The sequence below is a fragment of the Zalophus californianus genome, chromosome 1 (genome assembly GCF_009762305.2).
Source record: "Zalophus californianus isolate mZalCal1 chromosome 1, mZalCal1.pri.v2, whole genome shotgun sequence".
Classification (NCBI taxonomy): Eukaryota; Metazoa; Chordata; class Mammalia; order Carnivora; family Otariidae; genus Zalophus; species Zalophus californianus.
The window spans coordinates 15,627,133-15,768,396 of NC_045595.1; the positions used below are offsets into that span (position 1 = coordinate 15,627,133).

A 141,264-nucleotide genomic window follows, 5' to 3' on the forward strand; every position below is an offset into this window, starting at 1 on the left:
GTCAGTGCGTGCGGAGTCTCTGCCTCCACGCGGGCCAGACACCAGCTGCTCAGGTCACGGGCACCTTAACTAAAGCTCGGCTGCCAGTGGGTCAGTTGGAACGTGGGTGTTACTGCCCTGATGCACTTAATCAGGCAGGTCCCCCCGGGGTGAGAGGGCCACGCACCGGCAGGAGTTCAAGACCACCTGTGCACTCAGGAAGCACGGTTGGCCCTGAGTATCACACACTCCTGAGGCCAGACGTCCGTACCCCTGGTATTCCTATGAAAAGATGGTGTAAAAGAAAAATAAAAAAGAAGGCTGGCTGGCATTTGCCCTCTCAGTCCGTGGGGAGGGCCCGCCGGAGGGCAGGGGCCAGCCTGGGAGCATGGCACCGGCGTCTGCTGTCCGCCTCATCACCTCACCCCCAGGGCAGCGGGGGGCCACGGGGGGCGGGCGGGGGAGCCCAAGGCACGTGGGACTCGCAGACTTGTCAGTGGGCCCGGCTCCCGACTCGAGGCCGCGTTTTGATTCATTGGGTAGCAGCTGCTCTAAGACGCACAGAATTGGCCCCGAGAGTTGTCTCCTGTTCTTCTTACGTTCATTCTGTTAAGACGGCCAGATGTCACTTCAGCCCAGGCTGTGGGCTTTCGTCGATTCCGTGGCACAGGCCAAGCCTCCAGAAGCCCTTGGATGCATGCGGCCGGGGGAGTGAACCCTGGGGCTGAACCCCTCTCTTCCCGGAGTCCCCAGCTCTGCTCTGGCAAGGCTGGCGGGGGGAGGGGGGAGCGTCTTCACTTGGCTTTGCCAACCTAGGAACGTTTCTGGCCTTGCTGACCCACCTTTGCTGCACCTGCGAGTCCAGCAAAAGTGCAGAGAATTGCCTGAGAGCAACTGTCAGAAACGGATTTGTTTGCAAATTGGGCAACTAGTTTTTTTAAAAAATCTGTGATTAATTTTTTAAATGATACGTTTTAAGTGGCCTTGATGGAGGTGATTCAGATAATCTGCAAATACGGTGTTTTCTACTGTTGAGGAAAGAACATTTAAGAGACTTTCCAGAAGCCCGAGAAACTGGGGCGGCGAGTTGTAGGAATCTCGCGCCAGTTCCGTTTCTCAGGCTCTGGCGCTAAAGCCACGAGGGAGATGGGTCACCTGCGTGGTATCTTAGACATTCTGTAAGCTGTTAGCCAAACAATTGTAATGGGGTTGTATTTATAGGCACCTAGAAAGGAGACACAACGACCCGGTAGACCAGGAGGAATTTGTTTATTTTAAAAGGTAGAGCGGATAGCCCTTCCTGAGTTCCCTAGGTAGCTCTTGGACTGTAGATAAACAAGGAGTATTAAGGTCTGGTGGCAGACCCCAAGGCCAGCCTCCAGCCTCCCCCCCCTCCCCCGCCTCATTTGGCCCAAAGTTTTTCCCTTCCCCACAGCGAGGACCATTCAGAAGCTGCCAGGGGGGTGTGAGGAAAGCCAGTGACCTGGTTTGGCCTGCCCTTCTCTCTCTGATGTTCTCCCACCTGCGGCTGGGGAAAGAGTGACGTGTTCAGCTCTCACCGTGGGAGGGCATTACGCCCTGTCTGGGTCATTGCCCGTATGTACAGGGCAACAGGACTTCCCACTTCTCCGTGGTCAGTGCTCGAGTGACAGCCTCTTTCAGCCGAGTCCACTGAGGTGGGGCCACCAACCACGTGTGCAGGACTTGACCTCACACCAGCCTTGTTGCAAGACGCACTCATTGCAACGCTGTCTGCCAGGAAACCCAAGTTCTTTGTAGTCTCCGCGCCAGGAATCAGTTCTCATTTCCAGGTTATTTGAAGTCAGTCTTAAAAGGAATAGAATACAACGAGTAAAATATATTAGCTATCATTCTGAGCCGGAACTGGACAGATGTGGGAAATTTCTGTATAGTGTGTGAAAATTTCACCATGCAGGGAAATTATTTTCCTCTGTATCTCTTCTTTTCTTATAAAAATTATTCAAAATTGTACTGTTACTATAAATTCTTCCAGATATTGTTACTACAGAATTACTCAGAATTGTACTGTTGCTATAAGATTATTCAAAATATCATGCCAATAAACTGCATCAATTTGTAGACAATTAAAAGTGCTCTCCAACAGGATGCTTATTGGGTTTTCTTCTGTGTGTGTGGAAGTAAGCAGACAGTGCTTCTCGCTAACTGGATTTGGTCTTCTCTTAGAGCTCTGGATCCTTAAGGGTGTCAAAACTACAAAAGGTCCCAGATTTTACCCTCCTTGCCAGCTAATAAGGTAGCATGTCATGGTTTCATGGAACGTGGTGGGAGTTACGAGACTCCTAGGTCAGAGACAAAAGACAGGTGAATGCAGCACCAGCCAGGAGCACTTTATCAGCATTTTATCAGCATCTGCGGTTTTAATCAGCATTTACACTGACTCCCTGAGCTGTCGTCCCTCTAGGGTCCCATGAAGAGGTGTCCACACTTACAGTGGGCTGCATGACAAGGGGACACCCGAGCCTAGGGAACCTCAGTCTTACAATGATGGGTAAGCCTGCCTGCCTGTTGCTCCAGAGACTCTTGTGTCTGCCACCCAAGACATCCTAGAAAAGACAGTCTGGAACTAAAGCAGTCTAGCTCACAGGTTGTGCAGGCACATGAGTGACCCTTGGAGAATCATTTTCCAAGAATCGGCAGTTCCTTCGCCTGGGTCCTCAACATTGAGACACGAGGTCGTGCTGCAGGGGTGGTCTCTCTGTCTCCTTTTGTGTATGTTGTTTTTTTCTAATGAGTTTCTTTCTGATCAAAGAATCCCAGAGGTGAGTGGCTCTCTGGATTTGAGGCCAGCACGCACAGGAGGGCGGTGCTTGCAGAGTGAGGGGGCTGAGTGTGTGCTTGGAGTCCCTGGGGTAGGAGAGGGGGTCCGGGGACTTGTTTTTCACTGCTCAGTCCAGGGCTGCTTCAGGCTTCAGGTTGGTTCTTATGGCCGCCAGGGACCCGGGAAAGCGGAGCATGAGGGTACTGATGAGGGTGGTGTCTTACTGGAAAATAAAACCTCTTTTTACGTGATGAGAGAGCACGTATACTGATTTCACAAATGAGTTTTCCTATGACCCTGATGCTACAAGGGATGAGACCACAGTCGGGAAAAGGTGGCCTGGGCCAAGGTATGCCGGTGCCCCAGCTTTGGGGTGGGAGGTGGTGACGAGGCCCCGATTTGCAGTGTTTGCTGGTTTCTATGATGTACATCTTCCCGTCATGGCCAATTTCAGGTGATCCGCATGATGTCCTTGAACCTGGGCGTGGGACGAGATGGCACGGTCAGGAACAGACACTAGCCAGCTCAGGCCTTTGGGCCATTTGGCGCTGAAGCAGTGGGGAAATCTGCTTTGGTCTTAGGTTCCCCAATTAAAGCAGTAACAACAGTGGCAGCTGACATTCCATTGTGTGCTCACCGTGTACTAGGTACTATTCTCGGGGCCATATTCTTTATAATCTTTTAGTTTATGGACAAGGCAACGGAGTCACAGAAAGGTAAAGTAACTCTCTGAACATTGAGGACCCAGTAGACCAAGCCGAGATCCCATCCCAGGCAGCCTCACCCAGAGGGAGTTGTACTGCTTTGGCTATTGGAGGCAGTAACTCGGCTTTCAGTGGATTCCTTCCTTAGAGCCACTTAGCCTGAAACCCTCATTGTGGGGGGGGGGGGGCGTCGCTGTTCTCTGCTGGTGTCTGTATTGGTTTCTTTTTATTTCATTTTATTTATTTGAGAGAGAGAGGTAGTGAGAGAGCACAAGCCAGGGGGCAGGGAGAGGGTGAAGCAGGCCCCCCAACGCGGGGCTCGATCCCAGGACCCTGGGATCATGACCTGAGCTGGAGGCAGACGCTTAACCGACTGAGCCAGCCAGGCGCCCCTTGGTTTCTTATTGCTTCTGGGACAAATAACCAAATTTAGTGGCTTAAAACAACACACATCCCATGGTTCTGGAGAAATGGGTCTTCTAGAGCTCAAATCCAGGTGTCAGCAGAGCGAAGTTCCTGGGGAGAATCCGTCCTTTGCCCTTTTCCAGCTTCTAGAGGCCATCCGCACTCCCTTGGCTTGTGGCTCCGTCTCTGAAGTCTGTCGCCACACCTCCCCTCTCTCTTCCCCTCTGCTTTCTTGTAAGGACTCATGTGATTACTTTAGGCATGCCCATGTGGTCTAGGATAGTCCCCGTCTTGTCTCCAGACCCTTAACTAATCAGATCTGCAAAATCTCTTACTTTGTGGGATAAGTTATTCAGGGGTTCTGGGAATTAGACCATGGACATCTTGATGGGGGAGTACTACTCGGCTCACTACAGAGAACAACGAAGTTTTTAGGTGGGATTATTAGGTGCATTTTCTTCAAGCATTGCTAAAAGTGGGGTTCACATTTTCCCTGGGTTGAAAACTGAAGTGCTTCATATATGAAAGTGAGTTGGACCTTGGATTCTGGGTGTAAAATCAGAATAGGCCATACTCTGTGGCAGGGGTGGGACTAAGCCAGTGTTCTGGTCCAGAAGAAGGTTCCAGGTATGTGACAGCTGCAAATGTAACACTTTAGGAGAAGCCCTGGTTACCTAAGGCACTCCCATCACTTAGTTATACACACGTCCCTCCCACTGATCCAAGCCCACAAGGACAGGTGGCTGTGGGCCCTGAGTTGCTTAAGGGGCCTGGCCCATAAGCAGGCTGGTGATAGAGGGGAAGTGAGGAAATGCACCCAGTTTGGAGACTTGGCAGGAAGGCGACCCCACAACAGACGTAATGGATCAAAATATGTAAGAGCTACATTTGGGAGCCACACTCCCCTCCAGAAGCATGGACATAAAAGCAGGCTGCAGAGATCATTTGTATAGTGCCAACAAACCTCATCTGCAGCTAGGATTGCTTCCATGGGAAGCCCCTTGGCAGATTTTGTAAACAATTATATCATATTCACATAGGTAACATAATTTCACTATAGGACAACTTGGCTAAAGGCGTCCACTCATATTACTTATCCTTGCCTGATTTCTTATCCTGAACATTGTTCTCCTTAGATCGGATTTTGGCTTGTTAGGCATTGAAAAGCCCCAGAAGAATGTCTGTTTCTGCCTGGATTAGTTTCCATTTTCCATTCTCACTGAGTGTTCATAAAAGCCTTGGCCTGTATTACACAACTGGCAAAGAAGGTTCAACCTTTGTGTCTCTTTGTTCTGATCATGAACTTCTACATGGTGACATGTTTAGAGTCCGGGCGGGCACTCTCTGCAGGGTGGTGGCTGTTCCACTAGAAGCATTCTTTTCTTAAAGCCTTAAGAGGTAGGCTGCAACGTATATCCCCATTTTATTAAAGGAGAGGAAACGTCAGAGCCCACAGCTGGTGAGTTGAAGCATCATCAGGACTTAGAGATCTTCTGATTGAAGGCTGAGGTGCACACGTGATCGTCATTCATGCCCAGATCCGGAATCACTGAGTCCACTCACGTGGTCACCCTCTGGTGCACAGTAAGCTCGAGGCCAGGATGGCTTTGGGGTCAAGAGCCCAGACTCAAGTTCTAACTCAGGCTCCACCACTTAATTGCTCAATAACCTTAAGCAAATTTAGTTCCCGCACACGTAAAAATGGAGATAACTGAACTTGCTTTATAGGATTGTTGTGGGATTGATTGAATTAGTCCAAGCAAAGAGTTTAGAACCCTTAATCACTCAAGAAGAGTGATAAGCTTAAGACCTAGTTGATCTCGGGCGCCTGGGTGGCTTAGATGGTTAAGCAGCTGCCTTCTGCTCAGGTCATGATCCGAGAGTCCTGGGATCGAGTCCCGCATTGGGCTCCCTGCTCCTTGGGAGCCTGCTTCTCCCTCTGCTTCTCTCTCTCTCTCCCTCTGTCTCTCATGAGTGGATAAGTTAAAAAAAAAAAAAGACTTCGTTGATCTTTCCACGGGGAGGACCAAAAAATAAATTACAAACGGATTAAATGGGAAAAACAATACAAACACACAGAAAAATTTTGGGAAAGACCACATATGCCATAGAAGATACCGTAAAGTGAAATATTGGTAAATTGGAATATATAGTAGTGAAAATTACATTAGGTTCAAAAATATTGAAGGAAAAGGTAAATGATAAACTGGGAGAAGACTGCATTGTGTTTGAGAGCCAAAGAATTAATATCCTTTATATATTAAAAAATCTAACAGACCTAAGAAAAACAATACACATACATCAAGAGAATAGATATATCAAGTAATATATGTAAAAAGAAGTTCCGTTTTTCTATTATGAAAATTGCAAAGAAATCATAATGCAACCTATAATATTCAGTGTTGGTTAGCAAGCAAGAAGACAGATGCTGTTAATGGAAGTGTGTTGGTCTTATTTTTTTTGGAGGGCAATTTGAAAATATGTTCGAGGTCTCAAAATGTCCACCTGATCATTCCACATCTAGAAATTTATAAGACACATCAGAAATAATCCAACACAGGCATTATCTTTAAAAAGTGTTAAATTGACAACCCAAATTCCCAACAAGAGGGTAATGCTTGAAATTATCTAGTTCTTGGATGGGGTAGCTTCAAAGTATATTTAATAACCTTAAATCTCAGACAGAAAGCTAAGGGGACAAAATGGGAACACAAAGACATTTCTAGTACAACCCCAAATTTGGAAAAATACGTGGGCAGGTATACCCATATTAAAAAGCCTGGAAGCAAAAATATCTAAAAGGGAAAAAAAATTAATAGCAATCATCTCGGGATGGGAACTCACATTATTTTTATCCCAAATAGTTTTCTGTATTTCACAACTTTTCTATGAAAAGGAGGAAAAGGAATGTCATATTGGAAAGATTAATTGATCGATGTCCGATGTCTTGGCCAGTCCACGGGTTCGAGTCCGCTTTCCTCCGCAGGTTTCGTGACTTCGGAGGTCTTCAAGCCAGGCATAATCTAATAGGCCAGATAACCTGGGGGGTGATCTCACCGTAAAAACACTCATGTTTTAGGGCATCCCAGGGAAAACTGAGGGCCAGGTGGCCTTTGCACGAGGAGCCCTCCGAGGACAGGGCTGCGGGCGAGCCCACGCCGTCCCGGGAAACGGGCTGCGCCGCTATTCACGTCACTACGGGGCTCTCTGCCCTAGGGAAGAAGGCCAGAACCGCTGCCTGGAATCCGCTTCGGTGTCACCGGGTGGCCAACCTCCGGCCATAGCGCGCCCCCCCGCTCCAAACGGCCACCTTTTCAGGGGTGTCTTCCTATATGTACCCCATCTATCGGGACGCCTGCATCATCACAGGAAGCTCTGCAATTTTACAAACCACCTCACGCAACTCCGGGTGCCAGACACAGCTGAAAAGATAACATTTCAGGCAAAGTGGCGGTAAAATTCAAGATATTTAACCTTCACACTCTAGTCAGAGTCCTTTCCAGGGAGATCCTGTAACATCAAAGCAAATGGGGCAAAAAAAAAGCACGCCGCGAGCCAGCCAGGAGTCGAACCTAGAATCTTCTGATCCGTAGTCAGACGCGTTATCCATTGCGCCACTGGCCCTGTGCTAGCTCTGCACTCGCAGTGATGTAGATCACCCCTGATGCGGTTTCAACAGGTTTCTCTACACCAGCGCAGCATTTCTGCCCCGGCGCCGCGGCTCCCGCCTACAGCTCCCACGGCTCCGCCTTTCTCAAGCAAACACTCTCCGCCAATCCGCAGCGTCTACGTCACGGCGCTCTTCGGCACGCTCCAATCCGCGCGCCGGACAGCTTCTTTCGCACTCTCTAGAGCGCGCACTAAGTTTGTCCGCGGCCGCCTCCCGTCCGCTGGGGGCCGAGTGGGGCGGGGAGAGGGACGGGACGACCCGGGCGCTGCGGCCGCGGAGCTGGGTGAACTGTAGCGCGGTGGCCGAGGTGGCGGCGCGGCGGGGCGGGTGGAAAGAGGAAGAAGGAGCTAGTGGTGCACGATGGCGGCGACGACCTACGAGCGGCTGAAGCTGTGAGTCCCGCGGGCCGGAGGCCGTTGAGCGAAGGGGCCTGAGGGGCGGCGGGCGGGGCGGCAGGTGCGGGCCGCCCGCCTCGGGCCGGGCCCCTGAGTCCCGGGGCTGCGGGCCGGGTGTGGGAGCCCCAGGCAGTCCCCGCCCTCCTCTCCCGGCGCGGCCGGTCCGGGAGCTTGTAGGTTGCGGCCGCCCCAAGGCCCCGCCGGAGTCGCCACAGGCCCGGGAGCCCGGGAATGACAGCGTCGCCGGCCTGCTTCCGCCTGCTCGGCCTCAGCGCCTACGGCGGGAGAGCGAAGCTGCAGATCCGCTTCCAGCGAGCCGGGGTCGGCGTTGCGATGCGGCAAGCTCGGGGCGCGCTCCTCCCCACCCACCTTGTTTGAGAGGTGGCGGCTAAATTTGTCTTTATTGCTTAGCAGAGGAAAAGAGCAGTTTCTTGTTGTGTTTTGGGTTTTTTTGTTTGTTTGTTTTTCTTGTGTAATGGACCCATAACCGCACGTTACAGTCCACACACAAATCGACATACCTTATCTGGGCACCAGAGCCAGCCTGACCAGCCTTTAAGGTGCAGAAAAAAAGAACCGTCGATACTCTTGAGATCCTGAAGGATTTATTTGGTTTTTGAATATTATACAGCTTAAGCACAAAGCAGGTTAAGTTCCTGCTGACAGCCAGAGGCCATTCTTGAGAATTTTGGCACTGCAGATTGACTTTTCGGTAAAGCCAAGTTCTTGAGGCTTTGAGAAAATAGGCTCTGGTTGTTAGAGTTGTAAATTAAGTATTTGTAGGTTCTTTTGGCTTCTCCTGAATAAATAGAAATGTGCATTTCTTTTAGCATACCATCAGCCCCTTGGTTTTCTTGTCTCTGAATAACTTTGTTCTATTTTGGGTTTTAATATTTTACCTCTAGACTGAAAGGCCCTAGTCTGGGAATGTCCTTGACCTCAGAAGCAAATGTAATTTTGGGGAAGCTTACCTTTCCCTAAATGAGCTAAAATACCTTGGGACTTAGGCAGAGGGATCATATTTCCTTTGTAGGGATATGAGGACATCAAAATGTGGTTTGGGCACTTCCCATGCTCTCTGGAACCTCAAACTCACTTAACTTTCTGGAAGGTTCAATTTAAAGTTCGGGTGCAAAATTGGGAGTGAGGTCATCTACTTGACATGAGATGTTTTGCAGAAAAGATGATTACTTTTTCCTCAGCCCGCTCCTTTGCCACTTTCGTGTACTGGAATTCTCTTTGACAACCCCAGCCGCACACTTCCTGCACATTTTCCTTGCCAGGTTTCCTTATTCTCTCCCAGTTCCCCTCTGCAAGGTGATCACCTTGTTGGTGAATGAATCCAGCATACTGTCTTTGACTAGGGTACTGGCTAGGCCAGTGTCACGTGTGCTCTGCTGGCTAATTAGGTTATTGTTGACTATCTGATAGTCACTGAAGGGTTTAATATGATCCTACACCAGGTCTCAAATGTGTTTAAGCAATATGGAGCCTTGGCTCGATGCAGTTCAGTGTTAGGTTATGAAATGCCGTTGAATTTTCCTGTGGCAAAGATTGAACGGGATGGAGAACTTTGAGAATTCTGATGATTGCTTATATGTTGCCAAGGAGTCACTGTTCATCAGTCCGAACCTTAAAAAAAAAAAAAAAAAAGGAAAGAAAAAGCTCTATAGCCATGAAAGAGAAGGGAAATTTGGCCCTTAAGTAGTGGGGATGATGCTTTTGTATTGATTTTTGTAGAAGTGGAGACTATGAATTTGAGTGAGAAAGTAAATCTGGGGTTATGTGAAAGTCAGTCTCTAATTTGTCAGTCCTTAACTTTATTCCCCTGAGAGAAGGTTTGAGTGCCAGTGTATATGTGAAGATCCAACTTTCCTATAGTTTTGTTTTTCTTACCAAGACGTTTGTGGGTTGGAATCTCTTCTTTTTGGCCCTTCCCGCTCTGAGGTATGCAGTTCAAGGTTCTTAAATGTGGCCTCTGACCTAAGGGGTGTTCTTTTTTCGATGCATTTGGACATGGCAGTAGTTTCTGACCCATGTAAGAATTAGGACGTAATAGCCATTTTTAAAAACACGCCTAGAGATGTTTTAAGAGAGAGCCATACAAGAGATAGTTTGAACATTTATTACAAAACTACAGCTACTACTGAGTTTGTCACAATATCAAAGTGCCCGGGATGTTAAAGGGTAATTTGTTCTACATTATGTCACCCATTTGCAGTCTGTCTCTGTCCTGCTATGAAGTTCACCTTCCTCATTATTGCCCTGATTTTATCAGCTGCTCTCCTGCTTACAGTCTCCAGTTCCGTCTTGCCAATAGGACTGAGCCCACATTTCTTAGTCATTTGGATTCCAGCCTCTTTCTAAGCTAACCCTTAACCTTATTTCCCCTATTCAGTGCATTTTTTCCCCTTTCCACCGACTTGGCCACCCTCTTTTAGCCTCAAGCTTGGGCTTATTTTATTTTGATCCTTCTACCAAAATGCCTTCTCCCCGTCTTCACATGCTAATCACAATCACGGACCCGTGGTAGAGCTGAGTGATGCAGACAAAGAGACTTAGATTCACATCCTGACCTTGTTACCTGCTTTGTGTCACGGCCGTGTTACTTAATCTCTGAATCCATTTTTCGTCGGTGAAATGAGAACGGTCCTACTTCACAGGATTATTACACGATTGAAAGAGAGTGTAGATAAGATACCCAGTGTAATTTACAGAGATTCACTTTCTCTGAGAAGCCTTTTCCCCACATCTTTCCCTTCACTGAGCTCCCAAAAGAGTCTACTGTCACAGGGACTGGACACCGGACGTCCATCTGGCTTGCACATTCTGTTTCTTCGGATTGATGTGCAGTGTATTACCTCATAGACAAGAAGACTGGAAGTAGAATGATCAATCCATAGCAATGTTTGCAGACCTCCCACCGAGCAGGGAGCCCGATGTGCGGCTCGATCCCAGGACCCCGGGATCATGACCTGAGCCGAAGGCAGACACTTAACGACTGAGCCACCCAGGCGCCGTCTACTTTCTTTCGCTGTGATTTTGACTCCTTTAAGTACGTGATAGAAGTGGAATCACCCAGTATTTGTCCCTTTGTGACTGGCTTATTTCCACCGAGCATAATTTAGTCAGAATTCATCCACGTTATAGCATGTGTCAGAATTTCCTTTTTAAGGCTGAATAATGCTCCATTTTATGTGTATACAGCATTTTGTTTACCTGTTCATCTGTCAGTGGGCGCTTAGGTTGCTTCCACCTTTTTGGCTGTTGTGAATGATACTACTGTGAGCATGGGTGCATAAATATCTCCTTCAGACCTCGCTTTCAATTCTTTTGACCATAAACCCAGAGGTGGAATTGCTGGATCATAAGGTAATTCTATTTTTAATTTTTTTTTTAAGATTTTATTTATTTTTTGACAGAGAGAGACACAGTGAGAGAGGGAACAGAAGCAAGGGGAGTGGGAGATGGAGAAGCAGGCTTCCGACGGAGCAAGGAGCCCGATGCGGGGCTCGATCCCAGGACCCTGGGATCGTGACCTAAGCCAAAGGCAGACGCTTAACGACTGAGCCACTCAGGCTCAGATTAAATGCATTTCTATTAAGTATAATAGAATTGCCTGCATTGAGTTTAACTCTTAGTCCTCTGAATTTTCTTTTTTATCTCATACTTGGTCAGCAATCTATAAAAGCAAAATACCCAGCCAAATGAAAGCAGTCAGAGTAGGAAGTGATTGTTATTTAAGTATTCTGCAATTCTGATGTATCTTCCAGAATATGTGTCATCTTAACAGAAAGCAGAACCCAGGGTTGAGAGAAACAAGGCAGTAGTCTTGTTCCATTAGAGTTCATGGTTCATGCCTGTTGGATTTGGACAGCCTCGCCCGACAGTTTATACAGGACCAGAGCTCTTTTTACTGTACAGTATTATTTTGAACTTCAGAGATTGATATCAACAGCATAGTTAATGACCATATAATCTTCTTGGATGGAATCTCCTTGTCTTCTGAAATCTATTTCATAAAAAAAGTAATGTGAGAGTTTAATGAAATGAGCGACTTCACAGCAATTGAGGGCCATTCTTTTGGCTGTAGAGAAAGGATTTTCTCCCAGATTTTTGGTTCTCATTGAAGCTTCTATCTCGGTTTCCATGTATTTGTTATGTTGAGAATTCAGTATAGCCTGTTGGCTGGTTAATTTTGAAAAGCTCCAGGCGGAAATTGGCACCAGTGACACTTTGTAGGCTTTCTAATCAGAGAACTGTTCCCTCTTTGCCCTCTCGTTAGTTACGCCATACCCTCCAATCCAATTGACATTTGACCCGCCAAGATCTTTCCTTAGCTAGGAGAAAGGAAAACAACTTTTAAATCCTTTTTAACTCTGTCACTGAGCCAAAGAAAACATTAGTTAAGGGCCATAGAAAACACCCAGCAATGTAGATATTTGCTGACTGAGTATGTTGTATTCTCTAAGAATGGTGATTGAGCTTCTGCTGTCTTCTCGTGTGAGAAACACCAAGGAGAATGGGTAAGCAGAGTCCTTGTCTACAGAGACCTGGTAGCCTATTTGGTGAAGCTCCCCAACAAAAATAACAATAAGACCATGCGCACCAGCAAAAATTGCACCACTGGATGGTTTACTCAGGTGTTTCTGACAGTAAGTGCTACAGAGCTGAAGTTAATTTCACTAGCTTTTGAAATGAAACCTGGGGAGCATAAAACTTACAGAATACGGTTTACTGGGTAAAGCACATATACTTCAGGTCAATGTTAAGGGCAATTAAAGAGTGGTGGGAAGAGGAAGACCGCAGAGGGGTGTGTAGATGTGTCTGAGTTGAGATGACACCTGCTGTGCTCATTAGTGGGATTCTGAGTCCTCACTTACCATGACTCTTCTTAGAAATGTTGATTAGTTGGCAGTCACTGTTCATATCTTCATTGCTCCAGTTCTTAAGCTGTTTTCAGTAGCATTATCAGAATAGGCTGGTGGCAGCACCAGCAACTTGGATTCTATCAGCGTCGCTCTGAGAGGCAGGATCCAGCAACCATTCTAGAGCCTTTGTTGGGCTAGAATTCTCTATCTCGATCCACAATTACTCTTATTTTTGTTTTTGTTATTTTAACACATTATGTATTTATTTATAAAATATTTTATTATTAGAATGAGAGAGCACGGGGCGGGGGGTGAATGGAGGGAAAGGGAGAAGCAGACTCCCCACCGAGCAGGGAGCCCACGGGGCGGGCCCAGGCCTATCCCTGGACCTTGAACTCATGACCTCAGCCAAAGGCAGACGCTTAACCGACTGAACCACCCAGGCACCCCTTAACACATTTTTAAAACCTAATTTTTATTTTAATATAATACCTGTATATGGTTTAGAAGTCATCAGTACACAGAGCTTATAATAAAAGAGAGCAGAGCACCCTTCTGCGTTCCCAATTCCTACTGTCCCAGGGACATCGACTTTCAACTTGTTAAGCAGTTTCTTCTGGTATTTTACTCCACATTTCTTTCTTTCTTTCCTTTCTTTTTGTTTTAAAGATTTTATTTTTTGAGTGATCTCTGTACCCAGCATGGGGCTTGAACTTAAAACCCAAAATCAAGAGCCAGCCAGATGCCCCTTTATTCCACATTTCTGAACAGCATGCTTGTACCGCTGTTTCCTGCATTTTTTCAGTTTCAGTTCTCTGATGACTTCCTACGGAGGATGAGAATTTAGCTTTTATACCTCTCCCTCTTTTCCTCCCTTCTCCTCAGTATATTTATAGTAAGCATTCAGTGTTCACATTGCTGTGCTCATGTAGATAGCGTTCAAACGAAGTCAGTAGTTTATTTCCTCATAAAAATGTTTTGCTTTTCCTGGAATTGAAAGGTTCCTTTTATCTTTTTATTTGCGTGACTTGTTAAAAACTGTGCCTATTGCTAATGAATCTTCAGTCTATGGGACAGCAGTAAAATTCCTCTGAAACACGTTGGGTAACTGAACTCATTTTCTTCTCCGAGATTTACTTCTGGGAGCCCTGTACCCCCTGCTTTAATCCGTACTGGCTTTTCTTTAGGCCTGTTGCATAGCTGTGGTCCCAGACAATACCTTCGTCAGGAGAATTTTTTTTCCACTTCTGTCCTGTTTTGGATTCTCAGACTACCTCTTGATGTATTCCATTTTGGTGAAACAAACTTTTCCTTCTAAGAAAGATATCTTTTGAGATGTTGTACATCTGAAGGTGTTTTCATTCTATCCTCACACTTGTTTGATAGTGTGATTAAGTGTAGAATTCTCAATTAGAAATTATTATCCTGTAGAATTTTAAAGGCCTGCTGTTGACTAGTGCAGTGTGTTGTTGCTGGGTAATCCAGTAGTGTGACTGTTGACTATTTCAGTTCTTCTTTCTTTTTAATTTTTTTATTTTTTCTGGAAACTTTAGGATTGTCTTTGTGTTGTGTTTTGAAGTTTAATGCTTAGTGTGTTTGTGTGTTTTCCGTTTTTTGTTTTTCACTATTTCTTTGAAATATTTTCTTTCCTTTTTTTCTTGTGTGCTCTTTTGGAATTCCTGCTGAATTTATGTTGAATATTCCGGATCAGGCTCTTCTCTCTTTCCCCCTCCCTCCCCCACTCCTTCCCCCCTTCCCCACTCCCCCCCCTTCCTTCCTGTGTTTTCCTGTTTTAGAGCTCTTATCTTTTTATTCTGTTCTCATGGAGAGTTCTTCAGTTTTATCATCCAGTCTTTCTGTTGAATAGTCAAATTATTATTTCTGCTCTCAGTCCAAGAATATGTTCTTTCTAAATGTGCTTTTCTTGTTCTTATTTCATGAATGCAATGTCTTCTCTCTGAGGGCATCAATTATAAATGTGTTTTGAAGTTATAGTCTGTTCTTGGTATAGTTTGTTTATCCAGAGTTGTTTTTCTGTTTGTTTTGGACTCTTTCTTATGTGATGGAGCCTTTCCTAACATCTGGTGATCCTTGACTGTCATTTCATGTTGAGGAAGGAGGCACTGAAAATTGATTGGAGGGTCTGCCTGTGGGTCAGGACTTAACCAACTGGTGGCTTTTGTGTAGAGTGATTGCACAGGAACTCAACTCTTTCATGTTGAGGGGGAAGCTAAAGGTCAGCAGTTGCTGGTCTTTGCTTTCAGGACAAGTTTCTTCAGAGACGGTATTCAAAGCTCGTGTGAGGGCTCAGGGAGAGGGATGATGTGAGCTGGGCTGCCAGCATTCTGGGAATCTGGCAGAGGAAGAGGGTTGGATGAGTTTTCCAGTCTCCAAGTAGACCTTCTTTGTCTCCTGACTTCACTTGGCTCTCTCCATGGTCCTCAGCTGTGCTTGATGTCTGGAGGCCAGAGAGCATCTTCTGTTGAACTGTTCTAAGCATTAAATCCCAGGCTCAGGGGGGACAGGTGTCTGCTGTAGGTTTGGTGGGGATCTGAGCGACTTACACAGACTGTGAGCCACCTCACCCCTACCTACCCCAGTCCTTGTTACCTTTTCCTTCTGGTTCTTGAGGCTTTTCAGCATTCTGCTGCTGGAATCTGCTTGCTTTGTTGGCTCTCACCCCACCGGTGATGAGTCTCTGTGGTGACTTAGTGAGCTAGCTCATTTCCAAGCACTCTCCCTCTTCCAGACCTGCATTTGAATGTCTAGTGTCTACCCCACGTGCTGCACGCAACTGTTGGTACCCCCCAGATTCCATGTTCTGAAAGAATATCAGGGCTCTTTTTAGTGGTTGGTGTTTACTCTTGGAAATTCATTTCATCCTACTTCAGTTAAATTTTTTTAATTTTTTAATTTATTTGACAGAGAGAGACAGCGAGAGAGGGAGCACAAGCAGGGGGAGTGGAGAGGGAGAAGCAGGCTTCCCGCGAAGCGGGGAGCCCGATGCGGGGCTCGATCCCAGGACCCTGGGACCACGACCTGAGCCGAAGGCAGACGCTTAACGACTGAGCCACCCAGGCGCCCCACTGCGGTTAAAATTTTAATCTGTTGATCTTCTCATTTCAAATGTGTCTAGACTAGAAGTGTTAATAGAAGTGTCACCTTCTTATAAAAGAAATTTAAGTTTCTAACTTTATAATTTTTAGGACTCTAAGGACTTAGTGAAGTCACTAACTTTGTGATTATCAGGAATATGACAATTAGTAAAGGCTTAGTTTTATAGCTCTACTTTTTTGTGTATGATTGAAAGTCTTAATCCACGATGTATGTATTTTATCAGTGTTCCCACACTTTTTCACATCAGTTTTAAGTTTAAATACCAGATTGGGAAAAACTTTAATTGCTTATGGTAGGGATACTTTTTATTTCATATATATTTTAAAGTTTTTGCTTATTTAATTTTTAGAGAGAGAGTAGGTAGGGGTAGAGAGGTGGGTAGGGGCAGCAGAGAGGGCGAGAAAGAGGGAGGGAGAATCTTAAGCAGGCTCCATGCTCAGCACCTAGCCTGATGTGGGGCTCGATCTCATGACCTTGAGATCATGACCTGAGCTGAAATCAAGAGTGAGAAGCTTGGAAATGACTGAACCAACCAGGCGCCCCTAACCTTTTATTTTTTTAAGTCATCTCTACACCCAATATGGGGCTCAAACTTACAACCCTGAGATCAAGAGTTGCATGATCTAACAACTGAGCCAGCCAGGTACTCCTTTTCCATATATGTTGTCAAAAGATATATGTATGTGCACATTTTATATAACTTTGTATATATACGTATATATATATAAATTTTAATAGGAGACTTTTCTACTCTTATAAACACTGGATTTTACAGTGAATACTTTTATCAGTAACTGAAAGGTATCTGTTAGGTTACACACCACAACTTATATATGGAAACAAGTGTGACTTTTCAGTTGATTGATTTCATTCATAGAATTTATTTTCATTATAGAAGTTTTACAAGTGCAAAGCTTAAATGCATTTATATAGATAAAGGTAGTCAGGGGCACCTGGGTGGCTCGATTGGGCATCTGCTCTCGGTTCAGGTCCCAGGGTCCTGGGATTGAGCCCTGTGTGGGGCCCCCTGCTCAGTGGGGAGTCTTCTGCTCCCTCTCCCCCTGCCGCTCTCCCTGCTTATGTGCGCGCTCTCTTTCTCTCTCTCTCTCTCTCTCTCTCTCTCTCTCTCTCTCTCTCTCTCTCTCGCTGTCTCAAATAAATAAAATCTTCAAAGGAAAAAAGAGATAAAGGTAGTCAAAGTGTAAGAGGGTGAGCCACTGAGGGAAAACAGTATGCCTTTTTCTATTGGCTGTTGGTTGAGCTGCGAGCTCTGTGTTTTGTGCATTGTATTAAAAAGTGGAGGAATTTGATTTCTGAGATTGTATGTTGATTAGTCATCTTTTTGTATGAAAAGTAACATTGGTTATCAAAGAAGTGACACACCATTCATTCATGTGGAGAATTGTGCTAACCCTGTCCCCCCAAATACAGCTGTGAACGGAGAGGAGCATTAGCCCCTGAGCAAGATGAAGAACATGGATACAGTAACACCCAGGGACTTCACACTGTGGTCACAATTGTGTAACTTTCCTCAGGCCTTGTTTCAGACGTAAAACTGAAGCACTTGAGTAGGAACCCAGGCGATGGCTTTGTGAAGAGACTAAAAATGGCGCAAGAGTTAAAAAACAGAACCCACAGTGGTCTGAGGTCTTTCAGTAAAGTAATCATGCTGCCATTTCTCAGAGTCTCTTCTTGGTGCTGGACATGTCGCGTGTGTTCTGTCAGCTGTCTCTGGTGGAGAGAGCTGGGCCCGGAATTTCAGTGGTTTGTTCAGGGACTCGTGGGGCTGGGCTTCAAACCAGCTCTGTACAAAGCTGTAACTTTTCCAGCATACTCTATTTCTAGAACTTGAAGACACCGTTATGTTTTCATGGGGTGGCACAGACATCGGTGTGTTCAGAATAGACCCTAGTCAGTCAAGAAAACATGGTTCCTTATATTGAGATTAATGAGGAGAGGCTTTGGTTTAATAAAATTAAAATTACAAACTTTCCATTGAAAGTGGTTTAAAAAAGGTTTCTCACTTAGGGGCCCAAACACCAGGTATCAAAAAATTCCACTGAGGGAAGCCTCTCATTGCTTTAGTGTCAGGAAGATATTGTATCTGTGGATTGTGTTTTGGCGGGGGATTAATGTGAGGGTAGTTCATTCTCCAGGGGATTTGATCCCTGTGTCGGTTTTATGTTGCTGCTGTACCAAGACCATAAACTGAGGGACTTAGAACAAGACAAGTGGGTTATCTCAGACCTTCTGTAGGTCAGAAGTCCAACATGGGCCTCAGTGGGCTGAAATCAGGGTATCAGCAGGGCTGCATTCCACACTGAAGGCTGGGAGAAGAATCCTCTTACAAGCTCATTCAGGGTGTTGGCCATATATAGTTGCTGTGGTTGTGGGATTGAAGTTCCTGTTTCCTTGCTGGCTGTCAGCATGGGGCCACTCTTAGTTTCTAGAAGCCTCTCTCCTGTCCTTGCATGTGGCCCCAACATCTCAGGAGCCATCAACGGCTTATCAAATCCGTCTCGTGCCAGAAATTTCCCCTTCCCCTTCTGCTGCACCTCTCTGACTGGCTCTTCTTTCCTTCTGCTTTTATGGGCTCCTGTGATGCATGTGATTCCATTGGGGCCCACCCTGACTACCCAAGGTAATCCTGTTTTAAGGTCAGTTGATTAGTAACCTTAATTCCATCTGCAGGGCAGTACCTAGATTGAATGAGTAATCAGGAGAGGGGGATCTTGGGGGGACATCTCTATCTAGAATGCAGTCTACCACAGTCACTTTGACGATACAATTTAATTTCCACCACATTCTGTCTGTAGTTTAACTGTTCAGACTTTTTTTTTTAATCTTTTTTTTTTTAAGATTTTATTTATTTATTTGAGAGAGACAGGGAGAAAGCATGGGCAGAGAGAGGGAGAGGCAGACTCCCCGCTGAGCAGGGAGCCTGATGTGGGGCTCAATCCCAGGACCCTGAGATTATGACCTCATCCGAAGGCAGACGCTTAACCAGCTGAGCCACCCAGGCGTCCCTCATAGTTCAGCTTTTGACTATGCAAAGTAAAAATGATTGCTGGAAGAAGTAGCAAGGTATAACCAGCATTTCATGCAGGCTTCTCCCATCCAAGTAGTAACCAGGCCCGACCCTGCTTAGCTTCCCAGATCAGACGAGATCGGGCGCGTTCAGGGTGGTATGGCCGTAGACTCATGCAGGCTTCTTAAAGCTAAGATTGTCTTTTGTACTAAAATCTTTTTTCTTGTTATAGAGTCATATTTACAAATAAATCAAGAAAGACATTCATTCATAATTTTTTTCTAAAGATTTTATTTATTTGAGAGAGAGAATGAGATAGAGCATGAGAGGGGGAGGGTCAGAGGGAGAAGCGGACTCCCTGCCAAGCAGGGAGCCCGACGCGGGACTCGATCCCGGGACTCCAGGATCATGACCTGAGCCGAAGGCAGTCACCCAACCAACTGAGCCACCCAGGCACCCCTCATTCATAATTTTTATTCACATTCTGTATTATTCTGGAATATTTGTTTTTGATAAATCAGAACTCTGTTTTATATGGTCTTGATCTTTGGGGATATGTATTTAGAAGATATAGTTTGATTCCAGTATCTTCCTATCAAAACCAAATTGTTCAGAGGTGGCCCATGTGGCACAGATATCAGAACCTTCCATTGTATTATTTCTTTAAAATGTGAATTAATTAAGTAACTTTTCTGGTCCTTTCATGAAAATTTGCAACTTCTCCCTTCTCTGTTAAAGGATGTTTTTGTTAATGATAAAAAGTTATCACACCTATGAGGCAGACCTTTTATTCTTTGCAAAAGTACTTCATAAATGCTCATTTAATTCCTGCTGTCTGTGAGATAGTTAGGGTAAGCATTCTCGTCTCCAGGCTTAATGAAGGGCTGAGATTATGGGGTGTCCCCATCGGGTGGGGCTGGCAGGAGGGGGGTGGTGGAAGAATTCACCCAAGGCAGAACAAAAGAGAAGTTTATTTATTTATTTATTTTTAAGATTTTATTTATTTATTTGACAGAGACACAGTGAGAGAGGGAACACAAGCAGAGGGAGTGGGAGAGGGAGAAGCAGGCCTCCCGCGGAGCAGGGAGCCCGATGCGGGGCTCGATCCCAGGACCCTGGGGTCGTGACCTGAGCCGAAGGCCGACGCTTAACCGACTGAGCCACCCAGGCGCCCCGAGATAGAAGTTTATTGAATACACAGCAGGGGAGCGGCAGACAGGACAGCAGAGGAGAGGCTATTTGACAGGAGGCAGGGGTGAGGGTGGAGTGAGGGAGCATGGGGACATCACTGTGCCTGGTTTTAAGTGGCTCCTTGGTTAGTAAAGCCCTGTGGCTATTTCGAGGTGGGTTGTTTAATAAACCTGTTTGCATTGCTTCTTTGCATTCAGCTTGGTGGTTTCTGTGAGCCCTTTGCCTTGCTCAGGTCCCAAGCCTCTTGCCTAAATGTGGCCCTTTATCTCTGACCTCCCCCCGCAAAGATACATCCTCCAGTCATGTGACGCACCAATATACATCTGAGGGTTCTCATGACTGAGGGTTTACTAAACAATAATAGACGACCTTTCCCAACAATAGCTAGCCCCTTCAGGATCCTGGAAACCTGTTGCCAGAATACCTGGGAGGCTTATGCCTCACCCCCTCCCAACTTGGAAGTGTATAACGGGCCACCCCTCAAGACCCCGGTGCAGCTCTTTCTGCCCACGGGTCCTGTCCCTGGGCTTTAATAAAACCACCTTCTTGCCCCAGATGTCTCAAGAATTCTTCCTTGGCCGTTGGCTTCAAACCCCAACCATCAGTTTTGATTTCCCATCTAAACAAGGCCCCCATGTGTTTGTTGATTGACAGTGATTCTGGGGGGTCGCTTTGGTGCTACAGGGGCCCGGAACAAGTCTTTGGGAGTTGACTTAACACTGAAGCAGCATTGGTGAAGGACTGCTCCTTAGCAATGCTGTAATCATTATTTTTAGAAGTAAGAGAACAGAGGGGAAATTCATTTGAACCTTGCGAAAAGAACTCCTGGAGTTTCTCCAGACATCAGAGGTGGGACAGGATGTTCTGATACAGCACCAGCCACGGGCACTCTTTCAGGTCCTAAGCCTGTTGAAGCCTCAAAGAATGCCGTGGGGCGTCGGTGCTGTACCCGCGCAGACCCGCGCACGGTGTGTATAAGATGCTGGGGGTGGGGGGCTCTCAGGAGGGGGCTTGGCAGAATGGCTTCTGCTTTGGAGATAGCACTTTCTTTGAAAGCTTTTATAGTTCATAAAGAAGTCTTGTTTTTGAGGTCTGTTTTTTATTGAAATTTTTTTCCTATTTGTTATTTTTTATCTCTCCCCTACCTCCCAGTCCCTAATGCTTGTGTAATGCTTCACACATGGTTAGCCTTCAGGAAATTTATTGACTCACTCTTAGAGAGCAGTTTATGCTTGCACACAACATCTGCAGACAAGGACTGGCATGTTGATTTGGTTTGGTTTTGTTTTCATGATCTAAGACGAGAGATAACTACCCTATGAGTAGATTGTTTGGAAATTTGCTTTATTCCTTTTAGTTGGTTTCAGGACTCTCACTTTTGAAAAAAATAGCTTAATTGGAAGTATATTTGGGCAGACAGTAAACTCCACATATTTCAAGGGTACAGTAGTATTACACATTTTGACGTTTTTCTACACCCACAAAACCATCACCAGTATCAAGATAATGAACATCTCCGTCACCGCGGAAAGTTTCCTTGTGCCAGCAACCTCGCCCTTTCCCCCTCTGTACAAGTGGAACATAGAACTCCCATGAGATCAGCCTTTCCACCTCTAGGTAGTCACCCAGGAGAAATGAAGGGGTATATCTACCTTAGACTTGTACAAGAAAGTTCACAGGACCTTTATTCGTAATATTTCAAACTGGAAGCAGCTCCGATGTCCATCAGCAAGTGAATGGATAAACAGATGGTGATATATTCATCCGCTGGAATGCTATTCGGCATTATTGAAAAGGAATGAACTGTTGTATTTGGTTTGAGTTGAAGACCCCCATATTTAAAGCAGATTTGTCTTTGTTGTATTTTGCTTGATTTGTATTAAAATGGATTGATTTTCATTCTCTTAGCATCTCCCCCCCCCCCCCGCCCCACACCCCTGGAGGAAACTAGGCTAATATTAAAAAGTTGGTTACAGATGAACCATAACGGGATGTAAGTTGCATTTGGATCCTTAAAAGTTGAGAGCTTGTAGTCAGAAAGTACAGAACGGTCTGGCCTGCTGCAGGACTGTTCCTGTAATGCCAGGTAGCCTAAACACCATCGTATGTAGGAAATGGTGTCGGTGACGGCCATGTGGGTTTGTATAAGATTTTTCACAGGCAGGGCCAGTGGAATAGAGGAAGTAGAGTTTAAAAAAGGAAAGGACAAAGCCCTCGGATTGGCTGCTACGCAGATGGAAATTCTTTCAAATGAGGCTTAAGGCAATAAAGATTAGTTCCTGGAAAATACAAACCAAACAAAACAGAAACCCGCACAGAAAGAAAACTGGTTCTTTCCCTAGGCCTGGTCAGCTCCTGGACGGTTGTACGTCCTCCTGCATTGTTTTCACTGTATTGTTTGTGGGAGGGGTTACTGTTTTCTGAGGCAGCCCCTGACCTCCAGCACCCTGCTTGCTTGCCTGAGTTATCCCTGAGTTATCCACGGTGTTCTCCTGAGGAACCGCGAAGTGTGGTTTTTGTTAGGACTCTGGTTACAAAGTTCATCCGCTCTGAGTAGTCCTCATTTTACCCCCTTTATTTCTTATTTTGCAGAATGAGAAGTTGTTTTTTTTCCTCATTCTTATTTTTTTAATATGTCATTCTAACCAACAAAAACAAAGATGCCCAAATGTTAAAGTAGTTTATTTTATTTTTTTTAAGATTTTATTTATTTATTTGATAGAGGGCAACAAGCAGCGGGAGTGGCGGGCAGAGTGAGAGGCAGAAGCAGACTCCCCACTGAGCAGAGAGCCTGATGCGGGCTAGACCCCAAGACTAAGAGATTATGACCTGAGCCGAAGGCACATGTTTAGCTAACTGAGCCACCCAGGTGCCCCTGAAGTAGTTTATTTTAAATAGTTTCCTGGAAATGTTTTATTTAAAATGTATTTCTTAGTATTTTTAGCTAATACATCTTCCTTACTATGTGTCAGATGTTATTCTAAGTGCCTATCAAAAATGAGCTCATTTTATCCCCATGACAATGTTGTTTGATGTCTGATATTATCCCTGTTTTATGAATAAAGGAACTGAACAACAGAGAGGATGAATAACTTGCCTAAGTTCACACAGCCCAGTTAGCCTGGTTCTGTAGACCAGGTTCCTGACTACTGTCTATATTCTGCACTATGTTGAATGTAGTAAGTTAGAATTTATTATGATTTTCTTGTGTAAGTCAAACTGGTTTCACAGCAAACCTTGTGAGCATAATATACCAGTGAAAACAGTTGCAGAGAATGTGTCAGGACGGCAAAACACCTATTTGGTAGCTGGGAAATCAATTTGATGTCAAACTTAAGCACTGCTGAGGCTGTTAAAATAAATAGGTTTGTGTTTTTTGTTGTTGTTTTTTTTTTTTAGAAACCTGCATTCCGTCTGCTGTGGTTATTTATAGTTTTTAATTTCTTCTTAGGCACGTCACACCTGAAAAATTTTATGTGGAAGCTTGTGATGATGGAGCGGATGACGTACTTGTCATCGACCGTGTGTCCACGGAAGTTACCCTGTCAGGTATGTCTCAGCCGGGGGGCCGAAGTGGCCTCGAGAGAGACTCTGCGAGAGAGACTCTGTACTGGCAGTTGCAGTAATTAAAATAAACGGATCGAGGGTATATCCGTGTGTGGGTCTCTGAGTCTCGTCTTACAACTTTGAATTCCTGCCACGTCGTTTGATTGTTATGCATTCGTTTTATGCTTCCTCCTTATTCTGAAAAGGAGGAATGATCTTGAAATTTTTACTATCCATAAGGATTTAAAAACAATGATTTCTTTATTTCTTCCCTTATCTGTACTTTAACAGGATCGGTTTTATTGAGGTCAGTTCCTTTCTAGCTGTGAGACTTAAGGTATTTGAGGGTGAGAAACTTGTTTGAGCATTAAGTGTGTGGAATTTTAACAGCAGCTTTAGTTTTTGAAAATATTCGTGACTAAGGATAATTTAATAAATGAAAAATTATATACACACACATATATATGTATGTATCACTGACTAAAACTTGTGTTGTAGGCAAATAATGTTCCTAAGCTTTATCTGTCGATATCTTGTCTGTCTCTCCAGTTGTATGTCGGTTTTGCTTCTCAGGGGTATAAAAAACAATTTTTTTTCCAATCGTATGGAACACTGATTTCTGATTAGATATGAAATAATTTTGGTGATAAATTAATATACACATGATATCACATTTAGAATTTCATATTTCATGTGTTTAAATATTCACCTCTAGACAGAGTTCTCTGTATTTAAGTACGGTATTTGAGTAACCACAGAGTAGGAATTCAGTAAATGTAAATATCCTTCGAATGGATAAAGTGAAATATGAAAATATTTTGAATAAGATAGTAAAGTATAAGAAAGATGGCTATAAATTTCTATTTTCTTAGTTACCTGCATATTATTCTGGTAAGTACCATATATATATATATATATGTGTATACATATATATATATGTATATATGTGTGTGTGTGTGTGTATATATATATATATATATATATATATAGTTTTCCTTTGACCAAATGGAATTAGAGGGCTGTTTTGGTTTGATAATTTGGCTTTTCCACATCTGTTGGTTGGTGGCTACTCTCAAGATAGCTGGTTGGTTTTAACCAATGTTAGGGCACTTCTAAAGTCTAGTAACACTACTACTTTAGACCGTGTTGATACAACCTAGTGCCTTATAAAAGCTTTAGCATAGATGTGTTTTCAATTATTTTTGACCTTTCAGTGATACTTATTTGTAGGTAGAGATTGCAGACCCATTAGAGGAGACAGTGCTAAAGGTCACCAATATGTAAAAAGGACACCAAGTAGTCATCAGTAGACACATGAAGAGATACTTTGACCTGAAGCCAGTGGTGATCAGGGGCTGACTCACTCACAGTTGCTCTGCTAGTTTGTTTTTTTTTTTTTTTTAGCTGTTGGGAATGCAGACCATTGCCACGGAAAGAGGGATTTTTTTTTTCCTTCCATGAAAAACTAACATGTGTTCTTAGGAATTAATCGGTTTTATTGTTATTACACTCCAGTTAATGTAACTTAGGGCTCCATCAATAAATAGTACATTTAAGTTTATCAGATGATCTTGCTATATTCAGGATTTTCTCTAAGCTTTTCACTGCACTGGCATTCCCATTTGTCATGTTCGTTAATTGTGGCATAGCATTGCCAAGTAAGTTGAATCACTGAGAGAAACAGAAGTGAACTTCAGACCTTATTCGGAATTACTTTATTCAGAATAATAGGACTGCCTTTAAGAAACAGGACTTGGATTGACAGCAGCGTTTCAGAACGAGTTCTAGGATGGTAATTAAACTGTGAAAGAAAAATTATATAGCCACATAAGCCTCAGAGCCGTGAATGAAACCACAGAGCAGCTTTGTTCCCCTGTAGGCTGTTCAGAGGTCCATGCCTTGTGACTCCGGGAGAGGGAAGAGAGGTGATGTGGATGTCTGTAGCAAAATCAGCTCATTTGATGAGGACTCCTACCCTCTCCACTTTGGGGCATTATTCCCTAGAGTTCTATAGAATGTGTTTTGTGAAACACATTGACTTAAAGTTTAACAATTATGCAATGAACCCTATAATCAAAGATACTTTTTTATTAATAAGGGCATTATTGGTAAAGTCAAGGTTAATGGCGGTGCCTCCCTGTACACCTGCATTTCCTTCCTCCCTCATCCCTTGGGTCTTGCCTCCGTTTCCCATATTTGTAGATAGAGGTGGATGGGCAAGTCTGTTTATGTTCCCTTAGTTTCATGTTGGTATTAAATTCATGCCCTCCTCCCCATCAACCTTCTAATTCTCTGAAGTAGACACAGACTTAGTTTCTGGCAAGAGGTTGAATAAGTTTCACTGAAAAATGACCATAGAAGTATCCCACGATTTACTTGATGAGGATGCTGAAGGATGTTACTTTGGGCACCTTATTCTAGACAGGCAGAGGCCTTTATATGTCACAGGGACATCTTTATTTTATATTTTGCCAAAATGGAGGTCTAGCACTAATGAAGGACTATTGCTTTCTTAGAACAAATCATGCATATTGATTTTCAACTGACTACAGAAGTCAAACTAAATCTCCTTTTGTATCGGTGAGCTTTTTCTATGTGATTTTTCTTTTCCTTTTTTTTTTTCCTTTCAAAGTCAAGAAAGATATTCCTCCTTCGGCTGTTACAAGACCAATATTTGGTATACTGGGCACGATCCATCTGGTGGCAGGTAAGAAAAAATAAGCTGAGATGGGCAAAGAAGGTAATTAAATTGACACAGTATAAAATGAAGGCATACTTCCTATCGTGCTTGAGGCAGTAAATCTGTAGGTTAGATATTTGTCACTAATTTCTAAAAGTGACATACTCCAAATGACAAGTGGTAAAATCTATCAGCGTGAGGTTCTGTTGAAAAAGTTTTGTTTTTGGTTTTATTTCAACTGGAGTTGAAATCTCTAGTCAACTAGACATTTCTTCATAAATTCTAAGAGTATTTAAAACAACATTTTAATGCACTGATGAACCAGAGTATTCTGTACCGTCAGCCCCATATTGAGGTTGAATATAACCTGGTGCATCTTAGAGAATGTTACCTGGTTCTGAATTATTATTAACAAAATCACTTGATTTTGTTTATCTAAATTTCATTTCATTGAACTTAAAAAAGTTCCTGTAACATCAGGCAGTTGTGCTAGATGCTGAGTTATGGAAGATGCCAGGCCCCTTTTTTCCCTGCGGTTTACAGTCTAGTGAAAGATGCATTTTTTTTTTTTTTTAAAGATTTTATTTATTTATTCATGAGAAACAGAGAGAGAGAGAGAAGCAGAGGGAGAAGCAGGCTCCCAAGGAGCAGGGAGCCCGATGTGGGACTCGATCCCAGGACCCTGGGATCATGACCTGAGCTGAAGGCAGACGCTTAACCATCTGAGCCACCCAGGCGCCCGAAAGATGCATTTTAAGTAGTAAATCACTGTAGTACGATGTGACAAGTTCCAGGAGAGAGGTGTACGTAGGAAGACTTCCAGGAAGGGCAGTTGTGGGTAGAGCCTTGAATGGATCTTAAGAATTAATTTAGTGGTAAAGGCTTACCCTGTTTTATTTGTGGGAGGAGGCGGCGGCTAGGATCACGGTTGGGGTATTACTCGTAGCACTGTGATACCTTCTTAGTTCTGGACTGTTCATCTTTGTGATGTTGCAGTGACCAGTTAGTTATATTGCCCCAGCACATTTCTCTACCACTTAAAGTGACATGGAGGCCATAGGGGTGGTGTAGATGGGACATTACCTCTCCCGCAGTGGTCAGATCTCATGACACATGATGCTCTGTGCTACATGCTGGGAAATGCATTAGCAGAGGCCAGTGTGCCTTGGGGATGGCAGGAGAGAGAAAGAAGCGTTTTCTGACTTTGCTCTGCATCTGCTAAGATCACTGCTTTTGCTTTTGTTTTTTTGAGAAAAGATTTGACCTTTCAGTAGGAACTTTTCTAAATACACTATTCTTTCTATTCATAAATCCTAAGGTTTCCTTTAAAAAAAAGTTATGGGCCTTTTATGTGTACGGCACTGTGCGGTCTCACTCTGCTGCCTGTGGAGCTTAAATGGTGCCGAGTGCTACTGTTGGCTTTAGAGTTGCCTCTTTTATGTTTATGTTGTGTGTGGCTTTGATTTTTGCAGGTAATTATCTAATTGTTATTACCAAAAAGACAAAAGTAGGTGAATTTTTCAATCATGTAATCTGGAAAGCAACAGATTTTGACATCCTTTCTTATAAGAAGACGATGTTGCACTTAACTGATATTCAGGTAAGAACTGGAATCACTTATGAATCACAAAAGCTGACGCAGTCCCGTGGGGGCGGCAGCGGGGGCGGCAGCACGAAGATTGGACGGATTTCTTTTAAGCCTAATGATTTCAGCAGCCCAGCGAGCAAGGTTCCTCTACACACCTTTACACCTGGCCGGAAAACGTGCTTTCTAAAAGTCCTGTATTTATTGTTCTTGGTTTGCTTTTTTAAAAACTGACTCAAGTTCTTAAGTTTTGAAATTTCATATGTAGAGGAAAGGACAAACAGAAAAAGCCCCAGTATCCAGCAACCAGAATTAACTTCATATCCTTTTTGTAAAGAAATAAAATATAGATACCTTTGACCACTGATCCCATTTCGTTCCCTCTTTGTCCAGAGAAAAAGTTCTCTTTGCGTTTGCCACATGTGAACAGCAGTGTGTGTTTATATCCCAGCGGCTGCCCCCCCTTAGCACGATTCCTGTACACAGTTTTTAGTTACCCTGGTTCAGGTATTAGGGAATGCAGTCCCCCAACAAAGCGGGTTCAGTTTCAGTTACCATGGTATATGAAGTCAAGGATTAGTGCAGCAAGCTGGAGGGCAAAGGAACAAAAAAGCAGCAGCTCTTGAAGGGAAGTTCGCATTGAACATGAGTGGGGTACAGAAGTTGCGGCTGACCCTGGGAATGCCGGCCTTCGCCCTCCACAGGTCCGCAGCCAGGGGTCTTAGTGAGGGTGAACTTCTCGACATCCATGATGAAGTGGTTGTGATGAGAAGGTTGAAGATGTCCCAGAGGAAGTGATACCAGTGACACACTTCACAGGAAAGGAACTCTCTGGGGTATTCCATGACCTTGAGAGTGCCAAGGATAAGGCGTAAGGATAAGATACAACAATTAGGGGTACGTGGGTGGCTCAGTTGAGCGTCTGACTCTTGGTTTTGGCTCAGGTCATGATCTCAGGGCCCTGTGATGGAGCCTGGCATTGGGCTCCACACTCAGGGATTTGCTCATGCTCGCTCTTTCTCTCTCTCTTAAATAGATAAATAAATCTTTAAAAAGAAAAAAGAAAGGTGTATGGCAATTGGCCAGGGCATAGAAAAGATATTCCATAGATCAATATATTCACCCCTATAAGACATGGTATTTAAGGCAATAAAAATGGTTGTATTTATTTACTAGCCCAGTATTATTTACTTGAACAGTTTTTTCTTGATTGCTATACTTGGTTGTCAGGCCATGCAACTAATTTTAACATTGCCCTCTACATATGCTTTGTACCTTTTGTTCTAAAATAAATAAATATATGTCTGAGCCCAAATTAAAAATTTTGTAATATGTAGATTTGTAACAGGTAGATTAATATGTTAATCATTTGATAATCATTAAACATGACCAAACATTATCAGTTCTTTTTTTTTTTTTTAAAGAGTTTATTTATTTATTTGAGAGAGAGAGAATGAGAGACAGAGAGCACGAGAGGGAAGAGGGTCAGAGGGAGAAGCCGACTCCCTGCCGAGCCCGATGCGGGACTCGATCCCGGGACTCCAGGATCATGACCTGAGCCGAAGGCAGTCGCTTAACCAACTGAGCCACCCAGGCGCCCCTATCAGTTGTTTCTTAAAGCAAGGATAAAAGTAAATGTCCCAGTATTCATTGGGAAGGCCAGCTAAAATGATTATCAGAAAATAAAGAGAAGTATTATTTTACTGGACTTTTCTTTTTAACTTTGCATTTTAAAAAAGAATTTAGTTCCCATCCAGCCCAGTAAAGTTTCTTAGGAATGAGGATGGTATTATTCCCTTGTTATTTCCTTGCTGTGTTATCGGGCCTCTCATGACTTTATGTTTTTCACTTGTCAAATGAGAGTAATTAACACTAAACTGCAAGGTTTGTTGTGAGGATGAAAGAGAGTCTCTAAAGGGTCTGGCGTGTGGGAAGTCATCACATAAGGCGGTGATGTTTTGTTAAATTTCTGCCCATTAGAGAAAAACTAAAGGGCAGGAGTTCTATCCCGGCAGTTAATGTAACAATACCCCATGCTGTTGAGTGAACCTCCTCCGTCGGTCAGGAGCTGGCCTAGGTCCTGGGGAAATGGTGAGCATCCTCTGTCAGTCCTGTGCCACTGGCACTTAACAGGGCCAGCCGGCTTACAGATCTGGACAGATTCTGTTTCAAGTACGAGAAAGACTGATGTTTTCCTCCCCTTTGTTTACAGTTACAAGATAATAAAACTTTCCTAGCGATGATAAACCACGTCCTAAATGTGGATGGGTTTTACTTCTCAACGACATATGATTTGACCCATACTTTGCAGCGGCTGTCCAACACCAGTCCGGAATTCCAAGAAATGAGTCTCTTGGAAAGGGTAAGCTTCATCTTCAGCTATTTTTACTTATTTTGGGGTTTGTTTCTTTTTTAAAGGGACATACCTCCATGTCATCCATAAAAATATTATTTATTGATTTTTTTTGCAATCCTGGCTATGCCAGACTCACATGTGGGGTTGAAAACACACCGTGTTCTCAGTGTCCGTCATAAGTGCAAATTCAGGATCCCAGAATCTGTATATGTGACCCAGACAGGACTGAGAACCAGTGGTGTAAGAATTGAGAAATCTGTCTAAACAGACATGCTGCGGGGCACCTGGGTGGCTCAGTCATTAAGCGTCTGCCTTCAGCTCAGGTCATGATCGCAGGGTCCTGGGATCGATCCCCGCATCGGGCTTCCTGCTCTGCAGGAAGCCTGCTTCTCCCTCTCCCACTCCCCCTGCTTGTGTTTCTTCTCTCTCGCTGTGTCTCTCTCTGTCAAATAAATAAAATCTTAAAAAAAAAAAATAAGCAGACATGCTGGTAGTTTCCTGGCTTTCAATGTTCTGCAGTATAACAGTTACTAACGTTAACAGCGTAATAATCCTTAAAAAATGAACGTGCCAACATGCGATATTCTTTCTGCAGTGGTGCTATTTATAGTTTTTACAACGAGAAAAGTAAGAACTTACTAATGTAAGAACTTGAAAAATATTGATTTAAGGTGGGTTTTTTTTGTTGTTATTTTGCCCCCCGCCCTTTTTAAAATATGAGTGTATCTTTAAAACTAGGTCTCAAATGATATCATCCTAAAATTCCTGCTGTTCAGGAACCTGGATAATTGCTGCCGGGATATTTTAGTAACAAACCTTAGCTGTGTTTAGGGGGCAGACAGAATTTTAAAGGTTGCTGTCTGTTACCTGTTAGGCTAGACCCTATGAAATTGCCAGTAATTGACCATTTTTGACTTGAACGATAATTTCATATGGTTCACCCTAAATCAATATTTTAGTTGACTGGCTCTTTTAAGATTTTATACTCTAATCTAGTAAAATTATATGAGACTTGGATGTAAATTTAGATGTAAGCTAAGCAATCAAGCAGTTTGGCTTTTAACTACAGAGACAGTTGCTTTTTTTTTTTTTTAAGCAGTTGCTGTGCTGCATCCTCCATTTGTTTATCAAATGTCTCTTGTCTCATTGATGTGTAAGGCATTGAGTTTGATTATGTAATGATGACTACTAATATGTGCAGGCGATTGGGAGCACACACATGCACTGGGAAGTGTGCCCTGAGGCTGGTTGTGGCTGCTCCTGGGACTCTCAGCTGGGGACAAGCATGGGGGAGTGGCAGTCCGTGTGTTTTGTAAAGAGAATGGCGAGCCAGTTAATCTCCTGTGTTGTTGAGGGAACGTCTCCTGTATTTATAGTTTGAAAGTCAGAGACGCCCTCCGGCAGTTAATGTAGGGGCTGCCACATGCAGAGGTGTGTTCTTTAGGTGACAGCGAGCCAGTAAAGAATTCCCAGTAGACAGGAGACAGGTCATGTTGGAGAGCTCTTGCTGGCAGCATGTGGAGGGGTGGGTGGCAGGGGCAAGGCCAAGACTATCCGGGGAAGCTGCCCATAGTAGTTAGGCTGGAGTCGAGTGCTAGTTGGGGCCGTGGGAGCAGGGACATAGGAGAGGGGGCGGATTTGGAAGGAGATTTAGGACTTGGCAGTTGACTACAGATGAGAGAAAGACCCCAGGGCGCCTGGGTGGCTCAGTCATTAAGCGTCTGCCTTCAGCTCAGGTCATGATCCCAGAGTGCTGGGATCAAGCCCCACATCAGGCTCCCTGCTTGGCGGGAGGCCTGCTTCTCCCTCTCCCATTCCCCCGCTTGTGTTCCCTCTCTCGCTGTGTCTCTCTTTAAAATCTTCAAAAAAAAAAAAAAAAAAAGAAAGAAAGAAAGACCCCAGAGGACTCCCAGGTTTCTGCCTGGACCCACAGCACTGGCCTGAGCCAGTGGGACGGGACACCAGGAGGAGGGGCGGATTTGAGGGGAAGACCTGTGTGTAGCCACCAGGTGGAGACATTGATTGTTGAGAGTTTTCGTCTGTAGAAACTCAGGTTGGCAGGCGATACTTGATTAATTTTAAATCTTCTTTCTCAGGCAGATCAGCGGTTTGTATGGAATGGTCATCTTCTAAGAGAACTCTCTGCCCAGCCAGAGGTAATGGACACTAAATAAAACCTGCTTATTTGTTACAGTCCAAGTTCTAATTGAATACATATGTAAAATGGCTGCCTAATCACCAGGGATTTTGGTAAATACTTCTCATTTAACTCAGTTTATAACTTATAAGCTTTGATAGGTTTGCGTCCTCGCATTGTTCTGGTTTGAAGAAACCCAATTATTTTACTCTGATCTCCCATGGAAGCCTTAAAAAAGAAGAAATACTTAAATAAAAATACATTGCTTTCTGTGAGCAAGAGAGAAGGGGTCTTGGTCTGTCAGTAGTGGAGAAATGAGGAGCCCCAGGACAATGCAGAGCTCTGCATTTGTCCTCAGTTACCCAAGAGAGACATGCATGGATGTCATCATCTTCCTCTGTCCTTAGTTTGTACAAATGACAGGGGAGCAGGAAGGCCCAGCTGAGAAGCATAGCATATCAAATCTAGGTACATAAATTTGCTTAGTGTCTTTATTTCTTGTCATTTGCTTTGCTTCTTTTGGAAAAGTAGTTTGAGCTGCAAACAGCTAGCATGGGTCTCTCTTTTTCCTGGAGCAGTGAAGTTGCTGTAGGCGAAGAGGGACGGGGAGGGAGGTAGATGTTTGGCAGCTTCATGCAGTTTTATTAGTGTTCCAAAACCTGAACACTTAAGCCCGAATGATTGCATCACATGCTTCAATTGTGCTTTAATTGGAAAGATCAGGGTACGTGAGAGACCTTTAAAAAAAAAATAAGTTACCCATAAGCTTGATACCTTGTTGTATTTGCATGTTACCTCCATAACACACAAATATTTTTATATAGTAGAAGTATGTTTTATGCAGTGCTTCTTTTTATTTGAAGAGCATATGTATTCGTCAATGTCCTGTCTCTCTCCATTTCAGGTCCATCGGTTTGCGCTCCCGGTATTACACGGCTGTATCCTTTCACAGTGTCACTCTCCAGTTGTCTGGCATTCCTTAGTCCAGTATTAGTACAAGGCAGATTTAGGAACAGTCTCAATCATATGAGGAGAGTGTTTTAGAATTAGTAGAAATTGCTGTTGATAACAAAATCAAACCCATTAACATAAAATCTTAGAATACTGGTTATAAATACCCCCCCCCTTTTTTTTAAATGAACTCTTGAGACTGAATTATTCTCTCTGTTCAAGAGTTCTGGGGCTGGTGGTTTAAAGAAGGAGCATGCAGACTTTTGTATTTATTAGACTTTGTACCAATAAACAAGAGTAGTTTGAACCTGACTATTGAAATGTTCCCCTTTCCTTTAAAATAGTTAGATTCAGGAACTAGGGCGACCAGCAACGTGGAGAGGAGAGTTATAATTAAAAATCGTACTTGTCATCTGAAATAGCCACAAAAAAAATGGGAATAGATGGTACACAAAGAATAATCCTTAGGGCAGGGGGAAAGTCCGTACAGATGCAAAACAAATAGTCATCATCTAATTGTAAGTTCAGTTTAAAAACTTACCGCGACAGGGAAGCAGAGTGAGCTGGCGGATAAAGGACAGGTAGCCAACGAGCGCCTGTAGTCAGCACTGTGCTCTCCCTGTAGAAACCGAGGCGATCTTTGTATTAAGAACCCCCAAGAAGCTTATTACAGAAACCATCTGTGATCTGTTTGTTCATTATGTTGATAGGATTTCTTTAAATTATTCTTGTTATACCTAAAAGCAAAAAAATACGGAGGAAACATTTGTCACATTTGTGGGAGAATAAAAACCAGAAATGCTGGGAATAAAAGCTCTTGTTTATTCTGTATCTCCCTCCCCTCCCTGGAATATTTTCAAGTTCTCCTAAGACTAAAATAAGCTGTGAATTTAGGTAGTGCTTTAAAGGGTTCGGGCCAATTTTGTGTGTGTGTGTGTGTGTGTGTGTGTGTATGTGTTTCCAAAATGAGCTTGTGAATGGACAGTAATATCAAATGAGTTCTGGGACACTTTTTCTAGGTGATTTTAGAAACAGCCTATCCATTCATTTAGCTTTCAATCTAAAGCTTTAAATAAGCCTCTGGTTAACATAGTTTCGGTGTTTGATGTATACACAGGGAGATGAGCAGGAGCCGAGGCCTCGAGGCAGGAGCATGCCCAGGCCGTGAATGTGGACAAGGGAGAGGTGGGAGCCACCTGAGGGAGGGAGCCGGGTCTGGGTTATGCAGGGCCTTGTAGGCTCTGTGTGTATTGTAACTGTGATGAGAAACTTGGGCTTCGAATGGAGGCTTGGCACGGTAAGGCAGGCTCACTCTGACAGCGGTGTGGAGAACAGGCCAGAGGTGAGCACGGGAGAATACAAGGACTAACGGCAGAGGCAGTTGCAGTAGTTCAGGCGTGAGAGGCGGTGATGCCTGGGGCCAGGATGGTAGCGGTGATGGTGGGGGAGATGGTCAGGTTCCAGATCTGTCGTGAAGGTAGAGCTTACAGAATTTTCTGACAAATTGTACATGGGGTATGGACGAAGGGGGCTTAGTACGAATCTAAGGTTTCTGGCCAGAGTAAGTGGAAGGAAGCCATCCATCGATGCGTGGAAGAGTCTGGAGGTGGGGGTGAGGCCAGAGTATCCAGAGTTCCATTGGGACAGCTAAGCTTGAGATTGCTCTAGCTTCCAAGACGAGATGTCACAGAAGCAGATGGAGTAACGGCATTGGAGTTTATGAGGGAAGGTCATGTTGCAGACATAAAGTTTGAGAGTTGTCTGATGAGCACAGGTGGCATCTAAAGCCACGAAGCTGATGAGCTCATCAAAGGAAGGAATGCATTTAGGGAAAAGAAAAGGCCTGGAGAAAGAAGATGGCCTGAAGGGAGTTCTAGAAGGTAAAGCCACAGACTGTAGGCCTCATTGAGGACAGAGTGGGGGAACCAGTGCGAATGAACTGCAGGACAGGAGAAATGAAGGTGACCCAGCAAAGGGCAGTGAGCAAGAGGGGAGCTACCGAAGGGAGGGTGGTGTCCCACAAGCAAATGAAGGGACTGTCTGCAAGCACAGGGGGTAATCAGCTGATTGGGTGCTGGGCGGTTAAATGTGAACATTCGACAGGGAGGTTATGTACCTGCTCCCCCAACTCTCCTCCCCAGATGGGGGATATGACTGATGAGAAGGGTTCGCAGAAGGGGAGAGCACAGTCACGTGCTGGAGTGATGTCCTCGAGTGTGCGACAGGTGGAGTCTAGTGCCCAGGTCCTCCGCTGCCGGGAAGGGAAGCAGACACGTGGATGTGGACGCCAGTTGTTAGAGAGCTGTGGCAGGAGCACACGGGGATGGCTTTTATTTCCACAGAGGACCAGGAAACCATGTCAGTTGGGTGAGTGGGAGGAGGGAGGAGTGTTGGAGGCTGAGAAGGTGTGGCATGGGCATCCAAGTGCGAGCGCGTGGCCCTGGGCGTAACTCATCGATAAAGACCGGAAGTACATCTGTTCACATGGTAAAAGTGATATCATGGTGATGGGCTGCTGTATGATTTTTATTTTCTTGTTCCTTTCATGCTTTCTGGGTTCTTTAAAGTGTGTATGTATTTCTCTTATAATCCGAGGAAATGATTCATAAAGCAGTCACTCATATTCTGTGCTCCACTTAGTTCTCTAAGGGCAGGCTCATATCTTAGTCATCTTTGTGCCCTCGCCCAAAATAGGTGAATGAATGAATAAATATGGCCTTGGATTCTTCTCTAGTGCTGTGGGTTTTAAAGAAAAGTGAATTGGGAGTTCAGGATGAGTCATTGTTAAGTCTCGGGATCCCAGGTCAAAGAGAAGGATGAATCATTAGAAATTCATATTGCTAGTTAGTGTCCCTCAGTAACATCATTTTGAAAGTGATTTGGCATTCTCTTGTGAATTTACCAGAACTTCCCCTGTGCATACCCAATGTGTTTATACCAGGGGGTGTTTGCAAGAGTGTTCACAGCACCACAGTTGGATGGAACCACCGCCATCAGTTCCATCAGAGAAGAGTCGGGGCTCTTGTGGTGTGGTCCTTGCAGATGGCACACAGCACCGAGGAGGAGTGGTCTGCTGGCTCGCGCCGGCCAAGCATGGAACGTCCTGGTGGAAATAAACAAGGGCTGAAGCTTGTCAAGGATATGGTGCTGTTTTTATAGAACTCAAACATGAGCCACGTGTTTTTAAGTTGTGGTTGCCAGTGGTGAAATTAAAAAGGCAGGTGTATGGTCTCCTGAGAATAATTGCTGCTTCTGGGCAAGAAGACTGGATGGAGAAGTAACAGTAATTAGATTCAGGGTTTTGGTCCTGTTCTGAAGTTGGATGGGAGGTTCATAGATACATAATTTATCGTGCTGTTATGCTCTATAATGCAGGATTCAAGTTGTGTTAAGAAAAAAGTGTTACATATAAAAGATAAGCACAGGGCAAACCCAAACAAATTGAGGAAGGAAGAAGGATAAGGCCATCGAGAGAGTGAAAAGAAACCTGTCTTTCTGTTACAGTATCAAGCGGTAAAGATGAAAAGTCAAAGTAATTCCTTAGGAGAATTTGGCATTTCCTAATAAAATCAGATGACGAATCTACTCCGTGACCTACTATTCCTAGCTCTTTAGAGCCACCTCCCCAAGATGTTTGTTTGCGGCACTTTTCTGCTAGCAAAAACTGGAAACAACCTGGACAGTCAGCTGGACAGACTGGTGTAGGCTGTGAATGGGATAGAATCCAGCCCCAGCAACAAGGGAGCCCCAGGCACGTACTGCTGAACAAAGTGGGCAAGCCAAAAGACGTATACAGTGTAATTACTTTTAGGAATTTGCTCAGTGGCAAAACTAGAAAGACCAGCAAGGGAGTGGTGAACTGAGTGGATGGCGGGCCGCGCGTGGCAGGCAGCAGGGGAGCTAGATGGGGAGGGGCGCCCGCTCTCAGTGCTCCAGAGGTGCCGGGGGTGCGCGTGGGGGCGGATGTGTGAACAGGTTCAGTGATTTTTGTTATGATCAGACAATATTTAACCGAAATTGGCTATTTTAATCAATTCTGAGTGTACAGTTTAGAAAGTGGCATTACCTTCCTAATGTCGTATGAAGAGCACCAAGCCATTTCTTTCTCCCCTATTGGAAATTCTCAGTCCATTAAGCAATAGCTCCCCAGACATGGCTCTTTTTGTAAATATTTAGATACATTGTGTATTCTTTTCTATTTGTTATAGTTCCTAATAACATTGTTTGAATGTAAGAGATTTGCCATCTCCAGAGGCTGCATTGCTGAGCGGGAGTGAGCAGGTGGATAGCGCGTACTACCTTTACTAGTTGTTAGGGAGATGCGTTTAGATTAAGAAAAGCTTTTGGGGGAGATACTTTTTTTTTTCATATTCACTTTTACTTTTCCTGTTTCAAGGACAAAGTAGAGTCAGAATTTGTTTCTGGATCCTTAAATCACAGTTTGATCTGTAAATCTTCATATGCATACAAACTGTTATTGCTGATTTGTATTTGTAATTATACATATATTTTTGTGTTTTTTTTTTTAATTGCAGTAGTCTCGCACCCCCCTTTTCCATTTCTTATTTGAAGGCAAAACTACTTGACATTTATGTTTTTCATTCAAAGCACAGTTTTTTTGGTGATGTAGGTAATGTTTTACTTTTAGAAAGTGACTGAGGATAGCAGGGAAAGGAAATCATGTTTCTAAAATAGAAACAATGTAACGAACCACTCAAACATACTGTCCGTATGTCATTATAGGATTACTGACTTGACCAAACTTCACAGTCGAATATTACAATATTAAAGGCTTGTGAACATTCATGAAGAACCCAAAAAGATTGTACATTCTTGGTTCGTTTTTCTCTTAAAGACGGAGTCATTCTTGCTAGGGTAAATGGGTTCAAATGTAATCTGGAAATAATACCTATGATTTCTATAAATGTTATATTTTTCTTAACATAGCTAAGTTATTACTATGCACTCGTGTTCTATTAATGGAAAATACTTTGATTGGGTTCTCATCTCGAGGAGGAGTTGTTTCAGAGCTGGTGTGCGCTATTATGTAAGAGGTGAGATTAATTTTTGTCAGCGTGATTCAGTACTGGGTTTTATCTATCACTAATTAATGCCTTGTCATACGGTGACGTGAGTGCAACCTTTTGTATTTTATTTGTTTTCATTATCATTTGATAGCCTCACTAAATATTTATCTCCTGCTTCATTATAATAATTAGGTAGGTTTTCTGGGCTTTACTCCAGTTTCTGTAGTTACATGGCAGATATTAATGAGACCCTATAGGCTGCTTCTTACTGCTTTAAGAGGAATTGTTCATGTTGTTTGCCGGATGTCTGAAAGCCAGTTGAACTCTGTAGTTTCATATCAGAAACTCATAGCAGAAAGTGTTTTCTTTTATTGCTCTTGGTTTCTTTGCAGGCATAAAGCTAGACATTTGACTTTATGCCTTCACCTTTAAAGGTTTACATTTTGAGTATTTATTCCCCAGGATTTGTCCTAGCGACATGTTAATTTACTTAAACCAAGCTTTTTAAAATCTGCATTAAAAATTACTGGCATTATGAAAAGGAGTTTTTCTAACTCTTCCCATTTTCTTTTTTTCTTTCTTTTTTTTGTAAGAAAATCCTGTGGGCCATTAGATAAATTGTAGAAGTTTTGGGCCACGAAGTTGTAAAGCTTATTCCCTTATTACAGGTGATATAGCAGAAGAAGGACATTTTAGTAAGTGACCTGGCCAAGATCACAGAAGCAGAATTAGAATTAGTGACTCCTTCATAACTAGATTTTCTTGGATGGAGACATATTCTTAATTAAATTTTTGAATAGGTAATGCGTTCACATAGTTCAGGTATCAAGAAATATAAAGAGATGTGCCATTAAAAATATTTCTGGGCTTTTGGCCCATCTGCTGCGTCTTACTCAGTTGTTAACTTATTTATCCTTCCAGATCATTTTTTAATGCTTTTACAGTTGTGTGTTCTCCTCCCCCTTTTGTGAACATTGGTTGTATACTGAGCACATTTTCTTGCCCCTTGGTTTTTTTCTGTTTTTTGAATTTCATATATCTTGAAAATCGTTTCATAAAGGTCTGCCTCCCCACCTAGCCCCCGCCCCCCCTTCTCTCCTTCCCTCCCTCCCTGTATCCCCACCCCCATGCACACCAATCTCACTCTGACTTCTAAAATATTCCTTAATGAGAATTAATGGAAAGAACCCAAGTATAAGATGCTTCTGGCAAGTAATTTTAGAAGGTTTTGAGAAAGCATTTCATTGCTGATTTGACTCAGTAATTTTGTCCCCGTCGCTATTAACAAAACCACCTACCTCACCTCAACATGTTATATTTGAGAAATAGATCAGATAGAAAGGATGTTAAGAAATATTTGAGGTGGTTAAAAGAATCTATTGATTTCTTGATGGTAATTTAGTAATTTGAGTCAGGGACTAGCTTGAAAGTTGCCTCTGCAAGTTTTTCGTATAAAAGTAGATTATGTGAACAGGATTGTAGAGGATTGCTCAAATAATTGAAAGGACTAACCAATATTAAGGCTAAACACTTGAGAACAGTGTTTTTCAAACAAGGCTTTGTGGGTATGTTCATGGAGTTACAAGAATTCTAGGATCATACAATTTTTGTGCTTTTATTTTGATAATTGAAATCATTGTAAGCATCTGCCAGACCATTTGCCTTATTACAACAAAATATTGTTAACATAATGACCCACATTTCCATTTAATATTGTGTTTAATGGTTTTAACTTTCAAAATAGTGTTTTTCAAACTGGTATCTATGGGCATACTCTCAGAGGTCCTTGAGGATGACTTTTTCTTGAAAATATTTTTCAAGTTTGAGAAACTGTTTTAGAGGAATTGTATATGTATAAACAATTCATATATTAAACAGGAACCAACTTCATCTGTTTATTAATAGGTCCTTAATACTCCGCCTTAAGCCTGTTGTAATGAGTGAGGTTCTGTTAGCTTTCAGATGGTGTACCATGCATTTGAAATTTATTTTTACAAGTACTTTTCCACTAATTTGAACTGACTTAATTCTTTCCAAGTTAAACTGAATTGATGAGTTTCTGATGTGTTTCTCATGTAACAAATCGAGTTAACTTTGACTTTTTTTTTCGATTTAGGAATTGATTCTGAAGGCCATGCTGCTAACTTTGTAGAAACAGAACAAATCGTGCACTACAACGGGAGCAGGGCCTCATTTGTACAGGCAAGTGGATGTGTCTGTGAGGCGGCCAGCCAGCTTGCCTCCTCTGCTTCCACCATAATTTTCTGCCCTGGTGTTGAAATTTCCCTCTGCTCCCCTGCTTTTTAAAGTAATACCATTCGTTGTCTACGATGTGGGGAAAGTTCCCTCAGAACAAAGCTACTCGTTTAACCTGGCACTCACCTGCCCACATTTCCTGCCCTTGAATTAATTAAATCCCTATGGAGAGGGGAGGGGAGGAGGTCCGAGGGTTAGGGACGTGGAGCCACCTCTCCGCTTCACCCCCTTGACTTCTTCAAGGCAGTGATGATGGGACGGAAGCCAGCTTGTGAAGGCTTTACCCGCCTTGCACTCCTTTGGGGGACAGTCTGGCGCTTGTTGCCTCCTTACGGAGTTCTGGGTCACTTGCTGCCCCAGAGCAGTGGTGGCTCAACATATTTGTAAGTTCATAAATAGACTCATTTGAGAATGAATAAAGCAGTTTTCTAATTTCATCATCATAGCGGATTATATAACAGACATAACTTAATTGCTTATAGATAAATTGGTTTATTTTGGAGTTTAGGGGAAACACAGAACTGTTTACTACCCAAGTAGTACACATGTATATAAAATCAGGAGGTAAAAGTCCTTTCCAAATGTATTCCCACAGAATCGGAACTTTAGGAGTAGGCCTACACAGATTCCTTTCGTAGTTGGTAGGTTGTATTTATGTTTTTTCCTTTGATGAGAGAAACAAGTTAATGTGTATGTTTCTTTTCATATTTCTCTCTTTTCTTTTAGACTCGAGGATCAATACCAGTTTTCTGGTCTCAAAGACCAAACCTCAAGTACAAACCACAGCCACTAATCAACAAAGTAGCCAATCATGTGAGTATCTTCTGTGCTTTTTTCATTGGCTAAAAATAGGAGCTTCATGGCATTATAGTTTGCATGTGGAACATGTAGTTATTCCTCACGAGTCAGAATCCAGCATCTCTGTAGCCATTCTGCTTGAATCTGGCACCTAGTGAACCTCTGACCCAAAGACTGTAGAGATGGCACGTTGGAAATGCGGGAAACTAGCAGATGATTGGACAGCATGGCAAATATAGATTTTAGAGATCTTGTAAGATTTGCAGCTTCATGCTGTTTTAGAGTCTTTAGTGTATTCTGTTTGAGGTCGTGCTCAGATTTAAAGTATGGTATTGTAGCTCAGAACAATGGCTTGTAATTGCTGCTTACTACATGGTATTTAGAATATCTTGAAGACCTGGTCCCAATCCTAGTGTCATTCTCTTGAATATACAAACAGGACATTTAAGGAGATACTTTATTTTTTTAATTTTATTTATTTATTTGACAGAGAGAGAGAGAGAGAGAGAGACAGCGAGAGAGGGAACACAAGCAGGGGGAGTGGGAGAGGGAGAAGCAGGCTTCCCGCGGAGCAGGGAGCCCGATGCGGGGCTCGATCTCAGGACCCCGGGACCATGACCTGAGCCGAAGGCAGACGCTTAATGACAGCCACCCAGGCGCCCCAGGAGATACTTTAAAAAGTTTTATAAATATAGTGTAATTTGGTAAAGTGTATAATTATTTTCTCTTTCTAGATGGATGGTTTCCAAAGGCATTTTGATTCACAAGTAATTATTTATGGAAAACAAGTAATAATCAATCTGGTATGTTTCTTACATGTTTCTTGGGGGGAACAAAACAAAAAACATGTAAAAAAATATTAACATTTACCATTTTAACTATTTTGAAGTGTGCAGTTCAGTGTCATTAAAGTATTTTACAGTGTCGTGCAACTGTCACCATTAGACCATTTCCAGAACTTTTCGTCACGCCAAACAGAAACTCAGTGTCCACTAAACAGTAACTTCCTATTATTCCTCTCCCCTCAACCCCTGGTAACCGTTCTACTTTCTGTCTATATAAATTTTCCTATTCTAGATTTACCACGTAAGGGGATCGTATAATACTGATTCCTTTGGGTCTTGCTTATTTCACCGAGCTTGATGTTTTTAAGGTCTGTCCACGTTACAGCATGTATCAAAATTTCATTCATTGTGAAGACTGGATAACATTCCTTTGTATGTTCCATATTTTGTTTATCCATTTATCTGTCGATGGACATGGGTTGTTTCTACATTCTAGTTATTGTGAATAATGCCGCTCTGAACATTGGTGTGCAGGTATCCATTTGAGTCCCTGCTTTCAGTTCTTTTAGGGCTATACCTAGAAGTTGAATTGTTGGATCATATGGTGATTCTAGGTTTAACTTTTTAAGGAACCACTACTGTTGTTCACAGTGGCTACATTTTACATTCCCACCGCAGTGCACCTGGGTTCCGCTTTCTCCACATCCTTGCCAGCACTTGTTATTTTCAGGATTCATTTTGTTAACGTTTTTTTGATTATAGCCATCTTTATGGGCACGGAGTGGTGTGTCATTGTAGTTTTGATTTGCATTTTTCTAGTGACTAGTGATGTTGAACATCTTTTCATGTGCTTATTGGACATCTGTATATCTTCTTTAGAGAAAGGTCTACTCAAGTATTTTGGTCATTTTAAATCAGGTGGAGGTTGTTTTTGTTGTTGAGTTAGAGCAGTTCTTTTTATATTCTGGAACTAATTCCTTATTAGATGTGCTTTGCAAATATTTTCTCCCATTCTTTGTGTTGTTTTGATAACTGCCAGTTATAGGTCTATTCAGATTTTCTGTTTTTTCATAATTCATGTTTGGGTGGATTGTTTCTAGAAATGTGTCCATTTCATCTAGGTTGTCTGGTTGATTGACATGCAAAATGTTCATTGAATTCTCTTATAATCCTTTTTATTTCTTCAGAATCAGTAGTAATATCCCGTCTGTCATTCCTGATTTTAGTAAGTTGTGTCTTCTCTTTTTTTTTCTTGGTCATTATAGCTAAGTTTATCAATTTTGTTAATTTTCCAAAGAACCAAGTTTTGGTTTCATTAATTTTTCTCTGTTTTTCTATACTTTATTCTCTTTATCTCTGATCTTTATTTCCTTCCCTTTGCTAGCTTTGAGTTTCGTTTGCTCTTCTTTTTCTCGTTCCTTAAAGTGTAAAGTGAGGTCCTTGATTTAAGGTCTTTTTTTTTTTTTAAATATTTTAATTTATTTGAGAGAGAGCGCGCATGCACTTATGTGACCATGTGCAAGTGGGGGAAGGGGCAGAGGGAGAGGAGAGAGAGAATCTCAAGCAGACTCCACTCTGCGTACAGAGCCCGATGGGGGGGCTTCTATCTCACAACCCATGAGATCATGGTCTAAGCCGAAATCACTAGTTGGCTGTTCAACTGACTGAGCACCCAGGTGCCCTGATCTTATTTTTGAATGGATATGTTTATAGCTGTAAATTTCCCTTAGTGCTGCTTTGGCTTTATTTTATGAGTTTTGGTATATTGTATTTTTGTTTTCATTTGTCTCTATTTTCTAATTTCTCTTGTGATTTCTTCCTTAACACAATGATTGTTTAAGAGTGTGCTGTTTAGGGCTGCTTGGGTGGCTCAGTCGGTTAAGTGTCTGCCTTCGGCTCAGGTCATGATCCCGGGGTCCTGGGATGGAGCCCCGCATCGGACTCCTTGCTCAACAGGGAGCCTGCTTCTCCCTCTCCCTCGTCTCCTCCCCCTGCTTGTGCTTTCTCTCTCTCTCAAATAAATAAATAAAATCTTTAGAAGAAAAAGAGTGTGCTGTTTAATTTCCTCATATTTATGAAATCTCTAGTTTTTCCTTATTATTGAGGGTTAACTTCATTCCACTGTGATTAGAAAAGATACTTTGTATGGCAGTTATTTTAAAAATTATTAAGACTTGTTTTGTGGCCTGACAATTACTCTGTCTTGGAGACTGTTCCATGCACACTTGAGAAGAATGTATATTCTGCTGTTGTTGGGTGGAGTGTTTTGCTTATGTCTGTTGGGTCCGATTGGTTTGTGGTATTTAGATTCTCTGTTTTCTTATTGATCTGCCTATTTGTTCTATCCATTACTGAAAGGGAGGTGTTGACATCTCCAACTATTATAGAAATGTTTATTTCTCCCTTCAGTTCTTTCAGTGTTGCTTCATACATTTTTGGGCTCTGATGTTTGGTGCATATATATCTTAATTGTTTTACCTTCTTGGTGTATTGACTCCTTGATCACTATATAATGCTCTTTGTCCTTGCAACAGGTTTTGACTTAAAGTCTGTCTTGTCTGACGTTGGTAGAGCGCCCCCGCCCTGCTCTGATTACTAGCTGTCTGCATGGGGTATCTTCCCATCCTTTCACCTCCAGCTTGCTGTGTCTTTAGATCTAAAGTGAACGTTCTCTGTGGCATGTGGTTGGATCATTTTTTAAATTCATTCTGCCAATCTGTGCCTTTTAATTGGAGAGTCAGTCCATTTATATTTAAAGTACTTACTTACTCGTAGAGACTTATTTCTGCCATGTTGCTATTTGTTTTCGGTACATCTTACAATTTTTTATTCTTTGTCTTCCTCTATCATTGCCTTCTTTTGTGTTGAATTTTTTTGTAGTTATATATTTTGATTACCTTCTCGTTTTCTTTTGTTTATATTCTACAGATATTTTCTTTTTGGTTACCATGAGGATTACATACAGTGTTTTAAAGTTGTAATATTTAATTTGAATCGATACCAACCTAACTTCAGTTTGCATACAAAAACTTGATTTCTATAAAGCTTTGTCCCTCCTCTTTGTTATTAATGTCACAAATTACATTTTTATATGTTTTGTTCCCAGTAACATAGATTTATAATTTCTTAAATGCATTTGGCTTCTGAGTCCTGTAGACTATTAAAAAAAAAAATGGAGGTATAGACCAAGATTACAGTAATGCTGCCTTTTATATTACCTTCACAGGAAATCTAAATACCTTCATGTGGCTTCAGGCTGCTTTATAGCATTCTTTCATTTCAACCTGAAGGATCCCTGTAAGCTTTTCTTGTAGGGCAGGCCCAGTGATAATGAGCTCTCTCAGCTTTTGTTTATCTAAGAATGTCTTAATTTCATTCATTTTTTTTTGACTATTATAAAAGTTTATTTAACAAAAAAGTTCAATATGAAAATGCACACGACCTGATTTTTATATTGTAGTAAAACAGGTACTATGGAGGGGACATGTGGAAGCAGTTGATTGCTTCTGATGAACACCCCCATTGTTTATACTCGCTCCAAGGCTTCTAACATGATGATACTCTTTCCTCGTGTTACCGCCGTTCCAGTATTGTTCTGTGGCCCACTAGTTGCCATCTCCACACATTCATCTATCACAAGATTCATAAACGGATCGAACCCCCGCGATATTCCTTGGACATGTCTGCCACCATTTAATTTCAGTGACAATTTCTTGTCCATAAATTTTTTCAACTCGGGAGGGTGAGCTTTGCTCATGGTGTCTACTGCATGAGCTCAAAGATGCCCTCATTCATTTTTGAAGGACAGTTTCACCAAATACAGAATTTTTGGTTTAGAGTTCTTTTCTTTCAATACTTTAAATATATCCATCCGCTGCCTTCTAGCCTCCCAGGTTTTCTGAAGTGAAACTGGCCTGTAATCCTATTGAGAATACTTTGTATGTGATGTGTCTCTTCCCTCTTGTTGCTTTCAAGATCCTTTCTTTGTCTTTCAGTAGTTTGATTAGAATGTGCTTGGTATGGATTTCTCTTACCATCCTTGGAATTGGGTGATCTTCTTGGATTTGAAGATTTATGTCTTTCGTCAAATTTGGGAAGTTTGGGGCCATTTTTTTTTTTTTTTCCTTCAATAAAGACCTCTAGCCCTTTCTTTTCTTTTCCTTCTGGGACTCCCAGAATGGGTGTATTGTACCTTGGTGATGTCCCGGATGGCTCCAGGGCTCTGCTCACTTTTCCTTATTCATTTTTCTTTCTGCTCTTCAGACTTGGTTAGTTCATTTGTCTCATTTTCAAGTGTGCTGATTCGATTTTCTTCCTGCGCAAATGTGCTCTTGAACTCCAGTGAATGTTTAATTTCTGTTTTGTACTTTTCAACTCCACGCCTACTCTTTAGTTCCTTTGAATGATTTTTGTTTGTTTGCTGGTAACCTTACCTTGTTCATGTACTGTTTTCCTGGTTTCCTTTCATACCCTGTTTTCCTTTAGCTCTGAGCGTATTTAAGACACTCGTTTAAAACCCTTTTTCTGATGAAGTCTTCTGCAGGGATGGTTTCTGTCAGTTTATCCTTTTCCATTGAATAAGCCTTGTTTTCCTATTTTTTGGTATGCCTTGGTGTTTTTGTTGTTGAAAATCAGGCACTGGGTGGTTATAATATGGCAACTCTGGAAGTCAGAGTCTCCTTTCCCAGGATTTTTCGGCGTTTTTATTTTTGTTTCGATTATTGATGGCTGTGGTAGTCCCATTTGTTTTCCAGTGTTTCCCAACCATTTTTGCAAAGACTCCCTTGTTTATGCTTACTGAAGCCTCTATTCCTTGGGCTCATGTTCAGCTAATGTTTTGACAGAGATTTCTTTGAATGCCAGGAACTGAAACAAAGGCAAAAACCAAAAAAGAGAGAACAGCCCCATCTCTCAGTCTCTGCAGACTGGTTCTGTGCTGGAGCAGTTTTTCTCTGGTTAGCCAGGCTTGCTCGAGTGTAGAGGTCAGCCTGAGGTGAGGGCTCTAGGTCTTCTCAGGAACTTTCAGACATGCCTCTTGCCTGGGTGTGCATGTGGCTTTCTAAAATCCTCCCTATACATGGCTGCTTCTGAATGTCCTAATTTCCCAGAGTTATCACCCCAGCTTCTTTTGCAGCCTGTAGATGGTCTATTTTACGTTTTCCGAAACCCCTTGCTCTAGGCGGCTGTCGGTTTGTAGTCCTTTGTAGCTTGTATGAGCTTTGTGCTACTCTTCCCCTGCTTGTGTTCAGAGTTATGTGAGGCAGAGACAGACAAACCCATCCTTCAGGTCAGAACAAAACATACGCGGTAACTTGCAGATAAGGTCTGGGGTTCTCTCTCCGGTTTGAAGAAGTGAACGGAGAACCTGGTTGCTGCTTAAGACTGAGACTGTCACTGCCCCAGGGATGGAGTTGGCAAGTAAAAATGTCACTAAATTGTCCTACAGTTTTGAAGATACCTTTTTTTTTTCCATCGGGGATTTGCTTCATTGCTTTAAACCTTTGATTGTTTTCCAGAGCTCCTACAAAGTCGGCTCAGACAGCTTCCGTTGTTTTCAGTGTTTCTGTGTGAGATCAAGAGCTTGGAGCTTCCTGGCCCACCATTTTGCTGATGTCGCTCTTTCCTTTCAAAGGAACTTAAAAGAAAGCTGTGGTGTTTTTACTTTTTTACAGGTGAATCAGAAGGGCTCAGAGAAACCACTCGAACAGGCATTTGCAACAATGGTGTCTTCCTTGGGCAGTGGAATGATCAGGTACCTCCCTAGAAATCTGCACAGGTCTTTTCAGATTAGATGTGCACTTACATATCCAGCCATCCCCCCTCACCCATGGGCATCTGTTCCCAGACCCCCAGTAGATGCCTGAAACCCACACATGGTACTGAAGCCTAGGTATACTGTAATTTTCTTTAGATACACATACCTATGATAAAGCTTAATATATGATGTAGGCACAGTAGCAGATAAACTGATCATAGAATAATAACAGCAGTAATAGAATAATTAAAACAATGTGCTGTAATAAGAGCTATGTGAATGTGGTCTCTCTCAAAATATCTTGCTGTATTGTAGTTGTATGTCTTGTGATGATGTGAGGGATAGATGCCTACGTGATGAAGTCAGCCCAGTGACATAGGCACTGTGACAGAGCATCAGGCCACTGGCAGCCTGACCGCATGTCAGGAGGAGGACCATCTGCTTTCAGACTGTAGTTGACCACGGGGAACCAAAGCTGTGGGAGGTGTAACTGTGGATAAGGGGAGACTACTGTATACACCAGTACGTAGATATCAACTAGACATACGGTGATCCCCACTCTTCAAAAAGTCTGTGTCACACCACTTTGTTTTATAAGAGACCCGCATTGGTACTTGTTGTCACTAACCGAAAGAAAGCCAAAGACGATTTTTCACCTTTATGAGAAGGTCATTACCACACAGATGGAGGTCTTTTGTAAAAGCATAGTGGCCTATGGCATGAGGCAGACTTGGAAAGCAGGGGGCACGCTTCGCTTTAGTCTGCTTCAGGTCATAGGAACACTCCACTTCTGGATAGTAGGGGAAACCTGAATTACAGCTCAGCTTTTTTTCCCCCCAATACTAGATCAAAGAATGATTCTGTTAGCTTGAAATTTTTCTCTGGCATAATTATATTGCAGAATAACTTTTTAACAGTCAGATTTTATTTTATTTTATTTTATTTTATTTTATTTTATTTTATTTTATTTTATTTTATTTAAGATTTTATTTATTTATTTGAGAGAGAGAGAGAATGAGAGATAGAAAGCAGGAGAGGGAAGAGGGTCAGAGGGAGAAGCAGACTCCCCGCTGAGCAGGGAGCCCGATGTGGGACTCGATCCTGGGACTCCAGGATCATGACCTGAGCTGAAGGCAGTTGCTTAACCAACTGAGCCACCCAGGCGCCCAGCAGTCAGATTTTAATTTGAATTTTGTGAGAGTTTAGTCCCTGATCAAAATCCCCTCCTGAGGCTTTGTGTCACGTGGCCACTGGGTCATGAATTTCAGTTCCTCGTGATCATTTGGTGTGATCTCTGTGGTCCTGACCATCACATGAGGTGGAGAAATTTACACTTGCATGGTGGCCTTGTCTGGAGCTGCAGCTTTGCCTCTGTAAGTCACCAGACTTACTTAACAAACTCTTTGCAGCTTTGTCAAAATAGAGGGATCCTAGAACATCCAACAGTTGCCCTGTGGAAAGGTGCAAGGTAGTGAGTCAGCCCTTTTGGAGCTTTCTGCAGCAGGAAACTGGGCAGGAGGTGAGGGTGTACTGTGGTAGGAAGTGGTCACAGGCACTGGGGGGAGAAACTTTCCAGAGAAATGGTATGGGGTTATTTGGGGAGAAATTTTCAACATCCACAAAAATAGAATGATATAATGAGCATTTGGGGAAGAATTTAAGTGTCTTTCCTCCAACTCAAAAGCTCTTGCAAATTCATCAGACCCACCCTTTCCCACCCCCCCGACTCCATGCACACTTCTGCCTTCTCGCAGTGGAACTTTCTTAAACACTCTTTGGAGAACTCAGAGGAACTTAGAATATACCTTAGACCTGAAAAATTAGAACCTCTGGGTTTGGAGTCCAGCATGCGTACTCTGAGAGAAGTTTGTCTGCTGGCTGCTGTGTCCACCCTTTGTTAAGGCCCTCTCTCTGCTCCAGGGGGTTTCCACAGATACACTTGTCTCAAGAGTTGTCTTGAGTTTGTAGCAGCAGCTAACTTTGAGAACTTGCAGCATCAGTCAGAGTCTAGAGTTATGCCCTTGGTGTTCCAGGAGCTTGGAGGGCACCCATAGCCCTCACCTAAAGAGCAAACACCCAGAGCTGTTGTCATTTTCCTTCCACGAGCTCTAAAGACCACCAGACAGAGGAGCATATTAAAAAAGTATATTTGAATTTTTTTTAATAAGATTTTATTTATTTATTTGACAGAGAGACAGCGAGAGAGGGAACACAAGCAGGGGGAGTGGGAGAGGGAGAAGCAGGCTTCCCGCAGAGCAGGGAGTCCGATAGGGGCTCGATCCCAGGGCCCTGAGACCATGACCTGAGCCGAAGGCAGTCACTTAACCAACTGAGCCACCCAGGCACCCCTATTTGCACATTTTTTAATTGAGTAAATCCATATTCTGGCAGGGGGAAAAATCAGTCTGTTGGTTAAAGTGAAATTAAACGGTAGACTTAATGTCATGTGTCAGATATAGGTTTTTTGGACTGATTCACTTTTTAGTTGTTCAATGATTATTGCTTTGAGTACATTAAATGAATGAAATTGACGGATTGGTGAATGACCTGAAGGAGAAAGGTCATGTGGTTGCGCTTCTGAGGAATGGTGGGACTCGTTAGCAATGGAAGTTTTTCTTTTGGGAACCGGATGAGAAAATGAACCATGCAAGGTGATGTGTCTCTGAGGGTTTCTTCCTAGAACCTGGAAAGAAGCAGAACTGCTTGACTCTTGGGGTCAGAAGCAAAATAATATATCTACAGTCACACATTGTCAAAATATAACAATGCAATTCATTCTTTAGATACCAATGTGATTTTAGAAGGATGCGCACTAAGAATCCAAATGCATTTAGGTGCTGGCCAGCTGCTTACGTTCTTCAAGCCAGTCTAGGGCTGTCGCTCTGTGGGAGTACCCCGAAGTGACTGTCACTTTATCACTCTTGTGGCAGTGGCCTCTGGAAGTGCTTCCTCCACTCCCAGTCTTCACCAAGTCTAGCCTCATGGTTAGCTAACCTCTGTTTTTGTACTGATTTCTAAGGAGACCGTTCTCACCTCATCAGTGAGATAACCATTGAGGTGGCAGGGGCCCCTCTGGACCTCCTTAGAAGCCCTCACTCTACTGATGCTCCTTTGGTCTGTTGGAGCCAAGGGAGTGACACGTGGGCAGACGCCTCATCTGAATTTCACTGTGTGGACCAGAGCTCGATGTCCTTCCAGTCCTCCTACTTAGGACTTGACCTGGTTCCTGACTCCCTTGACTTTCAGGAACTGGTTCATGATTTTCTTTTCCCCCTCTCAGTTGGCAACATTTTCCAGCTCATGGTAGGACACCTTCACTGTCAGATGTGTTCTAACCTTCAGAAGTGGCCTATTAGGGTGCCTGGGTGGCTCAGTTGGTTAAGCGACTGCCTTCGGCTCAGGTCATGATCCTGGAGTCCCAGGATCGGGTCCCGCATCGGGCTCCCTGCTTGGCAGGGAGTCTGTTTCTCCCTCTGACCCTCTTCCCTCTCGTGCTCTCTATCTCTCATTCTCTCTATCTCAAATAAATAAATAAAATCTTTAAAAAAAAAAAAAACCAAATGGCAAACTGGGAGAAAATATTAAAAAAAAAAAAAAAAAAAAAAAAGAAGTGGCCTATTAAATACCAGATAACGAAAAACAACCCATTGCAGATCGGCAGGGAAAGTCCCTCTGCCACATCTGTGTGAGATGTACAGATGGTGATAAGGACAGCGGGTGCTTTGATGTTAAGGAAGGTGATGAACAGTGAGTGACCAGGGTGGGGGCCATGCGGCCTCTGTGCTGCTGACAAACCCCAGTACAGATCTGACACTCGTCGCATCCTCCTCACACTGATTTGAGTTCGACCATTTTAAACATTTTACTCAGTTTGAAAAATAATTCAAAGGGACCTTGTTCTTTGTACATGGGGGTAAAGAATACACCCTGGCTATTCATTTGGATAAGGCTACTTTATATTATACACCGGATTGCTATACCTGAGCCCACTTCTGTTTTCTGCCGGGCTTCTTCTCTACTCCTATCTCAGGGCCTCTAGAAGAACACGTGAAGACAGAAGAGAGAGAGAGAGAGAGAGAGAGTGTGTGTGTGTGTGTGTGTGTGTGTGTGTGTGTGTGTGTGTGTGTGTAAACCCGCAGTGAAGAAGAAATCTGTACGCTCAGATAAAGAGGAAGATCCACTTATGAACATAGTGGTAGAAGGAAAATGACTCCTCTTTGGTCAGTTTCTGCATATCTTTTCTTTTGGTAGATATATTGCCTTTGACTTCCATAAAGAATGTAAAAATATGAGATGGGACCGACTAAGTATCCTGCTGGATCAGGTAGCAGAAATACAAGATGCACTAAGGTAAGCTATTATCATTCCCCCGTGGAGGTCGAGGGAAGAGGGTCGTGTGTGTATGAATCATAGTTCTTATGCCTTACCTAGCAGACGTACACAAATACAGTTCACTGGGTTGACAGCACTTGTTTATACTATGACTTTTAGTTTTTTCATTGTAAAGATGAGACTTGATGATTTAAAAATATTTTAAAAGCAACCCAAAGCCAGGTATTCTCACATTTTTGTGAATCAGCTGCCACTCGTTTACAAAGCTTTACATAATTGAAGTTAGTGTACTAGTATTTTATATTCTCTTGTTTTCACCTGAACATCCTATCATGGATCTCTGATATTTTGTCTCTGTAACGATGGTGCTTAACGGCTTTTCTGTACTCCACTGTGTCATAATACAGGTTCAGTTAAGTGTTCTTTTTCATATTAGCCATCTGTCTTATTTTCTTTTCTCTTCCTACCACAAAAGACTGAGCTGCAATGAATCGCTCTGGGTATATGTATTCTTACTTCTGTTAAATTATTTCCTAAAATAAATTCTTGAGAGTAGGATTAATGGTTCAAAGGGTCTGAATAACTTTATGGTACTTTCCGCGCATGTTTACTGTGTTACTTACCATGTTGGCTCACGGGTTTGCAGTTGCCTCTGCGCATGTCCATCTGTACTTACTTTAAAGCCAGAAGAAGTCATGTTGTTCTGCCTGCGTGTAGTTCTGACCCTGGCAACCCTCGGGCATTTTTTCATGTTAGTTACACAGTAACATAGTAGAACTTTTCCTCTAGGCATTTCTCAGTTTTTAGAAATATGTTTTATACATGTTAAGTAGTCAGCTACAGTTAGTTAAATCTGCTCTTTTTCTACGAGGTTTTGTCAGGAGCAGCTAGTGAAGGGGGATTGACATGCGTCATTATTGGGCTAGAGTGACACTGGCTGGACCTGGGACACTGTCAGAGGAGGGGGTCCTTGCGTTTGCCCATTAATTGCTGCCACACAAGAGTTTGAGAAAGGAGGATTGACCCCAGAATCTCTCTCCCTCCCCACCTGCTGTGTTCCCTGGGGACAGCGGAGCTGCACATGACCTCTCTGGACATGGTCCCCAGGGGTTTTTGGGGAAATGGAAAGCATTGGGGCTTTGGGGTATGACACATTTCATTTTGAAATTTGCTGCTTTTTAAAAAATTTTTATTAGCACACGTGAGCACAAGCAGAGGGAGGGGCAGAGGGAGAGGGACAAGCAGACTCCCCGCTGAGCGTGGAGCCTGACTCAGGGCTCAGTCTCATGACCCTGAGATCAAGACCTGAGCGCAGGTCAAGGGTTGGACGCTTAACTGACTGAGCCACCCAGACGCCCCGAAATCTGTTTGCTTCTTATTAGCCATGTGACCCAGGGGCAAGTTAGTTACCTTCAAACCTTGGTTTCTCCATTTGTAAAGTGGAGATAGTATTACTGCCTCATAGACTCAGTGTATAGTTGAAGAAATAACATTTGTAAAATACCTAGTATTTATTTTTTAAGTCCTCATGGGGTGCCAACGCCTGCATGTACACATACGTACACACACCAGCTCCAAACGAACCTCACCAACTGCATGAATCTCAGGTAGATATTTAGCCTCAACGCATTCTTCTGGGCCCTTACCTTTAAGGTCATGATTTTTATTTGGCCCATAGTAAATCTGTTGTGTTTCCCTGCCCATTTTGATTTTGGGGAGTGATTGCAATAAAATTACTATTCCCTGGCATTCATTGTGTGCTCTGTCCCATGCGCTCTGCTAAGCAATTTGTGCATTGTGCATGACTGGTGAAAAACTTAGGTTCGGAGAGATGAGGGTGATTACTTGAAGTTACGCAGCTAGTACATTACCTGAGGAGCTAAAGGCTCACCAACCAGTTGTTTGCTGCCGGGGCCCGTGCTCTTCCCTGCCACGCTGTGCGTTGTCCAGTTTTTGAGTTCATAGAATTAGCTGAGGAAATTGTTAAAAATTAACGAAACACAGGAACTGGTGACCATGGTTGGCTCCGGTGCGGACACCTGGGTGGTAAAGGGGAGAAAGGAAACCTGACTTTTCAAACAGTACCTTGTTGAACCTTATAAACTTCGTAGTATTTGCATATATTACCCATTTTAAGAAAGGTTTTAAAAAAGTTCTTAATGCGCAATTTCCAGCCCTTGCTTCAGAGACTCTTACTTGAATTTATCTCAAGGCCAGGTGTGTGTCCATTTTTAGCAAACAGCTCAGGGAATTCTGATACGGACAGTTGTAGGGCCCATGCTTCGAGAAATCTTGATACACGGGACCATGATGAACAGCTGTGGCAGAGTGGGGCCTGCTTCTGGCCTCGCAGACTTCTCGTTGGCTCTCTGGTCATCCCATTCCCCTGGGCCACACACTTCCCATCGGACCTTTGAATGTGCCAGTTTCCCTAATGTTACCGACGGGGGCTGTGACACAAGAGGTGGTCGTCAGTGCATTGGCCTGACTGTGGTATGAGGGTGTTTATACAAATATGTTTTAGTTATTTTCTAGTGGACATGGCTGGCATGGTGGTGACGAGCCAGGAGGGCGTGTTCCGCAGCAACTGCATGGACTGTCTAGACAGAACCAATGTGATCCAGAGCCTGCTGGCCCGCCGCTCACTGCAGGCCCAGCTCCAGGTGCACACGCTTTGTCTGTTTTACGAAATCAGCAATAGAGGCCAAGATGAAAGAAGCTGCATCCTTGAAAACCTTAACAAAAAGCATTACAAAAGCAAATAACAGAAAACATTCACATTGCTCCCCACCCTAACCCAGCTTTTGTGTTTTTGTCTTTCCATCCGTGGGTGTGCACATCTCTATACCTATGGTCAGCGTGTGTGTATGCAGTTTGGGTGTTTTTTAAGATTTTATTTTTAAGTAATCTCTGCACCCATCGCGGGACTTGAACTCACAACCCTGAGATCAGGAGTTGCGTGTTCCACCGACTGAGCCAGCCAGACACCCCTTTACATAGTTTTTAATTTTGTCTTTTCCTCTAGCACTATACAGAGCCATAGTTGTTTTAAGAGTTGCACTAAGTTGCTACATTGTTGGCTTATAAATTGCACTGTAGAGACCAGATCTGCCTATGTTGTTATTAACTTGAATTCTTCCCTTTGGGTTAATTTCAAGAAGTGGAATGTACTGCGTTAAAGAGAATACGCTTTCCAAGAGGGTCATGGCAGTTTCCATTAACACCAGCGAGCATGATAAGTGAATCCATGTCATTGAACTCTTGCCAGCGTGAGGTGTTTTTATTTAAAACTTTTTTTCCTATTAGTAAAGAGTAGAACCTCAAGGTTGTTTTCATTTGTATCTCTCTTATTACTGGCAAGCGATAACTAACCTTTCAGGGAAGAAGTTTCTGACACAGCTTTGCTCTACCACTAAGATTGGGCTGTTGAGAAAAATAGCTATAAATATTTTCTTGTGTTTATACTTAGAATTAAAAACGTAAAGCCCAGATTTCCAGATCACATTGGCATTTATCATGAGGGGCAAACAAAATGCATGCCAAATGGTTTCTTGCTTAAATGGTAACCTTTGTTTATGACAATTCAACTTTGTTTATGATAATTTTATGATACCAGGAAGGAATTATGGAAGTAAAACACCTCCTTTAAAACGAATTGCCCTTGAATCCTAAGTAACACAGGCCAAAGGAGCGGTTTCCCTGTTTGAGCGTCATGCTTTAGTTTGTATTGTACGGTGTCCTTCTCAATCTGATGGATTGACTTCAAGGTGTATTTTTTAATAGAAACAATACTAGCAAAAAAAACAAAACAGTAGTAGCAATGGTTGTTTCCAAGCCCGATAAACTAAAGCCTATTTAACTAGGTTCTGTAATCTATACTTAACTCTTCCATGTGCTGAATGTAGTGTTATAAAATCTAACCAACCTTCAGAGAGTCTTGGGGTGTCGGTGCCAGCTGGTGGGGCCTCCATTTGTGGCCCCCCCCCACCCCCCCCAGCTAAGGGTCACCGAGAGCAGCCCCTGCACTGTCTGAGGTGGGAGTGCTGTTCTGGGGTAGAGAGAGTGCGCTGTCACCTGCGGTGCTCAGTGGCAGTGGGGGCTCTGAGGTGGTTGGGGTCCGAGATGAGGTCCAAGGCAGGGGCTCCTAATCTTTGCCCAGTGACCCCCAGAGGGGAGTCCACAGGGGGATTCAGCATGTCCAGGAGTCCTCTGAGATGATGTGCAAAGGGCGCGGTGTGTGCGCAATTTGTGGGGAGGTAGGCGTGTAGCATAGAGCGCAGGAGGGGTAGGGCTGGGGCTGAAGGAAGCCCGGGGACGCGAGTGGTGGGGAGGCTAAAGCGTGGAGGCAGTGGGAGGTTGGGGGGCAGCCGGGAAGGAGGAGGTGATGGCTGGGTCCCACCGCTGCTCTCCCTTCTGCCCCTCTGCTCCTGCGGGGCTGGGGCGCGGGGGGAGGAGTCCTCAGAGGGGGAGGCGTGGTGAGCTGCCCCCCCCCCCCCCCCTGCAGGCAAGGACCACGTCTCCCGCCTGCAGCCAGGAACCGTGTGATACCATGTGGGACTGTCTTGCTTTTGGTCCTGAATCGCGTGTGCTGAAATCGGTTACACTCGAATATGGTGTGCTTCTTGTTCCAGAGACTGGGAGTTTTGCATGTGGGACAGAAGCTTGAAGAACAAAATGAATTTGAGAAGACTTACAAAAATGGTGGGTAATTTCCTCAGTAGAGGCAGAGTTACTCAAATGGTGAAATAAATTACTGTTTTGGATTTAGGAACTCTGGTTGTCACGTAAGTCGCTGTCTGTTGACTTTTCCTTGTTTTCACAGCCTGGGCTGACAATGCAAATGCTTGTGCCAAACAGTACGCGGGCACTGGCGCCTTGAAGACGGACTTTACCAGGCAAGCCATGCTTTTCAAGTAGCACTGCAGATATTCAGGTCTCCCGTCCCATCCGGATGCCCCGGGAGCTTTTGGGCCGCAGCAGAACCCCAGCCCCCGGCGCCTCGGGTCATAGCAGTCGAGTCAGGCTTGCTGGGAGGGGAGGCCTGGGCGCTGGAGGGTTCCTAGCCTCCCTGGGTGGTTGTGCCACGTGGGAGGTAGCCTCGGCCCCTCAGCCCCTCCCAGACCTCGCGGTGCACCTGGGTCACTGCGGTCCGGGGCGGGGCTGAGACCCTGAACCTCGGGGTAGCAGCCAGGTGATGCCTGTGCCGCGTTCCAGGACCGCGCTGGTTAGTGAGCGGTCAAGGCGTTGGGGATTGGTACAGATGTGGGTCTTTTTCTGCCGTAGAGACTCCCTGGGAGCAAACTACGCTTCCTAGTCTCTGCCGTGTTCTGGCCGCTTAACCTGGTCTGGGTGTTTCTCTTCACATTTCTTACCTTTGCCGCTGGCCCTGAGTGTTTTTCTCTTTGTGCCTACTTAGGTAATATTTTAGAAAAAGAATGCGTATTTCTTGGACCCGCTAGAGGATTCCTTTGTGAGGTGTCTCCTTTATACTTTCAGGGGTGATCTTTAAAATCTTTGTAACTCACTTATCTCCATACCACATACTTATTGGCCACAAAACTGTGGGAGAATTTAATATACGGGTCTGTAACTCGGAATTCACCTCTTTTAACCAGAACCGGGAAGCGAACTCAGCTGGGGCTGCTCGCGGATGCCTGGAACTCCCTGATACGGTATTACAGGAACAACTTTTCTGACGGCTTTCGGCAGGTGGGCTTGTATTTGGTGCTCATGTTTGGTCCTCGGGCGGTCCCATCATCACTCCGCATTGGGGAGTTACTAATTTCCTTCCTCTATTCTAGGACTCCATAGACTTGTTTCTTGGAAACTACTCAGTGGATGAATTAGAATCTCATAGTCCTTTAAGTGTTCCACGGGATTTGAAATTCCTGGCTGTAAGAAACCTTTCTGTTTTTCAAGCTTTTTTTTTTTTTTTTAAGATTGATTGATTGATTTTAGAGAGTGTGCAAGCGGCCGTGGGCAGGGGCAGAGGGAGAGAGAATCTCAAGCAGACTCCCTGCTGAGCCACGACCCTGAGATCATGACCTGAGCCGAAATCAAGAGCTGGACACTTAACCGACCGCACCACGCAGGCGCCCCTGTTTTTCACGTTTTTAAAAGCATTATGTGTGGAGGTATAGATGGTGCCAACTCCTCTTGATTTAAAACTTTATACATTGTTCTGAATGGACCGTAAATACTTTGTTTCCCTGAGAAGATGAGGGAAAGCAGTAAAATAACTGGGGGGCGTTTGTTTTTTGTGACACTTCACTGTCGTTTTATATGAGAACGCGTGAGCAAAAGGGAGTGTGGAAAGTTTCTCGTTTCTGGAAGACTCGACTCCTGTCACAATCAGGGGTTGCTGGGGGCCAGCCTGTCACATGGAAGGCAGAGTGAGTTTTTGACACTTCTCTCCTTTTTGACTCCTCTGCTCACCAGACTTTGCAGGAGCCTTTCTGGGGTCTCATCCAGTGGGCAGAGTGTTCCCGAATGTTGCTGGCTGGGGTCCCGGCCTCTCATGCGGGCAGCCCCCTCCAGCACTCCCGTGTTTGGACCAGAGCCGTGCTTCCTCAGATGCTGTGACCTAACCAGTCTGAAAACTGGGGCAGCTGTGGTTGAACCCCCCAAATAATGATGTTTTGCTGGGAAAAGATATTTTGTATATTAGATTGTGGAAGGGTTTTATTCTTTTTCAAGTGCAACTGACTTCACAGCCATTGAGTAGCGTTCTTAAGTGATGGCTTGTCTCTCCATTTTTCTTTCCAGTTGCCTATTATCATGGTTGTTGCCTTCTCGATGTGCATTATCTGTTTGCTGATGGCCGGTAAGTCTGCCCTTCTCTCACAGACTCACACTGATCTCTGAGAATCTGGCACTTCCTTATCCAGCATCTTGAGATTGTGAGTCTGCTCAACACTTGATGTTTCCCCGTTAAATTTAGTGAGCAAAGTGAGTGGATGTGATTAGTCCTTAGATGTGACCGGAGGAAGAACATATACTGATAATTGTTTAGTTTTTTTACTTAAGATTTACACTTTTTTTTTTTCTTATCACCCAAGTAACACATAGGAATTACAGAAAATACAGTTAGGCAAGAAAGAAGAAAACATTATTTACCATCCTGTCTTCTAGAGATAAGCTAACTACTTTTAACATTTTGATGTTTTAATCTTTGTGTGTGTGATTTTTTTCACAAGTGAAAGATGTATTTTTTGTAATGTTTTCACTGAGCAATATAAGCATTTCCCTGTGTTCTTTATTTTTAATGGCTGCATTAAAATCCATTTATGGATATATAGTTTATTTAACCAACCACTTATTATTAGACAAATATTATTAATAGATTAATACACTCCTTATCATTAAATTTTAGTAGGTTGAGGGGCGTCTGGGTGGCACAAGTTACGCATCTGACTCTTGATTTCGGCTCAGGTCATGATCCCAGGGTCGTGAGATCAAGCCCTGTACCGGGCTCCGTGCTGAGCATGGAGCCTGCTTAAGATTCTCTTTCTCTCCCCATCTCTAAAAAAAAAAAAAAATTTTTTTTTTTTTTTTTAGTAGATTGAGAGCAGAATTGCCTAATAAGAACTTGTGCTAACAAGGTCTTTACTGGTTTTCTGTTTTTCTCTCAGTCCTTTCCTGTGATACTAAGTTGATAAGCGTTTAGGATGAACGTATCTTCGTTCAGTACTCCTCGGTGCTGTGCGTTGGCTCGTATTGTGCACTCGGGACTGTCTGGTCTGAGCGCCCCCCGCCCATCGGCAGGGCCCCCTTCCCGTGGGCCCCTCTCACCGTGACCCTTTGTTCTCCCACACAGACCTTACCCCCTTCTCCTCTCCACAGCCTTGTGTCCTGTTCTTACAGCACTTTGTCCTCTGACCGCATAAGCCCCTGGGGATCCCTTCTTCAGAGGTGGTGTGCGGCTCCAGGGTCCCCAGCTTCCCCAGTGTGCGTTTTTCTTTGTGAGCCATGATCTGCATACTCGTTTGTCTTTCCCACTGGATGGGAAACTCTTTGAGGGCAGAGACTGTGTCTTTCTCCGTTGTTTTGTCTCCTGTGTCTGGGATATAGTGAGCTCTCATTAGAAGTTTGCTGAGCCAGGGACCCTTGCCCCCACCCCCCGCGCGCATTCTGGAGGGGAGACTCTGTAGGTACCTGTTGCTCTCTGTAATCCCCATACTCCCCTTGGGGTTCAGCACTGTAGACAGTCACCACGTAGGGGAGGGAGCCATCCTGTTACTCTCGGGCAGGAGTTAGCAGACGTTTTCTGTAAAGAGCAAGATAATAACTAGTTTAGATTTCCCAAATGGCATAGCATCTCTGTTGCACATTGTTTGTCTTTACAACTCTTGAAAAATGTAAAAACCATTCTTAGCTCAGAGTACAAAACAGGCGGAGGGCTCTGGAGCACAGGCGGAACTGTGTGGCGTAGCTCGGGTGCCAGTCCGGTTTGGGGGCAGGAAGAAGGAGGACCGGGCCAGCCAGCACGTGCCGCTCACGATTCCTCCGGGGCCCGCGCTCTTCGCTCCCTCGACTCTCTGACTGCCTTAAAACACTGCCTAGTGGGTGCCATTTTCTGGGACCCCATGTCCTGTGAAATTCGTTTCATCACTTTGTTCTGTGTTTCCCTGGCTTCCCTGTGGAACCTCCGGAGAGGCAGGCAAGTCAAGGCAGAGAGCTCGGCCTGAACAAATGGGACAGTTCCTTTGGGGGATGGTCCCCGGTTGGGCTTGTGAGGAACTGTGTTTCTTCTTTGTCCGAGAAGAATTTTAAAACCTCAAAGGTGTGAACATTCGCGATCACGTGAATTTGTCTGTGTTTTTGCGTACAAAGAGATTGACGCCGCGGATGGCAGCACCGCGTGTCAGTTCGTTGCCGTGAGATGATGAGCGCTGTGATGTGTGGATAGCGGAGTGTCGGATTTGTAGCCTGTACTTTGGGGTTTTAGAGAGTGGGGGGTGAGGCAGCGTGAACTCCCGACAGCCGACGAGGAAAGAGCGCGGAGCCTGCTGTTCTCCCGCTGTCCCCTCCTCCGTGTGGGGGGCCCTGTTGCAGGAGGGCAGAAGCACTCGGTTCAGCTGCGTGAGGAGTAGAACAAAGTAGATCTTCTCCCGCTGCTGCTAACCTTCACGAACTCTAGATGTTGCAAAAAAATGCCGATCGGGAGAGTTGTGTGAAGTAGATCATTAAAATATGTTCCTGAGTTTTGTTTTATACGCTTTCGTACATAGCTTTTCTGAAGCATGTATGTTTTGTAAAGTTATTTTTTTTGTGTAGGCATTTTGATTGTGGCGAATGTGTTACTGTAAATAGCTTCTTCTAATATGAAAGTACCTAATCTTAAAGTAAGTTAGTTATTTGTGTGATGTCACATAGAACAGTCAGATGGTTCTCATGCTGTGGCCTCTGGGCCAGTGGCGTCAGTGTTACCTGGGAACTTGTTAGAAATGCAGATTCTTGGGTCCCACCCGGACCTGCCGAGTCAGAATCTCCGGGGTTGCCCAGCAGCTGATGTCTTATCGAGCCCTGGAAAGGATTCTAATGCCAGCCAGAGTTCGAGAACCACTTGTTCAAACCTTAATTGAGAGGTTCTTGTATTTTTCCTGTAGATGTGCTGATAAACTTTGATGTTGTCAAGATTAAACTTTAAATTTTAATGTTTAAACACTAGACTTTAATATTGCTAAGCAGCTGAAAGCTGGATCTGGGATCAATAAAATGATTTTTTTTTAAGGTCCCATTTATTCATTTGAGACAGAGAGAGAGAGCATGAGTGGGGGGAGGGACAGAGACAGAGGGAGAAGCAGGTTCCCCACTGAGCAGGGAGCCCGATGTGGGATTCAATTCCAGGACCCAGAGATCATGACATGAGCCAAAGGCAGATGCCCAACCATCTGAGCCACCCAGGCGCCCCTCAATAAAGTGATTTTGCTGCTGAGCAGGGAGCCCGCTTCTCCCTCTGACCCTCTACCCTCTCGTGTTCTCTCTCTCTCATTCTCTCTCTCTCAAATAAATAAAATCTTTAAAAAAATGATTTTTATTTATCAACTCTTTTTTTTTAAATTTTATTTATTTGAGAGAGAGAGCTTAAGCAGTGGGAAAGGGCTGAGGGAGAGGGAGAAGCAGACCCCCCACTGAGCAGGGAGCCTGACGTGGGGCTCAATCCCAGGACCCTGGGATCATGGCCTGAGCCGAAGGCAGACGCTTAACCGACTAAGCCACCCAGGTGCCCCTCAATAAAATGATTTTTATTTATCAACTCTTTGGTTTTTTAATTTTTTTTTCTATTTTTTTATTTTTAAAGATTATTTATTAGAGATCGCGTGAGAGAGAGCACAAGCTGGTGGGGGGGGAGAGGGAGAGGGAGAAGCAGAGACTCCCCGCTGAGCAGGGAGCCCGATGCGGGGCTCGATCCCAGGACCCTGGGATCATGGCCTGAGCCGAATGCAGACGCTTAACTGACTGAGCCACCCAGGTGCTCCAACTCTTTGTTTTTTAATATCAACAGGTGACACTTGGACAGAAACACTGGCCTATGTGTTCTTTTGGGGAGTTGCAAGCATTGGAACATTTTTCATTATTCTTTATAATGGCAAAGATTTTGTCGATGCTCCCAGATTGGTCCAGAAAGAAAAGATGGACTGAATTTGTGTCTGTGGAAAGCGGCTTGGCTTGGAAGATTCCATTATGCAGAACTGGAGTCTTTACTGACCCGCTTTCCACGTCAGCCCGAGGTCTTTCGAAAGCCTTTCTCCAGAAGCCTGCCCTCTGCTTCGTGTCGGGGGAGGAGGACCTGCAGTCGGCCCGGTGTTCCTGCCTTGACCATCTCTTCCCTACTGGGGGGCTCTCCTTATAATTGGAAGCTCTTCTGTAATTAAAAGGTCACCTGAATCCAGCTCCTGGAACAGAAGGAATCTATTCCTTGTCGATTTAATCAACTCTTGCAGAATAAGTAATATATTTAAGAACTCTAGCTTCTTTCCTTGTTTAAAATGGTAAAATTATTTTTCTAGCTCAGTTTCCTTATTGTCACTGTAGAAGCAGTTGCTGTTCGCAAGCCGACTGCCCCACACATCTTTGGACTTTTCTTAAGAGCTAAGTGATAAGCTAACGCACCTGTGTTGATGCTGCGTGAGTCTCTCGTAGACGTCAGGTAGTTAGCCGGAGAAGGGAGGCGGGTCTCGCGTTCTGTTGGGGTTTCCGTTGGGCTGCCTTCTGAGTTCAGCTTGAACTGGAGTGCAAAGAAGAAGTTCAGATAGGATTTATCTTTTTTAAAAGGTGTAAATGAAATCAAAGAATGTAAAGTCTGTGTCTTATGCTAAAGGTCCAAAGCTGCCTCTGTTTTAAGGATTTGCCGCAGCGTGGAAAAGACCCTCAGCTGGTCGGCTCCCCCCCCAGCTGTGGTGTTCCCTTGGGGTTCATTCATCGAGCTGCGCGAGCCTTGGGGAGGCTCCACGCATGGCACCATCGACCCTTCTCCCTCTGTAAAGGTTTTTATTAGCTATCAATAAGTGTCTGAAATTTAGTGCTTCCCGGTAGTTAGAGTTCTCCAAATCAAGGACCAACTTCATTGTTAATTTATGTGCAAAAGCAAGCCTGAAAAATATGCTTTAGAAGCTGTGCATAGTTCTAATTATAAGTTGGACTGTATATTCAAACTGTAATTATGAAGTTTAAATATTAGAAAAGTGTTAGTATACTTGCCACTATTTTAAAACTGATTAAATACTGCTACAATATTTGTGTTGTGCTTGAAAATATGTACAGTTTTTTTCAATAGTGGTCCTTAAATATCTCTCAAAGCGCCTTTATTTCAACATGACTTTTTTTTTTTCAACATTATTTTTTATAAACATTAGTAAGAGTCGTTGCTTCTAGAAACTCGAAAGGAGAATAGCTGGAAGCCCTCTGTAGCTTAAAATCAGTCATTAAAACTCCCAGTAGGGTAAGTAATTAGAACTACCTGTTCTTAACATGTAAATAAGCATAATTTGTTCCAAAGATGAAATGTTTGAAACGTGGTTCATGTCTACTGTAATATATTACTCAAGTGCTCCCGGGCATTTCATGTGAAGACCCGACTTCCACAACCACAGCAAAGACCAAGTGAGAGCCTCTCGTGTAGCTGTTCCGCAGCGGATGGCCTGAAGCTGTCTTGTTAGAACCTAAAGTGTCCGTGTTCAGAGCCCCGCCGTGCTGTGATTTCTAAATTCATGTACTGTACATCCGTAAGTGAAAATAAATGTCATACTCTTTTCTAACCACCGTTGGTATCATTTCTATACTTTGTCTTGAAAGGGATATTCTTTTTTTATTTTATAATTTTTTAAAAAGATTTTATTTGAGAGCACAAGCAGGGGGAGTGGGAGAGGGAGAAGCAGGCTTCCCGCCGAGCAGGGAGCCCGATGCGGGGCTCGATCCCAGGACCCCGGGGTCACGACCTGAGCCGAAGGCAGACCGGCTGAGCCACCCAGGCGCCCCTTTATTTTAGAATTTTAGAACTCACACAAAGCAGTGCAGGCAGGGGCTTTATAGAAAAGTAGTGTAAGTAAGCAAGAAAATTCATAGCTTCTGAAATCCTACTTTGCAGTTATCACTTGAGAAATTGTGTTCGTCTGTGTAATTATTTTTTAGTTAAAGATAAAACCAGGGAAATATTTAGTAAAGTGTGACGTCCATAAAAAGATGTCCCCTGCATCCCACCCCTCCCCCCAAGTTAAGTTTTTCGTTATGATACAGGTCTCACCTTGGCAGAGGGACAGTGTTGCTTACTAGAAAGCAATCTCTCGGGCCACGGAATGTGTCCGTGACAAGGTGGGGAAGCACCTGGGAGGCCTCCAGCCACGTGGAGGGGAGTGAGGTGAAAGTCCTTGGAGTTGGGATGTGGAGCCTGCCGTCCCCCTCGTGAGCCGAGCAGAGCCGCCTCAGGCTGTGTCGGGCCCGTCCCCGGGGTCGGCTCTCTGCATGGGCTCTAGCAACTTCCTTTCCTGCCCAGGCTGGTGAACATGAGCGGCTTCCTGCGAAGGGGTTTTCAGGAATTCTCTACCACCCACCCCTGTGACCTTCTGTCCTTCCCTCCGATACGCTAATCGGTGTTCTGTGCCTGGTAACCTCTAGCTCCTTCCTTCCATGGGGCGAAAAGAAAGGTTAATGACGCTCTGATCACCTGGTTATATATACTTCAGTACGAATGAGATATTAGGCCGCGTGTTACCCATGGCGTCTGTTTGTGCTCTTATTTGCAGCTCCAGAATGACAAAGCTTTGTCCCGTTGAGGATTCTGGGACCAGGGGGTGGGGCTGGGAGGGGTGGGGCCGGTCCCCAGAGGTATGTGACGCAGGTTCGTCAGTCCTGACAGACTAGGATGTTCTGTGGTGTCAGGACTGGAATTGGAGGTGCGCTGGGGGTGGCGGGGGAAGTGGCTTAAACAAACCAGGCTCTTGGGGTTTTATCATCCAAGAGTCCCGATGTCAGAAGAAAGTATCCCAATAAGGATATGTTATGGTAAGTTTTTAGAATTCCATGTCCGTTGCCCCGTGAGGCTCCCCAGCACGGCCGCTTGGCTCATGGAAGCCAGCAAGACCGAAATGCCAGTCTTTCTCATGACCTAATCTCGGAAGTGTCGCCCCATCATGTCTGCCGTTCTCTTGTGGGTCCGAAACCAGTCAGTGGATCCAGCTCACGCAAGGGGAAGGGAGGGGCCACACGGGGGCATGAGCGCCAGGAGGTGGGCATCCCTGGGGCCATCTTAGAAGTCGGCCACCGCAGCCAGTGAGGAGCAAGACTCCGGGCTGGTGCCGCAGAGAGCCCGGTGGCCTGCTGCCAGGCGGTGCAGCTTAGGCCAGGACCGACGGCTTCTGGTAACCTAACTCTGCATGGCAAACTAGCCCCGCAGTGGCGCAGAAGGGCGATAACCATTTCTGCTCAACAAAACCCTGCAGTCTGGGCAGGGCCTTGTGGGCATCGCTCATCCCTGCTGCACTTGGCACCGGCCAGGTGGCTCCGAGGCCGGGGCCCTCTGTCACCAGCCGCTTGCTCTCACCTGGGTGAGGGGTGGGCGGCAGGGGAGCGGGGAGAGAGAGGAAGTGGAAGCAGGAGGGGGTGGGGAGGCTGGAGGAGGAGACAGACACTGCAGTGTGCAAGGACCTCCCCACTGTTGGCTAGCTCTGGGCTCCCTGCCCTCCGGGGAAGGAGCGCTAGGGAAGAAGGCGCCTTGCCGTAGAAGCTCAGTACCGCGGCCCAGTCTAAAGCTTCGCCGCTTCCCTCCGTCCTGTGCTTTAGGGGCCCGTAACAGAATGGGGGCGATCAGGCCCTGCCCCTGCGGGGGCCCGTGTTCTTCCCAGGGCCACCCCTGCGTCCTCCCAGAGGGGTTAGCACAGGCCTTGCTTGCTCATCTTGCTTCACATTTCCCCGCACGCCTTACTAGTCGAGTACATCCGTGTATCCCTAGACAGGTGTGTCACTGTGTGCACACTCAGCCTGGTGGTTCTCATCCGTGGTGGTGGTCCCAGCTGCCGTCCCTTCCTGCCAGTCTGTTTATAGTGAATGAATTTACGACAGTCTCCGTGTTCATCCGGACTTATAGATCACACTTCCCTTTTCATGCGCTCCGGTCTGAGGCTGATGGACATTTCGGTGGTTTCTGGTTGGTAGCTCTTGCACTCCATACGGCTGCGTGCCTTCCCCACGCCTCCTGGCTCACGTGGGAGTGTGTTGCTCCCTGTTCTCTGCCCGGTAGGAGGACGAGGAGCCAGAAATATACAAGGATAACATGAAATCATGTTCTGAATGGCTTGTGCCATTTATATGCCCAGTGGCTCCACGTGACTACCAACGCTCGGTATGCCAGACTTCCTAATTTTTTCATCGGTAGGTATAAAGTGGTATCTCATTCTGGCATTTCTCCAATCCCTGATGAGCCTGAGCATCTTTTCACCGTTCCTTTTTTGGTCATCGGTGTTCCCGTTCTGTGCCTTGTTGAGGTCTTTTGCCGGTTTCTGTTAGACTGTCTGTCCTTCTTGATTTGTTGTAAACTTCTTTGTATTCTAGAGAGTTGTTTGTTGGTTATATGTGTTACATAAATCTTCTCCCACAGATCATGCAGGGCAGGGCCCCCATGTCAAACCCTCAGTGGGATTCTGTTGCTCTTTGAAGAAAATCTAAGCCCCTTGCCTGGCCCACAAGGCCTTACTGACCTGACCCTGCCCACTCTTCCAAGCCCACCTCCGATCATTCCCCCCATTCCAACCACTGGCCTCCTTTCTGCTCTTTCTCACCTCAGGGCCTTTGCACGTGCTGTTGCCTCTGCCTAGACAGACATTCCGTCCTCAAAGCTCCTCCTCAACCACCTGACTGAAGCAGTATCCCTCTCACACCCTCCCTTGACCCATTTCTCGCCTTCTTAGAAACGATCGCAGCCTGTACTCATTTGTTACCCATGATCGTCACTCTTCCCTCCCAGAATGTAAGTGCCATGAAGGCCAGGGACCGTGTCCGTTCTGTTCAGCACCGTCCCTAGCACCTACCCTGGGACTGGTTTGTAATGCACCAGTTGGTGCTCTCACTGAAGGCTGATACTATGCAGGTGGGCCACAGTCAGGAAGAGGTGGTGCCTATGTCAGATACTGGTCAAGACATCCTGGTTAAGAATTTCCTATTTGTCAGTAACGTTTTGGCCTTACAAGTGGATGTTTAAATCTGTTACTTATTTTTCTTCCCCTGACTAATGTCGAGTAGAAACTGATGGGGGGTGGTGGTGAATTCTCTGCCCCAGCTTTCCTGTCAAGTAGAACAGCCACAGATTAATCTTTCTACGGAATTCGGGCAGAGGTCGAACACAATAGTTTGCACACGCCCCCTCTGCTCCCAGGACGGTTGTAAGGGCACACTCACGCCTCCTGCGGTTTCTCGTGGCCTCAGCCAGAGAGAGACCCTGAAACGGGCAGGCTGCCCAGGACACCTCTCAGCGGGGTTGAGAAGATTCTGAGCTCACACCCTGTTTCACACCCAGCAAGGGAGACATAATTTTTCTGACTTTTCTTAGGGAATCTAACCGTCACGTGAGGGTCTTTGTACACCGCATCAGTGTGGCTTCGCTGGCTCTGTGCGGGAGACATGGGGAAGGTGACAGAACCGAGACGCTGGGTGGATCCTCCTTTATTTGCCATGTTTTGCGAATCAGCTCCTCTGTTTACATAATGAAGGGAAATCTTGTGTGAAGAGAGAGCTCTTAAAACCACAGCCAGTGTAGGGTTTTATTTATGAGGACAATTGCTAAAAACCCAGCTGTTTCCCTCCCTGATTGCGTAGAGCAAAGCCAAGGGCCATTATGTCTCCAGCATTAATAGAAAGCTCCCTGGAGCCCGCGATCTGGCCGTGGCATCCTGGTGACTCTTACGTGGACGGGGACGGAGCGTCCCTTTTCTCCCTCCAGCCCTCTGGGAGGAGGGCGGACGAACATCAGATGACCACGTTCGTGCAGTACCTAGAAAACGGCCAACCAAGGATTTTTTGAGACGGGACTTAACTACGGGTTCAAGAGGATGCTTGGGAACTATTCTGCTCTTCATGAAGTTCACAGAAACCAGAATAAAACTGAATCAAAACCTGAGGCCTTTTCATCTCGAGCACATTATTCTAGGACAGCGTGACTTCACCTGTCCGACTTTGGGGCGCAAAAATTATTCTGCAGAAGTGGCTTTTCCATACAATTGAAGGGCTCAAAAATGCTTTCAAACATTTCAAGGTCATTTTTGATGTAAATATTCCTAAATGCACGACATGTTGTGGGGCCCTGGCCCTCGGGTTTGGCTGGCTCCGGGCGGGGCCTGGGTGGGCACGGGGAGATGTCAAGGCTCGCTCACAGGTGGTTCGGATGGGCGGCCAGGGGGTAGAAGCAGTGACACACAGTAACTGAATACAGGAATGAGTTAGGGCAGTGTTGGCCTCCGCGGTCCTGAGGATGCTTGGCATTTGGGGCTGATAACCCTGCTGATGCCGGACCCCAGGAGGGGCGGCCAGGGTTGTTAAGACCGTGACCATGCCTGTGGGCTCAGGGGCAGGGGGTCCTCTCTGTAGGGATTCAGGAGCCGTGTATTTGACATTGAGTGTGCCCAACTCCTCAAGTCCTGGTGGGTAAGGTTTGTCGACACTAAACCCTCTGATGAGAAATCAGAGGACTGGGTAATTGTGGTTAGTAAATGCTGGTGCACACATTTTAAAGGCAAGCAACCTTTTTATAACTGGCCGTGAGGTGGAGCTGCAAAATATTGATAAGATGGCTATAAAAAAAGGCAGAAGTCCTTCCTAACGCCTATTTTTGTTATATAGGACACTTAGATCATGAAAACGAAGTAGAGGAAAAAAAAAAACAACCCTCCAACTGATGTCCCACATGAGTGTCTTCGAAGATGTTTGTACAAATCTACCCAAAGAAACTTCCCTGAATCCTGTATGTCGAGGAAGCACGGAATGTTAGGGCAGGAAGGGGCCGGATCCGCTTGGGGATGACCTTGACCTACTTATTGTGGTTAAAAAAAGACAGGAGACGTGGGCATGGTGCACTGACGCTGTATCATAAATACGGTGTCTTCAGTTACAAGAGGCTCTGTTTGAGTTATATACACTCTAGAAAACTTATGTACAAATAATTTAAAATGGATTGTGAGTGATGTTCATGGTCTTTGCTCTAATGAGTTGGCCACCATGTCCAAATAGGACACCTTCTGTGGGAAAGTTGGATTTACTTTCACCCTGGACGTGGCTCTGGCATCTTTTCCAACACCCCGGGGTAGGGGCTGTCTGCACGGACTGCTCAGGTGGTTTGGAGTTGCGTGCTGTAATTGGGGGGACCGGGCCTGGACCCACTGTGAGAGATCTCAGATCACAGAAGTGACCCCCTTCGTGGACCCCAACAAAGGCCTCCCTTCTGCGTGGCCAGTCATGTTAGCGAAGAACACAGCAGTTGCATATTCACTATGACTCAAAAAAAAAAAAAAAAAAGACTTGATTTCACACCAGTGACATTCAGATCTGTCATCTCAGGCACTTGAAAAAACCTCCTTTCCAACCGATCTAAAAAAACAATTGCCCTCTGGTATTTTGGGATTTCTTCAGAAGGAAAAGACCACTTAAATTTTATTCCATAAAAATTATAGTCAAATTTCAGCTCACAGTGTGTCTTAATCCTAGGACTTGCCTAGAGTCAAGAAAGCAATTGTCTTCAAGACTGGCCTTGAAAAGCCCGTGTCTCTGGTGACAAGGAGGCAGCACCGTGCGACCTTGGGGGGACGCAGAGGGGAGCAGGGGCCACTCGGCGGGGGGTGGGTGTGGGTCCTCCCGAGGGAGCCTTCTTCCTCCACAATTCTTCTTGATGGACTCAGGAAGACGACGGGCTGAGTACTTCTGGAGCAAATATTTTTACAGGCAGCTAAAGGAGATGCCACCTGTAAATCGTAGCTGCAGGGCAGGGAGCAGCTGACCACGGTCTCTGAGAAGCCCAGTCCTCAGGCCACGGGGGGCGTGTCCCCCCTCTTGAGGCAGCGCATGATGAAAGTCCCCAGGGCCACCAGGGGGATGCACATGATGGAGGAGGCCACCAGCAGCCCGATGACGGCCAGGGCGTATGGGGGGTAATCCTTGGTCACAAGCTGACCCTGAAAGGAGAAACTGAGGGTCAGCAGGAGGGGCCGCTGCAGGCTGAGCTTGGCTTGGCAGAGAGGCTGTGTGCAGTGGGGTTGTCTGGGGCCCCGTGGCTCTGCCGCTCACTAGCAAGTGTGCTGGGCAGACTGGTCCCCCTTGCCTTCTTTCTCTTCTGTACACCTCACCCATCGTGCATACAGCCACTATTTTGGCACTACCCCTGTAGAGTCACCCCAAGAATAATCAAGGGCCTTCCACTTGAGGGACCGTTCGGGGCCCCTACATGGAAGGGGGCTAACCTTAGCCCAGTGCTGTCCAACAGAACCTTCTGTGAGGGTAGAAATGTTCCATATCGGTGTTGTCCAACATGGCAGCCACAGACACAGGGCGCTACTGAGCGCTTGAAATGTGGCCAGTGAGAGTGAAGAACTGAATTTTAATTTTGATTGAGTTGTAATGAATTTAAATGTGAATCACCCCATGTGGCTGTTGGCTACCATCTTGAACGGCACAGCCCTAGTCAGAAGTCTTGATGAACCTCTGGATTTAGTTGCTGGATGTTTCCCTGAATGCACACGCATTAAAGCTGATGAGAAATGAGGCCAAAAAGCCCATAAAGGTCACCTCTCCAGGAGGGAGCCACGGAACAGCTACATCCGGGGGAAGCGGGTGTTTGCTGTCAACCAAGCATGGTTTGTAAACCAAAACGCTGCTTAGAGTGTGGTGTGGGAAACCAGCCCACAGACTTTTGGTTGCTCATCTCGTCTCTTGTTTTGTTCTGTCCTGACCAGTGCAGAAAGTGGGGAGGGGCGGGGTGACATTTAGAAGCTGTTGGAGCAATTCGACAGCTTCATCTTGTGTCTGTTGAATATAATAAGTGATTGGAGCTTGTATTCTATAGATCTTTTTCTCATTTCACTTTTCAAGTGGTTCCCTGTCCTTGCATCTTACAAAAGTATCAGGCTGCTATGGATTGGGGAAGACTCCCCGGTCCCCCGGCCACGGCTGGAGAGGCCCAGCCGCCGGAACCAGGGGTGGGGGCGCCTTCGGCCGCCATCGGTCACGTTCGCTATGAAAGCGCGTCTGTGTAGGGGACAGCCCGGGCTGGCTGTTCAGACTCTGACACACTGTCCTGCTGCCCTGAGCGAGCCTGTTCTGTTCCAGCCGCACGCGGAGCCGGGCTCTGCCGAGATGTGGCACCCCGCTGCTAACGGGGTCCCCTCAGGCCCCTGCGGTGTCCCTTCCAGGGCTCAGGGGCCCGGCCCTCCAGGCTCGCTTGGCCTCCCCCGAGGAGGCCCAGTGGACAGAGCTCAGAGGGCCTGGGGCGGCGGCGGCGGCGGAGGAGGAGAGTGCTGCCGGGGCTGGGAACCAGCGCCGTGCAGGGGACCTTCTCCCGGCCTCCCGGAAAGGCCCCCTGGGAAGTTCTGGAGGGAATCCTACCCACTTTCCTGGAGCACCTGTAGAAAAACCAGAGCTCACTTCTGCTCTCCTGGGCTGAGTGTTTTTCAGTACCTGGGTGATGTTTCCGTGTCGTGACAAATAACCTGCCCACACCAGGGAAATGGGTCTTTGGTTTCAGCAAACGTAAAGCCGGGGCTTGAGAGCGAGCCCGGGGGCCCTGAGACGGAGGGTACCTGGGAGGCGTCCCAGGCTTGGTACTGCAGGGTCCCCGTGAGGATGTAGTCACTCAGGTAGAAGACAAAGAGGCTGATGATGAGCAGCGGGCTCACGCCGGCCCACATGGCCTTCCAGTACCAGTTCAGGGCGCGGCCAGTCATGGCCTTGAGGTCACTTTCAAATCTATTTGGAAAATGGGGAGAAAGTGGATTATCCATGCTGTTGGGGCAAGGGGGGCCCGGCTTTCATATCCATTTGCTGAGGAAGATTCTGTTCTGCGCACCACCGACGATCACCTCTCCGGGGTCCCTCTCTGATGCCTTCTGGGGAGAGGGTGTGCGGGGTGGGGAGCGGAGAGGGGCTGAGGCCGCCACAAAGCAGGGCAGCAAACCAGCGGGCCGCTCTCCATGGCGCTAGAAGTGGGCAGGGAGGGGGGCGGGGCGGGTTGAGGCGAGATGGTCACCAGCTGCAGCCACGGCCACTTGCCACACTTGGGCCTGGGGCTTGTCCCACAGAAGCCTGCAGACCTCCAGCTGCTGCTGACCTGGCTGGACCCCGGGTTCCGGGCCACGAAGGCTCCTGTGCCACTTTCCCGGATAGAGAAAAGTGGGGAGAGCTAGCGGGCTGCCGAAGGAAAGGGTGACGTGGCACTGTTGCTCGGCGGTCACTAGATGGCGCTGTCCCCTGGGCCAGCAGAGGGTCTGCCCTCTCCCGGCCATTCCCGGATCCTGCCCCTTACATTACAAACTCTGCAGGACACCGTGGGTTTCTCCCTCCCTCCGGCCCTCACCGCTTAGCACCACCCCTTTGCATGGTCTTGTGTCCCTTCTCCAGCACCTCCCCTGGGCCCTGGCACCTCCCTGGTCCTCTTTCCTCAACCTCTTTTCCTGGGAAACACCTACCGTCGCAGGGGACCGATCTGTTTCTCCCTCTAGACTGCCATTTCCTAGGTGACCGACTTGTCCCGTTGACCCAGGACGTCCCCAGGGTTAGCACCGCATGTCCCCCATCCCGGGAAACCCCTCGGTCCCAAGGAAACAGGGAGAATGAGTCACTCTAACCCGAATGTCTTCGATAGGTAGCAAATGGGAGAGATGGATACAAAAGAAGTCTTTCTTGACCGAAAACGTTTTGGAAATGCTACACATTATACCCCTCTTTGAGATTCACAATGGTCTTCAAGGCTCCAAGAAGTCCTATAGGAAAGAAATGTTGGTTTTGTTTAACATATGATGTCCCGAAATTATGTGATCACGGAAGTCCCTTGGTGTGACAGGGGACCCCAGAGCTTCCAGGGACACGGTGGGAAACGTGGCTCAACGGGTCTGGTTTCTAGAGTCATGGCTGGTCCTCTCCACTCCCACCACCCTCCAAACCAGTTGGGAGGATCAGAAAAGACTGGGGGGTGGGGGGCAGCACGGACACACCTTTGTAATCGGCTCACCTCTGAGCAGTGCTTCCCACAAGTGTAATGTGCCTTGGGCCCCTCCCATGTTAGAAGGTAGGATCTGAGTCAGTGGGCCTGGGCGGCCCGAGATCCCCCCGCATTTTCAACAAGCTCCCTGATGATGCTGAGGCTGCTACTCTGGGACCACACCCAGGGCAGCAAGGCTCTCTAGACCAGTGGTTCTCAGACTGAGCTCCCCGGACTCCCCCGGCAACTCCTTAGCAACGTGAGTCCCTGGACCAGTCTCGGCACCTATGTAATCAGAGCCCTGGGGTGAGGCCCAGCGGTCAGTGTCGGAACCGGCCCTCCACGCTCAAGTTTGGAAGCCGCTCTAGACCCCTGGTCTCAGCCCAGCAGCACACTGCATCATCTGGGGGAGATTTAAAACATTCCAGTGCTGTATCATGCCCGGGGATCAAGAACCTGACATCTTGAATTTGCCACATTTTCTAGGGTGTATCAACTGGACTTTGGTCAGCATGTTCGAAAAATACTGATGTTTACCGATGATCAGAGTGTCTAGTGCCTGGAGGCACGGTTCCCTGCCCCAGTGAGCCGCTGCAGGGTCAACAGGCGAACATCCCACAATAAAAAGTTAAAATATAGAAAGCAGAGAGAGGAGATGCTGGTTGAAGTTGGGAACGAGGCAGAGAATTAGCTGGGCAAAGGGAAAAGCAGACGCCAAGCTGGAAGAGAAAAGTGAAGTGCATGTACGAAGGGGCCGCTTTCTTTGTGGGGTGTCGCTTTCGTGGGCATGTCCCCCCAGCAGGTGTCAGGGGCGGGGCCTCCTCACCTCCGCAGCCCGTACACGTAACACACGGCGATGGTCTCCACCAGGACGATGAGCAGCAGGGACAGTGTGGCAGCGTATTCATTAAATATGTCGAACCAGTAGTTGCCGGCCTCCATGGTGAACACCAGGCCGATGACACAGTTGACGAAGCACACCAGACCTGGGGCCACAAGACCACACGCTCACCTGCCTGAGACGCCCACCCATTCAGCCAGTTTCCTGTGCCCCAGTGGAGCCACAGACCCCAAGGGGACGCAGCCACGGACTGGCCTTTCTGCCTGTGTATGCCACAGGTGTGTGTGTTCAGGGGGCAACAGTGGTGTCCCAAGGAGTGTGTGTCTGCACAAGTCACTGATGTTAATTCAGGGAGCTGTCCTGCAGGGGGCGTCAAGCTCAGTGGAAAAGAGTTGTAGGCACTGCTGTCTGGGGGAAGTGGGGGGGGGGGTCCCACCCTGCCTGTGGGTCTGGTGATGCTGTTTACCCCAACAACTCAGCCTCTGAGCTTATGGGAGGTGAATCGGGGCACCCATCTCAGGACCTCCTAGGGAGGACTCACGTCTGGCCAGAAGAGGGGGCAGGGAGGGGAGGGGAAGACAGGAATGTTCACCCAGCTCCCACTATACATGCCCCTGGCATGTGTCATGCATTTGGCTCCAATAGCCTGGGGAGCCCCCTTTCACAGACGGGAAACCCAAGGCTCAGAGAGGAACTTTCCCAACATCCCACAGCATGGAAGTGGTGGAGTCGGGGTTCAGACGGAGGCCCTTCTGCCTCCAGAGCCCAGGTTCCTGTCCCAGTCTCCACTGGCTGACTCCTCCAGGGACCCCACAAAGTATTTGACTCTCAAGCTCCCGCCTGCCCCTCCCACCGCCACACCATGTCGCCAAGTCCCCGTGCCATCTTGCGGGGGGACACACCAGGAGAAGGGGCCACGTGCTGGCTGGGAGCTAACAGCACGCATCATGCAACTACAGAGACCAGGGGCGAGGAGCAATGCTCAGTGCTCGAGGGCGCTGACAAAGGGTGAGCAGCTCTACCTGGCTGGCAGGACTTTAACGGGATGGGATGGGAGCTGGGTGGGATTCGGGCTGGGAGAAGGGACGTTGTAGATGTGGTGGGATGGCGTCATCGTGGGGCAGGGGTCGGGGCCATTGGGTCCCCCAGACACCACCAGGTAGCATGATGGAGCAGATGGATGGTGGCATGAAGCAGGGAGAGGGGTGGTTAGAAATACAGGTTCCTTCCCTAGCAACCCAAATGCCCCCCGGCGTGCGTGGTCTTATAGGGAATCTTTTATCACGCAGGCGGGAAAGGGACAGACCGACGGCCGCTGGCAACAACGGGGTGGACCGCCCAGAGTTTGGTGAAGACAAGAGACACAAAGAGCACAAACGGTGTGATTTCATTTATATGAAATTAAAGAGTGGGAAAAACAATCCTAAAGTGGTAGCAGTCAGAGAGAGGTGGCTTCTGGGGTTGGGGGCATACTGACTGGGAAGGGGTGGGGAGGGGCTCTCGGGGGTGCTGGAAATGCTCCGCATCTTGACTTCAGTGGTGGTGACTTGGGTGGAAACGAGATCGTGTTTAAGAAATGTACATGTTATAATTGTTATACTTCGTTTGAAACAAAGACCCAGGCAGATTCGCTCCTAGCCTGAAGAGTTTTGAGCACCATGTTGGTGGGTTTGGCCTTCCCCAAGCCTGGGGTGGCCACTGGGCTTCCCCGTGATGGAGAACCAGAGGCACGGGCGAATCACGTGCACCAGGTCCCAGATGGCCCCGAGGAGGAGACCACGGCAGGCCCGCCGGGAGGTGGCCACCTTGATGAGCACACAGCTCATCTGCTTGCGCCCCAGGCCCGGCCGTCCCCGAGCCCCACCTCCCCCATGGATGGGCCCACTCACCGGAGATGGCCTCCTTGGGTAGGTGGCTGGAGATGACCTTGTTGTCAGTCAGAGGCGTGAGGATGGCCGCCGTGTTCCCCAGCATGCTCCCAATGCCCAGCATCAGCAGCATGAAGAAGTAGAGCGCAGACCACAGCTGGGACACCTCCATGTTTTTAATGGCCTCGGTATAGACGATGAAAGACAGGCCAGTGCCCTGGACCGCCTGCCCGTGGTAAGAAGACAGCAGTTACACCCCCAAGGGGCTTGGGACTCCTTAAGCACACTCGATGCGAAGCAACTTGGGGGACCTGGGAGGTGGCCAGGGGAAGCCACATGCTGAGGCTGGGTTTGCCATCCGCACACCGGCCCCTCGGGCTTAGTGGGGCTCGGTAGAAATGTGAGCCGTCAGGAGCCCGTATTTGCAAAGTATGAGGAGACATTTCAGTCATTTCGGAACACTAAGCTCCCCTCTCTGGCTCCGACTCACATCCACTCTGGACGAAATACAGTCAAACAAGGTTTGGGTAATTTGTTTCCAGTATCATGACCACCGAGGCGTTCCGAGGCCTCAGTGGCTGGGAGGCGAGGTGGGCGGGTGGAGCCACGGGAGCTGGGAGGGCAGGGTTGCTCCGTGGCCAGATCCACGGAGGATACCACTGTGGTGGGGATTCGACCTGTGGAAACAGAGCCTGGAGCTCCTGCTTTAAGACAAACCCTCCAAGAGGGTTGAAAGAGGTCTTAGGTTGGGGGGGTGCCCTCTCTGGGGCCAAGCTCCCCCAATTTAGACCCGAGGGACCGCCAGGGAGGATCAAGCAGCAAGCTTGCGAACAGATTTATAAACCTACAAGAAGACAAGCTACTGAGGAAAGAATCAGTGGGAGTAATTCCCAAGATGACAGATGTTGGTTGGATTGGCAGATGCATGGCATACCAATGAGCTTCGTGGGATTCGCCGGCTCTGGGTGCAGACAACAGGCGGTGATCCTTTGCAGAGAATTTACAAACAGTAACGAAACCTGCTAAAGTTGGCTTGCTTTTTACCGTTATTATGAGCCAACAAATTCTCAACAGTGCCGATGATAAAACAGACTGCCTTCACTCTCCTGCCCAAGGCCACCCACCCCTAGAACAGCTATGTACGATCTTTTCAAGGAAGCAGAAGATAAAATTGCCAAGATAAACATATCACAAGAAACTATTAGCCTGAAAAGCAAATTTGAAGGAAAAAAAAATCGTGTCTAACAAATTATTGAACCGAAAGACTCCATCAACAGCTAAATACCGCTTGCAGCTGAAGAGAAAATTAGGGAACCGGGAGGCATATCCCCGGAACAGATCCAATGATGAAGAAAAAAAAAAGATAAGAAGTTGGGAAAACATAAAAGAGAAATGAGCGGACGCGCAGGGTGGGATGTGAAGGTCTGGAAGGAATTCTGACACAGAAGTACGGGCAATGATTAAGAGGTAACGGGTATGAATTTTCCAGAACTGATAAAGACACATGGATCCGTGGATCCAGGAAGCCCAACCTCACCCAAGCCACGCTGGATAAATAAAAAATACACCTGCACTTAGGTGGCTGAGACCAGAGTCTAAGGGAAGGGCACAGAGAAATCAGAGCGAAAGCACTGGGCAGCCGAGTGCTTCCAAGAAGGATAGGACATTTCAAGAGCAACCAGTGGAAGCCGGAATCACATGGCAAACATCTCTGAAGTGTCCAGAGACGATAACTGTTAACCTGGAATGTTCCACGCAGGGGAGACAGTCTTTCAAAAGAGTGGACTGAGTATCGACATTTGCATACAGACAATACCCAAGGAAATTTATCATCAAGAAACAGGTACACCTGGAATGAATATAGCCCCGTAATTATAATGGAATTAAGATTAAAGGGGTGAAAAAACAAGCTGCTCTAAAGGAATGCATTTTAAGGGAGGAAACAATCCCGGAAGATGTCTGGGGTGCCGGAGGAAATGGTGAACAGGTGCAAAGGCAAACACTCGGGGAAAGACACAGCGGACACAGACGGTATTTAAGACCAGAGGGACGAGATGAACGGGCACTATGGTACTTGTTCTGTTTGGGCGGGAAGTCAAGATCCTGTTGAACTTCAGATTTGGTTGAGTTAAATAGGCATGGAACAAATTCGGGAGGATCACTAGATCAGTTCCAAACAGCAGAGATCCTTAGCATGACCGTGACAGAAACAGCTCCAGGCCTCGGGACCCTCAAAGGTGGCACCCACAGATGGACTCAGGAGGACAAAAGTTAATGACAAAGGCCCCCTGTTGGGTATGAACCGGCAGGTCTCCCCACCCCCGCACGCTCACAGCGGCCTAGGCATTTGCAAGGAAGGTGTCACTACCTCTGGGAAATGACACACAGGTTGGACACTGAGGCTGACTGCAGACTCCTCCTTGGCTTGCACTTGTCCCTGTGGGCAGCTCTTGGCGGAGGGAAGCAAGCCGAGACCTGGCCCGCGCCTTACCGTGGCCAGCTCTGATTGCAAGCTGCAGTTTTTCATTTGCGGGAGCACCTCGCTGTATTTGCCGGGGAAGGTGGACTCTAGGTAGCTCTTCACCTGCTCCAGGTTGCTGGCTGTCAGAAAGCCATCTTCCAGGTCAAAAGAATTGGTCAGCAGCAGAATCACCCTGCAGAGCAGAGCACCAGATGGACCTTCGCTGATTAGAAAGGCCACGGTCACGGAACCCTCTTGAAGCCTGGATGCTAGAGGTCCCTCCCCTCTGATCGGGCAAGGTCTCTCCAACAAAGGGACTCTGTTGATCAGTGACCAGTGACCTTTTAAAGTTTGCCGGCGGGCTGGGGGGGTTGCGGGTTGAATGGCTTTGAAGGAGCCTCAAGTAGGACCGGAGATGAGAAACCAACCCACCCAGCTAGGTCACGTTCACGTCTGGGCCAACACTGTCCGACAGAATGTTTGTGACGATGGGAATACTCTATGTCGGTGCTGCCCAGTGCGGCCCCCACTAACCATGGGGGGCTGCTGAGCGCTTGAATGTGGCAAGTCTAACTGAGAAACCCACTTGAATTCATTTACAGGTAAATGGAAATCAATTTAAACAAAAATTTAATTCAGTGACTTAATTTAACTTAAAATCACAACCGCTTCAATTGATTAAAATTTAATCAACTAATTAGATTTTTAAAAATTAATTATGTAAATCCATCCCCATTTCAATCTGTCAGTAGCCACGTGTGGCTAGTGACTCCCGCACGGGACCTGGATGAGGTTTGTCGTGTTTTGGGTAAGGGGAGGGGGGAAGAGAGCAGATTCTGGGCTCTCCGTGGCTCACCCAGAGAGCGCTCGGTTACTTCCGAGGTCAGGGAGACGCGGAAGAAACCAAGGCTTGTCTGTCGCACTGCCCTCAGCCCTCAGGCAGGGGTGCCCGGGTTGGGGCCCCGGATGGAGGGCTGCACAGCCGCTGCCTCACGCCCCTCGCCTTCCCGGCGCCCACCTCTTCCCGGCGGCCCTGGGAGCCTGGGGGAGGCCCCGCCACCCAACGCCCCGGGCTCGCGGGGACGGCCCCCCGGGGCGGGCTTACTTGTTCAAGCAGCTCTCATAGTTGAAGGTGGCCTTGAAGCCGTAGATGGAGAAGGTCACGATGCTGGCGAAGACGGAGGTGGAGCTGTTGATGAGGGACACGATGATGGCGTGCTTCTGGCAGTTGTTGGACGGCTCGTTGTAGCTGGCGAAGGCGATCAGGCTGCCGAAGCCCAGGCCCAGGGAGAAGAAGATCTGCGTGGCTGCGTTGATCCAGGCCTTGGGGTTGGCCAGCTGCTCTAGCTGCAAAGCCGGGCAGGGGACGGGGCCGCTGAACCAACCCTGTGACCCCCTGGCAGGGGCAGGAGGCCCGGTGAGGGGGACCGAGTGTGCCTATGACCCCCGGCCCCGCGGGAGCCTGGCCACTCCCCAGCAGCCCGCAGCACGCGTGGCTCACGTCCCATCCTCCACAGCGCCTTTCCCCGTGGACGTGTGCGATTGAAAAGAGCGGGGTGAAGTGATTTAAGACACTGGGAGCCATTTGGAATGTGGGGGGGCATCTCAGGGGGGGCGCTGCCACAGTCATTCTGTTTCCAGACTTGCTAAATGAAGAACCTGTTTTGTCCCAAAGGCAATAGTGCCCCCCGCCCATCTCCACACACCCTGCCGATGGCTGAGCGTTGGCTGTGGGGTGCAGGGGAGTGGGTGGGCTGGGGAGGGATCACAGGATACCCTGCGGAGTGTGGATTCACCCCTGTAGGGAAAGGGGTGCGTGGAGGTGAGCAGGCAGGAGAGAGAGAAGTGGTTGGATGATAAGTCACATAGTCCACAGGCTGCCAGGAGGGTGCGAGGTGAGAGTGGGGGCCAGGAGGCCAGACATGGGGCTCGGGTAGCAGTCGGTTGGGGTGCAGGGAGGACGGGGAGGACGGGTGGACGAAAGACTCAGTGTCCCCAGAACGAACAGGACTTGGGGCCAGCCTGGCTGAGGTGACCCAGCGCCCATAGGTAACCCACACTGCTCCCCCAGCCTGGTGGGCTCCCACCCACCTCCCTGGGTCTCCCCCTCTTTCCACCCATCCTGGAAGACGGCAGGTCCCCCTCCCTCCAGCCTGTACCTTGGGCGTGAACATGTACGCCAGGCCGTTGGTGGCTCCGTGGAGCGTGAGGCCCCTGACCAGGTAGATGATGAGCACACAGTAAGGCAGCAACGCGGTGAAGTATACCACCTGCGGGCACCAGAGGGCACCAGAGGGCAGCGTCAGCCTCCCGGACACCTGACACCAGCCACCACGGGCCCCCTTTGTCCCTGGGACAGACCCCCAGGGGGTGGTCCCCACAGAACATTCCCCCGTGTCAGGCGTTCAGGCTACTGACGGCTGCAAAGCCAGGACCACTGGTTCTGAGTTTGGGCAGGGGAGCTGGGGTGCTGGGATGCCTGTGCCCGCCTCTGTAACCACCAGGAAATCTGCGTCAGTAGGACCAGAGGAAAATGGGTACGAGGTCTCTGCCTTCCACCCTCCCTCCGACAGGACCTTATTCCAGAAAGGATTTGGGTATACCTAGCACATTGCTCTTTTTAACCGCTAGATGAGAGACCGTGTGAGCGATCCAGTAAGATGAGCCCAAGAGGAAAGGCAGCCCACAGGATGTGTGTGTGAGGGCTAGACCCTTCGGGGGCCAGCTTCTTTCCTCTCTGAGCTTCCTAGGGGCCCCAGCACTGCAGAAAGCACCGTCGCTCACACCTTTGATATTGTCTTTAGAAGGCAAAACAAAACAAAAACCAAAAACCACCACCACCACCACCAAAAAACCGAAAAACACCTAAGGGGCTTGGAGCAAGGGCATGTCTCTCCAGAACTGAGACCTGAGAGAAATCTGGCCATGAGGGCTCCTGAAGGAAAAGTGATGATGTTGGTGTAGGGACCATGTTCCTATCAGAAATACGACAGAAATTCAATGATCTTTTTTTTTTTTTTTTTTTTTTTTTTTATGAAAGGCTTCCCTCTCATGGTCTTTAAAACTGCACACGAACAGAATTTTTGGTCAACCAAATCTTTTCCTGCGGACAGGCATCACAAGCTCGACGACGTTTTATCCTTGGTTTCCGTGCTGGTGTCGGCAGCAGTCTCACACTCCGGGCCTGCTAACTCTGCTAACGCTAACTCTCACACGGCCTTCAGACAGGGACCTGCGGGTGCACGTGTGGCCATCCGGGCCCGGCGCTTTTTCTCTGAATCGACTCATATGGGCACCAGAGCCTCTTTATGTAAAGCACAGAAATGTTTTGCAAAATTCTCTTGGCGAAAGCAGTTTGCTTGAAGGTTGGGTCCTCCTGTGAGGCATCTGGTTGGAGGCCCATGTCCAGATGCGCTTGGATTGGATCTCACTAGACCCTCTATTCCTCTATTCCTGCGGAGGTGTGGCATCATTAGGGGCCTCCCCGGAAACTTCCAAGGCCACCAGAGGACTGGTTCATGCCCTCTCACCCCCGGGGACAACAGGCAGGGGTGGGGCGTGTCTCTTATCACTGATTCTTCACTGAGGTCTTTGTAACTCAAGAAGAGTAATCAAGCCAGCTGACTTGACAAGAAAAATAATCCAGTAGTGAGACGGAGACAGATGAGGACAAGGGCATCAGGCGTGAGCTTAAGAACATTGAGGGCAACTGGAGAGGGGTAACCAATGTCCATAACCGGTGGACAGTTAGGGGATACTGAGGCAGGCCCTTGGAACTTCCCTCCTTCCCCTCAGGTAACTAAGTTTCCTGGAAGGCTCTCTGGGCTCACTTCTCCCCCATCAGGGAAGCTGGACATGTGACCCAGCCTACACCATTGGGAGAAACCACTTCTGACCCATCTATGACATCTCTTGGAGTGGGGGGGGGGGGCAGAAATTCCAAGAGAAGAAGTCAGGAAATAGTACACAGTTTTTAACAGAATTACTTCCCCATAAATGAAGCTGTTGGGGTATTTCTGCATGGAGAGGGGGTGTGGCTTGAGCAGAGGAAGTAGTAAGAATAAATAAGAGTTCATAGCATGACATGACCTCATTTCGCACATTTACAAATGATCTTGAAAAGAGATGGCCTCATTAAATCTCCAAGTTTACAGATGCTGCCCTCAGATCTTTTGTCACGTGCATAATAATCTGGCGAAGGCAAATCGCAAAAAACATTTTTTTTATGAGCATAAAATACGAGCCAAGCTTCAAGATGGGATGGAGTGAGTAGCTGCCAGGCTCTAAGTTCTTCCAGAGAAGATTCACTAGTCCCTCAGCTTGGCCATGGGGCAGGCACGGTGCTGGGGTCATCACAGGGTACCTAAAATATCACAAGTAGTTCTGGTCTTGCTGCCTCTAGAGAAACACGGTGGGGTTGGAGGAGGCGACCCAGGTGGTCAGGAGAATGAGGAGAGGTGGCCTCAGGACCTTTGGAAGGGAAAAGCTGGGATGAATCATGTCACGAAAGGCATGGAGAGAGCAAGCAGGAGGTAGCTCACCAGACCAAGAGGATGGGGATTCTTAGGGGCAAAGCTGGGTCTGCCCCGGCTCTGCCCTCACTGGTTGGTGCCCTTGGGCAGGTCCCTCTGCCCCTCAATGCCTCACGGGAGTGGGATAATGAACTCTACTATAAAGGCCTCCTGCAAGACGGGGACAAGGTGCAAGCCCAACCCTCAGGGGATCGGCTAGGATGAGTGCCCGAGTATGAGGATGGGGCGCGCCCCGGAGGGCATCTGCTGCAGCTCCAGAAAGATGCCAGGTGCTGCAGAGACTGCAGGAACACATCCTCCATTGGGCAGATTAAAGAGCATCTCAGCGCCCCCCTACAGGAGAACAAACCTGGGGATGCACCAAGGAGAGAAGGTTCATCAGTCAGGCTGGACAGCTCTGCAGGGTCATGGACAGCAGCTGAGAGCAAAGGTTCTCAGACTCGGCTGCAGATTAGAATCACCTGGGGGCACTTTTACCATCCCGATGCTCAGGTTCCTCCCCACACCGATGACTCCAGGACCTCCCGGGGGCGAGGAGGACTAAGACATCAGAGTTCCAGAAGTTCTCCGGATGATACTGATGTGCAGCTAAGTTGGAGGGCCAGGAGCTACGGCGTCTTGGGGACATCTCCGGGGAAGGGAAAACTCACTGCCTAGTTGCTTGGTGCCCCTTGGGTGGTATGGATGTGGGGCTGGCTGGCGCAGGAATGCTCATCTTTTTAGGTAGGGGCAAAGTCCTCCTTTCAAGATTGCAACTTCGAGTACCACTGTCTGGTGGCCTGCTAGGTGATTTGTGACCATACCCTCCCCCCAGCCCAGCTTCCCCCCGCTCCCGTTGGCACTGCCCAGGCCGGGGCAGAGGCTCTGCCGTCCCCACCTTGCCGGTGGACTCGGTGCCCCGCAGGATGCACAGGTACACCACCAGCCAGGCCAGGATGAGGCAGAGCGCCGGCTCCCATTGCACGCGCCCACTGTCCTGGATGGACGGGGAGATGTTGAGGGTTTTCCTGTACCAGAAGTACTGCGTGGAGGATGCCTTCTCACACTCCTGGTCATAGCCCGTGTGGTTGTCATTCAGCGGGCACACGGACCACGGCAGGGGATCCTTTGGGATCAAAAGAAGCATTATACAGACCGGTGAGGGCTGAGGCCGGAGGGCCAAGTGGGAAGGATGGGAATGGCCCTGAGAGGGGACTTGGGGGGGGCGGGGAAGAAGGGCGCTGGTCCCCAAAGGACAGGTGGCCTGATACCTGAAGGCAGACAGGGAACGGGAGGGCTGGTCAGGGGCACAGAAAGGGCTTGGGGGGTGGAAGAGAGGTGGGCCGAGGGCTCCACATGCTCCACACTCCAACAAACAGGTGTTTGTTGAGGATTACCTAGCTCTGTCACGGCTCCGAGAGACTGGACCAAACGGACAATGGCCAGACCACCTATGACAGTAGAACCCACAACCTCTGCAGCGAGGAGCCCAGGGGACTCCAGCCACAGTGTCTGCAGGAACTGCAGCCTCTGGGTCAGGCTGGGGTCTTTGCATCTGCATCTCTAATAGCCCCTGGTGCTACTGTTGGGGAAGGTCAGACAGGAGGCTGGGAAGCCCAGGTAGTGGGATGGACAGAAGCAGGGCCCCTGAAGCCAGGCTGCCGGCGTCTATGCTTGGCCCAGAGCAAGTGTAAGTGAGTGTCTGTGGCTGGTATTATCCTGATGTGAACACGGATGAGGGCTCCAGAGCAGAGGGACTGAGGGTGAAGGATGGAATGAATGGACAGTCCAGTGATTTTCAGGAATTGCTGGTCCTCAAACTTCTGAGAGTCAGAAAAATGGGTCTCATTTCTTGAGACAACCTTATTTTCATCTTTGGAAGGTGGTCAAATTATTCTGGTTTTGTTAGAACAAGACACATTGGTTCCACCTTTGGAAAACTGTCTTTATGAGTATACAGATCTGTAACGCCGGCGATGTGTATGGCAACTCTTTAGTTGGAGTGCTGTTGTGCAGTGCACAACCTGCCCAACTATACATGACAGATCTGCACAGAGGAGGAGGAATCGTCACCAGAGTGGAGAGTAAGAGGAGCTACTGTTTCTGCCCAGAAGGTGGAGGAGAGGCAGGGCTGTGGAGTCAGGGAGAAGATGAGGGGCTGCAACTAAGCTCAGAGCAGAGTCCTTCCTGTCAAGGATGTACACAGGGCATTTGCGGTGAACGGGTAGGGCTGATTGGGTAGCCAGAGTGGGGCGTGGATGTAGTACCTTCCGGGTGTAAATGCCAAGTCCCGATTATAGAGGTCATTCACCCAAGCATTCCTTGGGGTGCAAAGATTCGAGGCTGCGTGCGCCCCAGTACTCCAGAGAGTGGCCCCACAAGTTGGGGTTTGTCCACAGTGCATGGCCAGCTCTGCCTTGCTTTTGGAACTTGAGGACAGTGTCTGTCCTGTGAAGGCCTGGTTCAGGGGTAAAAAGGGTGGGGCATCGGCCCAGTGACCTTCTGACTGAGACGGGGTGGGGGGCTGCTGGAGGGCAAGAGGGGGCAGTGGGCAGGGGGTCCCTGAGAGTGAAGGGCAGGCACTGAGGAAAAGCAGTGCGCACGGGCGGCAGAAGGGAAGACTCCTCTTGGCTTGGAGACAAAGAGCACCTCTCAGCGAGGAATCGGGGTTCTCTCTTCTCTGCGATTTTCAGCCCCCTCCCATGTGCTACCACGAGCGTCAGCTGCGGCTCTCATCAGAAATACGTGTTTAAAATGTTTCTCTTTGGGAGTAGCCCCTATTGTGTGACAGGGGTGCCAGTGGTCCTTCTAGGAGAACTCTGGTCTGTGGGGAAAAGTGGGGGCTCGGCCTGGAGTCGGAAAGCTGGAAGGACAAGTGACCAGAGCAGGGAGGGGGTGGGGGTGGGGTGAGCCAGAGGAGAAGGAAGGCCTCCTCCCGTCTTGCTGGGTTGGTGGAATCCCTCCCCACTGGCTCTCTCCACACATTCTCCAGGGCTGGCGCTCAATATTTTGCGAGGGGTGGGGGGTGGGGTCACATCTTTCAGAGAGAACCCAGTGAAAGCTAGAAACCTGCTCCCCAGAAACGTGGACCCACACGCATGCGCGCACACACACCATGGCAGGGGCCCGTGGAGGCCAGGCTCTGCTTGGCGTGGGGTGCTCAGCCTCCCCGCCTCCCCAGCCCCCGCCCTCCCGGGGCTGCCCCCTGGGGGTGGCTCCCGCTCCGGCCTGGGCCGGCTCACCTGGAAGGAGTGGAAGAGGTACCAGAAGGCCCAGGCGTTGATGATGTTGTAGTACGTGGACAGGAAGAAGGACACCACCATGCTGGCCAGGCCTGTGAGGATGCAGAGGGGCGCTGAGGCCCAGCCTGGGTCTGCCGGCCGGGGACACGCCTGGGTGACTGCCCCGGGAGAGCAAAGCCTCCTCCGACAGCTTTGAGGGAGGGCCAGCCATGACCGGGCACCCGCGGGCCCTCTCTAAGGGCAGGCCCGTCCCTGCAAACTCCCTCCCCAGCAAGGCCGAGGCCATGTCTGCCACCCGTCGGTGCCAGGTGCAATCCGAGCACTTGATGGGCTTTCGGTCTTTGCGACAATGTGGTCACGGGGGTGTCATTACCTGCCCTTCCCGGAGGAGAAAATGAGGCACAGAGATTGCCCGAGAGCGCTGGGCTGCGATGTGGCGGACGTGGGCTCAGCACAGAGCGTGAGCGGCCTGCTGAGCCTGCCCAGTGCCACCCCGATGCTTCCCCGCCGGGGCTCCCCCGAAGTGGGGTCCCTTGTGCCCAGCCCTGCCTCGTGGCGGCAGGGAGCGGGGGTGTGGGGCTGGGTGTCAGGAGGCGAGGGGACGGGTCGCCCAGCGCCCCGGAGCCACTGTGCGCGTCTGCACCCAACCCCACCCCATGGGACATCGCGTGGGGGTCGGTCTGCAGTCTGCCACGGTGCAAATATTTATACCACCGGCATTGGTGAACGCTACCGCCAGGCTCTCCCTACCCCCAGCCCTCCTGGAGGGCTGGTGGTTAAACATTCGCCCACACCCCCGCTTGGCACAAGCATCCAGTATCTTTCCTATTAGGCAGCAAATGCCACCTCGGAGAAGCCCTTTGATTGATTACGTGGGCAGATTGTAAAACCACACGCCTCCTTGTCAAAAATGAACAGCCCTTCAAGCTGAGGAGGCAGTTGGGGTTTAGAGATGATTCGGGAGGCCACGGATGTGTATGTCCTCCTTGCTCCCGAAACACCCTCTGCTTCCCTGCCCGCCTTCCTGTCTGGGGGCGGGAGGGTGGAGCAGAAGAGACTGTGGCCAGTGCGGCCCAAAGTTCCTCCCGCTGCTCCCAGGCAGCCCTGCAACGTGAGGGTTGTGCAGGGCAGGTTAACCATCTCCGAGCGGTGCCCGGCACACCAGCTCCAAGTGGCTTGGGGGGAGGGGAGGGATGGGACGTGCAGCCTCCGGCTCTGTGCACTGGAGGTATGACCGGCACCCCGCAGCCTCTCAGTGCTGTGACAAAGCTCGCCTGGGCTCATGAGGCTGGCACCTGGCACTGAGGAGGTGCTCACGGAGAGGGAGACGTTGTTACTAATAAGTAGCAGGGAGCAGTTAGCTAGATGAGTTCCCAGAGTGGTAGCCCGCTGGGACATTGCGTTATAGCCCCTTGGCTGGGCAGCTAGTTCCCTTTTACAAAAGAGCAAACTGAGGCCCAGAGAAGAGAAGCAATGTGGCACCAGCTGCCCAGTGCGTGTGCATCCCCGCTTTCTCGCTGGCCTGTGGGTAAGAAATCCAGCACCTCTCAGCCGGCATGTGGGGGCACCCCCTCCCGGGCCGTGTGTCCACCCATCCAAGGGCTCTCTCTTAGGCCTTGCGCTTGCTCCTTGGCCCCAGCTGCTCTGCCAATGGGCTCCCACCCCCACCCCCTGCTGCATCTCGGACAGGGGTCCAGGTGGCCAAGGACGAGAGAGGACCCACTTACCAACACCACCAAGGTAGGGGCTGATGGTCCTCCAGGCACCGATGCTGCCCTGCCGCATGCGCTGCCCCACTGCCAGTTCCAGGTACAGGAGAGGCATGCCCTCTACAATCAGCATGATGATGTAGGGCACCAGGAAGCTCCCTGCGGGCGTCCAGAGCCAAGACCAGGCCATCACTGATAGGTTTTACTCTGGAGCCCACACAACCTCCATGCACATGTCCTTCCATCCACCTTCCCTTCCCTCCTTCAGTCTTTTCCACATATCCATTCACCCTTCTACCTTTCCACCCACCCATCCTCCCACCTTTCCATCCATCTGCCTTCACTCTCTTCCACCTTGTTCCACAACCCACTTTCTTTCCTCTCACCCATCTGTCATCCATCCATCTGTGTTCCATTTGTCCATCAATCCACCCATCCAACCATCCATCCATCCCTCCACCCATCCAACCATCCATCCATCCATCCACCCACCCATCCAACCATCCATCCATCCATCCACCCACCCATCCAACCATCCATCCATCCCTCCACCCATCCAACCATCCATCCATCCCTCCACCCATCCAACCATCCATCCATCCATCCACCCACCCATCCAACCATCCAATCATCCATCCATCCACCCACCCACCCATCCAACAATCCATCCATCCATCCATCCACCCACCCATCCAACCATCCATCCATCCATCCACCCACCCATCCAACCATCCGTCCATCCCTCCACCCATCCAACCATCCATCCCTCCACCCATCCAACCATCCAACCATCCACCCATCCAACCATCCATCCATCCACCCATCCAACCATCCATCCATCCACCCACCCATCCAACCATCCATCCACCCATCCACCCATCCAATCATCCATCCATCCACCCACCCACCCATCCAACCATCCATCCATCCATCCACCCACCCATCTATCCATCCACTCCCCCATCCTTCCACTCACCCATCCACCCATCCACCCATCTACCCATCCATCCACTATCCAACCACCTATCCACCCACCATCCACCTATCTATCCATCATCCATCCATCCAACCATCCACTCATCCATCTATCCATCCATCCAACCATCCAACCATCCAACTACCCATCCATCCACCATCCATCCATCCTTCTATCTTTTCATCTTTCTACTTATCCATCCATCTGTTCATCCATCTATCCATGGATGACATACGGACTTGTTAGTTAAAATGTTTAAATCCTTCCATCCCAGGGGATAAATTGCCACTGCCCCAAGCCCCTTGAGTGCCTTCCTCGATGGCTCGGCTGCCCCAGCTCCTCTGCCAGAACCCTAGTCCATCTTCTGTTGTAGTAACCAATAGCACAGGCGGCGGTTGGTGTGTATGTGTGGGGAGACAAGGGGTCCCCAACAGACAGGGCCTAGGCTACCACCTTCCTTCCCCCTTTCCCTCTCCCTCTGTGTGTATGAGCACTCTCTCTCTCAAATAAAGAAATAAATCTTTTAAAAAATAAATTATAGCTGAATTATAATGCTTTGTCTTCAGAGCACCTCTCTTGTATGTGTATCTGTTTTGTACAGTGGCCCTCAGTCTAAAATTTTGTTTTAATAAAGAGTACTATGACTAACACATATTTAAAACCCACTGGTTCCTGAGGAGCCATCTGCAGATAAGTGCTTGTGATGATAGTGGGGAGCCCGGGAGTGTGGCTAGAGCTATGGAAGCCCTCCCCACTGCTGACACCTGCTGGGGGCGCCCCCCACCCCTGCCCTGCAGAGCGCTGCCCCGCTGCTTCTCCCGTGAGCCCCGCCCCTCCTTCCCTCCTTGTCTGAAGCCCTGCTCATCTCTCCCCCAGCTCCTGGCTCCTTGGCCGTGGACCTGAGAAAGGGTCCAGAAGGAGAAGAGGGCAGGACTCCTGATTAAAATAAAACCCTGACACTACAGCCGCGGGAATTAGAGGCTGGTTACAGAAGGAACTGGTTCCAAAAGTGTTAGGTAAAGAATGAAATATAGATGCTTCCATGAACAGCTAATATTTACAACAATGCCTTCACTGTATGCACGTGTGGCCCCAGAGCCCACTTTTCTCCCCCGGCGAGATCTCACAAACCCTCTCCTGACCACAACACGTACGTGCGCATCACCCTTCCAGCAGCAGCTGCCCGGAGTTCCACTAGGAAAACGCGCCCAGGCTCATTTCGTCCATCCTTGGCCGCTAAGCCGTGGCCAGTTCCCTGCCATCCTAAACAGAGCAGTTGGGACAAAGCCTGGCCCATGTGTTTGGTTCTTTCCTCAGGATCCCAAGGGGAGGATGGGTGGCGCCAAGACCGAGCAGAGACCAAGCAGGGCCGTGTCCCATCACCGGGAGAAATGCACCGACGGTGCACACGGGACCACCAGGCCTCGCATTCCCGGCTCCGTCCGCCCTGCTCACACTGGGGCCTAGGACAAGTGCTCCCCCTCTCACTTCTGGACTCGGCTCCGACGACTCTGACCTCTGCCAGGCCCGGCTCCTGTCCTGCCCTGCAGAAACATGTTTTGGCATCTCTCCAGGTTCTTCCTGGAGCAGGGAGTCCAAGAGGCAGGCTGCTGGGGGCTCCCACCCACCACAAACCTAACAACCAAGGTTGTGTGGGTACCACCTGCTTGGGGCAACACTCAAACCCTCAGTGGTTACAAGAAAAGCTCATTTTCACCTAAGGTGTTAAACAGTAACCACACGGGGCCTGGCAAGGTCCATGGCAGGATTTTCTCTTTGGCAGGGCCTGCCTGATGGCCCACTGCCCATGGGAAGACTGGCAATCCAAGGCCTGGTGCCCAGGCGAGGGCATGGGGGCTCTTGAGGCCTGCCCCTCACACATTTCTATCACCCCTCCCATCCTCCAACTATCCAAACACGTGATCCCAGTGAATCTGCTCTGCAACCGTTTTCTCAACAAATGGTGTTAGAACAACTGAACACCCACATGCAGGAAAAAATGAATCTCAACCCACATCTCACATTATAGAACCAGCCCCCCCAAATGTCTCAAAATGGATCACAGACCTATATGCACAACTCCAAACTATAAAACTTCTAGAAGATAGCCCAGGGAAAAAACTTTACCATAAGTAGGCAAAGATTTCTTGACTTACATCAGAAGTACTATCTAGGAAAGAAGGTATCAATAAAGTCGGATTTTGTTTTAAAATTATCTTCTGTGAAAGACACGGTTAGGAAAATTAAAGAGGCGAGCCAAAGACTGGGAGAAACATTTGCAAAACACGTATCTGACAAAGACAGTATCTAGAATTTATAAAGGACGCTCAAAACTCAACAGTGAGCAAACGAAGAACCCATTCAAAAAATGTAAAAAAGATTTGTACCCGTTCTTGGCCGGGTTCACTTGGCTCACTTGGTCAAGTGGGGGTGGGGATCGACCAGGTTTCTCTGTGGAAAGTTATGGGTTTGCCCCTTGGAAATGATGATGTGACTTTGCAGGGAGGTATTTTGAGCCGAGGTCGCCTTCCTGTTTCCCATCAGACCTCTGCCCCCTAGACTTGGCAGCCCCGGGGGATTCTTGCGGGAGACACCCGACGGGTGACCCTCTAATTCCATCATTCCTTCTAAGTCCTTAAGTTTTAGAGCGCTCTGGGCTGCCGAGATAGGTCAGGGAGTGTGGGTGGCGCGGGCCTGTGTGCATCTGCATGACCCTGGGCCAGGGGGATGTTTACGGTCACAGAGGACATTTCTATTCCGAGGATGTAAAGACACCTTTGAGCCTGGGGAACTCTTACTCCCTGCCACCTCCCCAGCGCCCACCACAGTGCCTCGGGGCTGGTCTTCTGGGCCCCGTCCACTCCAACAACTGCCCTCCGACAGCTGATCGTCCGATTGTGTCCCTCTCTGCCTCCCCCCCCCCCCCCCCCCCCCCCCGCCACACCTGGTCAAAGCCTCTTTGGGTCTCCTCACACCTAGAATAACACCCACTCTCCCTCCTGTGGCCTCTGAGGCTCTGAGACCCAGGGCTCCCTTTTCCTCTCCAGGCTGGTGGCCTCCCTCTGGCCACTGCAGGCCCGTGGCCCTTCCCGTTGGTCCGGACTCTGCACACTTGCCCTTGCTGTTCCCTCTGCCTGGAATGCTTTCTCCCTTCTCTCATTTCTCTGCCAAACCCGCTCCCCTCAGAGGGGCCTTTGTGGTCTGCCTTAGTGACCACGGCCCCCAGGCTAGAGGGACCCTCCAACTTCTCACCTCGCTGGGCCTTCCTTCCGAGCAGTTACTCCTGTAAAACGATGCTGGAATTTTAGCTGTCTATTTGGCGTCTGTGTCCCCTTAGCATGGATGCTCTCGTTCGCTGGTCTGCTCGGAACAGACCTGGGCAGAGAGCAGAGCATAGTGAATATTTGGTGGATGCAGGACAGAATCCTTCAGGCTCACAGGACCTTCCACACACATGGCTTCCTCTAGGAACCTCTCCAGATCACCCAAAGCTAATTTGGGGTGTCCCTCCTCACAGCCCCTTGCTCACTGTCTACTGCTCTGTCCACCCCTACTTCCCTAAACAGCTCCCGAGTGTGGAGATGGGGTCTGCCAGGCCCACAGCTGAATCTCCAGTTCCTACCACAGGGCCCGATATGGAGTGGGTGCTTGCTCAGTGAGTGTTTGCTGAATGGCCACTTGATGGTAAGTGGTTTTGATGGTGGTTCTATGTGGGCGGGAAATTTGTGACGCTCTTACCAGAGAGAGATGACAGAGAGGTCTGGGAAAGTTCGTCATGGTTGCTAAAACCATAAAATTTCATAGAAGGTTCCTTTGAACTCTAGCTTTATTTTGTGACTGCATTAGGTAATACGGACCTTAGGCAATTCTGTATTGGCCTGCACCTCCCTCAGAAAGGATGAGCACTCAGAAGGCAGTATTTGGCCCTAGGATAATACACCACAGATCAAGACAGAGGCCCCCCTAATGCCTTCCTCCGAAATCAATTTGCTGTGACAAACAGAAGAAATTTGTAGCGAATTTCCAGTACCTGGTCTCTAAGAGTCAAGAGGACACTGTGCTTAAGGAGCAGCATCAGGCAATGAAGAAGGACAATTTAAAGAGAACACAGATTTTATGAAGACAAAAAAAAAAAAAAATATGGCACATGAATTTAAAGCCCATGGAGGCTGTAAGTCAAAAGTAAAAAAATTAGCCCTGTAGCTCAGGGAAAGAGGATAAAGCGGAAATGACAGAGGGTGAGGTACAGACGGCAAGCCCACGCATCTCCTGTGTCTCTAGAAAGAACCAAGCAGGAGAGATGGCTGTGGACACAGGAGCTGGAACAACAAATTCTACCAGATGCTTCCCTGGCCATGTCACTGAAAGGGCTCACTAGTCCCACATAAACATTTTCTAAAAAGTTCTGTAAGCAAAAAAAAAAGAAAGTTTTGTGAGCTACCAGCCAAAGCGGTGGGCAGGCGCAGCTCTGAGTGTCCCTGTCTGCAGGATTTGCCCCGCAGAACACTCGGGTCGTTCAGCCCCGTCTGCAGCTGACCTGACAGAGCGTCATATTGTGACAAAGAGGGGAGGAGAGGCACCCTGCCTCACCCATTGTGAGAAAGGGGGGAGGAGAGGCACAGAGCAACCTTTTCCAGCAGGGGGGGACTCCTGGACCCTCTCGCCAGGGAAGCCCACCCCTGAGGGTTTCACCTTGTCAGCCAGCCCATCGGGCGGCCCCAGCAGCCCATTCACAAGGACAAATGGGCTAATATCTGCAAAAAGGACTGACTTCCCAGCAGGAGCTCCGGTGCACCGTCCAGTGGGTCAACAGCTGGCTCGAGACGTTTGTAATCAGCAGGGGACGTGGGGAAGGGTCTCCACCCTGCATGCCGGGAGCCATACTAGTCCGAGGCAAAACTGATGAGAATGTACTTAAGACCTAGACGTATAGCCTGCAAGGTTTGTGAGATCAAGTCCCAGAACACGCTGGAGAATGGGCAAATTAGTTAACGCTACATCTGTAAATGGAATCTCGAAGAGCCGTGTAAGTTCACAGCTTCAAAGAATATTAAATGATTTTGGAAAGGATCGTTGTCGCAGGGAAAGTAAAATCAGGAAGACATGAAATTACATACAAATATGTGTCTCCAGTTGTTTTAGGCAAAAAAAAAAAAAACAAACCAAAAACGTAACAGTCATGACTTTTTGGGTACTGGAATTGGGGTGATTTTGTATTTTATTTATTTATGTATTTCTCTATTTTCCAAATTTTCTACCACGAACACGTATTACTACATTTATGACTCCCAACACACACACACACACGAATACGTCATTCTAAGAGCATGTTGCTACTTATTTTTCTAATGATCGCAGCCAGTACCGTATCTGTTTGCTACACTCAAGAAGCTCCCTACAAGAGAAATTCCTCTTGGGGCGTCTGGGTGGCTCAGTCGTTAAGCGTCCGCCTCCGGCTCAGGTCATGATCCCGGGGTCCTGGGATCGAGCCCCGCGTCGGGCTCCCTGCTCGGTGGGAAGCCTGCTTCTCCCTCGCCCACTCCCCCTGCTTGTGTTCCTGCCCTTGCTCTCTCTCTCTCTCTCTCTCTCTCTCTCTGTGTCAAATAAATAAATAAAATCTTAAAAAAAAAAAAGAAATTCCTCTCTGTAGGAAGTTTATCTCCACAAATCTCTGTCCTTTGAGGCCCACAAAGAGACCAAACAACCAGATGTGGCCACTTTCAGGGGAAAGTTTGCTCAGGCTTTCAGACTCATGCTGTCTTTCCATGTCCACACCTCTGTCTTGACAAAACCACACAGGGACTTTTTACACTGGTTTTCTTCTTTTCAGTGTGTGTGCGTGTGTTTAAGGGGCACAGATCCCAAGTTCCCAGGTGATGCGGAAGCTGCTGGTCCGGGGACCACACTTTGAGGAGCGGTGTCCTATACTCTGCAGCACCCCCTCCCACTGCCTGCCCCCTCCTCATTCACTCATGTAGACTTTCCCCCAAAAGTTTATTATTTGGAGTCAACTCCGGTCAACTTTTGGAAACAAAGAACAGAGACCCAAGTAAGAAAAATGAAAGTCCCGCTTACCCTGCCTGACGCCTTGGTCTAGAACTTATAGATGCCCGTCCCATAGGTGCCCCCCCTCCTGGCCCAGCCCCTCGGCCAGCAGCATCACTTCACCAGCCACCCTGGTGAATGAACGTGGTCCTGGCGTCTGTCTTGCCCCCGGCTCTGTAAGCTCTAAAGACACCGCTTCCCCGCCTGGAATCCTGGCTTCGCTGCCCCAGTGAATTTCCATATTGCCCGCCTGCTAAGTCAAGGCCCTTTGGTTTGCATTCATGCTGGACCCTTCCTCACGTGCCCTCCTGCCATGGTCCTGCCCCCCACCCCAGACGTTCTGGCCACATAGAGTTTCCAGCCACTCCCCTCAGATGCACATCCTTCTGTGTCGTTTTCACACGTGGTTTCTTTTGCCTGGAATGATTTTGTCCCTAAATCTACCTGATGAGCTCAGACTCATCTGTCCGGGCCTAGATGGAATGCCACTACCGCCGGAAGCCTTCCTGGGTTCTCTCGGGCGGTTAGTCCTCCCTCGAGTCACTTCAGTCAAGCCTCCCAAAGAGCCCTCTGCGGATGCTCTTGCTCCTCCATGTGGAAGGGACCTTTCCATGGTGTCGCATCCTCAGGGGTGATGACCATCTTTGTCCCTGGCCAGCAGCAGATACTCAATCCATGCTTGTTGAAGGACTGAAATTAAACTCCTAAGAGGTTTATATTGTTGATGGTTTAATTTTCTATGCTCCTGCCTGTTTGGGAAAAGATCTAAGATGGTGGTTCTCAGCCCTGGTGCACAGCAGGATCCCCTGGGGAGCTTTAAAATGCCTACTGGTCAGGTCACTCGTGAGACCAACTCAGGATTTGGGGGTGGGACCCAGACATCAGCGTATCGCCCAGCTCCCGGGGGATGCTAATGTGCAGATGGGTAGAGGCTTCCCCACCCAACGGTGGACGCAGCGTCCTGGCTGGGGGCCTTTCCTCCCCACCGTGGGGGACGGGGATGAGCCGCGTCAGAGTCCACGGTGCTGTCCATGGTCAGACATGGCTTTAGAGCCACTTTTAACTTAGAGAGGAGAGGGTGTCCTGGAGAGGGCGAGGAGCATGGGTACCCCCGGCAGAGGGGGGGCCACCAGCCATTTGAGGGAAGGGCAGGGGCAGAGAGAGGGCTGGCCTACAAGCGACAAGGGCTTCTCCTGGGTGGACACGGCAGACAGCAGGTGCTTGGCCAGCCCCCCTCCAGTGTGCAGGGGAAGCCGTGGTTGAGTGTCACAGCAGACCGTGTGGGGAAGGGCCCTGAGCCAGTGCAAGTCCGATCCTGGGAGGAGGCCCGGACCTCTGCAGCCGTCGCTTCTGTCTTGCCTTTATCAGAACAGGAAACCCTGACACCAGGGGGTCTGGGGAGAGCCTGGCTCCCACACGGAAGCGGCCTGAGCCCCAGCTCCGCCTCCAGGAGCCCCCTTTTCTTCTCTGGACTTGTCTCCCATCCCTGAGTGGGGCAGACAGGACCGACTGCAGGGGTGCTGCGAGGGGGACGGCGAGGACCTGCTGCTAGGAGCCCAGACGCGCCTGTTCTAGAAGCCCCAGCAGCAGCACCAGACGTGTGCTCGAGGGACTCACAGGGCACATGTTTTCACCTACCATCCAGAGCTGACTGTGGAAACCTTATGGGCTCGATGCACTACAACCTCTGAACCTCAGGTTTCCGTCCCGCCCAGCAGAACCGTAGAAACACAGCAGCACATTGCACGCCCGCGCGCGCGCACGCACGCTGTACAGCGAGCAGCAGTAGGCGCCACCCACCTGTCCATCCGCGCGCTGAGCTGCTGTGGCTCGGTCCCAGGCCGGAGGCTGGCCTGGATGACTGGGGGTGCGGGGCCAGCTCAGAGCAGCTCACGAGAGCCGGCTGTGCACACTGCCAGCCCCGCGTCCCGGGACCTCACCTTGGGACATGTCCCAGGACATTACAGTGTGAAATTGGCCACGGTGGGAGTATTCACACGGCGATAATCATCGGATGCCACAAATTAGGTCTTACTTCTCCCACCAAAAGCCGGCTGCTCGACGTTTTCCCAGCACCCTGCTACCTGGCTCCCCACAGCGGGTGGCCTGGGGGGCGGCCCGAGAATAACCCTGACCTCGGTCTAAGGTGAGCTCCAAGGACCAGCAGCAGCAGCACCACTTAGGACCTTGCTAGAAAGGCAGATCCTGCCCCTGCCTCACGGCAGGTGTCTGAGTCAGAATCTCTGGGGGCGAGGGCCCGAGACCTGCCATTTATCAGGCTCCCTGGGAAGGAAGGCTACAGTTGGAGGCGCGAGGCTCTAAGCGCCAGAGAGGAGCAGAGGGGGCTTCGAGGGGAAGTGGGACATCCAGTGCGAGTGTCATCGAACCAATGCAGGCAGGTGTCCTCCGACTTCCTCCCCTTCACAGTGAGAAAACTTAGGAGGAAAAGCATCACGTTGCCACCAGCCAGGCAACTATTCCCATTGGTCCGCGTCTCTTCCATAACTCGAGCACATTTGTATAGGAGGCAGTTGCCGGTGCCTTTCTTTTCTCCACGGGCGAACACACTCATTTGCATCCCGAATTTCTTCCACAACAAGACTGCCTTAGATGCTGACACGGTCGCCGAGACCTGCTGCCTTGTTCCAGAAGAGGTTTTGGGCAGGCTTTTCTTTTTCCTCTAGCGCCAGCGTGCTGTAGAGGTGGCTGGTACCCGAAACGTAATCTTCAGAATTAACATTCCTCGGGCTGGGCCTGGCCTGGACAGCAGGAAAGACACAAGCCTCCCCAGTCACAGGCCCAGCCCCGTGGAAAGGAGCATGGACCCCTAATCCGCTTTATTCTGGGAAGTATTTTGGCACAGCTTGGCTCGGTAGTTTATAAACAAGCTCTTTGTTGTCTGGAGGCGGTGGGTCACAGCGCTGTTTAGAAGGAGGTTAAACACTCCTCGGGAGGCTTTCTTTCATGATGTGGTTGGTTTACCCTTCAGCTTTACGTAAAGAATAGGTCTGCAAACGGCCTGGGTTTCGGGCCACATAGACCACCCCTGGACAGGGAAAGCCTTGGGGAAAACCACCAGCATCCCCACCTCACGTACCCCGTGCTTTTCCTGACAGAGCCTGCTCAGCCATCCAACAAATATTCTTTGGTGCTCCTCGGGCCCCACCAGTGGGGCTGGTGGTGGGGCAGAGAAAGGAGGGCTCCAGGCTATGGACAGCTTCCCAGGTAGAGGAAATAGCTCGTGCAAAGTGTGGAGGCAGACAGTAGGCATTCACTGACAGGGAACTGTCCAGAACAGTCCAGAACATTTGGTGGGGCTGGAAGATGAGTGGCGGGAAATGGGGTGGAAAGAAGAGCAGGTGTCGGGTGATGAAGCCCTTACTGGGCCAGGATAAGCCGCTGGGTCTTTATTCTGCAGACACTTGATGCTTAAGAGGGTGCCACCTGCCCCGCTTATATCTGCCCACCCCGGACCAAGCCAGCCACCAATCCAGCCTCTCCTCGGTGTCTGCCCACCTGTCTGCCATCATCCATCTCTCTCCACCCAGCCAGCCCAAGAACACTCTGTACCGGACACAGGATTTCTTCTTTTCTTTTCTGGGTCCTGAAGGTCCTGCTGTTCCCGTAGCAACTCCTTACATGTATTCTATTTCAGAACTACTCCGACCGACCCATGTCACCAGCAGTCTATTCAGGGGATGGTGTTTTGTTAGAAACAAGGAATTCACAGTCATGTGACAGCGAGGCTCACCTGGCCCGATGGCTGGAAAACGCAGCTGGGACAAAGGTATCGTGGGTAGATGTGCTGAGCACAGAACGACCTGGAAATCTCATCCTGACAAGCAGTTCTTTCAAAAGTCAGTTATGAAGCCGTTACAACACATGGCAACACCTGCCCTTCCCATCATTATGATGTATTAATGCCCTTCAAATAAAAGAAGGAATCAGAGAAGTAACCTTTTGTCAAGTTTTTTTTTTTTTTTGAGCAGGTGGGGGGAGGGGAAGGGGGAGCAGTACTTTAGGTCTTGGTCCTTCTTAAATGGGTTAAATCTTAATACTTTGGTCTAACATCTTTTATTGTTCTTTATGGTGAAAAAACATTCCTGATTATAGAAGACATTCTCCCCCCGCCCCCCACACGGTCCAAGGCAAAGAAAAATCACCCTGAGATATAACTATTGTTAACATTTGGGTGTATTTTTTTCTCATTCTCTTTTCTTGGCATATTTTTAAACATAACTGAGACCATCCCTTTTATACAGTTTTGAATCTAACTTCCCCTCCCTCCACTGAATAAATGACAGGAGAAAACTCCTATGAAAGTTTCTGAAAACTCCATCTTAGCAGCTGCAAAGAGCCCCACTGCACGGATGTTCCATAACTTATTGACCCAACCCCTTTCGTTGAGGGCTCAGGAAGTTTCTAACGTTTTACTCTTATTAAAAGATTGAGACCGTCCTTCCATCACCACCCTCGGTCAGACCTCTGATAATTTCCTTTCGGTAGAATTCTAGAGACGGAACCAAGGAGGAAAACTGTTTCATACTGAGACTTCAATCCCTCTTGCCACACCGCCTTCCAAAACGACAGGCTGGCCTGCACAGAGGCTCTCTCGCATGTCACGAAGGTGTCCCCAGCTCCCTGCCACGTTAAGGGAATGCGATGGGCGTGGGTGGGTCTATCTAGTGAGTGTGCCCTGATGCTTTAGGGGAAACATTTGTAAAACCAAAACAAACAAACAAAAACCCCCCAAAACAGAAATAGAATAATTTGCCTTTCCTGCTATCTGTGACTCCAAATCCAAACCAATGTTTTAATAAAACATGCAAAGAACTGGCTCAAGATCCTTTTAACCGGTTTCAAACCGAACTGCTGGGAATATGTTTCGGATTTGAAAACTGTAGCAGGAGTTTCTGTTGAACAAGACCATTTCCTGCTCACTTTTTACACGTAAATGTCAGCTTTACTCACTAGAAGTCAGACTCTTGCACCAGGGGGAAAACCGTCCAGAGCCTCCTTCGGCTCACAAGAGCGGCGGGTGCGGAGAGGACTCAGCGGCCCCTGGGGAGGGGGGGGGGGCTTGCAGAGGGCGCGGTAGGGCGGGTTTGGATAACAGCTCGGCAGCGGACCGGGAGGTGCTGGGTCCGAGACGGCGGGCTCTGCACCCCCGTGCCCCTCGCTCGCGGCGAGCCTCAGTTTACCGGCCTGGAGTCGGGGCACCCGCCCCGGTGCTCCCCGCGCGGACCCTACTCACCTCCGCCGTACATCTGGCACAGGTAGGGGAAGCGCCACACGTTGCCCAGGCCCACGGCGTACGAGATGCAGGCGAAGACGAACTGCAGCGGGTTGGCCCACAGCGGCCGCGCCTTCTCCATGGCCGCGAGCTGGGCGCCGGCTCCCCCTCGGGCGCCGCGCGGGGCTGCTTCGGAGCGCGGCTGCCCGGCGCGTCCCTGCCCGCTCGGCCTGGGGGTGGCCCCGCGCCTTGGCCGCGGCTGCTCGCTCGCTTTTTAATTGCTAATCTCATTAACGCGCGCCCGCCGGAGGGGCGAGGCTGGTAAATGGATGACGGCGAGCCCCACCCCGCCCGGCCGCCGCGGCCGGGGAGGCGCCCGGGATTGCGCCTGGGACGGCAGGGCACGGGGCGGCGCCCGGGGCTCTCCGGCTCCGCGCCCGGGGCTCTCCGGCTCCGCGCCCGGGCCGGGGTGTTGCTGCGCGTCTCTTCGGAGCCGTCAGGTTCTCCCAGCCACCTATCCATCGTTTCCTGGGTGCCTACTGGGTGCTGGGCTTCGTCTGGGGACGGGCTGTGAGCCACACGCACACATCCCCAGCCCTTCCGGGAACTGACATTTCGGGGAGGGAAATGCTTAAATTGGCCGGGATAAAAGGTCCCAGCCAGTTTCAACTACTGTTGACCTACAGAAGGGACAATTTCATGTGGTTCGTTTTAGTCCATATAAAAGACTGAGACGGGAGGAAGGCAACTAAGGCAAAGCAAAAGGGTGAGCAGTATCGTGGCGGTAGGCTGGCGTGGTCCCGGAGGGCTTCCCAGAGGAGGAGCCAGGACATTTGCCCAGAGACTGGAAGAAAGGAAGGGAAGGAGAGGGGGACTCTCCGGGGCCTCCACTCCTTTGCAGACAAATACTTCTTGGAGGAAGAGCAATGGCGGCAGCCAGGTTTCCCTCCATCGGCAGACAGGCCCTAATTGCCTAGTGTGTGCAGGGCAGGGAGTCTGGCTCTGTAGTGCCGGGTGGGGGTCAGGAATCCAGTTTTGAACAGCTGTGTGGGATACTCTACTGCCCAGGTGGGTCTAAAGGCTAGAGATTCTGATTCATTATCCAGGAGTTAAGGCCTAAAAAAACCCGTCTGGAAAGGTTGTTTCGTTCAAGGCGGTCACTAGACCTGTCTAAGCCTGGTACTTTGGAGAAGGGCCAAGCGCTGGCTTTGGATCTCAGCTCTGCCACTGAGCCGTGCGACCTTGGACAAGTCACTGAGCCTCTCTGAGCCTCTGTTGCCTAATTTGTAATAGAAACAAACATAGCCCCCCTCCCAAGGGCTCATGTGAGAATTAACTGATAGCTTACTACCTGCCACATAATACGTGCTCGATAAAGGGGCCACTGGTATGAGTCCCCAGAGGTCTGGGTGAATGGAAAAGGTAGCACGCTAAATCAGTTAATAATAATGATATACCTTGAACGGTGCCTGGTACGGTGACTGCTAAGAAAATGCTTGATACATAAATAAAATTAAAAAGAGATGAAAAAGTGGAGTTGCTAGTGGAAATCTTCCTTGAAGCCAAAATGAAATTAGTCCCCTGAGTCCCTGCCTGGCCGGTGGCTCAGGAAGGGCAGAGTGATAAGGAAGGTGGAGGCTCCTCCCACGTGCGGCCTGCCCTTGAACTTTCCACCTCCAACAGCCAAAGCCCTGGAAGTCCACAACACAGCAAGGGAGACTATTTTTGCTTTTTAAACTTTGGGATTCTAGTGAGTGTTTTTCCTACAACTTGCCTCCTCCCCAGAGGGACCCACCATATCCTGGTGTCTGTGGCTATAAGTTAGTTTCCGCTGCTTGGACCTCTGCACACATGAACTTGGGCAGTATGTGCGCTTTCGTGCCCGGCTTCCTTGTGTGAGTCATTCTGCTCCAGTGCGCACCTCTCCAGGCTGTTCTTCCTCCCTGCTGCATAGTACTCCACGCTGGGAACCGACTCTAGGTGATGCCCGAAGGACATGGTACTGTCTCCAGGTTGGGGCTATTGTGAATAAGGCGGTGATAGACATTCTAGTGCCACTGGGGGACGAGTACGCTCATCACAGGGAACTTCCGGGCTGGATGGTTAACTGGAGGTCAGCGCGAGCAGATATTGCCAAACTGTTGCCCAGAGAGGTAGTACCAGTTTGCACTCCCACAAGAGTTTCTGTTGTTCTGTATCCTCAGCAACATCTGTCATTCTGTTTTATTTTTATTTTTTTTTAAGATTATATCCATTTATTTGAGAGAGAGAATGAGATAGAGCGTGAGAGGGGGGAGGGTCAGAGGGAGAAGCAGACTCCCTGCCGAGCAGGGAGCCCGACGCGGGACTCGATCCCGGGACTCCAGGGTCATGACCCGAGCCGAAGGCAGCCACTCAACCAACTGAGCCACCCAGGCGCCCTGTCATTCTGTTTTAAAAGTGCTCCCTGGTTTGGTGGGTGTGTGGTGATGGTTCTCTGTGACTTTTAATTTTAATTTCCCCGCATATGAATGAGGCTGTTCCCATAGGCTAACTGGGTCATCTGGATATCCTCTTTCATGAAGTGCGCGCGTTCCTTTGCCAGCTTGTAATTGACTTGTCTTTTTCCTCCTGCCCTACATAGTTCCTTACTCCTTCTGGGTATGAGCCCCGTGTCAGTTTTAGGTATTATGAATTCCTTCCCCTGGTCTTCGGGTTGTCTTTTTATTCTATCAGTGGCATCTTCTGATGAACGGACGGTCTTGATTTTAACAAACTCTTAACAAACAACTCTCATGGATGAGTTTTCCCTAGAGGGTGGCCGGCCACATGGTGGCATTCAGGAGCTGACCACCCTGGACGGACGCCCGGCACGGTTGCCTGCCGCCTGCTTGCAGGTGGTTGGTGTGACAAAGTCAAGGCCCCTCTTCCGTTCCCCACCCCCAGGGGTCAGGCCAGAGGGTCTCAGCAGTCACACTGCCAGATGCCCCAGGAGCCTGATCAGGGCCGGGGGACCCCGGGTGGGGGCTGTGGGAAGCGCACAGAGACACCCCATAGTAGGACTAAGTAAATCCTTAGGGGCAGATGCTCAGGGCTCCTGGTAAGGTCCTCACACTTCCTCACGCCCACCAGCGACAGCTCTCTCTAAGCTGGTAAGACCGGTTGTGCTGCTGGAAGCGTGAAGAACAGGCCTGGGAGGGGCGGATGCACTTCCATGGGAAGACCAGCAAAGCAGGGGGTGGGGGTGAGTGGTAAGAAATGCTAAAGCCACGGGCTCTCTACAGAACTCTGGTTGGTAGTGCTCGCTGATTTCGCCAGTGTAAATACTCCCCCTGTGGCCAAGTCCAAACTTCCAACACGGTGCCACTGAACGTGGAGTTGGGCAGAGACGCGCAGGAACCCACCGTTGTCTGGATCTCCGTTACACACACGCAATAGACACAGTAGACACACATGCCTCAAGAGCATGACAGAGGTGCAGTGGGTGATTAGGAAGTGGTGGCGTTTGAGTGCATTTATCACCTCTGGTTTACACCATTGACCTGTTAAGTTTGTATAACTGAAGTTCTAATATTGGCTGCCTTTAACAGTCAGCTCACAGGATTCTGGAAGAGGTACCAGCCGGCAACTTCTGTGTGGCAGGGGCCCCGGGGAGCGAGTCCAGGTCTCAGAGGTCCGGTGCCCAAGGGCAGCCCCACTCTGAGTGCTCCCTGGGGGCTCCCACTGCCAGGATGGAAGAAATGCTCCCCTCCGACAGGCCTGTCCGGTCTCATCGGGCCCCATGTCAATCAGGACAGAAGGCCAGCCTGCCCTGGTTATCTATCTGACTTGGGGAAGAGGGTGGTGGAGAAAGGAGGGGAGGCCCTGATTCAGTTGCACAGGTGTGGTCACAGCCCCGTGCCAGGGTTCCAGACTCTTCCCCACCAATTCCAGCCACCCAGCTTTCAATGATTAATGTGCCCGCCCTCGAGATAATGCTGTTAACTTAATTCCCCATCAATCTCTAGTTCCTCATGAGATAAAGTCCAAACTCCTGAGCCTGGTCTGTACAGCTCTGAGGAATTTATTTTTTGATTGGGCCAGGAGGAATTTGACCCTTGCTCACCTAGGCTTTTCACCTTCCGGAAAATGCCGTGCACTTTTACCCTCCTGGGCTGTTCCCTCAGCCAGGATAACCTTCTCCCTTCTTGACCTGGGGGAAGGCTCTCCATTCTTCTTGACCCAGATGAAATACTAGCCCCCCCTTCTTTAAGATTTTATTTATTTATTTGACAGAGAGAGAGAGACAGTGAGAGAGGGAACACAAGCAGGCGGAGTAGGGGAGGGAGAAGCAGGCCTCCCGCGGAGCAGGGAGCCCGATGTGGGGCTCGATCCCAGGACCCCGGGACCATGACCTGAGCCGAGGGCAGACGCTTCGACTGAGCCACCCAGGCGTCCCCTACTTAACATTACGTGAACTAACAGGAAATCAATACTGGCCACGCTTGAAGAGTGGGGCAGTGCGTGCGGCTGGTGGCTGCTGTGCTGGGCAGCAGGATATGGAGCGTCCCCATCACTGCAGGAAGCCCCGCCAGGTACTCCTGCCTGGGGCCCGGGGAGCCTGGGTGGGGGCGTGTTCTGTGCTAATTCCTCCCACGGAGAGCTTTCCACCTGCTGGGCCCGGACTGTGAGCAAGTGAGTGGGATGCAGCCATGTCCCAATGCTGTCCTGTCCCCAGAAAAGATGGGACCTTCTTTTGCTCTGCTCCTCCACCTCTCGGGATGCTGAATGCGACCCCTCATCCTCCCACTGGGAGGCTGGATATGCCCCAGGTGGCTCTGTCCCCTGAAGCCCCCCCAGCGGCGAGAGGGGAAACCCCCACCCCCACCCCTCCCACTGCCTTTCTGTCTCCCGGGGACTGGGGCCCCATCTCTGGCCCGGACCTAACAGGCAGCCGATGCCACGTATTGCCCTCCTAACCCCCTTGACTCCCGGTCTTTTTGCTGTCTCTCAGCCTTGTGCCCCCCAGACTCGAGCCTCTCTGGGCTCCCCGGACTGCTGGTAGGTGCTTCTGGAAAGATCTCACAGAACCGTGATCGGGCGCGAGGCCTCAGCAGGGCCTTGTTGCTGTTGTTGTTCTGTCCCGTCTCATGGCCCCGGGCCGGTGTCCCCCATCTTCTCTGTGCGCCTCTCAAGCCTCTCTTTCCATCCCCCTCGGCCTACTGAGGACTTAACCCAGGTCCTGAGCACCCCTTGGCCAGCTGAGGGCACTCCCTCCAGGCTGGGACCTCACCTGCAGGGACCTCATCTCTCTCGTGGCCAACCTCCCTGAGCATGGGCTCCTACTGTCTCCTGTGCCTCCTGGGGCTGGGGGTCTGTCCCACCGGCCCCCCGGCTCTCCCTGACATGGCAGATAGCTTTTCTCTGTGTGTGTGCCCCACGTTCTCCATCTCCGTCCCTTGTCCCACCATTCACTCCTTTACCTCCGGTCAGGGAGCAACGTGGCCCCTGGCCCCTGGAATGAGCCTCCCCTGTGAGCTCGCATACCCAGGCCGACACCAAGGGCACAGCAACTTCAAAGACGAGATGCCTCCATGTAAGGACGTCAACGTTGTCAGTGAGTGTGGAAGTTTGGCGAAAGATGGTAATGAGTAGAAAAAGAGATACTTCTGGACTATATTCCTGTTTTCCCTGTGCATGGTGAAATAGAACGCCCAGGCAGACAATTGCACATCAGATCTACGGCTCACAGAGGGTCCAGAAAGGGATTGCCTGCGCCAAGTGGCCCCTTCACCCACCCTGCACGTCAGACCACCACTCTCCCTGCGGAGGGGACCCCTGTGCTGACGGCGCCTTGCTTGCTTTTCCGTGTGGTTTTACTCCCCGGGCGTGAATCCCCCATGACTACATTTTCTTCTTATCTGTGTTTGAACTTTATAGTATGGAAAAACACAGTGGCTATTCTTTGGTGTTTGATATTATTCCTATCACGTTATTATTGTTTTTGGTAGTTTCCTCCAAGTTGGCATGTGTAGCTGTAGTTGATTCCCTTTTTGGCCACTCTATCGTATTTTCTATATGATTATAACCACAGATCGGTTATCCGCGCTACTCTCGGTGGACATTTGGATTATCTTTGGGCTTGGCTGTCGTGAAGAGAGCTGCCGGGGCCTTTGGGTACGTGTGTCCTGGTGCATGTGCGCATGACTTTCTATGGGTGCATTTGCTGGAACAGTTGTGTGTGTATTTTCAACTTTGGTAGCTGATCCCTAACAGTGGTTATACTGTGTATTCATGTATATGTGTCAAGACTCCACAGCAGCCTTGCTGTATATTCTTGCATGGTCAGATGAGAGCAAACAAAGGTGGTGGTTGGGTGGGGGGGGGGGCGGGGAGTATTAATAAGAATTCAGAACAAATAGGAAGCAAAAAGTAAGATGGGGACATGCATCCCAGTGTGCCAGTAGTTACGGTAAATACACATGACTTAAATGGACCAGGACAAAGACTGGAATAAAAAAGTTCATTTAGGGCGCCTGGGTGGCTCAGTCGTTAAGCATCTGCCTTCGGCTCGGGTCATGATCCCGGGGTCCCGGGATCGAGCCCCGCATCGGGCTCCCTGCTCGGCGGGAAGCCTGCTTCTCCCTCTCCCTCTCCCCCTGCTTGTGTTGCTGCTCTCGCTGTGTCTCTCTCTGTCAAATAAATAAATAAATAAACTCTTTAAAAAAAAAAGTTCATTTAGAAGACACATACTAAACGTAACATCACAGCAAAATTTACGGTAAATTGATGAAAAGGAAGTACCGGGAAAACAGTACCCAAAAGAAAGTCGTATTACATCAGATGAAACAGACTTGACACCAAAAAGTGTTATTAGTGACAGAAAGGACATCTGTCACCAGAAAGATGTGACATTTTCAAAGTTGAATACAACGAATAAAAACAGCTTCAAGAAACTGGAAGCAAAAATTGGTAGGACTGCTAGGAGAGCCTGATCTGGCTGCCAGTCACGAGAGAGGCTTCTGTACTCGTCTGTCCGTGACTGGCAGAGAAAGCAGACAACAGAGCGGGGAATGGAAAGCGATACAGATCATTAGGATAAGAACCGAGTGGAACTTCTAGAAATGAAAACCGCAGTAACTGAAATCAGAAACTCAGTGGATGGGTTGAAGAATGGATTAGACGCAGCTAGGAAGAGAGTCGATGAACTCAAGGATCTGTCAGAAGGAATTTTCTGGAACACTGCACAGAGAGACAAAGAGGTTAAAAAAATGTGAAGAGGTTAAGATACGTAGAGCAATAAAGTAGCATATGCTTTCTTAGAATTCTGGAAGGAGGAGAGGGAGAATCTAAGACAGAGTGGTATTTAAAGTCTAAGAGCTCATCATTTCCCACTATAGATTCATGCAGCCCAATGAATCCCAGGTAGGATTTTAAAAAAGAAAAATACGTACCAAGGTACATCATGAGGATGCGCCAGAACGTCACGGTGAGCCCTGAATCCGTGACCAAGTTCTCACTGCAGAAGAGCGTTTACTTTGTGCAATTTTGAAAAAAATAAAAAGGTAGAACTTAAATCTTGGGCACGTAACTTAGAAGCGTGATAGGGGTTAAAATGTTGTAAGGAGGTAACTTTAGTCTTCGTCAAAATATGCAAAGTGAACATTTCAGGGAGTTGTCCCCAGTGCCCTTTATGACTATCCGGGAGCAAATCAGGCTCACACCTTGCATTTGGCTGTTGCGAACAGAGCTGCTTTTATTTTTTAATTTTTAAGTTTTTTTTTTTTATTTTTAAAGATTTATTACTTGCCAGAGAGACAGAGAGAGAGTACGTGTGCACAAGCAGGGGGAGCGGCGGGCAGAGGGAGAAGCAGGCTCCCCGCTGAGCAAGGAGCCCGATGCGGGGTTTGATCCTAGGACCCCGAGATCGTGATCTGAGCCGAAGGCAGACGCTTAACCGACTGAGCCACCAGGTGTCCCCAGAGCTGCTTTTGGGATGGTTTTCCCACCTTTTAATTTTCGTGGCATGAACTTTCTGGAGAGACTGGGCTAATTGTGTCAGTTGCAGAATGGCCTACATTCAGAATTTGTCTTGATGGTTTCACTGGGGCTCATCGAACACTGGTGTTTTTTTTCTTCTCCCTGGAACTTGTAGAAAATGTGTTCAATTTAGCCTTTCCATGGCACCTGTGACAGGTAGCACTGTATATGCACTTTAGGCACTTGACTGTATCGTGACTGATGGACTTTGGGGGAAAAAAATGAGCGTTAGGACCTTTCTGAGTTTGCATTTTACATTTGCAGCGTGGCAGAGACGGCGGGCCTTCTTCACCGAACACTCCCAAGCCCTTTAGACTGTGCGGCTGACCCCAGGGCGGCGGCGAGCCCCAGGGCGGTGGAGGAAGACCAGGGTGGGGAAGGCCACACTGAACGGGGCCTGGGGGCGGCGGCGGCAGGCTGCGGCGGTTTCTGGCCCTCCCGCCGCTGTGGGACAGGACAAAGTCACCGACACAGGTGACATTCACGGCAGTCTTAAAAATGAGAGAAAAGAAAACGAAAAGAGGTCTCAGGCTTGCAAGCACAGAAGGCCTAAACGTAAACTAACGTGGGGAAAACGCTGAAGCGAAGGCTTGAATGTGTAGACTTGACGGAGTCTATGCTGGGGAGAACTCGGGGCCTCGAGAGACTTGGAGTGAGGTTAAAGGAAACCACAAGTGTGACATCCGGGGTCCTGCTGTCCACGGGACCCCCTCCTAAGGACGACCGCCTTCAGCAAAGTAAGCTGAAGCGATTTTCGGTGAAGTGGCGGCTGGTGCTGTCTAGCTCATGGGCATTAACACCCCCAAGGGGGCATCCTTCCGAAAGGCCTGAGTGGAACAAACAGGTGTTTTTCAGGCCCCAGTGAACAGACGCCGAAAAGGGTTTACTGGGAAAACAGTGTGGCTGCTCCCCAGGACCGCTCAGCTGATCCCCTGGGCAAACACCGGGCCCAGCGGGCAGCCGAGATTCCCTCCGTACTTTCTGTTGGTGTTGGCCCCGTGTGCTTCCTCGCCCCACATATTTGTGCGGGGAACAAACAGTCAGGACCAGCTAGGAGGCGTGATCTGCTGAGGAAGAACAGACGGGGCGCTGCGAAAATATTTTCGAGGGTCAGGGTGTCCCGGGGGCCGCGCTGTCCCCATCGGGGACCCCCTAAGGACTTCCACTGTGTCCTGCGGTGCTGTTCTGTGCTTGTTCTTCACCTTCCTAACGGGAGAAGCCCTATGAGCCTCACTCTGCCAGGAAACACACGCGCTTCATTCCGCAAGCTCACCACTTGAGATTATTTTGGATTTCTTTCTCCTGTCGGTCCTGGAAATGGGGTCTGTGGCCGAGCGTGGGCACCGCCGGGGAGCCTGTGAGAAATGCAGACTCACGCGGGCCCCTCCCCAGGCCCCCTTAAGTCAAAGCCCACGCCATAGCAGGACCCCTGGGGGGGGGGGTGACTGTAGGCACGTTCGCGCCCTGCAGCGCACATGGGGCTCGTAGACCCGGCTGCACATCCGGCCCCTCCGTGCAGCGTTAACACGCATTTTCCATTTCCTACCCTTCCCGGGGCTCCTGGTGAACGGCCCACTTCTGCCCGCTCTCTCCTGCCGTTCCCGCTTTCATGAAAATGCCTTCAGAGTCAACAAAACCACCTCGGGCTTGCGCATGTTCTAGTGGGGAGGAAGACAGAACACGCTGGCCTTCTCCCATCTCAGCGAAACGGTCCCTTTGCTTGAAACCGCTTTCCCCTCTGACTTCTGCCCTGTTGCCTTCTGGTTTTGGGGTTTTGTATTCGCTCTTTTATAGCAAAACTCATCAAGAGGCGTCTACGCTTACTCCGAGTCTCTCTCCTCCCGTTACTTTCTCCTGCACCAACCTATCACCTCCCAGCACCCGGTCTAAGGAAACTGTCTGGTCAAGGTCACCAGTGACCCCCCATGGCTCAGTCGAAGGCCAGTCCTCAATGTCCCTTCCTTACTCCCCCCCCCAGACCCCCCTGCTGTTTGCTCCTTCCTGCCAGCCCCTCCCTGTCTCCTCTGCTGAGTCTTCCTCTTCTCCCTGCTCTCCTGATATCTCATAGCACCCCTGCTTCTCACCCTCACTCACCTCTTTGGTGCGTCTTCCTTTCTCACGGTTAAAGCCATCTACACCGCTGTCTCTCCAGCCCAGACGTCTAGCCTTGTCTGTCTGCCGTCTCTCCAGCGTCCTCGCTGGGATGTCTGGCAAGGCACAGACAGACTTCCTGACCTTCATCTCCTGGGACCTGCTCCTCATCTCTGCTGACCCAAGTGTCACAGAGCAGTTAGTTGCTCAGGCCAGACCCTCTGGAGTCATTCTAGGCGCCCCTCTCTCAGACTGCACCTCCAGCCTGCCCCGATGTCCTATTTGTTTCACCCTCAACACAGACCCGGGGTCAGACTCTCCTCCGTAGCTGGCAGGCGTGTCAGCGGGCAACGTGGAGAAGTCTCCCGCCCAACGCCGGTGTGCGCCACAGTCCGGCAGTGGCACTCGTGCGTGCACGGATCTCCGTGGAAGTCCCGCGCAGCGTGTTGCAGCCCCGCCCCGGAACTACAGCAAACGTCCCGCAGCGGTGAGAGAGTGAGGAAGCCACGGAATGTTCACGCGAGCAGACTCGAGGCGGGAGGAGGAGGAGGGCGGCCTGCGGTGGGACATGAACCGCATGCGCGGTGTTGAAAGATGCTGCGCACGGGATACGCGGTGTGACTCCGTGCGTGTCAAGTTCAAGGACAGCCTCGAGGAGCCTCAGGTGCTGGGAGGCGGCCGAGTGGTTGTCTCTGGGCAGAGACGGGGCCGCCTCGGAGCTGCACTGGAGGCCTCTAGGGGCAGATCACGGGCGAGTCTTCATCTGGGTGCTAAACAAAGTACTTCCCTTGTGGAAGTGCTGTGAGCTGTACATCTAGGATCTGCACGCTTTGCTCTTAAGTTTTCCTTCGGTTCAAAACACCCAGACTCAACCACTCTTCCCACCTGCACGGCTCTTCCCTTGATGGAAGTCCCCGGGCTCTCAGCTGGGGGAACTCCTGAGCTGCCCCTGCTCCCGGTCTTGCCCAAGGAGGTCTGTTCTCAACACAGCCAACAGAGTGGTCGGGTTTTATCATTCCAAGGCTCACCTCCGCAAACGGTTCCTTCTGAGTAAAATCTGGATTCTTCCCAGTCAGCCCCACGGCCAGCAGGATCCAGGCCCGTGGCTCCTTGCCGCCTTCCCACAAGCCCGGCCACTCCCTTCCGAGTCCCCGGGGCCGACTCCTCAAGGGGGCCTGTTCTGACCGGCCTACCGACCTTGCGCTCAGCACCCTCAGCTCTCCTGTTCCTCCTCATTCTACACTACGCTTGTTACTTTATTCCAGTACCTTCTTCCTTCAACACACTGCACGGTTTGAGTGGTAGCCCCCCAAAAATGTCCACCCAGAACCTATGGGTATGACCTCACTTGGAAAAGGGACTTTGCAGATGCAGGTAAGTTAAGGGTCTTGAGATGAGAGCATCCTGGTTAGGGAGAGCACTAACTCCAATCCAAGTGTCCATAGAAGAGAAGAGAAGGGGAGAAGACACACAGACGGCCACCGAGTCTGAGGTAATTTGCTCCAGCAACTCCAGGAAACTCATGTACATACCATTTCACTTATTTATTATTATTATTTTCTGTGTCTCTCACTGTGAGCTCCACGAGGGCACAAATGACTATTTTGTTCGTGATGCATTTCAAATACCAGGGCCTGGCACCTAGTAGGCACTCAAGCCTGAAAAGGAACTGATTTATTGATTTCAGCGTGGTAAGTCCTGGCTGAAGTATTCTAAGACTTAGCCAAATAAACGAGTGGTGACACATGGCACCCTGGGGGGCCACCCAGTGCCAACAGGCCTGGATGCTGCCCACAGCAATGAGGATGAACCTCAAGTTCATTTTGCTGAGCGGAAGGAGCCAGACATAAAAGACAGCGTTCTGTATGATACCAGCTGAGCGCCTCCGAGAGAAAGCGGGTCAGCGTGGCCCTGAGCCCAGGGCACAGGAGGGTCACTGTACAGGAGACGAGCTATTTTTTGAGGGGCAGTGAAAATGGTCCCTCCTTGTTGTGGACACTCGGTTGGGCATCCGCGTCTGTCCGAACTCTTCAAACTGGACCCCTCATATGGGTGCAGGTGATTGTATGTAAAGTATATCTCAAAAAGGTGATATCATCAGGTGGTTTGTTTGTCTAGAATAATGTAATAATTGTCTAAAGCAAATCCCCACCGTGGGCCCTGGAGCAGGTGTGAAGATATGATTTTAGAGTCCAAGACTATGTGGCAAGAATGTACAAGGAAGCGGAAAAGGTAAAACCAAAGGGACAGAGAACAGACAGGGCTGACTATTTGGAGCCTGACCAAGGACGCACCTGCGAGACGGTGCCGTCGGCAGAGTCCCCGTCTCCGACCCCGCAGCTCCGGCTAGGACCTGCTGCTTAGGCCTCTGGAACCCGCCAGCAACCTCAGCCAGGCGAGGAGCCCTTGACTGAGTTAACAGGACAGCTGTCCTGGGGGACACCGGGGGTTGCCTGTTACCCCCGCCTACCTCCCTCAGGCTTCTCCCCATCTATTTATTCTCTCCTTCAGGATGGGCTTGATGCTGATAGCAGATCATGGATTTTAGTGACCAAGTGGGACGGGCACTGGTTCAAGGATTCAAAGGTTTAGTTGAATGTGAACCAGTGATTGATTCAGAAGTACTGTTGGTGGCTTTCCAATAACAGCTGTTTTACAAGGAAGGAAAATTCCAGACCAAACTCTAACATGAGTACTGATGCAAAACCCCCAAATAGTATGTCAACTAATAGGAACCAGCAAGATATTAAAGGATAGTGCATCCTGACTTCTGCAGGTGGGGTCCCTCAGGAAGCAGCCCCTGACAGAGAGATTGGTGTGCAGGACCCCAGCTGGGGGGGAGGGTCCTTAGGAAGGGGAAGGAAGCAGGGCTGGGCAGGCCCCATGGAAAGGGTCTCGACCCTGTGGGGGTCTTGAAGGGGGCAAGAGGGCCTGGCCTCTATACCTCTGCATTGACCCTTGTCGGATGCTGCCACCCTGAGGGGCGTTTAAACTTGGCCAAGGAGATTCTCCTTAGCCGGGCAGTTTGCAAGGAGAGGCGGCCGAGGACCAACTGCCCGCGACATTCCCAGTAGCTGGGGCCCCAGTCCTTTATCCTGAAGGGATTACCAAGCACACAGCTGCAGCCAAGGCGGGACTGAGTCAGATGGTGAAAAGACACGGAGCTACTTTTAGATTCTGGCAGTTTATTACCTCCATTGACGACGAAAGGAAGAGAGCCAGGCGAGGGTGCTGGCTCCCTTGGTCCTTCTCCCACATGCCAGAAGGGGCAGGATGGCTGGGGGTCACCGCGTTGCTGAGGGGCCAGGTCGAGCCCGCACGGAAGCAGTTTATATGGTCTTATCCTGAGCTCATCAGAACCCTCCCAGGGGAGGTGGGCAGGCTTGTGGGAGGTGGCTTTGGACTAGTTCCTCACAAGCCTCCCACCCCCACCCCCTCGTCAACTGGGAGAATTGCAAGACCGTCTGCCAGGCCACAGACTAGCTGTGGTTCAACCCTTGCCTGTGTGGCCGGCATGCCAGACTGTCACAGTGACCAAGTGGAGTGGTTTCAGGACACTGAGGGTAGTTGAACATCAGAAAATTAAGTGTTGTACTTCGCAACATTAACAGAAAAAGATGAGAAAAAGTATATCATCTCGACATCTGGCAAAATTCAATACCCATTTTATAATCCTTATAAATGCTCCTAGCTAGCTGGGAATAGAAAAGAACATCCTTAATCTAATACAGAATATTGTAAACATTTTTTTTTTTGTTTTTTGGTGGGGGAAGAGCAGAGGGAGAGAGAGAGAATCTTAGGCAGGCTCCACGCCCAGCATGGAGCCTGACGTGGGGCTCGATCTCCCAACTCTGAGATCATGATCTGAGCCAAAATCAAGAGCTGGACACTTAGCTGACTGAGCCACCGAGGCGCCCCTTGTAAACATTATTCTTATTCGTGAAGTATTTAAAATTTTACCCCGGAGACTGGGAATGAGGCAAGGCTGTCCTCTATTACCTTCTATTCAACATTGTACTAGAGGTCTTGGCCAGCGCAATAAGGCAAGAAAAATAAGTAAGACATAATATCCCACTTATCCAGAGCTATTTACCTACAAACTGCAGCTATTTGAAATAAAGCTGATAACCTGGCAGGTTAATGTTCTCTTATAAAGCACCTAAAAATTTCTTGGAACTGCCAAGATGCCACAAAGTCTATGCACTTCACCCATAAAAGAGGAGTCCCTTAAGCCCTCACTCTGGGGATATAAATAATTCTAATAAGCTGCTCTTTTTATTTTCCAAGCCCATACCGCTTAGAAACAGAGATTGGCACACTGGTCAAAATCAGAGTGTGAGCTACCAGCCTGATAGGAAAGGACATCAGTGGATGTGGGTAAACCCTAAGATGCAATAGTTCAAAAAACATGGTGCTTGGGCCACCTGGGTGGCTCAGTTGGTTGAGTGTCCAGCTCTTTGTTTTGGCTCAGGTCGTGAACCCATGGGTCATGGGATCAAGCCCCTGAATGGGGCTTCGCGTTCGCCAGGGAGTCAGCTTGAAGGTTCTCTCCCTCTGTCCCTCCCCTCGCTTGCGCACTATTTCTTTCTCTCTCTCTCAAATAAACAAATACATCTTTAAAAAAAAAAACCAAACCACGGTGCTTGTAAACCACTTATTCTTGGGGCAAACAGCACTCCACACTTCAGCTGCCCGAGGTCACTGGACAGTCATTGATCCTTGTAACACTGACTTCCAGTCATCAGGAAAAGATAAAATTATGTCTGTGACTCGCCACTTAGAAGGACAGGAATTCTGTTCTGTATGAAAGATTTATCTAGTGGCCAGGTTTTCAAAAATCTTGGTCATTGGTATGGGGAAATTTTGGTATTAGAAAATGAACTTAATATCAAATTTTGAACAATCTACCCAAGGTTTTTCATGGCTTAAGCAGTGCTTCTGCAGGACACAGAGGTGCAATTTCACAAACACTAGGACTGAGCTTCTATAATGGGCCCTCATACTTGAGTCACCGAGGGGAGGTCTGGCCTGAGTGCTCGCTCAGTCCAGGGATAGTCTTTTCCTCAGAGCCACTGCTATGGGAAGGCAGCTGTGGTCTGGCCACGTGAGTGCACTGGGCTAACAGGCTGAGCAGGGTTTGTTATTTCTCCTCTGAGTTCAGCCTTTGAGAAGCATTGACAGCATATATAGAACATCCACTGCATTTAGCTTCTGTGGGGTAGCACGTGGGACCATGTGCCATCACTGCCCTACACTTCCCACTGGAGGTTTGTGGCTCTTCACCCAAGGGCCCTTCTTGAACATTGGCGCACGCTCAACCCAGGCACAAGAAGAGCTGGGAGTTAACATCCCAGGAGCAATGCTCAACCTGATAAACAAGGAGCTGGTGAATGACGCCCTGGCCTCCTCACTCCTGAGTGGGATGGAGCTTGGTGGTCCACAGTGGTCACCTACGCATGAACATACCCTTTCTCCGCTGGCTTCCCTTTCCTGCCTCACAGCCCATGCCCTCACTCTGCTTCCTGGGGTCCCCTGCCAAGTAAACTACTTCAACCAAAACCCTTGTCTCAGGACCTGCTTTTAGGGGAGCCCAACAACTGGACTTGGATGCCAGCCAGACGACAACAGGATCCCACTCCTGATGTGGAGGGCGGAGGTGACAGACGCTGGCGTGCTGCCGGGCCAGCTACTGAACTCCAGCCTGGGAACGACCGGGGTGACGAAGAGAGCAGCAGGCTCTGGCCAACCAGCTGTCACCACAGGAGATGCCGTGACAACCCGAATGCCCCAGGGCACACTGAAGAGACCCACACCTCCTCTATGCAGACGACAGGATGTGCTGAGAGTCAGGCCAGGATGGGATCGCGAGGGGCATGATCACGAAGTGGACCAAGTTCTCAGGCCTGGCAAGTCCCCGTGGCTGGAGCCAGGCTCTGATTAGGGAGGGCGGGGACTCTGAGATGTGAGATGGGCCCATCTGGGCAGATACCCTCAAGAGCCTTGGTACCCCAGGCCCCCCCTGAATGCTTGGATCTAGCGAGTGGCTCATGCCGGGCTAGAAAGCAGCCTCCCCTCACCTGGGAATCACATGAAGGCCTCTCTTGACAGAGAAGACCGGCCAGAGAACCTCTGTCCTCCCCACGCTCTGCCCCCACTTGCACTCGCTTCTCCTAAATCAGACAACGGGGACGAGTACCAGCATGGCCTGTGGCAAGAGATACTGTCCTGCTTGGAAAGGAAGGGAATTATGCCCCGCAAAGAGCTGAAGAAGCTGGCTCACGTGGGTCGGCAGGAGCTGGAAGAGCGGGCGTGGGCACCCAGCGGGTGATGGAACAGAAGCTGGCTAAGGAGAGTGTCCTGAGCCGTGGGTTCTCCTCTGTGATGCGGGATTTGGCGCCTTGGCAAGGACGCTCGAAGCCAGTCCTACCACACTGCTGCAATGCCTCCCGGGAGGTTGGAGGCCAAGGTGCAGTGAGGATGGGGCCAGAGGGCTCAGAGGGACGGCCTGCTGGAGTGGGCACCAGACAGGAGAGCCCGCCGGCGGGCAGACAGCTCTCCCCTTGGCACTGCCCCCGCTGGAACAAGGAGGGAGGCGATGCGTGCTGGCGAGCAGCTTGCTGGGGGCTGTCCTCTGCGGGCCCCGGCACACAGTAGGGCTGCTGCTGCACAACCCAGCTCCCTAGGACTTCCGATTCTCCAACGGACAGGATTCCAGAACGTGAGTCTGTGCGCAGCACGTGGCCCCTCCTCAGTTCTCTGCAAGGCAGTGAGGGGCCATCCACCTCATTTCTGGTACACCGTCCCCACCTCACATCCTATTGTTACTTCGAAAAGTTCATGAAGGATTTTCAAATTCCAATTTTGCTTTATCTAGTATCAGTGGTTTTTTAATCTGTAAAATACTCCAACTTTTTTTTCTGTGTGGTATTAAAAATTGTTGTTTAAATAGTATTATCTAGGGGCGCCTGGATGGTTCAGTTGTTAAGCGTCTGCCTTTGGCTCAGGTCATGATCTTGGGGTCGTGGGATCGAGCCCTGCATCGGGCTCCCTGCTCAGCAGGGAGTCTGTTTCTTCCTTGCCCTCTGACCCTCCCCTCAGCTCATGTTCTCTCTCTCAAATAGATAAAATCTTTTAAAAAATAGTATTGTCTAAATACTACCATTTTGTCTTTTATTTTTATTCATTTATTTTTTTAAAGATTTTATTTATTTATTTGACAGAGAGAGACACAGCGAGAGAGGGAACACAAGCAGGGGGAGTGGGAGAGGGAGAAGCAGGCTTCCTGCGGAGCAGGGAGCCCGATGCGGGGCTCGATCCCAGGACCCTGGGAACATGACCTGAGCCGAAGGCAGACGCTTAACAACTGAACCATCCAGGCGCCCCTTGTCTTTTATTTTTAAAAGACTTGCTTACACGAGAGGAATCAGGTCTCGAACTTCTAATAGCAAAGCTTTAGAATATAACAAGCATTTACACATAAGCCAAGGAAATCATTAATGCCAAATGTGTGCAATCCACTCTATCTAACAGCACCTAGCATTTAAAAATATAAGCATCTCCATGGATTGTTTCATTCATCAGAATGGAAATAACAAATAGCAGAAGTTTTATGAAACAGAATTACACATTCAATTCAATGTAGAGCAATATTTTCCTAATAAATAGTCTTATAAGATGCAAGTGGATGATCATTAGACAGTTAACAGAGACTCAGAACATACCACATAGTGAGGAAAAAAATGGAATGCTTAAATGTTGAAAAGAAATTAATAATAAAAACCCTTTATACTTACTTTTGTCAACCAAAGGTCTAAGTCATAACTTAGCCTTGAATTTTTAAGTTCAACCAAAGCTGCATCATGACAGCCAGGAATATACCGTGTAGACGGTTTAGCACACGGGAAGACGGGAGATATACTGTGTAGACGGCTTAGCACATGGGAAGACGGGAGATATACTGTGTAGACGGCGTAGCATACGGGAAGGTTAAGCAAGGCTTGAGCCAATGCTCTTAGGAACCCAAAATATATAGACCAGAAAGGCTTGTTTTCTCAGTCAAGTGAGATAAGTCTTAAAACTGGGAAAATATGCAAAAAATAAACATTTAAAACTTCATTTTGCTAAAGGCATGAGTAAACACACACACACACACACCCACTGGGCAGGGAGCCCGACGCTGGGCAAAAGCAGAGCACAAGGTATTTAGATGTGACAGAATCATCACATTGATTTATGTCAAAGAATGTATGTATCTTCACGTGGGGCACAGTTAGGTTTTAAGGTTTCAGAAATACTTTTGAATTCATTATCGGACTGGAACACACTAAACAGAATATTTCAAAGTTGCTACCAAAAAACAAGTTGAAATTTTACTTAGCAATATAGGTTTCTCAACACCTCTTCTTCCCCCATGGGCATCACATTCAGAAAGATGCAGGGAAGGGATGATTAAATGGTCTCTGACGGATCTACTAGCATGTTCTGTTCCTGAATTATATAGAATATCCTGGTCCTTAAGTAATGGGATAGATTTTTGGAGAGACTATCAATTTGGGCCTAAAGAACTAAGCTCTAGAAGGAAGAGAGATTGATGAGGGACCTGAACGGTGAGGGGAGGTGGGGAGAGAATATGCAATAAATGCTGGCCTGTTGGATTTTTCCCTCCCTTCCCTAATCCGTTCATCTTTTTAAGACTGCCTTCTGTGTCCTCTTCAGGGGAGGCTGTCTGTCTTAGCCTTTATCATTTCTTCCTTCAATATTTTAACATAAAGCGTCCAAGAAAAACAGCAAATTCAAGGCTAATATTAAAAGCTTGAATAAAAGTAATGACGAGCCTTATCATCTGATCAGTAAACTCTTCTTAGTGAACAAAATCTTCATTTGTCCAAGTGGGATGACCTCTCTCAGCAGACAGCACTCATTTAGGGTGTGACACTCTGCTTCTGGAAATGCGAACAATTACTTTCTAAATAACGTGACAGAAGTCAGTCCTTTCTTTCCGACGCATTGCTGCTTTGTGGACCTTATTTTATTTATCTTTATGGCAAATCATTGCATTACATGACTGCGGAGATTGAGGCCTCATTTCTAATGATTTATCCAAAAATCACTCAAGAAAAAAGCAGAACCAATGGAAATATAATCAGAACCCCTTGAAAATGCAGTTACTGTAGATGCATACAAATAAACTATGATCAAAGTTGAATCTTAGGTCTGGTAACTGATTTTATGTTGAATATAAGTCATTTTAAAAGTATAATTTAAGAGAATATTCTGGAAAACTGAAGTACAAAGATTCTATTTATTCTGGGTCTGGATACTTGCCCAACTGTAGAAGTACAGGATGGGTCTGACTTCTCCATCAGTGATCCAGATTCATGGTAAGTTGGGCTGCAAAAAATGTCTGCACGTCCTCTGGTAATTACAGCATTTAGCTCGAGACGGAAGTTAATCGAATCCTCGTGTTTCTATTAATTTTCCTTATAATTGATAAAAATGCTACCTATAAAAGTTGGCGGGCACATTTTCAATGCATTCCTATTTTATAATGAAATAGAGAAAATGAATTTGATTTTGAAAAATAAGGTTTATTTGTAATAACTATCTTTAGTAACTCTGTTTTTATTTTTACCCCGGGGAATGCACGAGAACAGACGATGCTAGCTTTAACATTTATTGAAACAGTACACTCTTTATGCTAATGCAAAAGGCTAAGACTCTTCTTCCCGCTCTAAACGTCTCTTCTTTACTGATAAAGAATTCTCACCGCATCGGAACTAAGACTCAGGTGCGCTCAGAGGAGTCTGGGACAACTGGCCAGAGTCGGTCAGTAGGTTCCCCTCTTCTCAATTAGGTAACTGAAACGGGAAGTCTCATTCTAAATATTAGAAGCAAAGCCTATAGATTAGAAAAATAAAGAGAGGGAATGTAACAGACTGCTTCAAAATACATGCCTGAGGTGCGAAACAGCTTGTACTTTCACATGGTGGCAACTTCCAGAAGAAATCTTCTTCGGGTTTTAGTCTTCAGGTTCGTACCTGGAAAGAGATAAAAATTCTGTTAAGACCACAAATAACATCATGATACTTTTTGTTGCTATCGTCGTTACCCAGTGAGTTTACCTGCAAGCTCTCCAGTGACTATCCCAGTAACGTAGAATCAGTACTGGGGCGGAAGTCAAAGACAGCCACGGCACTATGAGGGGGCTCCCCCCAACAGGGGGACAAAGGACAAAGGACCAGCGAAGCGTGAGGACACCTTTGGACCCCAACTCTCTGGATCTGGCATTCAGACCCATGACAGCTTAGGACAGCAGAAACTCTGTAATTATCCGAGTTGTCATATGGACACAAAGTGCTGACGGGACCACGTGAGGACAAGGTTAATAAAGCCCCCTCACTACAGATGAACTGGATCTGGGATTTACTTCCTCGCTCTGTTCCCCTGGAGCCCTGATAAAAGTAAAATGGCAGCTGAGTTTCCAGATCAAACTGCGGAGGACATAAATGAGCCTGAGGAGCAGAGCCCACGTGGGCCGCGAGGACTGGGGGCTGAGCCGTGACTACTGCTGGGCCCGTCGCAGGCTCCCCGCGCTGTACACTGAGTTCCCGTAACACACCGTCCCTGCTCCTCCCAGGGCAGCACGCGGTTGGAGACCTGGTCCTCCAATGGCGCCCACCTGCAGGGAGGGCACAGGATGACCGGGTCTTAGGCCCCTAAGGACACTCCTGAGGAGAAATGCCCAAGGGTGCCCTGTTAGCTTGCCGGGTTTCCTTTCTGCTACCCTGCTTAAAGGAATCCGTTGCCAAGGGTAGTCTAGTGTAGCTGTGTGTGTGTGTGTGGGGGGGTCGGTCTCTCTCTCTCTCTCTCTCTCTCTCTCTCTCTCTAAAGTCCTGGCTGAAGCCCTTGTGGGCAGTACGGACGAGACCTGGCCAAAGCCCCTCTGCTCTCCTCAGATGCAGCCTTCTGGACTAAATGACAGCAAGCACCCCCTGGCCTGACCTCTTTGGACACAAACTGAGATTCAGTGAAGAACACACATCAATCGGCGGTGAGACAAATCCAAGAGCCGCACGGGATCAGCAAGGCTTACTTGGCCAGTCTTCTCCTCAGGTCTTTGATTTGGTCATTCTTCCTGGTGAGAATCTCTTTCATGTTTCGATAAGCTGCTGTTTGTTGGAATTTCTTCTCTAATTCCTGCACAGTGAAAAATGTCAGCACATTACTACGAAACAGTGAAGAAGTAACACATCTCATAAACATGTATATTTTTGTTCTAATTTTACTAATACTCCATTTATATTATTTTCCAATTTCTTTTTAAAATTTACTTATATAAAATTAAGGCTATGCAGATTTTAAAAATACATTCCTTCAAAGGAGAAGTCCATAAAACAGGAGCACTGTCAGCATGTAACTAAGTACAATGAGAAATCTGTTTGAAACAGTAAACTAATTCTCAGGTGAAATAAGCATGACTTTCCCCCACATCCCAAAGTGGTACCAGCATTCTAGGAGGAGGATTTTTTTGTTCAGTTACATTTTAGCTCCCGTATGCTTAAGAGTCTAATCCCTAAACTGAAGAACATGGTTCTCTACATATTTCATAGAAATTAAGAACAAGGGATAGAATCCTTTAAAGAGAAGCCACCCATCCCTGTGCCGGGCTGTGGGAGGGATGGGCGACATGGGGGTGCAGGGCAGCTCACGGAAGCTATCCATGGAGGAGTCTTTGACCATTCCATAGGAAGGAGTGGCGATTTTTTGTTACCATAGATATCTTAGTGCCAAAGACAGAAGGATCTCAATGCCCAGAAATGATAAATTTCTAACATGTATTGGCCAATACACTGAGAAAAAATAAGGAAAATCTGCGGCTGGCCCCCAATGTGTCCCTCAGTGACCCTTGTTCCTCAGCTAGGTAGACACACACAGACAAATCTGACCTTTTCAGCCATGCTCAGCTGCTCCTGAACCCTGAGTAGGTCATGCTTGGCTGTCGCCAGATTCTCTTCCAGGGACTTCTGGTTTTCTGTCTTGTCATTAAGTGTCTTCTGAAACTCACTCTTCAAAGCAGCAACCGTGTTTTCCAAGTCTTGATTCAAGTCTTGGGCTTTTATAAAATCCTATGAAAGATACATGCACTGATATAATTTCATGTTGACATCCTAACTGGTGACTGTTTTACAACAGTGATTCAGCATCATGACATGAAAGCAAATGTTGTGCATGCGCACGTCGCCTCCGCTGCACACCCCCCCCCCCCGCCCCGCCAGCCTGGGTAAGCTCCTGCTCCTAGAGGGTCGCCAGCACGCGCAGCTCACCCTCAGCCCCCGTGCCCCGTGTCCTGCACACAGCAACGCTCAGTAGTCACTCATCTCCAGATAGGTAAAATATCATTTATGAATTGCTGGAATTCCAAAGAGGAACAGGAGAGAGGTGAGATCCTAAATCTGACAAGGTTGTGTGTCCCTGGGTAGGGATGGCAAACAAGTTCCGTTCTTGAAAAGTCAGGTTAAAAAAAAAAATCCTGGTGAAGACTTTTGAATGATACAGACAGAAAAATAATAAACTTAACAGAGTTTATATCAAAAATTTAATAGACATATGTCTTAATCATTATTTGCATTAAGATATGAGAGCCTAATCAATGCTTACTGATTATACGGCTTGCTAAATTTATAAGATTTTAAGGTGTTTTTTTTTTTGTATAAATGCCATATGCACGTTTGCACACTGTTGGCATTATAGAAGCAGCTGGATCTTGTTTTTGACTGGATACGTTTTTAATAGAAAAAAGTTGTATTACTAAACAGGAAAATGGTCTATATATTTGCTAAATATAAAGATAAAGCAGTACTACCGACAAAATTCCTCACTCATTTTTGAAATCTAGTCTTTTGAAAAGATTTTACTTCATTGCAGCTAGTGAAAGCATGTACACCTTTTGCTTTTGCCAAAATCTGAAAAGTAAAATTGGAACAAAGTCCAAAATGGCTTTTAAAACAAATTCATCAGGGGCGCCTGAGTGACTCAGTCATTAAGCGTCTGCCTTTGGCTCAGGTCATGATCCCAGGGTCCTGGGATTGAGTCCTGCATCGGGCTCCCTGCTCCACGGGAAGCCGGCTTCTCCCTCTCCCACTCCCCCTGCTTGTGTTCCCTCTCTCGCTGTGTCTCTCTCTGTCAAATAAACAAATAAAATCTTAAAAAAAAAGTGTAACAATAGAAGTCTAACGACGTAAGTCTGGGGACTGTTTAGCAGACATGAGAAAAGCTAGGGCCGCCCTGCAAATCTGCTCACATGGACCGGCTGACAGGAAGTCTGTTCCGGCACCTGGCGCCGATGGGAAGGCCCCAGGACACAGAACTGAGCACGTGAGAACTTCCCACAGTGGGAGCGGTACTCGGTGGTCCACTCAGGCCTGGAGAGCCAGGCATTTCAGCACATCGTCCCGAGTACCACCAGACGCAGGTGGATGTGAGGAGGCAGACCCCGTAGACTCATTCTATCTTGTCATACTCACCAAAGGCCGACTTAACTAATAACAAGTTCTGTATAATAAAACCAAATACACATCCAATGAACTAAAAATTCCTCCTTTCTTCACTTCCTTTCCCCCACTGTAATGGGAATGTCAAAGTAAAAGGGGGAAGAACTTAAAAACACATAAACTTCAGAGTATCTGTGTGCTAGTGGGCTCTGGAGGCATGGGAAGCCTGTGAGCTGCGTACCTGCCCCAGCGATGTCCCCCACTCCGGCCTTTCCTGGACAGGGGTGTCCTGAGGCAGGACAACAGTGGCCTCCCTCTCAGGAGTGACAGGAGTGGGTGATAACGAACAGTAACTAAGACGACTTCTTAAAGTAGTTCCATGCCCTTGTGGAGCCCAGCACGGAGCCCAGTGCAGGGTTCGAACTCAAGACCCTGAGGTCAGGACCTGAGCGAGATCAAGAGTCAGACGCCCAACCAACTGAACCACCCAGGCGCCCCAACACTTTAGTGTTGGGGTTTGTATCTTTATTCTATTTGAAAAAGGGAAAAAGACAGCTGAGACTTAGTCTGCCTTTTTTAAAAAATTGAAGTATAATTAACATGCAATGCCCTGTCATTTTCAGGTGTCCATCACAGTGATTCAGTATTTCTGGGCCATACAAAGGGATCCCCGTGATAACTGCAGTTACCCATGGTCACAAAATTATTACAGTATTACCGACTATATTCAAAACTTCTCTCACCTTTTGATTTCCTTGGTTGAGCTGTAAATCCTGCAGTGCTCTTTCTAGCTTTGACTTCTCATCTAATGCCTGGGTTGCCTGTAAGCAGATTTAAACAAAACACATTCAGTATTCAGTCTGCAGGCAACGCTTTCAATAATTTTGTCAAAGTATTTCTCAGTTACCTGCATTTCAATGGTCTTCAGCCTTGACTTCAATTTCTCGTTCTCTTCTTGAAGTCTGGAAATTTCCTTTGTGAGTAAATTCAAGGTTTATTATTTTAGCTACGATATTTTTCATATTTAAAAGTGTTGCCCTTAAAAATTTAATTGTAAAATTAAACTTAAATTCTAGAACAGCGTGAATATCTACGTGCCCTGGCTGCTGGTGCTATCCCTGTCCCGCCCAGCCCACCGGCCTCCACATCTGTGAGTCACCTGTGGCTCTAAGCCCTCGCCCAGTCTCTCAGGCTCCCTTCAGGTCTCTGTCCTCAGCCCTTCTCTGCCACCTCCCACCTAGCTGGCCCTGCCACTTTTGGGTCTTTTCCCGGCTGACACAGCACACCACCGGTACTTATCCTAAAACATGGTCTCTTCTCAGTGCCATGCTGTATGCCCAAGCCTCTAAATGCTTCTGTCTGAGCTGAAGACACAGGCCTTTGCTTCAAGCAGCTCCATCATGAGAGTCAGCTGTGAGCCCAGTCTTCTGCCTGCCTGCGCTCCGACACGCACATCAGCCCGGTCAGAGAGCACAGCACTCCGTGCCAGACCGCGCAGGCTTCCTTCTGCCTTTCACTGCTGCCCACGCCATTGCCCTGTCTGCCATGCCCCCTTTCTTCCCTCCGACAACTTCATCTGTCTTTAGCCTTCAGCCCAGCTCAGGGACCACCTTCCCCCAAAGTCTGTCCTCAACTGCTCACACCCAGGTGGAACTGTGTTTTCTCGGCCACCCTGGGCACCCACAGATTAGCATTCCCCCATTTCCAGAAGATTAATTCTCCCCTCTCAATGAGACTATAAGGTTTTTGAGGACAAAAGACTAAGTATTACATTGCTTTTTATCTAATAACATCTAGCACAATGTTGAGAATACAGGAGTCGTGAAAAATATTTGTATATTGGTAGTTAATTTTTATAAACCTCCTAATAAAAAACCCCATCATTGCTATTGTGGATCATGAACTTCAAATGTCCATCAGTAAACACTGTCCAAAACGCCATACCCTTCACGTCACCATGAAAAGATGCAGTTAAGAGTTGCTTCAGACTTTCTGGAAGGTGAGTGCCCTCTTCTGGCCCATGGGAACCATGAAGTAGACCAACTACAACGGACTAATTACCCTCAGTGGACCAAAGCCCGAATCCGCTGCCTCCTACCTCAGGTTTTCCGCCCTCCAGCTGTGCAGACCAAGAGAGGGCTGAGTCAGAGGGTCTGCCTTTCTCGCAACAAGGACATTACCTTGTTCAGGAGTTCCGTGGTTCCACCTTCGTTAAGTGGAGCAAGTTTTGGCTTCATGGTATCTATGATGGGCTGACACAAAAGAAAGAAACCAAACCAAAATCACCGCAGAAGAAACCACATGTAATCACTCAACACCTGCACTTTCTAAGTGGAAAACATTTTAAAATCATATCCACGGGGATGCCAGCTCCATGGGGTGGGGGTTTTTGTAGGTTTGGTTCTCTGATATGCCCCAGTGACGAGGACGGTGCCTGGCCCGCGGTGCCCCAAACAGATTAGAGACGCAAGTGAACCCATCCTCCCCATATCCTTTTAAATAAATTCAGATGGAAGGGACAGGAGGGAGGAAAGGCAGGAGGGAAGGTGCTCGAAGCCAGAGCAGATACAGATGCTGGCCTCTAGGGACAGGAATTTTAACATGTGGGGGTTGAAAGAGACTTCCGCACGAACCCAAGTCAGGGAAAATGGTCCTAGTGTGGCTACACCGCAGGCGAGGAGTAACTTGGCGCAAATATTCTGGCAGTTTGGCAATATGCGTTAAAAACAGGGGAATGCATGCCCTCTGACTCGGAAATGTCTCAGCCAGAAACACGTTCCAAAGGAATAACTGGGAAACTGTTTTGTATGTGTATGTTCGTGAACTCTCAGCACCATTTTTCTTGCCCGGACACCAGGGAGCATTTGCGGTGCATCTGCACGATGCCGTATTACGTGGTCACTGCAAATGAAGAGAATGATCGAAAAGAGAAGCAGGTCACTAGTCACTGCGAGGACTGTCTCCATTTGACAGATGAGGCAAACAAGGCTCGGCTGTCTCAGGCAACCCGCTCAAGGTCATGCAGCAGGAGAGACAGGGCCAGGGTGGATAGCCGTGCTGAGCATTATCTGGGTGAAGAGTTTATATGGCAGGGAGTGGGATGGACTTCGGGGATTCTGTGTGTGTGTGTGTGTGTGTGTGTGTGAGAGAGAGAGAGAGAGAGAGAGAGAGAGGGAGAGAGAGAGAGAGAGAGAGAGAGAGAACGTACGAGTGAGCGAAAGGAGACAGAAGCAATTTTTCATGGTTCCTTCTAAAGTGTTTCTTTTTTTGCCTGAAAATATGAGGCAATCTTTGAAGTCTGCTCTTGAATTGAATGCTCTTCCTTGATGGTTTTCACTTTAACCTCTGAATGCTCTGGGCAACTTGAGGATTTTAAACACTGGCTATTAAGATATGGACTTAGAATGACTAAAAATTACCTTCTTATTTGAAGATGTAAATTCTGCTTTTTCAAATTCTGCAACTTGTTCTAATAATTCTCTTGAAGATAAAAACAAATATGAAAAAAAAATGTTCGTTTTAGATCTGGACCACACCCACAGAATACAACCACTGGTACCGATCTACTACAACATGGCAGGGAGGACAGAGCACCATGAAGGAAACGTCACCATATCCAAAATGATACTTAGTTACTAATGGCCCGGAACCCAAACGACATGGACCAAATTGGAATATTCCAGTATCCTGCACCTAAGAGATCACTCGGTGACCAGACGCGTTGCTGCAGCTCTCCCCAGACTTTCTCACCCCCCAGTCTTAAGAAAACAAGTGGCAAAGGCATTCGCTAACTTTTGAGATCATGCCTGGGCCTCTCTTGTCCTAACTGCAGGTACGAACGTTGAGTACCTGTTTTCAAGTTCAGAGATATCGGTCTGTAGCTTGAGGTACCACTTCTCAGCCTGTGAGAAAAGCTGCCGCAGAAGCAACACGTTGGTGTGTGCTGTGTTGATGAGCTCAGACTCTACCTCGCTGTAGACCACAGCCTGCAGCCCGCTCAGGACCTCGGACACCTCGTCTACGGTAAAGGTCTCCTCCACCAGCCTGAAAAACAACCACAGGCCCAGCCTTCGGGAGAAACAACCCAAACCATTTACAAAATACAACAATACTCAGAAACCCACATTCACGTCATCTGAAGGGTTCAGGGGTTATAGTGAAAATCTCTCTGGGAACTATCTTCTTTCTTAATAAAACATACTAAAAATAATTTAAGCTCAGTTCATTTTTTTCTAAGCTTAGGTAATTTTTGAGGTCTACTAAAATGATCACACAGTGGGTGTGCACATCCTCTAACACAAGGTTATGTGCTCACAAACAGTCCCCCAAACATTTACTTTTTTTCTTTAGTTTTTGTTAAATTTTTTTTTTTTTTACTTTAATCTCCACTAAAATTAGTCTTATCACATTTAGTTGTTTCAAAAGTCACCTGGAAGGTGTTATTTCTCCTTTCTTTCTATTATTTGTTTAGCATTTCAATAATTGTATGAACTCTTCACATGAGAGTAAATGACTGTAAGAAAATCAATGGTCATTATATGTTGCTTCTCTTACCATTGAGGCCCAAATGAAAAAGAAACTGACTTATCTTAGTTAAAGCTCCTCTGACAAAGACAATTACCATATGATCTCACTCATGTGTGGAATTTAAGAAACAAAACAGAGGATCATAGGGAAAGAGAGGAAAAAATAAAACAAGACGGAATCAGAGACGGAGACAAACCATAAGAGACTCTTAACTGTAGGAAACAAACAGGGTTGCTGGTGCGGGGGGAAGGGGTAACTGGGTGATGGGTATCAAGGAGGGCTCGAGATGTAATGAGCACTGGGTGTCATATGCAACTGATGAATCACTGACCTCTACCTCTGAAACTAGTACTACAATATGTTAATTGATTGAATTAAAAAAAAATAAAGCTCCTCTGAGCACTGACCACTCATCATCATCATCAATAGCATTAAACCCACTCTCCCACAGAAAATGTCTGGGTCGGGAGGGAACTTCAGAGCCATCTTCTTCAACCCCCTCACTTTACAGATGGGAATGCAGGTTCAGAGGGTGGAGGTGGCGTGCCCCTGGTCCCGCAGGGGAGTGACCCAGCCCCACAATCATTTCCCGCAGTCTCAGCAACATGCACAATAGCTGAATCCCGAGAAAGTATCTGTGCAGGGCACTTTGACAGTAAGACGGCCCCTCCCCTCCCCTCTACAGCTGACAGTGTCTGCTCCTGAGAGCCGTGCCTGGCTTTATGGCACTCGGTGCTCATGTGGAGGCCTTGTGCATTTCCACCTCACCTGACGTTTAACTGTGCCAAAGGCTGACCCCCCAAGTCATCTGATGTCTCTTTATTGCTTAGTCCTTCTCTTTCCTTGGTTCCCCTGTTTTTCTCTAGATCAGGCATGCATTTTCTACGGACTTTATTCCAGGACTGGTTCAACAAAACTAGTTATCATCTACTAACAATTTCTGCTCATTATGGTTTTTCATGGTTTTCTGCTGTTTCTCCCCCTTCTAATTCTTCACTATGAGCTATGTAGGGGTTTTCTTGCTAATTGTCATGCCTTATGGCTCTAATCCTTTAATTAATAACTCAGGTAATTGAAGTTCTGGGATCTTTAATACAGCAAGCCCATCCTTAACCTACATGCATTTCACTACTTCCTGATGGCTCTTCTGAAACTCTGCAATCTCATAATTATCATATGCGTATGTTTGGTAATAGATTCCTCCCACCACAATCCAATTTCTTGAATTTCACATATCCACAAGGCATGGTGTAGCTACTCTCAGTGAATAACTGATCATGATAATCCCAGCAACGGTTTGTGTGGCCTCTCCTACAGCATCCCCACTATGGCTCCCAGAAAGGATCCATGTTTCCCCCCTGGCTTTCCTTAGAGTCCTCTGATACCTGCTCTCCTTGAGGTCTTGGAAGCAGGAATCTACAGTTTTAAGTCTCAGGCCTCTTTTTGAACGAGCAAAACGCATGTAATTGATAACTTCATTTTGATGGTGCTCATTTAGGCCCAACTCTGCCTAAAAGAGAGAGACGCAATCGTTAGTCTTGAAGATGTGACGAAGGAACCAACGATGAAAATATACAAGATATCCAGGTGCAGCGATTGCTAGATGTCCACCAAATTCTGTTCTTCCCTTCCTCCTGGGTAAATGGCTGCCCAACTAGATGATACTTCCTAGCCCTTCCTGCAGCCTGGTGTGGCCACATGACTACTGCTCAGTAATGGACGTGAGCAGAAGAGACATGGGCCATCTCCAAAGCCTGAGCCTTATGATGTGGGCGTGTCTTTGTCACACCTATTTCTCTGGCGGGGTCGGGTGGACAGCAGGATGAAAGGGACCCGTATCCCTGACTGATTTTGTGGAACACCGCTGACCTACGGACCTCAGACGAGTAGTGAGATGGCTGTTCAGTGAGAGAAATATACTTCTGTATTCTTTAAGCCACTGCTTTTTTGGATATCTACTATACCAACTTAACCTTACCTTAGCTAATACAGCTTTAAAAAATGAATTTGGTTTTGAAATAGTCATTAATTGGGTCTTTATCTTAAACCAGATGAGAGCTTGACAACTATGAGCTAGAGATCAATGAAGTTCTTTATCATTTTATAGTATGCTGAAAAGAAAAGGACGTCATACAATTGAACATCTAATGCAGGGACTAAATGAGTCAGGAATGATCTTTAAGAATAATGATCTATCATATATCATAGCCTTCCTATGGGAGACTAAGGTTGAACTTCCAAGCCTCTTTTTCAGGCTTGTCACTATCGACACACAGGGTTGGGATGCCTCCAACACCAAGGGCCAACCATCAGGCATGATCTCCTTCCGCTCCCAAGTCACTCGCAGTGGCCTTTCTGCATCCACACACCTTCTCTCTGCAGTCTCGATTTCCTTGGGACGTATGTCTCTAAAGGCAAGGACCTTGCCCATCCGGTTCCCTGAGGTACCCCCATCCCCAGCACAGTGCATCCCAAGGAACAGACATGTGCCAACAAAGCATGTGCCGACAAATGAACTTCAAGGCGTTCATCCTTTTGAAGGTCATGTCTTCATCAGGCCTTAATTGGTTCTCTTTCAAATTCCTGGAGGACTTGATTAACCAAGTATTCTCCCCTCTCAACATTCTACAGGTTTCTTCCTCCTTCAGACTATAGGGAAGACTATATACATAAACCTTATTAATGCTTAACCCCCCCCAAAAAAAACCCCTCAAACCTGAGAATCCCTCTAGCTACCCTTGCATTTCTCCACACCCTTTCTACCCTTGCTATCCGCATGCTATCCCCTAGTCCTCAAACCCATACCTACTCAAACTGCTTTGGTAAAGCTCACCAGCAGCTTTTCTTTATTATTATGATCACCTGGGAGCTTTTATTTATTTTTACATTTTTTGTTTTACATTTGAGTACAGCTGACCCACAATGTTACATTCATTTCACTGCTGATGTAGTTCAGCGGCCCATTTCAATGGTGCCCCGAAACTCTGGTTTCAGCCCTTTTTCTGAACACTGTGCACTCTTCTAAGTAGGGCTGCTATTTAAGCCGACGTTCTATATACGCTGGAAAGGTGAATGGATATGTTTCAGCATACGGGACAGCTGGTCTTTTCTGAACAGGTCAAAATAAATGAAGGATCACCCAAGTTTCCTGCGCTGTAAAGTGGATGGTGTGGACTCTTAAAAGTCGCTCTCACATCCGAAAGCCGGATTCCATCACGTTCTCCCTCCGCAACTCGTTATAATACATAACTTTTCATGCTGCGAAAGGGTGTGTGTGTAAAAGAAAAAACAAAAAACAAAAACTTGGGGAGTTTTAGGAACAGAGTGAAAAATCCTGCCCTGCGCCTTCTGCAGGCGGCCGTTCCCTCCAGCTCCCTCCACCAGCCACCTTCAAGGTGTGACTTGGGCCAGCCGACCCAGGCGGGAACGAGGAATGTCGCGACACCGCGGACAGAGGCTGCTACTACGCCGGACGGGCTGCGGCCGAGGTTAACGGAACTGTGGGGGCCGGCCGGGAGGCCCAGGAGCGGGCTTAGCCCGGCTGCAGCCACGCCCTCCCTCGGCCCCGGCTCGGCATCTCTTCCGCGCGCTGTGGCTCCCGGCCGGCTACTCACCATGGCGGCGGCGGGAGTCACAGCCCAGAGGAGCGGGAGAGGCCAGGCGGAGCCCCGCCAAGCCGGGGTCGCCGAGGGTGGTTGGGCCGCAGAAGATGCAGAGGGACGGCAACTTGTTTAGAAGCCTCCGGTTGCTAATGGGAACGGAGGCACGTGACCCGAAGTGACGCACTTTTATTGGTCATCAAGGTCACGTGACAGGAAGTGCGTTGTGACCGGCTGACCGCCGCATGCGCACTGCTTCCAGAGCCGGAAGTCCCGCCCATCCACGCCACGCCGACTTTTTGAGCAGGCCACCGTTGCCAATGGTAACGGGAGGGGAGAGGCCGCCTGGACCCTCAAGTTCAGAGGCGCTCTGGAGCATCGGAGTCAGGGTTGCTCGGAAGGCCTGTCCCTCCCTTCCCGGGCTGGGTGATGACGCCGGCTGTGGCTTGGAGACCGACTTTTCAGTGGTCTCAGGGGGCCTGGGCGTGGGCGGCGCGGACCGATTGCTCTTCTCTCCAGGGGTGCCTGCTTGGCCAGGATAGGCCGGCAGCTCCAGCGCTGCCAGGTGCCAGGACAGAGCTATGAATGGCTCTCTCCCCGCCCCGCTCATTTTTTCCCCTCTTATAGTCGTGCTTTATCCTTAAAAATTAAACGCAAAAAGAGTTGGTGAAAGAGCAGTGAATTGCAAACTCTTATGCCTGGAATCACCGGGAAGCTTGCTGAACAAATGCTGCCCGGGGTCTCACCCCTCCAGAAATTCTGAATCAGGAAGTCTAGCTTGGGGGCTTGGAATCTGCGGTTTTTATCACACACCAGGAGCGATCGGGGACCACTCTTAAAGAAACACTGTCCTAGATCATCAGGGAAATGCAAATCAAACCACAATGAGATAACACCTTACACCTGTCAGAAGGGCTAGACTCAGAAATAAGTGTTGGGGAAGATGTGGAGGAAGAGAACCGTCCTGCACTGTTGATGGGAACATAAATTGGTACAGCCACAGTGAAAAACAGTATGAAGGTTACTCAAAAGTTAAAAACAGAACTATATGAGCCAGTAATTCCGCTACTGGGTATTTACCTAAAAAAAACAAAAACACTAATTGAGAAAGACATATGCATTCCTATGTTTACTGCAGCATTATTTAGAACAGTCAAAATGTAGAAGCAATCCAAAAAAAAAAAAAATGTAGAAGCAATCCAAGTGTCCCATCAATAGATGGATGGATAAAGGAGATGTGGTGTATGTACACACACACACACTATGGAATATTATGCAACCATAAAAATGAAAAGATTTTGCTACTTGGGACCACATGGATGGACTTAGAGGGTCTTATGTCTGATAAGTGAAATAAGCCACAAGAGAAAGACAAATATTGCATGGTATTACTCAAATGTGGAATTAGGAAAAAAAAGTCAAACTCGTAGAAGCAGAATAGACAAGTGATTGCCAGGGGCTTGGAGGTGGGGGAAATAAGATGCTGGCAAAAAGGTACAAACTTTCATTTATAAAATGAGTAAATTCCGAGGATCTCATGTATAACGTGACTGTAGTTGATAACACTGTATTGGGTGATTAAAATTTGTTGGGGGTAGAGTTTAAGTGTTCTCTTAAAAAAATGAAAAAAGTAAATATGTGAGGTGATGAGGGAAAGGCTGTGTTAATGAACTCAAAGAGGGGAATCTTTTTACAATGTATATGCATATCCAATTATCACGTTGCACACATATTAGAATTTTCTCTGTCAATTTTATATCGAGAAAAGCAAGAAGGGAGGGAGGGAGGAAGGAAGGAGACTGTCCTAGAAGAGGCAAAGGTACAGGATGAAACAGATTATTGCAAGTACCAGGGGCTTGGGGCTGGGTGGGTGAAAGCCCACTAACTGGGCGTTTCAGCAGGCTCAGAAGACAGAGGCATGAGCCAGATGCACTGAGGAGGGAATGAATAAGCTAAAAAGTGAGCTTGGCATGGTAGACACTGAAATAGGAAGGAGCACAGAGTGGGGAGATTCCTGAGAATCTGGGAGACTTAAAATTCAGGAGAGGCTATTTGGCATGAGTTGGTCCTGACTCAGGAATAGATAGGCCAACTTACATCATGCTTTTGGGGTTTGTGTTGATTTTGGCCACTACACAATGCAACTTAAAATGGGTCACAATGGGGACCTAAAAGTCTAGAGAGGATTTCACAGTCCCGGTTCTGCCCGCTTCATTTATGGATAGGGAGATTGAGAGCTGAGGCCACGTGTCCAGGTCCTCAGAGGGCTAGGTCGAAGCATCTGAAGTTGGAGTCCGTGATGAAACTAATACAAATATGTTTTCAGGAGAAAAACCAGAAAGTAGGTGTGAAATCTTCCGGTACAGGGGACATTAAATCATATTCTGGTTTCAAGAATTTCGTTTTTCTTTTCATTTCTTGCCACCTTCATTTAATTCAACATAAACCATATACCACATTATGTACCAAGCTTAGGAGTTGTCCCAAGACACAAGTTCAATGCTTCAAAAAATAAACTCGAAACTTCCATTGCTAGAACAAAGTGGTAGTAGATACATCCTGTGGAATTTACGAAGGGATGATGTCTTTAGAAAAAGAGGCACAGCAACGAACACACGTTTATTAAGTTAAACGGCCAATACGGTACAATGGAAATAATCTAAATGGATAAGTTTCAATTCAGACAAACTAAGAGCTAGGAGGAAACAGTATTTTCAGATGTGGAATGGCAGCTCAGAAGAGTAAAGGGTCTTGCCCAGTAACAGAGGCAGCGGGGTCAGGTCTGGAATCCAAATCTCATGATCACTGGTGAGAGTTTCTCAACCATTTAATTCTACCCAAATATAGGTGCCCTGGCTTTCTCTTTCAGTTTTACCCCACCTCTGTGAACGTACGGCACCTTACCTTTGGTTTAGAGGAGCTTAAGAGTGTCCCGTGGCGGTTGAAAAGCAGGGGACAAAGGGGTAGATTTCCAGTTTGCTTGAGGCTTGGTAAAGTCTTGGGGGCACAGTCAGGAATCCTTCTCTTAAATGATCAAGGGATGATATGCATGCAGTTGCCCGTGGAAGGACCTTGAGCCCAAGGGTCAAGAAGAACAGCGGGCCGGGTGCCCCTGCGTGTGACCTGGAGCAGTCTCAGGCATGGAAGGATGTTCTAGAGGCACTGGCTTGGCTGCCCAGCTTCACCACTGCCTCTCAGTGGCATCTGGGCAGAATTTCTGCCTCCCCAAGGCCTATACGTCAGGGTCTCAATACCCACCCCCTGCAACATGACCCCCTCCAAGCTCAGTTAAATGTCCACTTTATCATGCCATCTCTCACATTTCTGTTGAGTGTTTGTTGAATTTGATAATGGTTGCCATTGCTTAGTGCCTACTATGGACTAGGCATACTCCAGCGCAATAGTTGATCCTCACCATCTCTGGCTCTTTCTTACCACAGTGGACATTCCTGAGTTCACATGGAGGGAAGGTCACTTTACTGGGTGCTGTGGATGCAAGACAGAGAGTGAGTTTCATAACCACTCTTATGACATTTAGGTGAAGTTGTTCATCAGTTTGCATCTCGAAGGAAACTTAAGTGTATTTTCCCGCAGGCAAACTCCTATCTGTACTTACTAAGTGTTATTAATGGCCGGGGGACAAAAAGAGTGGTTAGATAATGCAAATATGTCGTTTGTGAGTATGTTTGTGGCTTGGGAATTTTTCAGGTTGCTCTGCAAAGCTGTATCAGGTAGTTGTTTTAATTTAAAATTCCATTTTCATCTAAAATCTTCTGAACCAAGGGGGTTATAATAATCACGGTTAGCCCATCTACCCAGCTGGGTTGATTGTTGTTACATAAGCTGTCTAAATAGTGTCAGCAAATATGAACATGTATTTTTGGCCTTCACCTGATGAATTTGGCTCACGAAGAGGCTGAACTTGTGCTTCAGGTTGTTTACTAGCCTGGGTTGATTACCAAGGCAAACAGTACGAGCTGTGGGGGAGAACAGCTCCACCCTACCTTAATAGCAAACTTCTTAGTCTCACACTTTAAAAAAATTTTTTGCTGTGACCATTTTAGAAGTGTGTATGTGTGTGTGTGTAAATTTGGAAGGAGTAGATGGGAGGCACACAATGGAGACTATTATATACTTTTTAGCATAGTTCAAGATAAATAAAACGAAGACCAACTCTGTCTCTTCAGATGATTTGGAAATGAGACTCTTGTGAGTTCATAGGTTACCAGTCCTAACACGGGCACCACCAATTTCAGGGTGTTTGCCACCCACACTAGGGTGGCAAAAGGAGGAATGGGAAGGTCATTATGCTCTTTTTAGTAGTGTCGGCAGATGCACTCGATCTGCCACTATTTACAGAGCGCCCCCCCCCCCCCGCCTTGTATGTGCAAGTTGCTGTGGCTATGATAGAATCTGAGAAGAGATATAGGGGATTCAGGAGGCCCCAGCTTTCCCTCCTCTATAGGGCTTTGTTTAAGGTCTGGATGGGGAAGGGGGGGCACCAAATAACAGAGAAAGAGATTTAGTAAAAAAAAATGGTGCAGGTGGTACACAGAAAAGACAAAAATCTTAAAGGTGATGTGGGAAAGAGGAAAGCTGGAGAACCACCGAACTAGTGGGGAATGGTTCAGGGAAAATCACTGTGGGGGATTCTCTTGAGTCTTTGGAGTATGGCTTCTGGCGTGTAATACCCCCCGGGGTCCTCTCTGATTTCCCCGGTCCTACCTGGTTACAACCGAGAAAGTAGCCAAGACTTTAAAGAAGGGAAGAAGCCAGGATTGAAAGAGTCTTTACAGGAACTATGGTAGCTGAGTGGGTCTCTGGTGGGCAAGAGATTACTTTCGGTTTTTCTGTTGTTTACTCCCTCAGTGGCTTGGTTTCAGAATGCTCCAGTGACCAGCAGGGTATTGGCGGATGCTGACAAATTCGCTCAGTGAAATCACTATCACATGCATTAAAAGAGGTCAGGCAAGGAAGTGGTTCACCATAAAATACTACAACTCCCTTTAAGACAGCAATTTCTTGGCTCAAATGATTAGATCTGTTTCAGTGATTATCTCCACATATTAAAACACCCCAAAGGAAACAAACACCCAACCCATCAAAAAGTGAAGTCTAAAAGCGTTAGGGATCGGTGGTGGGCAACGCCTTCTTGTGAAGTACGAGAAAAAGTGATTGTAAATATGGGAATATGCCCCAAATCCTTATTCCACACCCTCACACGTACATAGCCGTTTGTGTTAGATCTACAAGCTCAGGCCTTATCTCCAGGGATTGTTCCTGGAAACCCGGGGAATACACTGTGGGGAAGGGAACGGTGAGCAAGATGGGGTTTGTCCCTTTCAAGTACAGGTGGGGAGGAAACGTGGGGGTAGGGGCAGCTTTATAAAATCATCCGCAGGTGTGCCTGGGTGGCTCAGTCGTTAAGCGTCTGCCTTCGGCTCAGGTCATGATCCCAGGGTCCTGGGATCGAGCCCCGCATCGAGCCCTGCATCGGGCTCCCTGCTCGGCAGGGAGCCTGCTTCTCCCTCTCCCGCGCTCCCCCTGCTTGTGTTCCCTTTCTCGCTGTGTCTCTCTCTGTCAAATAAATAAATAAAATCTTTAAAAGAAATAAAATAAAATCATCCACAAACAGACCTGTGGGGGGTACCTTTGAACATCGAACACGTAGGCTTGATACCTTTATGATTAGATTAGAGATAAAAGGTCCCCAGTTGTTCTTATCTGACAAAATCTGGTCTTGTCGAAAAAAAATCTAGTCTTATTTGACTCTGTCAAATAAATAAATAAAATCTTTAAAAGAAATAAAATAAAATCATCCACAAACAGACCTGTGCGGGTTACCTTTGAACATCGAACACGTAGGCTTGATACCTTTATGATTAGATTAGAGATAAAAGGTCCCCAGTTGTTCTTATCTGACCAAATCTGGTCTTGTCGAAAAAAAAAAATCTAGTCTTATTTGACTCTGTCAAATAAATAAATAAAATCTTAAAAAAATGCAATATTTCATTCACCCCTCAAAATAACCTCATGAGATAAGTACTATGGTTACAAAATAACCTCATGAGATAAGTACTATGGTTACTCTCATACTTGAGGGGACAAAAGAGAGGCTTAGGGAGTACAGATAACTTCTGCCAGGTCCTGGGGCTGGTTGACCCCCCTGTGATCCTTTCCTCTGCCCCGTCATCCCTTCTCCTTGACTTGCTTCTCTCGGTCCCAGCTCTGAAGATCCATGTCATCACTCGAGCATGAGAAGTTTCTGTTTCTTACCAGTTGACTCACTGTTAATAACACCAACCCAAGGGATTCCAACATGAAATTCATCTAGTCACAGAGTGACTCCCCGCGCTGCCCGCCCCCCAACAATGTCCTCTGGGAAATACAGCTGCTTAGACATTTTGGGTCAACTCCTGTCCCTCTTCACCCAAGGGGCTCTGTCCCTTAAAGTTTTCCTCGTCCTCAAATATTCTTCCGTCTCTCCCTCTTCAGTCCCAACAGATGATTTCCCCTCCTGCTTTTCTAGAAGGGTAAGCCCCCCTGATGTCTCTGCATTGCTGTTCCACGTGAGTTCCTTCATGGATAAGTGAGGAACTACTTCAGGATTATTAACACTCAGTATTGCGTAGGGCACGAGGAAAAAAAAAACTTTGGTAGGAGGATGAAGTAGTATGGCTTTTTTTTTTTTTTTAGTATCAAAACTGAAAATGCACACACCCTTTGACCCAGTGATTTGCCTTCACTTCTACATATTTAAGAAAAAACAAGAGCACAAAGATGTGTGTAGAGATGTTTACTGTGGTTTTGAAGTAGTAACATGGTAACAATCTTGAGGTAGGTGTGAATGTTTCTCTTTTGGCCCATTGACCAAATAAATGATGCTGTAGGAAAGTGGGACTTTCTGTGGCTGTCACAAAGTAGGAGGAAGAACCCACACCCACTGGCATGGAGAGAGATCCACAATACACAGTGAAATGAAGAAAATCGAGCCGGAGAAGGGTAGTCACGGGGGGAGCCCACTTGCTTACAAAGGCACAGACAAATTCAGAAAGGTAAAGTGATACCCTCTTTATGCTCAGATCTGGGCAGGGTGATAGAATGATGCGGAGGGGGTGGTTCACCTCTGCTTGATACACACCTGTAATTTGGATTTTGTGATTATGTGGGCCTTTAATAATTCAATGATCTAAAGAGACAATAAAAATCACAGCCCGCACAAACACGGCCTTTGCCACATTTGCCATTGTCTTAGCACTCACCACAACCAAGGCACCTTCCTTCAAAGGGCCAGGCCTCATTCCTATTTCCTTTCTCAGCAATTTCAGGTTGGAAATTTCAGGTCACCAAGGGCCCTAGATAGAGACCATCCAAAGGAACATGCTCTTTCCTTTTTATTCTTCGCTCCAAATGCTACTGCTAATGTTTAGATGTTTTTACTTTGGTTGGAGCCCTCTGCTTGTGAGCTTTCCAGATGGCCACCGCCAAGCAGTCCCAGGGTCTCCCACGATGGAGGTGGGGTGGGTGGGGCCAACGGGAGGACTCTACTTGCCCTGGATCGATTGTTGCATAACCTTGTTCATGACCTCTCTGAGGAGAAATGTCAAATTCCTGTCTGATTTGAATGAGGTTCACTGGGCAGGTCCCATTTAGATATTTTATAGCAAAATTAAACAGGAAGCTGGCATATATCTTTGGATACAAAGATATACCCTACTTTATTATATTATAATATTCTATGATAGAGAATATTATAAGCATTAGTGTCTTTTTTTTTTTTTTTTTAACTGCCTGACGGGTAATGTCTTTTATGGGAAAGGTGCATTTCAGTTTTGGTGTGACTTACTTTGAGAACAATGATTATCAGTCATGGTTTATTATTGTCAGCCTTTTGCCAGAAACAGAAGACAAACTTATTAGATGTATGGCAAGTATCACAGGGGCCACACAGATAATCTAAGCTCTCCTCCTATCTTCTAGAACACCCCTGTACTTCTTCTCCTGGCCTCGCTGATTCTTGGAGGAACTCCTGTCCAAGGCTAACTAGGATTCCGTTCTTGTGGCCCTGGCCAACCCCTTCTACTTCCCCCAGGAGACCCAGCTCCATCAGTGATCCCTTCAGATTTTTTTGGTGAGCTCCTATACCTTCATTCTCTTCCTCTCTGTTTGACCCTTCCTCTGTTGAAAATCAGGCTCACATCTCCTCCCTGTTAAAAACGAACCAAAACAATGACCAACAACCGCAAACCCACCCCTTCCTTTGTTCAAACTTTTCCTATCCTTGGCTGCCCTAACTTGTTCCTTCTGCTTATTGCTGAGCCCCTGGAGCGGGGCCTCCCTGCTGACTGTGCACACCTCACCTGTCAGTCACCCCTCCCTCCTGACACAGATTTCTCCCCAAGCCCTCAAATGATCCCCTCCTTCCTGAAATGGATGCCTCATCTGGCAGCTTTGAGTACTTTGCAGTGAAACCACCTCCTCCTCACTGAACCCTTCCCTTGGCTTACTCTGCTCCCTCTTTTCTGTTCCTCCTCGTTCGCCTGGTTGGCTCCTCCTCTGCTCACCTCTGACTAGTGGTGTCCCTTGGACGTCTGTCCTCAGCAGCTCCATCTGCCCACCGTATCCTCCTTGTCTG

The 141,264-nt window shown here is 47.9% G+C and overlaps 4 protein-coding genes and 1 non-coding gene across 10 annotated transcripts; 1 reads left to right on the forward strand and 4 right to left on the reverse strand.

Annotated features, from left to right (window-relative positions):
• Nucleotides 1-7,439: 7,439 nt before the first annotated feature.
• On the reverse strand, nt 7,440-7,512 carry TRNAR-ACG. The gene has a single exon. It is a non-coding gene; the product is annotated as a tRNA-Arg (tRNA).
• Nucleotides 7,513-7,779: 267 nt separating this feature from the next.
• Nucleotides 7,780-64,628, forward strand: SACM1L (SAC1 like phosphatidylinositide phosphatase). 2 transcript variants are annotated; one of them, XM_027582989.2, is made up of 20 exons: nt 7,780-7,950; nt 23,612-23,709; nt 26,339-26,413; nt 27,859-27,986; nt 30,184-30,333; nt 32,424-32,483; nt 33,369-33,402; nt 38,368-38,469; nt 40,559-40,644; nt 41,425-41,511; nt 42,231-42,299; nt 47,954-48,033; nt 52,288-52,386; nt 54,893-55,031; nt 57,000-57,069; nt 57,191-57,263; nt 57,984-58,077; nt 58,170-58,262; nt 59,134-59,191; nt 62,876-64,628. In XM_027582989.2, the coding sequence occupies exons 1-20, from the start codon at nt 7,919-7,921 to the stop codon at nt 63,010-63,012; spliced, it is 1,764 nt and encodes a 587-aa protein (XP_027438790.1). In that variant the 5' UTR covers nt 7,780-7,918; the 3' UTR covers nt 63,013-64,628. The 2 variants fall into 2 exon arrangements, with proteins under 2 accessions (XP_027438790.1, XP_027438791.2); XM_027582990.2 differs by lacking the exon at nt 27,859-27,986 and having other exon boundaries at nt 7,794-7,950.
• LOC113916514 (small nuclear ribonucleoprotein G-like) lies at nt 45,661-47,945 on the reverse strand. The gene has a single exon (XM_035726910.1). The coding sequence runs from the start codon at nt 46,036-46,038 to the stop codon at nt 45,808-45,810; it is 231 nt and encodes a 76-aa protein (XP_035582803.1). The 5' UTR covers nt 46,039-47,945; the 3' UTR covers nt 45,661-45,807.
• A 5,292-nt stretch (nt 64,629-69,920) lies between the features above and the next one.
• Nucleotides 69,921-101,195, reverse strand: SLC6A20 (solute carrier family 6 member 20). Of its 3 annotated transcripts, XM_027587851.2 has the most exons (12): nt 99,443-99,617; nt 92,899-93,021; nt 88,689-88,829; nt 86,962-87,053; nt 84,618-84,845; nt 81,368-81,478; nt 80,314-80,555; nt 79,239-79,401; nt 76,769-76,973; nt 74,865-75,024; nt 72,642-72,807; nt 69,921-71,021 (listed from the first exon to the last, which is right to left on the reverse strand). In XM_027587851.2, exons 3-12 carry the CDS (start codon nt 88,801-88,803, stop codon nt 70,872-70,874), a joined length of 1,632 nt encoding a protein of 543 aa, XP_027443652.1. In that variant the 5' UTR covers nt 88,804-88,829; nt 92,899-93,021; nt 99,443-99,617; the 3' UTR covers nt 69,921-70,871. The 3 variants fall into 3 exon arrangements, with proteins under 3 accessions (XP_027443652.1, XP_027443651.1, XP_027443653.1); XM_027587850.2 differs by lacking the exons at nt 92,899-93,021; nt 99,443-99,617 and adding an exon at nt 100,946-101,195; XM_027587852.1 differs by lacking the exons at nt 69,921-71,021; nt 92,899-93,021; nt 99,443-99,617 and adding exons at nt 73,778-73,820; nt 100,946-101,195 and having other exon boundaries at nt 72,690-72,807.
• Nucleotides 101,196-120,377: 19,182 nt separating this feature from the next.
• LZTFL1 (leucine zipper transcription factor like 1) lies at nt 120,378-132,801 on the reverse strand. 3 transcript variants are annotated; one of them, XR_003518686.2, is made up of 11 exons: nt 132,645-132,801; nt 130,416-130,540; nt 128,353-128,571; nt 127,923-127,983; nt 126,684-126,755; nt 125,411-125,476; nt 125,247-125,324; nt 122,959-123,138; nt 122,106-122,209; nt 120,967-121,050; nt 120,378-120,870 (listed from the first exon to the last, which is right to left on the reverse strand). XR_003518686.2 is itself a non-coding variant. In XM_027587607.2 (10 exons), the coding sequence occupies exons 1-10, from the start codon at nt 132,645-132,647 to the stop codon at nt 121,032-121,034; spliced, it is 927 nt and encodes a 308-aa protein (XP_027443408.1). In that variant the 5' UTR covers nt 132,648-132,801; the 3' UTR covers nt 120,391-121,031. The 3 variants fall into 3 exon arrangements, 2 of the variants coding, with proteins under 2 accessions (XP_027443408.1, XP_027443409.1); XM_027587607.2 differs by having other exon boundaries at nt 120,391-121,050; XM_027587608.2 differs by having other exon boundaries at nt 120,402-121,050; nt 128,353-128,547.
• Between the last annotated feature and the right edge of the window lie 8,463 nt (nt 132,802-141,264).

Bases quoted from the DNA above. Each gene is read 5' to 3' on its own strand.
- SACM1L (XM_027582989.2), top strand. From the start codon at position 7,919: ATGGCGGCGACGACCTACGAGCGGCTGAAGCT. The intron at 42,300-47,953 runs GTATGTTTCTTA...ACTTTTTTACAG, and splicing joins AACAAGTAATAATCAATCTG to GTGAATCAGAAGGGCTCAGA. The intron at 57,264-57,983 runs GCAAGCCATGCT...TCTTTTAACCAG, and splicing joins TTGAAGACGGACTTTACCAG to AACCGGGAAGCGAACTCAGC.
- LOC113916514 (XM_035726910.1), bottom strand. From the start codon at position 46,038: ATGAGCAAAGCTCACCCTCCCGAGTTGAAAAAATTTATGGACAAGAAA.
- SLC6A20 (XM_027587850.2), bottom strand. From the start codon at position 101,066: ATGGAGAAGGCGCGGCCGCTGTGGGCCAACCCGCTGCAGTTCGTCTTC. The intron at 87,054-88,688 runs GTAAGTGGGTCC...GCATCCTCACAG, and splicing joins CCCCTACCTTGGTGGTGTTG to GCCTGGCCAGCATGGTGGTG. The intron at 75,025-76,768 runs GTGAGTGGGCCC...TTGTGGCCCCAG, and splicing joins ACCCAAGGAGGCCATCTCCG to GTCTGGTGTGCTTCGTCAAC.
- LZTFL1 (XM_027587607.2), bottom strand. The intron at 126,756-127,922 runs GTAATTTTTAGT...CTTTTGTGTCAG, and splicing joins TTACATCTTCAAATAAGAAG to CCCATCATAGATACCATGAA. The intron at 125,477-126,683 runs GTAATGTCCTTG...TTACTCACAAAG, and splicing joins CCACGGAACTCCTGAACAAG to GAAATTTCCAGACTTCAAGA.